The sequence below is a fragment of the Artemia franciscana genome, chromosome 9 (genome assembly GCF_032884065.1).
Source record: "Artemia franciscana chromosome 9, ASM3288406v1, whole genome shotgun sequence".
Lineage (NCBI taxonomy): Eukaryota > Metazoa > Arthropoda > Branchiopoda > Anostraca > Artemiidae > Artemia > Artemia franciscana.
This window is the reverse complement of record NC_088871.1, coordinates 34,675,974-34,820,152: the sequence shown is the minus strand read 5'-3', so window position 1 is coordinate 34,820,152 and position 144,179 is coordinate 34,675,974. Positions and strand designations below refer to the sequence as shown.

General features: G+C 36.7%; 3 protein-coding genes and 1 non-coding gene across 8 annotated transcripts in view; 2 read left to right on the top strand and 2 right to left on the bottom strand.

The window, feature by feature from the left end:
- Positions 1–27,992, bottom strand: part of LOC136031327 (endophilin-A-like) — a gene marked incomplete in the record, with an annotated part of 91,456 nt that extends 63,464 nt beyond the window's left edge. The window contains 2 exon segments of the mRNA XM_065710809.1: positions 4,183–4,305; positions 27,883–27,992. Of these exon segments, the coding sequence (XP_065566881.1) occupies positions 4,183–4,227 (45 nt within the window).
- A 16,261-nt stretch (positions 27,993–44,253) lies between these two features.
- Positions 44,254–131,806, bottom strand: LOC136031325 (trehalase-like). 5 transcript variants are annotated; one of them, XM_065710805.1, is made up of 9 exons: positions 131,748–131,806; positions 83,201–83,466; positions 73,546–73,871; positions 68,923–69,241; positions 65,245–65,853; positions 60,203–60,416; positions 58,554–58,765; positions 48,612–48,828; positions 44,254–44,480 (listed from the first exon to the last, which is right to left on the bottom strand). In XM_065710805.1, exons 2-9 carry the CDS (start codon positions 83,311–83,313, stop codon positions 44,379–44,381), a joined length of 2,112 nt encoding a protein of 703 aa, XP_065566877.1. In that variant the 5' UTR covers positions 83,314–83,466; positions 131,748–131,806; the 3' UTR covers positions 44,254–44,378. The 5 variants fall into 5 exon arrangements, with proteins under 5 accessions (XP_065566877.1, XP_065566874.1, XP_065566878.1 ...); XM_065710802.1 differs by lacking the exon at positions 131,748–131,806 and adding an exon at positions 120,972–121,213; XM_065710806.1 differs by lacking the exon at positions 131,748–131,806 and adding an exon at positions 120,972–121,213 and having other exon boundaries at positions 48,612–48,791.
- On the top strand, positions 95,378–95,450 carry Trnam-cau (transfer RNA methionine (anticodon CAU)). The gene has a single exon. It is a non-coding gene; the product is annotated as a tRNA-Met (tRNA).
- Positions 131,807–142,507: 10,701 nt separating the features above from the next.
- The window catches only part of LOC136031324 (protein CREG1-like), a 24,990-nt gene continuing 23,318 nt past the window's right edge, over positions 142,508–144,179 (top strand). Inside the window, exon 1 of the mRNA XM_065710801.1 lies at positions 142,508–142,689. Within this exon, the coding sequence (XP_065566873.1) occupies positions 142,545–142,689 (145 nt within the window). The 5' untranslated portion in view covers positions 142,508–142,544. The remainder of the gene's footprint in view (positions 142,690–144,179) is intronic.

Here is a 144,179-nt window from a genome sequence, read left to right as displayed (position 1 = left end):
TCAAATTTAACTGCCAAAAGAGAAAGAGCGATTTCAATATCAAATAACAAAGATGGTGAATATGAGCCTATTTATTTGCGTTAATAAACAGGCTTTTCTAATAGCAAGGAATGGAAAGAGGCAGTTGCATGCCATTCTAATACAATGTAGGTTTGCGGCGAAACTTGATACTGATAGATAGATAGATCGTGTATTTTCTGAAAAATAAAGAAATCAACAACAGAACAAATTACAAAGCACACAGAAACATAATACATAGCTAAAAAATACCTAATGATAATTTAGCGAGAAAACAATTGTAATTCTATATAATAATAAATAATTAATTGTATAAACTTTTCCTTCTTTCTAAGCTTTTATCTATGTACACGCCAACACGAAATATTGTGCTTAGATTACTATTTTGTAAAATACCAGGAAGCAGCAAAACATAGTTCCATAGTTCCTCGTAGCTATCATGGGATCCAGATCATCCGACTCATCATCAAGATCATCTATTCTCCCTAAACAGTCACGCATCGTCTCTCAAACTTTTTGGTGATGCTACCCCCCTCTCCCAAACAAAAAAGTCAAAATAAAGTATTGTCACCTTATGAATTTTTTATTAAATTGATTTTATACTAAAGTAAAGCGAAGTAATGCAGTAATAACTAGTAAAGCAGAACGACCTTATTAATTGTATTGATGAAAAAAAAAAAAAAAAAAAAAAAAAAAAAAAAAAAAAAAAAAAACACTGATTGGCTTTTAGAAGTTATACTTTTGAGGCTATATGTGTGCAGTATTTGATTGAAAAAAAAATTGTTAATAAATAAATTTATTTCTGCGTATTATCTTTTATCTTGTTTTTTCTAATGATTGCAACCTTTTGTCTTCATGATTGCGATCCGCCTCCCTCCCCCGGGAGGGTTGCAGCCTGCAGATTGATAGAAGCTCTAGCTTGGCAAATGATTAGGATTCCAATAAACGGGATTATTTATCCTCGTTGTTTGACTGGCAACTGGGTCGATCTAAACCAACGTCCGAGAATGCCCGCTTCCTACGATATTGTCTTGATTCACCGAATACCTCCCCGTCAAATCTAGTTTTAGCGCAATAAAGATACAGAAAAAAAGGTTCAACCTAGAATAAGCTCAAACAAAAACAGTTGCTATACCATTCAATAGAGAAAAGTGAGCTTATTAGCATATCCAGGGTTGGTATCACTGTCCCAAGACGAAATGGATCAAAATTGCCCTTAAAGAGCAAACAAGGGTAAAAACTGTAAGTCGTAATAATCATTGGAAAAGAGGGTGGTTCTACAGGATTATCGGATTCGCAGAAAACAAAAATGATGGGTAACAATAGTATACAAAACGATAACAGGTATATTTTTGTTTTGAATTCAACAACTTTTTCTGGTAGATGTGCTAACGACGAGAACTGAGGAATCCTTCACAGATCGCGTTCAGGTGCCAAAAACGGACAAATTGGACATCATCTCTCACTTTCCACCAAATTTGTTGAAATACAATAACTAGTCATTGCATATGCTCTGATTACTAGACTTCATCACCCCTCCCTGCTCCTATCAACTAAAAAGGAAGACTCTTGACCCTAAAAAAAAGGTAGACATCATCTCTTGCTTCCAAAAGTTTTGATTAAGTCTTAACCCATTCTGAGAGTTGCCATAATAACAAAAATAGAAGGACTTACTCCTCAACAAAGGTCACATAAGCTACATAAGCTGTGGATCTCACAAAGCCAAAATAAGACAAATAGACAACTCTGATTTCCACCAAGTGTGGTCAAGACTAAAAAAAAACAAAGCTCGGATTGTATCCAGGCGCAAAAAAGGGCAAAAAGGGCACTAACTCTTACTTCCCATCAAGTTTGGCTGGGGTCCGAAATCCCTTAAGATTCTATGACCATCCTCACTTCTCTGTTGCTCACGGAGATCGGAACGGGTCTAGACAATTAGGACACTGGTTCTAACTTCCCACTTTGGTTGAGATTTGACAACCACTGGTCAACTGCCAACGGTCGCCCTTTCTCCTTCTCACGCAGAAAGTGAATCAATCCCTGAATTAAAATAGGCAAAACCACCATCTCAAATACGTTTATGTAAATTTGGTTGATAAGCGACAAACCCTTCTAATAACTCTTCATTTTAATATAAATTTGAACATCCCTTCCTTCCTTTCCCTTCACCATAGTGTTCAAATCAGGTTCTAATCGCCGAAAGGTTTAACTAGGAGGTAAACTTTTACTACCCAACCAGTTTTGACATCCGACAACCCTTGTCTGGTGGATGTCTTAGTGAGAAGAGTTTAGGGATCTCTACCCCCCTATACGGGCTTGATCGGGGATGATAACCCAACAAGTAAAGCTAGGACACTTACTCTTACTTTGCAGCTGCTATGGTTAAGACCCGACAAACAGTTCTAGTAAATGTTATGACAAGAATTAAGGAAATCTTTCCCCCTGCAGACCTCGAAATGGTTAAGGACTCCCAAGAATCTCATCTAGATTAGTTAATAATGCTTCCGACAAAGTTTAAGTGAGATCTAGAAATCCCTTCTGATAAATGTTGAATTAAAGGTCAAGTCCCTCTTTCTTTCTCCTAAAAGCGTCCGAGCAGGTCCCAATCTCTAAACAACATAACTAGGAGGTTAGCTAGTGCTTTCCATTACGTTCATTCATGTGGCCCAACAACCGCTTCTAGTATATACCCTGATAACAAAATTTAAAGATTTTCTCCCACCATTCAGGCCGGATTGGGTACAAACTAACAAAAAGTAGTCTGTTAATTCTATTAAGAAGCTTATTCTCATTTCCCATTAAGCTTGGTTGAGATTCGACAAGCCATTCTGGCAGATGTGGTGACAGGAAAACTTAGGATTCTACTAAGATCCAACATTACTTTATGTCTAAGTACTTTGATTTCGGAGATGAGACAATTTCGTTTTACAACTTGTTTATATTATAAAATAGACCAAAACAAAAACGTCTGCAGTGGGGAGAGAGAGTAGGGGAATAAACGAAACTTCAGGGGAGCTTTTCTTCTCCGTTTCACGATCACCGTGCCCAGACAAAGTTCTGAATTTCCATCTCTTCCCGTTACCATATAAAATATATATAAATGTATATACAGTGTATATATACAAAAAATAATATATAGAACAACAATAGCAGTGTTTTACTGCAACAGATTTCAAGACAGCGAAACAGATGCATCTTTACGCTGGGGATTTAAAATAAAACATGATAGGCAGTTTGGAGCTTAATTTCAAGTTTATTAATGATGGGGTTTATTTCTGTTGGCAAGTTTGCTCTGAAGTGTAAGTCATGGAAATTAGGGATGACAAAATTATCTTGGTAAAGTCTAATGCTGGAAAATCCTAATACTCGGTTAACCAAATGATTCTTTGATAAACGATATGGGTAACGAATCAAAGTTCTCTTCCAGGCGTATATTGACTTATTAAACATAAGCTGAAAATAAAATATTCAAAACTATAGAATAAGAACGAAAAAATGCAAGACAACACTTTGAACAGACTGGTCACCATCACCGACAAAACTACAACTTTTATTGGGGTATCCACCATAACTTTATTCTCAAGAACATTTTTCAGGACAGGGAAACACAGAAGGGTGTTTCTAACATTTGAATCATTTTGACTCAATTTTACACTTACATTAGCAGGACAGGATTTAAAAGTTGCAGACAATACAAAGCAAACTCCGAAAATCAAAAATTCTAAACGGTCAAATTTCCACATTACCCTAAACTGAAATAATCTTGCAACTCCTATATTCACATGACAAGTCTGGTTATACAGGTATTCTAGTGCAATTTTTAGAGTACATTTTAAGTCTGAATACTCAAATATTTTAAGGGTAGATCTATAGACAATTACGTATCAGACAAGTTGTACACCAAAAACTAAGCTTTTGTGAGAGTTGACAGCAATAGAGAAGCTAAAAAAATTTACTGAATGAACGGAATGTATCCGATAAAAAACGTTTTCCAAACCAATGACGAAGTAACTCACAATAGCTCAACTTTAGCTTATTATGGAGAGGATAAAGATATACAGAAGTCCCTGAGAGCGAGGATTTGGTCCCTTTCGTCAAACACTTTTTGCCATAGAGTTGATAAGTAACTGCGTCAGCCTTTCATTAAAATGTAGTTAAACTTACCTGATTAGCCTTATTAATCTGCTTCTTCAGTCCAGCAAATGCCATATCCTTTCATACAATAAACAAGTAAACACCTCTGTCGCTGTACAACGGAGAATGAAAGTTATCCCACTGTTCCTAGTCCTAGAAAACGAAAACGACGTCACAAAAGCCCCCCAGACCAGACATGCTTGAAAACTAGAACATCACTAATTATTGATCCTTTCAGCATCTTAAACCCAGGGATATTTAATCCAATGAGAAACTCGAGTAGGTGATATCCTATCCAATGGGGAGTTATCTTCCGGGGAACAGCCACCGTTTCTCAAGTTTTATTAGAGAATTTTGACAACAAGAGACTGAGAAATAATTATCCATTCTTTATAGCTAAAAGTAGACCAACACTACGTTGAAGGCGACGTGAAACGTTGCACTAATCTTTGGTTTTTTTTTTCCTTTACCTTTGATTAAATATGTAAAAATAAACAATTTTTCCAATTGAAAGTTAGGAGCAACATTAAAACTCAAAACGAAAATAAATTATTCCGTATATGAGGGGTATGGTCGTGCCCAGGGGGGTAGGCTGGTTTGAACCCCCCTCCCCACCTTCCAAAACTGTTTGTCCGGCTCGTAAAAATATAACAAAAAATGCATATAAAAAAAATGTGATGCGTTTTTTAAAGTTATTTTGAAACCACCCGGAAAAATACCCTTCCTCCCCCACAAAAAAAATCCTAGATACAGCCCTCATGAAGAGGGGAGTTTTCGCTTACCTCGCTCTTGACGCTAAAGTTTTTCAGTACTTTAAAAGAGCTTCTTCTTCCAATTAAACTGCCCTTGTGTTTCAGGAGTCGTTCTTAAGAATTGGGACACAAATTCAAATTTCGGCGTAAAGAGGGAGGGATTGAGGATTAGGTGAACAATTCCACATTTTTTTTTAGATAGGAGCTTGAAATGTCTACAGTAGGGTTCTCTGATACACTGAATCTGATGGTGTGATTTTCATAGAACTCTCTTGAGTTTTGGGGGTGTTTCCTAATTTTTTCGAAAATCAGGCAAATTTTCTCAGACTCGTAGCTTTATTTATTTGAAATCAACATAAAAAGACTATTCCTTTCATGTAATAACTGTCACTAAAATTCTCTTTATAAAGTTTTGGTTACTGTTGGGCCGAGTCGCTTCTAACCTACAGTTCGTTCCCACGAACTATTTGACTGCAGTAGTCAGCCCCCAAAGATCTTTAAAATGTTGTGTCACAAGTAGAAGCTTTTTCTTTAATTTTTTTTTTTATTATAGAAGTTAAGAGTGAAGTTGAAAATTAATTAAATAAAAATACCAGTTTTTTAACTGTAAGTAAGGAGCGACATTAAAACTTAAAACGAACAGAAATTAATCTGTATGTGAAAGGGGCTGTTCCCTCCTCAACTCCCCGCTCTTTACGCTAAAGATATTATTTTCTGTTTTAAAAAGTAGTGTTGAGAGAAAGAGTCAAACTTTAGCGTAAAGAGCGGGGCGTTGAGGAGGAAACAGCCCCTTTCATATACAGTTAATTTCTGCTTGTTTTAAGTTTTAATGCCGCTCCTTACTTTCAGTTAAAAAAACTGTTTTTTATTTAATTTCTGAACGTTTTTGAATTAATGCATATTTCAATTTTGGCGCTCTCCGCAGATGAATAATTAAAACGAAATTTGCATATTTTTTTCATAGTTTTTATCGAATGATTTTAAGAAAAAGGGAGCGCGGGAGGAGGTCTAGTTGCCCTCCAGTTTTTTTGGTTACTTAAAAAGGCAACTAGAACTTTTAATTTTTTACGAACATTTGTATTAGTAAAAGATATACGTAGCTTACGAATTAGCTGATGTGACGAACTTCTATATTCGTATGTTTTTATTGCGTATATGAGGGGGTCCCCAATTTCTGTTCGTTTCAAGTTATAATGTTGCTCCTTACTTTCAGTTGAGAAAACTTTTTCATGTTTATTTTTTCATTGTTTTTTTTTAAATAATGCTAAAAAATCCTGCGCCCCCTTCGTGGAAATTTTTTCCCCCATACCACATAACTTAACCCCCACGTGTGTGGGTTACCCCCACGTAACTCCCTCTTCTCAACCCCTCCCCCAACCGAAAAATCCCCCTAAAAACGGCAGTACACTTCCCAATAACCATTACTATGTGTAAACACTGGTCAAAGTTTGTAACTTGCAGCCCCTCCCACAGGGACTGTGGGGGTGTAAGTCATCCCCAAAGACATAGTTATAAGGTTTTTCGACTATGCTGAATAAAATGGTTTTCTAAGAATTTTGATCCGGTGACTTTGGGAAAAAATGAGCGTGGGAGGGGGCCTAGGTGCCCTCCATTTTTTTGGTCACTTAAAAAGGGTACCAGAACTTTTCATTTCCGTTAGAATCTACCCTCTCGCGACATTCTAGGGCTACTAGATCGATTTGCTTCACATATTACGCAAGATATAGCCTACCTCAATAAAAACTCAAAACAAGGGACCCTTGATATTCTCAGCATCTGTAGGATACTAATAACTTGCGCTTTCAACACCAAATGTGGAATATTGCATTTTTTACCAGAAGAAAGATCACTGATATGTGTTTATTTGTTTGTTTTCCCCAAGTGTGATTGTATCGAAAAAGTGACCCTCCACACCTCTTTTTCCCCCAAAGACATACGATCCCAATTTTGAGATAGTCTTTTGATTCAGCATAGTTAAAAGGTCAAATAACTATGCATTTGGGAATGGCATCACCCCTTAGGTTCCTGGAGAAAGGGCTGTAAATTACGCAATTTTCGTATATTACGCAATGTTTGTTTTTGGGAAACATACAGGATTTTTTTTCAGGGGGGGGTCTGTGGTTTTGATTTTCAACTGGGTGGGGGGGATATTTCAGTGGGGAGAAATCTTCCATGGGGAATTTACACGGGGGAGGAGCGGATTTCCTGGTATGATTGAAAAAAAATGTCTGAAATTAAACAAAAAATAACAAGTTTTTCAACCGCAAGTAAGGAGCAACATTAAAACTTAAAAAGAACAGAAAGTGTCCCGTATATGAGGGGAGCTGCCCCTTCCTTGACCCTCGCTCTTCACGCAAAGGTCTGACTTTGTGTCACAATTCTTTGCTCAAACACAGCAGCCGTTGAATTTTAATAATATGTATTTTTAAAGAACTTTGAGACATTAGCGCAAAGAGCGAGAGTTGATAAAGAGGTTGGTTATTGACTTAGTAAAAAGCAATGGGTCTTCCAAGTGTTATTTTTTTGTGGGGTCGTCCAAAGGATACGTCATCATAAGAAGGAACGAAAATACAGAAATTTTCACCTGTTTGTTTTCCCCAGGGATGATCATATTTAACAAGCGGTCCTAGAAGATTTGGAAAGGGCCCATTTGATCGGGAAGCAAAAGTTTTAGTGCCCTTTTTATGTGACCAAAAAAATTGGAGGGCAACTAGAAAAATAGGCCTGTAAATAATTACAGGCCTATTACTATTTTATCATCTGTTTCTAAAGTTTTTGAAAAAATAATAAAGAGTAGATTTATGTCATGAAACTCTAAAAAGCAGAATTTCGATGCTAAAAGATATATCAAAAGAATCGGATTTTTATGCTGATTTCAAATATATAAGTTTTATCAAATTTAGTCCTTGTCATCAAAAGTTACGAGCCTGAGAAAATTTGCCTTATTTTGGAAAATAGGGGAAAACACCCCCTAAAAGTCATAGGATCGTAATGAAACTCACACAATCGCATTCAGCGTATCATAGAACCCTATAGAAAAAATTTCAAGGTCCAATCTACAAAAATGTGGGATTTCGTATTTTTTGCCAGAAGACTAATCACGGGTGCGTGTTTATTTGTTTTTTTTGTTTTTTTTTCCAGGGGTCATCGTATCGACCAAGTGGTCCTAGAGTGTTGCAAGAGGGCTCATTCTAACGGAAATGAAAAGTTCTAGTGCCCTTTTTAAGTGACCGAAAAAATTGGAGGGCACCTAGGCCCCCTCCCACGCTCATTTTTTTCCCAAAGTCAACGGATCAAAATTTTGAGATAGCCATTTTGTTCCGCGTAGTTGAAAACCACAATAACTATGTCTTTGGGGATGACTTTCCCCCCAAAGTCCCTGGAGGAGGGGCTGCAAGTTACTAACTTTGACCAATGTTTACATACAGTAATGGTTATTGGGAAGTGTACCGACGTTTTCAGGGGGATTTTTTATTTGGATGTGGGAGGGGAGGATACTATATGGGAGGATCTTTCCTTGGAGGAATATTTCATGGGGGAAGAGAAATTCAATGAAAAGGGCGCAGGATTTTCTAGCATTACTATTAAAAAAAAAAAAATGAAAATATAAACATGAAAAAGTTTTTTCAATTGAAAGTAAGGAGAAGCATTAAAACTTAAAACGAACAGAGATTATTACGCATATGAGGGGTTATAAAAATACTTTAGCATAAAGAGCGACGTATTTAGAAGGAGATAAATACTTCGCTCTTTATGCTAAATTATTTTTAGTAATTTCAACCATTTATTCTACGGCCTTTCTGATTCAGGGGTCATTCTTAAAGAATTGGGACAAAACTTAAGATTTAGTGCGAGGGGACAAACTCCCTCATATATATAATCAAAAATATAAGAATATAAAAGTTTGTTACGTAAGTTAATTCTTAAGTTACGTATATTTTTTACTAATAAAAACGTTCGTTAAAAATTAAAAGTTCTAGTTGTCTTTATAAGTAACCGAAAAAATTGGAGGGCAACTAGGCCCCCTTCCCCATCCCTTATTTCTCAAAATCGTCTGATCAAAACTAAGAGAAAGCCATTTAGCCAAAAAAAGAATTAATAGCAAATTTCATTTTAATAATTTATGTACGGAGAGCCAAAATCAGACATGCATTAATTCAAAAACTTTCAGAAATTAAATAAAAAAAACAAGTTTTTTGAAATGAAAGTAAGGAGCGACATTAAAACTTAAAACGAACAGAAATTACTCCTTATATGAAAGGGGCTTTTCCTCCTCGACACCCCGCTCCTTGCGCTAAAGTTTGACTCTTTCTCGCAACTCTACTTTTTAAAACAATAAAAAATTTTAGCGTAAAGAGCGGGGTGTCGAGGAGGAAAAGCCCCTTTCATATAAGGAGTAATTTCTGTTCGTTTTAAGTTTTAATGTCGCTCCTTACTTTCATTTCAAAAAACTTGTTTTTTTTTATTTAATTTCTGGTAAAGAACATTTTTTTTTTCTCCCAATCAGTTTGGTTTCCAAATTGTCCAAAACAAGGCAATAAGAAATCCTGGACCTTTTTTAACACACCCTAGAAAGACAAAAGAATTATCTGAAACTAAAACGTCTTTTTTTATTTCTTGATATTCTTCATTTACAACAAATTTTCCCCTTAATATAGGCATATAGTTTTTAGAAATCCTACGTAGGGATAATTTTTTCAATAACATGAAACTATTGGTTGAAAATAAACATAGCCATTTATCAAGAGCAAGGAATAAGTTTCTTTTTCCTTTTATTAAAAATGAGATATCAAGACTAAGTTTAAGATATCAACTTCCTGAGATTGCTAATAAATATACACTATTTGATTTAATAAGCGAATCACGATCACTCTATACATATAAAAAGAAATTGAAAGAGATAGTTCTTTCTGCCTATAGTAGCGGGGACTGAACGTAAAGTGATTTATTTATAAATTAGTTTGTATGTCCCATCCGTGTCTCCACGAGTCGATTTTTTTTCCGCTTCTTCTCTCTCTCTCTCTCTCTCTTTCTCTATGTACTCCGTGTGAGTTATTGAGGTGTAATTCCTTCTTCTGTTTTCTCTGTCTATTGTTAAAGGAGACAAAATGAGTTGCCTCCCTGTCTCCTTTGTATAAGATTAATGTATATCGTTTCTTGTTTAATAAAGTCATGTCTAAGTCCCATGTCCCTTTTTACCCCAACGACATCTGATCAGAATTTGGAATAGTCATTTCCTTCAGCATAGTTAAAAGGTAATATAACTATACCTTCCGGGATGACATGGTCCCCATAGTCCCTAGGGAAAGGGCTGCAAGTTACGCAAATGTCCCATTGTTCACATATGATGCTTGTTATTGGAAAATAAGTGGAATTTTTTTTATTTGGATTTTCCACAGGGGAGGGGGTATTTTCCGTGAGAAATTTTAGATGGAGGGGGGATTAAAAACGGTCAAAATTAAATAAAAAACAAGTTTTTTCAACAGAAAGTAAAGAGTAGCAACATCGAACATGAATTGTTTCGTATGTGGGGGTGGCTGCCTCTTTATCAACCCTTGCTCTTTACGCTAGAGTTCGACTTTTTGTCAAAATTTTTCAGAAATACTGCTCAAGCACAAGAAATGCTGAATTTTAATGAGATATATTTTTAAAGAATTTTAAGACTTTAGAGCGTAAAGAGCGAGAGCTGAGGAAGGGGTAGCCTCCCTCATTTACGGTACAATTTATGTTGTTGTTTTTTCCAACAGTAAGTCGCTGCCATTCAGGATTACACAGATAGTGACTCAGTTCACTTGAACTGAACTGTTTATACATCTTTATACTGTTTACTGTTTATACTGTTTTGTAGATACATCTTGCGTAATATACGAAGCAGTAAGTTCTGTTCATTTCAACTATACTCTTTACATCCGTCAGAAAAACTTTATTCATTCGCACTTTTTCATTGGGCACTTTTTCATTGGGCACTTTTTTCAAACGTGTTTTTAGTATTCACTTACGAAGGGGTTTTCGAGGAAAAGTATACAAGACGAGTAATAGTAAACCCCTGATTAAGGGTTTTGACCATGGAGAACAGAATGGCACCCTAATTACTCGTCCAAGTCCTTCCACTCAGGATATGACCCCCAAAAGAGTCATATTTGAGTTACACAGCACTTTGTGATAATACTTTTTGATAATAATCATAAACAGACACAGTACCTTTTAAATGAGCCGTTAAAACATCTATCTACGATCTTGCTGAAGCCTACTAACCCTGGTAGAAAAAAAAATTGAAAGAAATATGCAGGGAGAACCTGCAAGAAAGCGGTTTTCATAGTTTTGTAAGATGCGTTCTTATAACCCCTAGTGAACGGCTTCAAGTGGCAATTCTTTCTCTTTACAGTAGACAGTAATTTTTTAACGTGTTTCAATTTTCGGTTATTACGGGCCGTGGTTCGCCCGGCCGTCGTAATAAAAGATAAGCCCCCGGAAGATAAAACTTTAGAGCTAGCTAGCGCCTTGGTTTGCACCTGCTTATTAAATTTCTAGTGAATGCTTAACTTAATGCGTAAAATATAGCAGAGGGGGGATCAGAAGTGGCAGTTGCTCCTGGAAATCCTTCTACTCTACCCTCTCGACCTAAAATTACTTACCCCACAAGTTTCAAGTGGAAATCTATCACTTTCGTGCAAAAGTCAGAAAAGGAAAGTAAGCCCCTAAAAATCATCATCTTTGTGACCCATTGACCCAAGGTACTTGCTCCATAAGGAACTTATTCTTTGCTTTTTTATTATTTTTTCTTTGAAAAAAGTTAAAAAAGTTCTTCTGGTGACACAATTTTTAAATTTTTGAGAGGTTGACAGCTACCGCATTTAGTCAAAGGCAAACAAAAAAATAAGGTGTTAATAGTTTCCTAGACAATACTACAGATACTAGACAATTAAATTTTCGATTTAATTTTCAATTAAATTTTCGACAGTTCCCTAGACACATTAGCAAAATAATTTCTCAGAATAATAAAAACAAAACTTAGAGATCCAAAAAGAGTATTTTTTCCATGGGTCTGAAAAGATACCATCTACTTTTACAAATTATTTCTGTACGCAAGTCTTTTAATATTCTTTTTTATCTGTCATGTTTAGGGTTGAGGTAGAGAAACAGTATCACCAAAGTCATCTAAACTTTGTCAGTTCTCTTCAATGGAATGAACAAATGGCAACATTTACGTCCAGAAAAAGAGAATTTTGTTTCAAAAATACAATGTAAGTTGACACCTTTATTAAGGAACTTATTATTTATTAGGTTTTTTATCATTTTTTCTTTGAAAAAATTCTTCTGGTGACGCGATTTTTGAATTTTGGGAAGTTGAAAATAAAGAACAAAAATAAAGGTATTAATAGTTTTCTAGACAATTCTACAGAGGAGGCGCCTGAGGCTCTAATTACTACCATACGAACATCATTAGCATAACCGGCTAATATCCATGTAACAGGGCCGACGACTAAACAATTCCCATACTACCATGGGAACTTCATTTGCATATAGCCATGAGGCCCTAGCAACCAGCGGCAGCAACCAGATCCAATATAAGACTTAATTTTCAATGTATTTGATACTAGTAAAAAAGTAGTATCCAGAGAGAGAAGCATTTGAATATATCTTTTTCATCAAGTTTTTATTTGACAAGACATAAAGCAACAAAATGAGTGGTTTGTTTTACACTATTAGAAGTTGATAGTGGAGCTAGCAGCAACAACGATACAAAGACAAGAGTAACAAACGTAGCGGTAGAAATTACAAGAGAATATCCACTAAGCCTTGAATAGAATGAAATGTATGCAAGATATATAATATCACTGAGCAAATTCAAATTGGAGGAGCAGTAATGTTTTGCAGCAAAACTTAGTATATTGCCTATACATAGGCTTCAAGCTCCTTATGCTATAGTGAAAATATTGAGTACAATAACTTGAACCAACATGTGAAAATGTGTGACAAATTATTACATTTATGAAATAAACTGTTCATAAACCGAAAATTTTTTTATAGATATTTTTTGGTATGTCACCGTTCACCTCTCTAAATGGATATTACCGAAGTAGAACTCGATCACTCCTCTCTCTCTAGAACTAAAAAAGAACACTCTCTTTATCGACCGTAAGTCAGTTTCATTTTGGCGGTGAGCGAGTCAACACTGAAAAAATAATCTATACACGTCCACTATGCACGTATACACTGGGCAGTTGATCATCCTGTAAAAATTGTACAGTTGTTGACGAGTATGATGAAAAATGTGGATTATACAATCCGGGTGAGTTGCATAGAGGGTATGCAGTATGAGTTAAAGATTGTAATTCCTCTCTTGAAGAAATTTGCGAATCTTACACTACAGGATTCCTATGCTACAATTGTCACTATGATAAATGTGATCAGTGGGAGATTACATATCCTGATATGATTGGAAAGAACCCTAAACCAGATTTTAGTTCATTTTTAAAAGACTGGTATCGTCGTGGTTTTAAATTGTATTGGGATGAAGAGCCAGTTCTATGCTTCAACTGTTGGAATAACGAGAGAATTTGATTTCTACGTCTTTGCTGTGAAGACAATGGCTACTATGAGTATAAGCCTAATGATTTTATTTGGCTGTTACAGAAAGTTATTGTAAAACACTGTATGTGATATTGCTTCAAATAAACAAACTGAAACACGTGAATTTTACAATATGAATGAAAAATGTATCATTGACTTCACAAAGAGATACAATAAGAGTGAAGTTAAATTGTACTGTAGAAAATGTGACCCTGACTTTGTACGTCAAGATCAATATGCGGTGAATTCAGATGATCAGCTACCATTAGTTGTTCTCGGCGGATATTTATGCGTAGAGGAGAAAAAAGAGGAGAAAAAAGCCATATTGACGTATATATACACTTTTTATTTATAAAAAAATTACAAATATTTTGGAAAAGTTCAATCATAGGGTACTGAAATTAATATTATACAGGTATGAAAGTGTATTTTCCACTAGGATGTCAATGATTGTATACGTAAATGTTGAAAATTTCATTATAAATATAGCCACAACATCGGAAACTGAAAAATAATAGTGGACGAAAACCATAGCCTTTAGTTGGTAAATCGTGCACTTTCTTCTGGTTTTGAATGATAGTTTTCTCACTGCTTTTAATAAAGTAGTTGATGTACGGAGTGTAGAGTGCATTTAGTAGCCCAAAGGGGTCAAAAAATTCTATATTCTTCCCTGTTTGAAAGATGCATAACCAATGGCCTGTCTTTACGTTCCATGGACCTCCATTAGAAAATCAAAGGCTATGCAATAGGATTTGTATTTGGACATGAATATTTCCATATTAAATAGGCTGATTATTTGATTTGTGTTCATGTTGCTAGTTCTAGTAGAAAACTGCCTTTGGGAGTGAGTTCCCAGTAAGTTTCAAATTACCTTAATGAGATTAATGCAATACTCTCAGCTAATGGCTCGGCAAAGGTATACTCTAAACGCAAACTCCCCGTTCGTAAAATATTCATATCTTGAGTGATGGACAAGTCCAATGCAATGATATCATGAGTTTTTACAAATATTTTACTGGTTATACCATTTTCAAATAGTTTTTAATCTCGATGTAGGGACTGCATTGTCAACTCATATAGTCTCTGATAGGATTTATCAAATAATAAATTGTACAGTGGGATTCCATTTACTTAACACAGAAGAGCGAAAAGTCCAAAAATACCAAATTTGTGTGGGGACTTTGTCCACAATCCTATAGCAATAGCACATTTTACAAATGCAAATTCCAGTTTTGAAGGAATTCCACCATAGATAAATAAAGAGTCGGTGAAGGTGTATGAACCCGTGTCAATATGACGCTGATTGGTGATTGTATTAGGAACAAGTAGTTCTATATTACTTCCACAAGCTCTCAGTTTTCCCACTGCCAAAGCAACAAAACTCAATAATCTGTTGCTTTCGTACATGAAGTTTTTCCGAGGCAAGAGACACTATTACAACGGGGCTGTAGCAAGTACCTTTCGCAAAATGAAATTGGGTGGTGGAAGCGTTAATTTTATGGTCCACCTTAATATTCGGTGGTAGCCATTGAGGTATATTAAAAATCTGATGATTTATTTTCCCCCACTAAATCTAAGTCACTAGTTATCACCTCTCTAAGTACAGTTGTTGTGTCAGTTTCTGTCTTGTATTCATATCCATTGGCTGAACCCCTCAATTACTGATATGACATTGTCATCAACATGAACTGTATGTGGCTCGTATATTTTGAGATTATTGCTAGTGCTCATCAACATTCCATTTATGTAACCACGGATTGGTCGAAATATATTATGTAATAAACAATTTTTATTGGATATTCCATCAGTAAGACTTGGCATTTCATTGTCAGATTTCTTGACTACCACATGTAAACCTACAAATGTGGAAGAAATATCCACAAATTAATCAGCATTGGAATAGATTTGAAAGTGGATGTTTTCAGAGAGCGGTTGTTGGGGGTAGAATTGTTCATAATAGCCATGTTTTACACTCACATCAGCATTTTCTGCATTGAATAGCTTTAAAGATGAAGTGATTGATGGATGGGATTCTATAAGCGGTAGATATGCGATTTCATTCTAAGAAAAGAAATCCTTTTTTGATCTAAAAATTTTCTTCCTTGGTTTTCTTGGTTTCTTTTTCTTTGTCAAGAGTGATGTCTTTTGTTTCTGACCTGAGTAGAGACTGATGAGGGATGCAGTGCTTGTCTACCCTTTCAAACCTTTTCCACTTCGTCGATATTTCAAACACTCACCAAGGATCATGCACCGGACCTGAGATTTTCCAAAACACTTTCTTTAAATTCCTTGCCAGAGCGCCAATCGTGTAGTGTAGAGGATGCAAAATCCACGGCAGCCATTACAATATATTATTTAGCCAAACGTAGTGCAGAGCAAAACAGCTTAGCAAACCAACTGCCAAGACCATAGCCCGACACAGACGAACAACCTTTGTCGTTCATCATTTTTATGCAATCCTAAAAGGGGTTTATGCCAGATTTTCCTCTCACTGACTCAGACTATCTGTCTTGGCTTGTTCTACAATTAGCCTTGGCTTGATGCCCACAACTAATTGATTTTAATTCAAAATCAACGGACTTGGTCGAGGCCTTGGGCCTTGACCGAGTCCATGACCCATTTGTCATGGACGAAGAGCAGCAACATAGCAATTAATATAAGGAAAATCAAATCCAATTTTTCTATAAGACATCATGCTATTGAATGGGTCGAAAATGACATGTAATCATGGCCAAAACTTTTGGTATTTCTAAAGGATAACCTAGTCGAGTTGTTAATATTAACTGGCAGAGTCCCAAATTGGAAGTGTTTACAGGGATATAATGAAGATATTTTATATTGTAATGATGAATGTGATCTTGACTGGTTTTACGTTCAAGAACGCGTAGAAGGGGAACCCTGCTATTGTGAACTCTTGATGTTTCAACGAACGAAAAATAAAGAAATATACAACGCTCCTAGGAAAAACTATTTAGATAGTCAGCTGCAGTTAGAGAGGGAACAACTACTGACTTACAATTAGTGGAGAAAAAAAATCATGAGGTACTTAATATACCCCAATGGCTAACACTGTATATTAAGGTGGACAAATATTTAACGCTTGCCCCAACCAATTTCATTTTGCGAAAGGTATTTGCTACGGCAGCCGATATGGGAGTCTCTCTCGCCTCGGCAATACTTCCTGTACAAAAGCAACAGGTTATTAGTTCTGTTGCCTTGGCAGTGAAAGCTACTGGAAATAATGTCAAACTACTTGTTCCTCATACAATCACCATTCAGTGTTATACTCCCACGGGTTCACACACCATAACCGACTCTTCATTTATCAATAGTGAAATTCCTTCAAAACCGGCATTGACATTTGTAAAAAGTTCTAGTGCAATAGGATCGTGGACAATTTCCCCACACAAATTGGAAATGTCTGGACTTTCCTCTCTTGTGCGTAACGTAAACGGACACCCGCTCTACAATTCATCCTTTGATAAATCCTATGGGACACTGTATAAGTTACCAATGCAGTCCCTATATCGAGATTCACAACTATTTGAAAATGTAGAATCGATAGAGTGTGTGTGAAAACTCATTATATCATTGTATTGGACTTTGTCCTGCACTCAATGTTTGAGTATTTTACGATCAGGAAGCGTACGTTTAGAGTATACCTTTGTCGGGCCATTACCTGAGAGTATTGCATCAATCTCATTAAATTAATTTGAAACTTACTGGGAAATCACTCCCGAGGGCAGTGTTCTACTAGACTTAGCACCATGAACACAAATCAAATAATCAGCCTATTTAATATGGATCCATACGTGTCCAAATACAAATCCTATTGTATACCCTTGAATATCCTTGAAAAAATTCAAAGTGTTAATAATACCCCTTATCATTGTTAATACCAGCCATAAAACGTAAAGACGGGTCAATGGCTATGCATCTTTCAAACAGCGTAGAATATAGAAATTTTTAATCACCTTGACCAACCATACGCATTCTACACTCCGCACATCAACAGCTTTATTGAAAGTGGAGAGAAAACTATAATTCGAAACCAGAAGAGAGCACAAGATTTAACGTCTAAAAGCTATGGTTTTCAACCACTATTACTTTTTGTTTTCCGATGATGTGGCTATACTTATAATGAATTTCTCGACATTTACGTAGACAACCCTTGCCTGAATGACTTCCTAGTGGAAAATACACTTTCGTATCTGTATAATATTGATTTCAGTGCCCTACTATTAAGATGTTCTAAAAATGTTTGCAAATTTGTTTATTGATAAAAAAATGTATATATACATAAAAATGACTTTTATCTCCTCTTTAGATTTCTTCTTCTACGTATAGGTAGCTGTCGAGTACAATTAATGTAGGCAGATCATCTGAATTCACTGTATATTGATGTTGACGTACAAAGTCAGGGCCAAATTTTCTACACTAAAATGTAACTTCACTCTTTTTGTATCTCTTTGTGAAGTCAAAAATACACTTTGTGAAATACATTTCAAAAGTGAAAATACACTTCACTTGTAATCACCTTGCGACTTACCATGGTAAAATTAGTTTGTTAACTGGCTTGTTGTGTCTAAAATGGTTCGACAAAAACTAACCCATCTCAAATGTAGTTTAGTATGAAAGTGTTTTCTAGCTTAGTTAAAAGTGAAGGGTACAATCCTTCTGTTCATGCAGGGCTTGAAAATTGTGTTTAGATTTTTGCTACTGTACAGAATATAAAATTTGGTTGTGTTCAACTATTCCTTTCAGGATACTTCTAGCATGCAGGTAAACTCTCTTAAAGTCACTTGTTTTGTCTTCATTCTTGCACATTCCTTCTTATCACAAGTTGATCCATTATGTAAAATAATATATAGTTTTTGTCTTTTAGAAAATATAATATAATACTTATATAATAGTTTTTATGTTAAATATGAAGGGTACAAATATAATAGTTTTTGTCTAACCATTTTAGACACAACAAGCCAGTTAACAAACTAATTTTACCATGGTAAGTCTCAAGGTGATTACAAGTGAAATGCTAGATGAAGGGGTAAGGTTTATATTAACAGACTATTCAAATAGCTAAGCAATAAACTTACCTCTTTAGTCAGAATTGCATCCTGAATCAAAATTTGACATGCATTTGCACTGGAAATGAACTTAACCCCGGCCCCTATAGCCTATACCAATTCAGGATATATATTTGCACATTAGGGGGATGGGGTAAAGTTCAAACTTACCTCTATAGTCAGAGTCAAATCCTGAATCCAAATTTAACATTCATTTATGAGAGAAATGAGCTTTAACCCCCCCCCCCTCCTCATGTGCAACTATATACCCTGAACTTTTGGATTTAATAAATAAATTAGGGGGTGGGGTATATAATCTGTTAATATAGTTTCTATGAAATTGATAAATTTCTTACATAACAAGGAAAGAAGTGAAGATAAAGGTTCTCCCCCTGCAAGATATGATAAGTAGGATTATTCTGCATATTATGAAGTAAGAATTGTTTTCTTGACATGGTTCCTTATAGGCTATAGAGGACTAACAGTACACTTATACCCTAATCTGGCCTAGCCTAGATTTTAGCCTAGCGTAAAGTTGGGGGTCAGGTATAGTAGAAGCACCTTTAAAATGTGACAACTACATTTTTTCTACACGTTGTGAAGTAACAGTTGTTTTCTTAACATGTTTCCTTCCCAATAATTCCAATTCTAGGCTAATACCATTATAAATAAGTAATAAGTATAACATGTAAATAACCAGCAACAATCTCATAAAGGTGTCATTCTATTCAAAGTAACTGCCACTCACATGTAGGATTGTGATCAGAGCACAGCTGAGGAGAATAATAAAAACTGAACTGATTTTCAAAACACACCTTGTATCTTCAAAATTAGCAAAAATTAAGAATTTGGTTTTTGATGGAAAACTTGCAAGCTGGTTTTGCTTTTCATTGATGTTTGCAGGAAGACCTATTATCTTCCATCTATTAAATGACATGAAAAATCTTTTTTTTTTTGTACGACTGAGAGACGTAGAAATATCAGGGTTGAAAGGTTAAGGCCCGAAACACAATTGGCATTTTTACAGAGCTTTTGTTTCACCGAACGTTTTTTTACTGCACGTTTCTTAGAGATGTATAGGACGTGCACATTGGGAGGTAAAATAAAAACGGTAAAACCGGTGGCGATGGCAGCAATGCAGCCGCCCAAACAGCAACACAAAGGGGACAACACAGCAAGCGTCAGTTTAATGTAAATCCTAGGAATTAGATTTTTTTTTTAGTTTTTTTAATGTATTTTCACAACTACCCATCCCCTCACCGTTTAAGTATTCTTTCAAAGGTCCTCGAAAATATGAAGAATAAAGAGTAATTGCAGACATGAATAAAAACATAGCATTAACAGTGATGTAGCCATGATACTATTTTAGGAGGAATCCAAGGGATTCAACGTGAAGGAGCGGAGGGAACATATTTACAATCTTCATTTCATGACTAATATTTTACAGTCTCTGTTTGAATATGCTACTTAATAGTGTATATGAACCAGAGCTGAGAGCTCATATGGCACTTGTGACGAGGTCAAGACGAGCCAAGAGCCATGAGCTCATATGGTAAGAGCTCTAGCAAAATTCTAAGAATCAATAGATTGCTTTAAAAGGAAAATCAGACGGTTAATGCCGGTAGGGATTTACAATAAGAGCTCTGAGTCACGAGGTCCTTCTAAACATTAAAATTCATTAAGATCCGATCACCCACTCAAAAGTTAAAAAATACCTCAATTTTTCAAATTTTTCCTCTCCCTTCAACCCCCAGATGGTCGAATCGGGGAAAACAACTTTATCAAGTCAATTTGTGCAGCTCCCTGACACGCCTACCAATTTTCTTCGTCCTAGCGCGTCCAGAAGCACTAAACTCGTCAAAGCACTGAACCCCACCACCTAACTCCCCCAAAGAGAGCAGATCCAGTCCGGTTACATCAATTACGTATCTACGACATTTACAAGCGTTTTCCAAGATTTTCGGTTTCATCCTCCAACTCCCCCCAATAACAACAGATCTGGTCGGGATTCTAAAGAAGAGCTCTGAGACATGAGTTCCTTTTAATTGTCAAATTTCATTAACCCTTTAAGTCCAGATATCCTTTTAAAAGGATAAGCACATTTGATTGATAGCAATGACTCGTGTATGGTTTCAATCAGCGTATACTATCTTTTACATGATTCAGCAGTTCAAGACACGTCAAACAAGATGTCGCACAAGGCGGTGTGACACTCAGTTCAGTTGCTAGGCCAAGATTGGTGAGAGGTCCAGAAAGGGGTGAAAGGTGGGTACTTGTTTAAATATTATTAAAATTATTAAATGACTTTCAAAAATTTTAAAAAAATGAAAGTGTAGTTAGATTGTGTTAAATTAGAATCTGATAAGAGGCTAGGATCCAACGGTAACAATGCTGGTCTATGAACTAGTTTCTGACAAGCTGTCCTTTTGAAAAGACATCCGTCCGTAAGGGTCAACAACTTGACGGCTATTGCATGAAAGAACATTGAAGGTAAATAATAAGTGTATTTCATATATTTGAATATGTTTTAACTAATTTATATCCGAAGTATATTTCAAGATGGGTTACAAGTTTGAGAAGGCATTGAAGAAGTCACGAAACTTGCGCGCTCGGTGAAATTTTGAACCAGAACAAGCCCTAGAAATGTTTATGGAACTACAAGATGGAGATGTTTCCGAGATGTCGGATCTTTCAGATTCCGGTGATGACGAGAGTGATAGCCAGTATTTGCTGCTGAACTCCGAACTAACCGACTTCTACGATTTAACGCAGCTGGAACCAATGTGAGACAGGCTCTCTCCCGATAACTTTCTTGAGTTCCATGATCTTGAAGAGCCTGGGACCTCTACTAGCTCTGACAGGGCAACTGAAGATCAGCAACCATCAGCAAAAAGGGAAACCGACGAAATAGGGGCGAATACAAGTGGTGTTACAAGGACTTCGAACCTTATGTTGAATATCAGCACGTTATATGTGCATATACTCCCCCACCCACAGAGTCCATGTCCCCAGCCGAATATTTTTCCATGTTTTTCTCTGATGAAATTACTGATAAGATATTGTTAGAGACGAATCGCTATGCAATGACGAAGGACAACAAATTTATCGATGTCATAAAACAAGAGATTTACTCTTACCTTCCAGTAGCTTTCTACATGGGAATAATAAGATTGCCTAGCTACAAGCTCTACTGGGAGGAGCTGAACTATACTCTCCTCTCTGGAAAGATATCCTGAGACTGTTTCACATTGATTTGAAGGTACTTACACTTCAATGACAACAGTAAGTTCAAGCCAAAAAACGATCCTGGACATGATTTGTTCAAGGTGAGGCCCACAGTTGACCTGCTGTCAGAAAATTTGATAAGAACTGAGTCTGAAGAAAGACAGAGTATTAATGAACAGATTATCCCATTCAAGGAATGGATATGTCACGTGGCTGTATCTCCCAAACAAGCCAAACAAGTGGGGGTTCAAAGTATATATTCAGCTCAAAGTAAAAACTCGGCCCAAGGCTGAGGAACTGTGGAAGCTGGACCCTTTGGTCTTGGTGGAGATGTTGTTATGAGCTCTTGAGATCTCTGGATCCCAAAGCGGGGCCAAGATATTTTTCGACAATTGGTTTTCGAGCATAGACCTTGTTGTTCATCTGAAGGAAATTGGATATGACTGCGTTGGGACTATTTGCCAGAACCGTCTTTCAGGATGCGAACTGATGGAAGAAAAGGAAATGAAACGATTTCGTATGGGGCACGTCGACTGGAGAGTTTAGAAATTGACAGAAGTTTGCTCGGTGTGCTGGTATGATAACAAAGTGGTCACAGTTGTGTCGAACTATGTTGCAGTTGAGACCAAGAATACCTGTAGACATTGGAACTCCTCCGAGAAGAAATATAGGGAAATCGAAAGGTCCGCAGTGATCAAAGAGTACAACAAGTACATGGGTGGTGTGGACTAGGCTGATATGCTTATTGAGCTCTATCGCTCAAACCTGAAGGCAAGAAAGTAGTATATGCACATATTCTACTACGTTCTTGACAGTGCAGTAGTCAATGCCTGGCTTATTTATCGTCGTCACTGGTGGCAGTCCAATGACAAACCAATGCCTCTACTGAAGTTCAAAGCCTTCATTGCATGCTCTCACGGATACTCTGGCACACCCCAAAGACACCCTGGTAGATTATTATCTCTGGAATTATCCATTATCTCTGGAAGCCAAAGGTACTCCTCCATGAAATATACCTACACAGCCTACCCCCCCCCCCTAGAGACGGGCATCATGACGGATACAAGCATTTTCCTGAATTCGGAAAAGATCAAAAACGCTGCCGAATTTGTCAGAGGAATACAAAAATCCTATGCAGCAAGTGCCTTGGAATTGTACTGTGCCTTGTTCCCAAGAGGAACTGTTTTCTCTCCTACCACAGGAGGTGAACTCTTTTATACTTTTGTAGTAGTTACTAGTTTTGTCTGATACAAAAATACATGGCATTATTTGAAAAGAATACTCCACTAAGAATGGATGTCCTTTTAAAAGGATATGATCTAACATGATCTCGAACCCTGAACCAGATATCGAAAATGTGACTCCATATTCGAGTTCAGTGATTTTTTTTCATCTAGAAATATCCTTCAAATATTTTTTTTCCTATTGATTTCATAATTCAGTACTTAAAGGGTTAAGATCCGGTCACCCATTCTTAAGGTAAAAATACCTCATTTTTTCCAATTTATCCAACTTAACAACCCCCAGCTCCCCCAAAGAGAACGGATCCGCACCAATTATGTCAATCTCGTATCTATAACTTGTGCTTATTCGTCCCATCAAGTTTCATCCCAATTTCTCCACTCTAAGTGTTTTCCAATATTTCTGTTTCCCCACTCCAACCCTCTATGTCCTTGGATCCGATTCGAATTGAAAATGGAGCATCTGAGACATAAGATCCTTCTATATATCAAGTTTCATTAAGATCCGATCACCCATTCGTAAGATACTCGATTTTCACGTTTTCCAAGAATTCTGGTTTCCCCCTCCAACTCCCTTCAATGTCGCCGGATCAGATCGGGATTTAAAATGAGAGTTCTAAAGCACAAGATCCTTCTAGATATCAAATAATTCATAAGAAGGGTAGCAAAACTTCAGCAGCAAACTATAGACCTATCAGCCTTACCAGTGTGGCATGCATGTTCATGGAGAGAATTGTGAACAAACACATCATTAACCATCTTGAGGCTAACTCACTCATCAGCAGTAGCCAGCATGGTTTTCGTTCTAAGAGATCAGTGGATACAAACCTTCTTGAGTCTTACAGTCTTGTAACTGACCTCTTAGAAAAAGGAGTACCAGTGGATTTAATCCTACTGGATCTAGTCAAAGCTTACGACAAGGTTTGTCACCACTACCTCATTCACAGGCTATGCACCCTGTCTCTTAGTCCAGATGTGATCAGTTGGATCGAGGATTTTCTGAGGGACAGAATGCAGCAAGTGAAAGTGACCAATGGACCAAACAGTCACACACTCTCTGATGAAGTCAAAGTCACCAGGAGGGTCCCACAGGGCAGTGTCCTGGGCCCTACCCTGTTCAATATATACGTAAATGAGCTAGCCCTTATCACCAGTAACAAAACCACTCTCTATGCAGATGATTCAAAACTCACAGGTCCTGCAAATACCCCTTCTGCCCACCAATCCCTCAAACTGATCTCAACCACATGTGCTCCTGGGTCAAAAGATGGTTGCTGGATTTCAATGCTAAAAAATGCAAGGTCATACACTTTGGACACAGCAACTCCCAGCAACAATACCTAATGACCCAAATCCCTAGAAGTGACCACATACTGGAGCATGTTCAGGAGGAGAGAGACCTTGGAGTTATTGTAGACTCCCAGTTGAAATTCAGCTCCCACTCACAGATGATCTCAGCCAATGCTAGCAGAGCCCTAGGTATCATTAAACACAGCATTACTAGCAGAAGTAGACATGTAATCACCAAGCTCTACAAAGGACTGGTAAGACCATGTTTGGAGGTGGGGACCATCCTGGCCACCCCTCAATTCAAAAAGGATAAGGTAGTGCTTGAGCAAATCCAACAAAGGGCCACTAAGCTGATTGCCGGTATGGCAGACAAGCCCTACAGTGAATGGCTGAAGGAACTCAACCTCCCCTCTTTAGTCTACAGGCAGAAACTTGGGGATATGATCCAGGCACATAAACTCCTATCTACCAACCAAGAAAATGAGCTCCTGGGTGATTGATCCCTCCCACATCACACAGGGACACCCAAAACAAATCTGCAAACTTCATGCAAGGACTGGACCAAGATGCAGCTTCTTCTCAAACCAGATTGTGAACCTCTGGAACAACCTCAAGGAGAACACTGTTTCTGCTGAATCAACAGATGTATTCAAATGCCGTCTGGATTCTGAGTGGAGTGACAAACCATGGAGATTTGACTGGGATGCACCAGAATCTTCCACCAAAATCTAATCAGCCACGTATGCAACTGTCATCAAAAGGAGTGATTCAACAGGATCAAAAGTCCTTATTTCACTCCAAGCTGTGATTTAAGGTAATATCAATGATGCTCCTGAAATACTCTAAAATCTTCTCACACATTATGCAGATGATTCTAAGCTCATTGGGGTGGCATCATCTTGGGTGGAGGCTGCCTCAATCCAAGCTGATCTTGACAAGCTGGATGACTGGGCTAGACAATGGCTACTTGAATTTAACTCAAGTAAATGTAAAGTTTTACATTTTGGCAAAAAAAATCAAAAACATATTTACACTATGCAAAACCAAATAACTGGTGAAAGAGAACCTCTAGTTGCAGTTACAGAGGAAAGAGACTTGGGTGTCATAGTTGACTGCCAGTTAAAGTTTCAAAGTCATACTGAAAAGATTGTAGCTAACGTAACTGTGCTTTAGGGACAATTAAACAAACATTCACAACTAGATCTCCACAAACAATCACCAAGCTATACAAGAGTCTTGTCAGACCAAGGCTAGAAACTGGCATGTCAATTGCATCTCCCTTCTACAAAGTGGACAAGGACATGATAGAGAAAATACAGAGGAGAGCAAAAAAGATAGTAGACAGATGCCAACATCTTCCTTACCCAATGAGACTGCAAACTCTGAATTTATGCAGTATGACTTACCAAAGAAAAAGGGGTGATATGATTAACACTTACAAATTGAGTCAACACAATCCAATTCATGGTCTCTTCTTCATCAATTCATCACAGCAAACAAGGGGTCATTCTAAGAAGCTCATAAAGGTCAATGCTCATAGGAGGGAATGCCATCACTTCCTAACCAACCAGGTAGTAGACCAGTGGAACTCCCTGAGCAATTGTACTGTATCCAGTAAGACCATCAAAGAATTCAAAGTCTCACTTGACAAGGAGTGGAACAATAAGGAATGGAGGCTGGAATGGGACACCTTGGAGTCCCAGACCAGAGCATAAACCCTAGTCAATAAAACCAACTTAATATTCAAAACAATTCCAAATCAATCCACATGGTGATTTTTGAAGAAATGCTGAGCAATGCTACAGGACAGAAAATCCTTCAATTGCTCCAAGTTGCAATTCAAGGTAATAAAGAATACTATCAGCAGCAACTCTCCAGGACTCATGACAACCCTATATAAAGTTCTTATTTGACCTAAACTTGAAGTTGGCATGACACTTGCATCCCCTTTTTACAAAAAAAGACAATTTCATCCTAGAAGCAGTCCAAAGGCAAGCAACAAAATTGATTAGCAAATTCCAAACAGTCTTCTATTGGGAACATCTTCAGTACCTTAAACTACCAAGCCAAACATATAGGCACAAACACAGAGATGTTGTAACTGCCTTCAAACTTATTTCAACAAACATTGTCCCTGATTTATTCTTGTTTGCTGCCACCTCATCTACCAGATGTCACTCAAAGAAACTGTCTAAGATGTCATGCAGACTCCACCAGAGAAATCAGCTCTCTTCAAACAGAGCCACTAGCCTTTGAAATAGACTGTCATAATATATTTTTCTGCAACTTGTCTTGACAATTTCAAATCAAGAGTGGATGCTGAATGGAGTGTGTTGAGTGGAAATATGATTGGCCAGCCCATGAGTCTTCAACTTGCCTTTAGGCTAATTCTTCATGGAGTCTACAAGGAGGGAATCCTTAGATTGCTCTAAGCAACAATTTAAAGTAAGTTGTGGACATAGCCAAGTTTTATCTTCTAGTAACTTTTTTCTAAATCTGACCTAGATTCACAAATATGTTATGCCACTGTGTATAATGCCATCTAGCCTACCTGTGATTAATCTGATTTTGGAATCATCATCCTCATAATATCCAGCCTAATCACTACACGCTGGGCAGGGCAGTCAATGGCTGAAATTATCACCAATAGACTTTTATTTGTGGATTGATATTAACAAGGCCCAGTAATTGCTGGGACACCAAATGAAGGTTGTTGCCACAAACACCTGTTATAGTGCTTAGTACAGAATAGGAATCTTGGCATAACCCCAATTTTGCAATTAGCCTACCTACTCTTTTCAATTCAAGTTTTATATAATTTTGCTAACTACAAGATGAGCATGGCATTTGTTGCACCTTTCAATGTCCTTTCCAAATATAAAATTGCTACCATTACAAAAACTTGGCATACCACCCCTAATGGGATAGGACATAAAAGCCTTAGATTATATGCATAAGTTGGCAGATTTTGTTGCTTTTTAAATTTACTTTGTTTGGTAGCCTCAATGAACCAACTGTCAGTGAAAAATAAGTACAAAAGGTAATGTAATTTAGTAAAAATCAGCAAACTTCGATTCATATATTAGGGCCAACTTCTTCATATCTCCATTGATATCTTAGGTCAACTTCTGTGTATTATCAAAGGATATATATGGCCTCATTTTAATGATCCACAATCCTGGTAAAAAGGTAGCATATCAGATATGTTGTTTGGTTAAGGTTACAAGGCTACTTATAGGCAAGGGTGTAGCTACAGTATTTTTTGTTGGGGGGGGCTAGAGGGGACGCTATTGAAGTAGCCTTGGTCCTATTCAAGCAGTAGGCTAGTGTTATAAAAGAACAAAAAGCATAGAGTAGCATGTTCATAATGTTCACCTTATATGTATATAATAGCAACAGAAAAATTATATGTTTACCAAACTACCCCCTCCCCACAAAAAAAATTAAATTGCAAATTGACAGTGATGTGTTGTAGCCATTGCCCTTAAACAGAACAGGTCTACTGAAAGCTAATCATGAAAAGACGTGTGGATAACTGTAACGATTAGGCCATAAATCAACAAAATGATTGGAATTAAATACCTTCAAGAGAAAAAAGAGTTCCCTTTACTGATTTTTATAGCCTTTCTCTATTTATAAAGTAGACCTCTTGTGATGTTTATTGTTTTCATTTAAATGTTAAATTCTATCGAAATAGAAAGAAAATCTCAAAACCACTTTTTCTAGAGGCCGCTGAAAGCATCTTGAACTTGAAACCAAAGAGTATGGGCAGCTCAGCAGGTTCACCAAGTGTAAAGTGTGGTGGTACAGTACCGTCAGTTTTCTCCAAATGATCCTTTCGAGGACTAGGGATGGAGTTACATTTGGGTAGATATTGCGACAGAGCAGGGTTTGGCTTATTAATAAGTCCGTCAAGTGCATAGTATCCCTGGAGTATATTACTGGCCATTTTCCAAGGGATTGAAATCAGTAATGATTGTTGCGGTTTTTTCTTTAAGTAATAGACTAGGTGGTCCCACCACTTTAAATTATATCGGAGCAGAGGGATTCGTCTATTTAAAAGTAATTACAATCTCAGCATTATAGATCTTATTATACAATTTGAAGCTTTCTCCTTGACGCAGGTCTCCGATTTAACCCCATCGCCCCTTCTTAGCTGTTTTCATGATTTTGGCCATGTTGCAAAAGATAATTCTGACAGAATAACAAGTAATCTTAAAATAATTTGAGTTTTATTGTGGCAATTAATTGTGGCTTGAAGAGCAATAGTCAAGATGTGATACAATCAAAGCGAAACTAATCGAAATCGAAGTTAAAGACCGAAAAGTCAACTTAATCAGTTATCAATGAGCATTCATGCACTGTGGTTCTCCGTTGTGCAAAGTGAATTTGCTATAACCATGCCCCTAGGACACAGTGTTTTCTCACTTGATTAAATAGGATTTCAGATTTGTGTTTGATAAAAGCGGGCCCTAGTAATAACTGGTTGTATTACAAAACGGGGCCCTTGCGAGTAATTTTCACTCAATGATGTACTAGTATATTAAATAGGCAAAGCGGCATTATTGTCAGAAATCAGTAATGGCAGTGACAAAAGAGCATTTTGACCGGCGGATGGACGAAATGCTACATTTAATTTCACAGTTACAGACTGAAAATAAACTACTCAGAGCAGAAAATAAATTGCTCAAGACTGAGTTTGTCCAAGTGAAGAACAGAACTATATACAAGAAAAAATAGCATCATTATACATGGAATTGAAGCGTCACAAGGCTCAGAAAATCTTCGGCAGACTGTAGCCTCATTTTTGAGGCTAACCTTTGAATATCAAACGCTAACCAAATACGTATGAGTGCCATTTATCGTATTTCAAAGAAGTCTAGTCGACCAAAACCAGAGAGTGTTCTGAGCCTCCGAAGTGGGACACAGCGAAAAAAAAAGTTGTAGAGCCTATTTTTGTAAGCCTAGATGGCTTTGACCGGTCGATGATCATGAAGGAGTGTGGAAAACTTAAGAAGACGGGGTTCAGTATATCGACGGACCTACCGGCGGAGCTTGGTAAGAGAAGAAAGGAGCTTTTGTCATTAGGGTACAAGCTCAAAACATCTAAAGTGACAGCTGGGAAGATTGCAGGAACTCGTCTTGTCCAACGAGGCGTCACAATGTGGTTGGATGTTAAAAAGTCTAAAAATTCACAATGGGTGAAATATCTAAATGAATGCTTTGATCCAATTAAACAGCCAACTATCCAACCTGAGGAATTAGACTCAGAGTCATAATTGTGTGCGTTCCATTCATTCATAAATTTTGTCAGTATAAGTTGATTGCCGATTGATTAGTTTTCTATATTGATTTTCCTCCATCCTTGCCAGCGGTCGGATGTTGATTAAGTTGATATATTTAAAAAAATTTCTCCTTCATAAGTATTTGTCACAAGTTGATTGCCGCTTGCTTACATTTTTCTGTCTAAAATGTGTATTTCAGTGCTTTATTTTTTTTTATCCATGTTATTCCATTTTCTTTGTTTTGTTTCTCTTTAAGAGGTCAAAAAAGTTCCTACGGGTGTGTATTTCTCATGTCTTTTGCTTCACTCCAAGATATGATCTTGTCCCCTGGAAATTATTAGGTAAGTAATGAGTTCCTATTCTTCATCCCACGGGCTAATCACTTCTTCACTACCAAAAAATTATAACCGGTTTAAACAATTAGAGAAAATTTTTGATTAAAAAATAAGCAATGAAGATGATTTGCCGTTATTTAGTGAAAGTAATTTTCCTAGAAGTAAATATGTTGATTTAATAGATTTGACTAAGGGACGCTCTGAATCTCAGTTCTCTGTGCTTCAACTTAACTGTCAAGGATTATATTCGTCGTTTATAGAGCTAACTTCAATGTGCCACCAACTGCAACCCAACATAATTGGATTATGTGAGACATTCCTTACGGGACAAACGCATAGCCTCCTACATATCCCAGGCTATACATCAAAGTTTCTACATAGAAAAGAAGCTCGCAGAGGAGGATTTGCTATTTATGCGAGGAATGAATATGCTGTGCATATTAAGAACCAACTGAGCCGGAAGGTTGAAGGTATTTTTGAATCACTTTTCCTTGAGCTGTATGGACCTTCTAAGAAAAAGATATTGATTGGAGAAATACATCGCTCGCCCTCTGGTTCTGTTTCTGCTTTTATGGATATACTAACTCAGATTTTACAGCTGATAGGAAACCAGAAGCAAGATTTGGTCATCATGGGTATTTTAACATTAATCTAGCCTTTCCTCTAAAAAACAACTGAGTGGATCTTTTCACTATTATGTCAGGGTCTAATTTTTACCCCTCATTTACGATTCCAACCAGAGTAACAGAAAATACACACTCACTGATCGACAACATTTTTTCTACATTATGTCCGGCGAACGTATCAGCCATCACCAGCGACACATCTGATCATTTTCCTATACACACTATCTTCAACACAGCGAGGATGTCAACTCCGCTCATGAGAACTAACCAGGATCTACAAGTAATTAATCTTGAAGAGGAGAATCTTAAACTGTTAAATGATGAGTTAAAAAAAAGTTTCTTGGGACAGTGTTCTAGCAAATGAAGATGTGAACGAAGGTTTTGAAATTTTCCACAATGCTTTCCAGATGTTTGTAGCTGCATATAAAACATGCTGTTTTAAAGAGAAACCAAGAAACCGTGGTAGAAAAAATACACCAATATGTCCATGGGTTACCGAAAGCTTACTCAAGTGCATAAATAAGAAAAACAAGTTATGGGCAAATTACAGAAACCACCCAAACCGAAAAAACCTAGAGAGATACGAGACGTATAAGAAATGCCTTCATTTACTTCTGAAGAAAGCAAAAAGAGATTATGTTAACAACAAAACATCGGAAAGTGGGAAAGATGGACGAAAAGTCTGGAAGGTCATTAATTTGATTTTGCGACCAAATGATAAGAGAGCAGAATTGCCTTCCAGACTTTTTGTCAACGGGGAGACTGTTACGGAACCCACTCAGGTTGCAAAAGAACTCAGTACATTTTTCGCAGGGATAGGAGGAATTACATCTAATTCTGCGAGAAGTCCCCAGAAATCCTACAAGCGTTATCTTGGCTAAGCATGCACCAAATCAATGGCAATAATTTCTGTGGAATCAACTGAAGTAGAGCTAATTGAGAAGACCTTGAAAGGCACATCAGCATCTGGATTTGACCGGATACACGCGAAAGCCCTGCAAGCAGTCCTCCCTTCTATCCTAGAGCCATTAACCTATTTGATAAACCTGTCTCTAAGAAGTGGTTTTTCCTTCGATACTAAAAAAAGCAAGACTAATCCCTCTGCATAAAGGTGGCCCTCAGGACGATCCAACGAACTTATGACCCATATCAATACTATCTGTTTTTTCAAAAGTTTTTGAAAAACCATTACAAAGACTACTTTACCAGTTTCTCGAAAAAACAGGATTTTTTAATAGTCGTCAGTTCGGCTTCAGACCTGGTCATTCAACAGAAGACGCTCTGGCATCCTTAAACTTATTCATGAACAGAGCACTTGACTCAGGTCTTCTACCAGCTGCTATATTGATTGACATCAAGAAAGCATTTGACAGTATGGATCATACAATCTTACTGGGAAAGCTGCAACATATTGGAGTGAGAGGGATAGCCCTACAATGGTTTGAATCTTACCTACAAAATAGGTGCATCTACATTGGTGACGACCCAAAGAACGACACTAATGTGAAATTTGGTGTGCCCCAAGGATCTATCCTCGGTCCTCTTTTGTTTTAGGTCCATGTAATGACCTAACTCGTATCCTTAGCCCGAATCATGACGATCCAAAGTGCTGTAACCTATGCTTTGATCAAACATCTGAGGACATTACTAAAGAGTAAGATGAACTTATAGCATTCGCTGACGACATTGCAATGACCTGCTGCGGACTCGATATGCCTGCACTCTAGCGGAAGCTTGAAAACATCATAGAAGAAACCTATCTGTGGATGGATGCCAACAAACTTGTCATCAATGTCGAAAAATCTTGCATCCTATTATTTTCTAGGGTAGGAACCCTTCACCCGGAAATAACAGGAATTGTGACGTCTCGTGGAAAGGTTCAACGACCAGCAAATGGATGAGCAAAATATTTAGGAGTAATAGTAGATTAAAACCTTTCTTTCCTTCCTCACATCCATGCTGTAGAATTAAAGCTTTCAAGGAATCTTGGTATCATGAAGAAACTGAAGCACACATTCCCACGTAAAATCCTTACCCTTCTCTACAATGCACTCATTAAACGCCACTTACAGTATTGCGCAATGGTATGGCAGTCGACGTTCGAATCACATCTGAAAAAACTGGATTCCATCGACAAAAATGCCTTGAAGATCATCAAACACACAGAAGATTATTTCTCGCTGAAATCGCTGTTTAAGCTTTCCTGCTTGGGTTTTGCTATCAGATTCCTCTCCGGCTTGCTTCCACCGCCTTTTAGGAATCTATTCCGTCTGGTATCTGAACAGCATCTTCCAATTACAAAACTTTCTGCACAGATCCATGTTCGACATACGCCAACAGTGAGGTCAGATTTTTCGCCTGACATCGTCTGTGCTAAGGCTTACAATACCCTACCGCTTGAACTGAGAGGTAGGAGCTCCCTTGGTTCTTTCAGAAAGAGAATAAAAAATTATCTAGTTTTGAATTAGTTTAATTTGAATAAAGATTCTAAATAGAAAAGCGAGGAGTGGAGGGGGAGCCATAGTGTGTATTTATTTTTGAGGTGTTAAGGGACTCAGCATGCATTTTTTTGCATAGAGACGAGAGATTATGTATGTTATGACTGTCATAATTCTTTTTAATAAGCCCGAATGAACTGAACTGAACTGAATCATTCACGGATTGTCAAAAGAAAAACAGCAACGGATAGTTCTCACAAAAGTTTCAACGTTATTTTTATCGACACTGGAAATCACGGATAACGTTCAAATATTGCAGTGCTACCGGATGCCTCAGAAGTCGAACGTGTCTACCCGTAAACCGACTGCCCCTCCATTTTTTCTCTCAGTATTCTCAGAAAAAGATATTCAATGCATTTTCAGTTCAATATCGAAGTTGAAAGGAACAGGGGTCCGAATTTGCACGGACTTGCCGACCAAATTAAATGCTGTGAGAAACGAATTACTGGCTAAGGGTAAGGAACTAGGAGATAATGGATCCGTATAGTTTACACGACTGAAGCAAAAAGGTGCCAAATTGTGGCTTGAGTACAAATCAGAATCAGAGTCGCAGTGGAAAAAAGCTTAAGATCATTAAAGGCGACTGTTATGAAAAAATTAGGTCTAACCCACTCTTGATTAGTATTTTTTGCATTTTTGTGTTTGTGTGATGTTGATTGTTTTGATTATTTACTTCCGTATGTTACTTAGGCTAGCTTGGTTTAAGATTCTCTTCATTATTTTGCCCCAGTTATTTCTGTTCAGTCATACCTACTCAACATAAGTTTGCTTGAAGGATGGCAAGTTTTCATGATTCATCAGTGGCACGGGCTTCTTGTCACGTGGACTTGCTGGCACGAGGTAGGATATTTCCGACTCTTTTTATTTGAATACTAAGTGCGCGGTTGCGGGCGGGGGGGGGGGGGGGGGTGATAGGCTGGTAGCTTTGAAGGCAGAACCTCTGAACCTTTCGTTAGTTTCTGAAACTTTTAATGTTTTTCGCCAAAGAGAAAATAACACTTTTTCAGAAATGAAACCGTCATCGTGTGTTTCTCCTGATGAAATAAATAGACTTGAAAATAGTTCAAAGAGAATTGGACCAACAAGAATGAGACCAAACCAGTTCTATTGACGAACTAAAAAGATTATTGGCAAGAAATCAAATTGATATTTTGGGAGTTTGTGAAACATTCATCAGTGATGCGACAAAACATAATGTTAAAATTTTGGGATATAAATTCTTTGAAAAAAGTCGACAAATCTATGGAAAATATGGCCTTGGGCTATTTTTGAAAGAAGGTGTGCATTTTAAACGTCTGCCAGAGCTGGAAAAATATGACTTTGAAAAACTGTGTGAAATTTTGACTGTTGAATGTCGGCCCGGAACCATAAAACTATAAATTTGCGTCGTTTATAAGCTTCCGTCGACACCAATACTGCTTTTTCTGCAATCTCTGGAATCTTTATTAGCATCTTTAGATGAGAAAGATGTTGTGGTCATGGGGGATTTTAATGTAAACTTACAGAAACTTGAAGGAAACACTCAAACAACAGAATTTATTACTCTTATTGCGTCAAAATCACTGATTGCCTCATGTATAATCCCAACGCGTGTTTTACTCACTAGTGGCAACTCTCATCAACAATATTTTTAACGCCAACAGCTAGGCTCGGCAGGGCTCTTCGAATTTTGCAAAGATTTTTACCGTCGCCTTCTTCCTATCCAAATAAAACTATAACTGAAACTCTATTATTTATTAACTAATATTTTGCCTGTTTCAGAATTATTCACTTTTCATTCTTTTTTATTTAAGGTAAAATATGACCACTTGGAACTGCCTTCGTACTTTCGTTCGAGTAATTTTTTCCCTGAGCAGCCTGACCATGCTTGTGAAACCCGTCATAAATGGAAAATGCAGCATCTTAAATTAACCACCGAGAGATCGCGGTTCTCGCCCTATTTTCTTATCACGGGTTCATGGCATCTTTATCTACCATATATTGATTTTAGTAAATCTCTCCCAAATATAAAAAAGCAACTTCATTCTATCTTTATAAGTAAATTCAAGAGTCAATGATAAATTAAATCTTAACGTATATAGTTATTTGTTTGATATTGTTATGGTAGGTATAATTTTCTCTTTTTTCCACATAAGTTGCCGGCCATCAGTTACCCTCGCTTGTACGCTGTTTTTATGGCACTTGGTATTAACGAAGTGACATATAGCAGTCTCCAATTCTGTCGGTCTGTCGGTCCCGGTTTTGCTACTTTAGGCACTTCCAGGTAAGCTAGGACGATGAAATTTGGCAAGCGTATCAGGGACCGGACCAGATTAAATTAGAAATAGTCTTTTTCCCGATTTGACCATCTGGGGGGGAGTGGGGGTCCGGTTAATTCGCAAAAAATAGAAAATATGAAGTATTTTTAACTTATCAGCGGGCGATTGGATCTTAATGAAATTTGATGTTTGGAATGATATTGTGTCTCAGAGCTCTTATTTTAAATCCCGACCGGATCTGATGACATTGGAGGGAGTTGGAGGGGGAAAACCTGAAGTCCCGGTTTTTCTACTTTAGGCACTTCCAGGTAAGCTAGGACGATGAAATTTGGTGAGCGTATCAGGGACCGGACCAGATTAAATTAGAAATAGTCATTTTCCCGATTTGACCATCTGAAAGGGGGAGTGGGGGCCGGTTAATTCGGAAAAAATTGAAAAAATGAAGTATTTTTAACTTATGAGCGGGTGATTGGATCTTAATGAAATTTGATGTTTTGAATGATATTGTGTCTCAGAGCTCTTATTTTAAATCCCGACTGGGTCTGATGACATTGGGGGAGTTGGAGGGGGGAAAACCTAAAATCTTGGAAACCACTTAGAGTGGAGGGATCGGGATGAAACTTGATGGGAAAAATAAGCGCAAGTCCCAGATACATGATTGACATAATCGGAACTGATTTGCTCTCTTTGGGGTAGTTGGAGGGGGGAGTAATTCTTAAAAATTAGAAAAATGAGGTGGTATTTTCAACTTACGAACGGGTTATCGGATCTCAATGAAATTTGATGTTTAGAAGGATATCGTGTCTTAGAGCTCTTATTTTAAATCCCGACCGGATCTGGTGATGGGGGCGGGGAGTTGGGAGGGGGAAACCTAAAACTTGGAAAACACTTAGAGTGGAGGGATCGGGATGAAACATGGTGGGAAAAATAAACACAAGTCCTAGATAGATGATTGACATAAACGGAACGGATCCGCTCTCTTTTGGGTAGTTGGGGGTGGGGGGGGGGGTATTTCTGAAAAATAAAAAAAAAAGGTATTTTTAACTTACGAACGGGTGATCGGATCTCAATGAAATTGGATATTTAGAAGGATATCGTGGCTCAGAGCTCTTATTTAAAACCCGACCGGATCTGGTGACATTGGGGGGGGGGGGAGTTGGGAGGGAGAAACCTAAAAATTGGAAAACACTTAGAGTGGAGGGATCGGGATAAAACTTGGTGAAAAAAAACACGAGTCCTAGATACATGATTGACATAACCAGAACGGATCCGCTCTCTTTGGGGTAGTTGGGGGGGGGGGGTTAATTCTGAAAAATTAGAAAAAATAGGGTATTTTTAACTTACGAACGGTTGATAGGATCTCCATGAAATTTGATTTTTAGATGGATATCGTGTCTCAAAGCTCTTATTTTAAATCCTGACCGGATCTGGTGACATTGGGGGAAGTTTGGGGTGGGGAAACCTAAAATGATGGGAAACGCTTAGATTGGAGGGATTGGGATGAAACTTGGTTGGAAAAATAAGCAGAAGTCTTGCATACGTGATTTACATAATTGGAACGGATCCGCTCAATTGCGGGGGAGGGGGGGTAATTCTGAATAATAAGAAAAATGACGTATTTTTAACTTACGAAAGTGATCAGATCTTCATGAAACTTCATATTTAGAAGGACCTTGTAACTCCGATATCTTATTTTAAATCTCAACCGGATCAAGCGTAATTGGGGGGGGCAGTTGGGGGAACCGGAAATCTTAGAAAATACTTAAAGCGGTGAGATCAGGATGAAACTGGATGGGAAGAGTAGAAACCTGTCTAAGATACGTGACTGACATAACTGGACCGGATCTGCTCTCTTTGGTGGAATTGGGGGGGGGGGGTAATATTGAAAATTGAGGTATTTGTAACTTACGAAAGGGTGACCAGATCTTAATGAAATTTGATATTTAGAAGGATCTTGTGCTTTAAAGTTCTAATTTCAAATTCCGACCAGATCCTTTGACATTCGGGGGAGTTGGAGGGGGAGCCGGAATTCTTGGAAAACATGAAAATTGGAGTATTTATATCTTACGAATAGATGATCGGATCGTAATGAAATTTGATTTTTAGAAGGAATTCATGTCTCAGAGCTCTTATTTCAAATCCCGACCAGATCTTTTGACATTGTGGTGATTTGAAGAGGGAAATCTTGGAAAAACACTTGTAGTGTAGGAATCGGGATGAAGCTTGGTGGATAGAATAAACAAATGTCCTTGATACGTGATTGACATAATCGTACTGGATTCGCTCTCTTTGGGGGAGTTGGGGGGAGGGGTTCAGTGATTTGGCGAGTTCGATGCTTCTGGACGTGCTAGGGCGATGAAAATTAGTTGGCGTGTCAGGGAGCTGCACAATTTGACTTGATAAAGTCGTTTTCCCAGATTCGACCATCTGGGGGGCAAAAGGGAGAGGAAAAATTAGAAAAAATTAGGTATTTATAACTTACGAGTGGGTGATCGGATCTTAATGAATTTTTATATTTAGAAGGACTTTGTGACTCAGAGCTCTTATTTTGAATCTTGACCGGCATTAAGCCTCTTATTTTCCTTTTTAAATCAATCTATTGATTCATAGAATTTTGTTAGAGCTCATACCATATGATCTCTTGGCTCTTAGCTCTTCTCGCCTCGTCACAAGTGCCATATGAGCTCTTAGCTCTTGTTTTTTTGTGGGTTTTCGGTTTGATCTTTGCCGTGTGTCGGTTGGTTTGTGGGCGGGTTCTCATCTAGTGGTGAATGATGGAATTGTTAATATTTATTTTATGTAATTAGTTTTTTTTTGTCAAATAGGTGTGTTACATTATTATACTACATTATTTTTTTACTACATTACATTATTTTTGTCAATCGACCTTAAGGTTTTAAGCTCAACATTTGAGGACGTTCTGTTGGAAAAAAAACAACACTAGGTGCATATTGCCATTACAACTACAGCAGCTGCTACTTCTATTGCTGCTCCTTCGACAACTTGCGACTGCGACTTTGACTACTTTCCACTGAGACTACGACTACTCGTGACAGCAAAAATAACTACTTGCGACTGCGACTTAACTACTTTCCACTGTGACTAATACTACTCGTGACAGTAAAAATAGCTACTTGTGACTGTGACTACTCGCGACTGTGAATACAATGACGTGTCACTGCAAATATAATAACTTGCAAGTGCATCAGTGATTACTCACGACTGCGATTGCGACTGTATTCAACTGGGACTATAACTACCTGTGGCTTTAACTGCAACTACTTTTGACCGTGACTGCTTGTCACCGCAACTACTTGTGATTGAGACTGTGATTAAAACTGCAATGTTTGAGATTGCTGTCAACTGTGATATAGCAATTACTTGTAATCGTGACTGAGAATCATGGAAACAGTGACTACTTCTGATCACAACTGCAATTACTTGCCATTGCGTCTACTTGTGTTTGCAACTACTTTCCACTGCGACTATTTGCGACCGCAACTGTTCGTTATTATTATGGAGATACTGTTGCATAATTACATTACAGGAATCAAATTCCAAGCCCGGTGGTTGGTTGCAGTGGCTAAGATCGATCTTTGAGTACTGTATTACCAATCAGATATCAATTTTATTGCGGCACCACATGACTTGAATATTCTTATTTTTACTTGTTTCGAATTCCATTTGTACTAGTATCCCCTTCTATATTTTATATAGGTTTCATTTTTTCACGGGGGAAAAGCCGTGCAGCCACCAAGCACATCACTTATGGGATGAGGGCAATAGACTAAAATGAGATACCATTTTAAGGGGAAAAGTAATAATGGCCTCTCTTCTTCCAGAGGACAGAATAATAGCTGTTATATTTTGGATTGGCGTCAATTTAGAATTTTTTCACTGCACAGTTTCCATCAAAACATATTTTCATTTTTTTCGGTTATCATGGGATGCGGACTAAATTAGGCTAAATTTTATAGGCATCATTTTAACTTACGTTTTTTGCTATCTTAGCAATTTAATCGACTGATGTTTTTAATTTTTGTTGATTCCTACCGGCAAAAATTCCTTTTATTCAAGTTCAACCCTACTAACAGATTACTTTAGATAATATCCCCCATCACATTACCATCTACAGGAAATACAAAAAAAAATTGTTCCTTTAAGAAGTATGCTACATTTTAAAGCAAAAACTAACCATTAAAATAATTGAACATTTTCCCCATGACAATTTCAATTTTGGGCTTGTTTTTTCCTACACCAATAACTGCTACCAAACGCTTCTTCAGTCCAGCTCGATAAATAGCTTATGAACCAATTTGTAGTAACGAACTGTAAGTATGGAGCGACTCAAGCTGATAGCAAATGAAACGATAAAAAAGTGTGTTGGAACACACTATATTTAACAAGCATTTGTTTTTTTATGGTAATTCAAAATATATTAAGCTCATTAATTTTGAAAATTACCTTCAAAAACTACCAACAGGAGAAATATTACAGGAAAATGTAATTAAAAAAAAGGGGGGAAATACCCCTAAAAGACAAGTAATCCTGATGAAAATTACGCTATGAAATTTAGTATTTCAGAAGGGAAGTTTTAGCAGTTGCCTAGTCTAGTAGTATCCACATAATGCGCTCTGCCTCGTATCTACATAGTACCCTTTGCAACACCCTCTTTAATACACCTTAAGCCGTTGCTAAGACAAAGGAGTTGCACCACATGTAATTTACATTCACTGCCGTGCTCATATACTCAACCTTGCATTGCGTGATTGCATTCTGAGCTTGAGATGAATGGTATATTTTTTCTCCATTCGTCAAGAGCTGTGCTATTTTATCGCGAATAGCGATACAATCCTACCTTTTTTTTTGTTAATGTTCAGAAAGCCGCTGGCATAACTGTCCTTTAGCTGGAAAAATCATATACTACAAAATGGGCATACTGATATAGATCAGTGAAAGGTAAAAGTAGGGTAAGGTAAAGGATACGGCCCTAGACCCTTAAAGTCCAAACCAGCGGTTATAATTTCCGTTGCAAGGCGCTTCAGCCAGGAAACGCAATGGAGGATTGGGGGCCAGCCATCTTGTAATCATTTATTGCACCCCTTTCTGCTTACTTTCCCTAGATTTCTCCAGGTATTCATTTAGAGCTGGGTCGACTCTGGCTCAGCTTATAGTGTCACGCCACTGACCCCCGTCCCTAACCTTAATGACCGACCACACCAAGGATCGATCCCTCACCCTTCGGACACAGGATTTCAAATTTAGCACATCAACCACTCGGCTAGGACGACCAGTGAACAAAGTACTGAATAGATACAAATGTATTTTGGCCGTTTCATCAATTACCAAAATACCTAGTGACGGAGAATCAGCAGCTCAGGCCCACGGACTCGCAACCAGTTTTCAGACGTTTGAATTTACGTTTACACTCCATCTAGCAGAATTTTTTTTCCACGAACTCTCTGAGCAGCTGCAGGGGGTAGACCTAGTTTTCTCTAGAGCTACAGGTCTTACCTGCAGCTACTCGAGATAAATTTCTAGACATGCAAACTGACAAAGCTTTCGATGAAATCTTTCATAAAGCAAAAGAATTTTCTCGCAAGTGCGTCCTCATTGAAGACCTTTTGCTAAATTTTCATAATTTTGATTCCTAATGTAAAAGATCAAAGCGTCCACAGGAAGTAGCTTCCCGCTTGTCTGATTTTGTAACCATGTCGACTTTGGGAGAAAGCAATTTCGCTGAAGTGAAAGAATCCACTAAAGACGCTATCGGAAGGGATTATTTTCTTGTAATAGATAGATGTTACTGTGAGTTTGAAAGTCGTTTGATGAAAGCTCTTCCCCAGTTAGAGTGAATATCTGCGTTGGATGTTGATTCGCCGCACTTTCTCAATACTAGTCGACTAGCTAGTGTAGCAGCGCATTACAAAGAAAATTGCATTTACACAGCCCTGTTTGTCCCACAAATGGATCTTGTAAGAAGATATATCGACTCTTTTGCCAATAAGTTAAAAGATCTCTTTGAACTTCACGATTGTGTGAAGGCAATGTCGATAGCGTATTCCGAAATTTTGAAAATTACACAAATCTTCATCACTCTGCCTATTACAACGCCTAGTAATGGGAGATTCTTTTCTACAGTAAGCCTCATAAAACCTATTTAAAATCAATAATGGGCGACAAAAGGCTCAATGATCTATTGTTGACGTTTAGTGAAAGATTCTTGCGAAGTCGTTGGATTTCAAGGCTATGGTTGGTATTTTTAGAAAAATGAGACCTTTGAGGCGGCCACATCAGGAGCCCAGAGAGGTTGCTTAGCCCCCTTTTAGTTCTGAATGAAATGACGCCACTGATTGAGGTCTACCTGGCCTTGTCACTTCCAAGCTGACTCAATATCCAGCAAACTGTAGGCTCATTCCCAAGCGCCATGAATCCACCCAGCAGAAGTTACTTTAAGCCTGTTCTTCTTTGGTGCCGGAATTAACATAGGCCATGCAATTATACATGTAATTTTAAAGCCGATCGGGAACACAAGATCAAAGGGCGTTAGTAATCTTATATCTTTCACCTGGGACGATCAAACCTCTTCTTACCGTAACAGCTTGACCACGACCCGAGTCCCGATCAATCAGGCAAATTTTTTGCATATTTTCAGGAGTGCCAAGCTTGTTTTTATTTTCTATTTTATAATTTATTTTTAGAATTATGGCTCCTTTTTTTTCAAGTAAAAAAATTTAGGATAGAAGTTACAAGTTGCTGAAAAAATAGTTATTTTTGCCATTTTTAGGAATAAGTTTGCGGGTGCGGAAAGGGTTTGCGCCCCAAAATTCAAAAATTTACTTGCACACTAGGTTACCTTGGTCATGAGGCTTACAGATATAGATTTGTAGCCATTTAAAAATATGACTTTGGGAGAAAAAGTATGTTTTCAACTCTTTTTTTTCGTTAAAGTCAACTTGAGACAGAAAATTATTGACTTAGTTTTCAGCGCATCCGTAAATATTAAGACCTTTGCATAGTTTAGGGATTTTATCCCTGGGGATGCATGGATTACGTCGATTCCAGAGGTACACCCTTCTCTTACTGTATCTTAAACAAAATGACTAAGGCTTTGATCCAATGCCATGGGAGGTTGAACTGGTATTCAAAGGCAAAAAGGGTATGGTAGGGATTTTGGTCTTAAATTACTTTTGGTCCATAAAAGTGTCAAACTTTCATTTCAAATTAAACAATCCCCCTCCCGAGTTTCTGCAACGATCCCTTCCATACCAACAGGTCGAGAAAAAAAGAAATCTAAAAAATAGTGCATTAAAGACAATATGCTCTTCACTAAGTCGACGTTATTATATTGATTTTCTTCATTTTTTTTTACTGCTGAAGAATTAACGAAAAGGTAATTTTCCCCTCAACCCGACCATTCTAGTAGCCCTAGGTCAATTTGACGTTAAAAATTTCTTTGAAACGTAAAAATTACGCAACACATATAGCTCTATGTATAGGAACGCGTAAATAATGATAATGAAACACAAAGGACTGAATTATGACGGAAAACAAGTGTCTCATTCTGCGTCTTACCTCACACCACGAAGTTATACAGTCCTACCCAATATAAACACTGCTAGATTTACGTTGTATGGACAACGTGAAGCGTTACAGCAACTTATGGTCAGGTTGCTTGAGTAACATTTTGGTCTTGTTTCTACGCCATCGAATGACCTGCACGGTTGTCACCACACAGAAGTTTTTGTTTTGACACCTTAAGAAGATAAGAAAAAAAAGAAGAAAAGAATGTTGACACGTTTTTTAAAGACGGTCTCAAAATATTTCTGCTTAACTGCCTTTTTGACTTTCATATTTGGTTTGGCAATTCTGTCAAATACATAGACAAGTTGCTGCATTTTAGTCCAAAACGTATGGTTAATTTCAAGAGTAGGAACTGATATGGACGAATCTCCAGCATTTTTATTGGGTGATGGGGGGGGGGGCAAGCAGGGTCCATATCCTGATAGTCAAGATAGATGGGCTATATAATAATTTTTCTCCTGAAATTATTGGAGGGGGGCAAAGGCAGCCCCCCCCCCAACGACGTCCCTAGGAATTGACGCTAATGTGGACAAAAAAAAATATCAACTCCATTAGCGTTTGGAGACACTTGACATTTTTTGCAGCGTAAAAATAAGATTTTTGAGTTTAATCAGTGTAATTGGTTGGATTAAGGTAGTAATAAGGGTCTCATCTCGTTTCCTAATTAAAAAAACGATTACAAAGCTTGTCACCAAACAAGCAAGCGTCACCAGACGCTAGATGTGTATGATGTTTTTTTTTCTGTCGATGCTAGCGCCGACAGTTTTTGAACCCCGCCCATCACTAGGTTTTAGAAAATAGTTCTCTCTCACTGTTTTGATTAAAACACTGAAAAACAACAAAATCACCCCTCCCCCTCTCTTATTTCTATGAGTCGACGCCTTTGATTTTCCACATTCTTGCCAATGAAATTCCGGACACTTATTTCAGAAATTTGTACAGTTTCGAGACAAGACTAAATTAAGAACATATTTAATTCGATTAAATTAAACTATTTAAGCAAGAAACTGAAAACACAGCTAAGAGCTGGAAAGATTTTGAGCAAACTTCTCAACTAGGAGGGAGAATGCCCGTCAGTAATGCTTCTGATGCATGGGATCTTTATACTCCTCTGGATCTTTGGTTAGACAACCTTGGGAGATACCCTAAATGCTATCATTAAGTACTTTCGATATAATAGTTGCCATGTGCCAAATGTATTAACTTCATGAAACAATGAACAACATTGACGAAATATTCCCAATTTGCGATTACTTTTGTGACTCCAAAATCTCAAAATTCCAAAATATAGCTAATACAAAATATAACCAGACTATAATCTGGCATTGGTTTCATACTCAATTGATAAAGAATAAATAAAACAAAAATTTTAATGAAGAAACCGCTTTACTAAGAAAATATCACACTCGAAAATTTACAATGAATATTAATTTGAACTTCTGGCATTTCCTAGCAATATGAAGAAAATTGTATCCACCTAAAGTCTCCTTCATCATTCTTCTATAGAAGAATACGAACATTCTTCACTAATTGCGCGGTTCCTTAAGAGATGCTCTTCGTCGCCTTTACTTCCTCGTTGGAACAATAAGAAGCCCTAGAAACGGACAAAGGAAAATACCTGCTATATTATTGTGTACTCGAAGAACAAATTTGTCCTATTTACAACTGAAATCACAAGTCGTTGCTATTTATATTTTTCATCTACTAGCTGATTTTGCAAACAAATATTTTTCAGTCTAAAGATATCAATGATATCTTCCCACCCAAGGCAAACGGTAGAGCTTCTGCTAATTTTTAACAAGAGCTAAGAGCTCATATTGCACTTGTGACGAGGCCGGACGAGCCAAGAGCCACGAGCTCACATGGTATGAGCTCTAGTAAAATTCCAAGAATCAATAGATTGATTTAAAAGAAAATCAGAGGCTTAATGCCGGTCGGAATTAAAAATAAGAACTCTGACTCACGAGGTCCTTCTAAATATCAAATTTCACAAGTATCCGGTCACACATTCTTCAGTTAAAAATACCTCGATTATTTAATTTTTCCAAATTAACACCCCAGCTCCCCCAAAGAGAACAGATCCGTTCCAATTATTTTGATCACGTATCTATAACTATTGCTTATTCTTCCCATCAAGTTTCATCCCGATCCCTCCACTCTAAGCGTTTTCCAAGAATTCTGTCTCCCCCCTCCAACACGCATGTCCCCGGATCCGATTCGAATTGAAAATGGAGCATCTGAGACATAAGATCCTTCTATACATCAAGTTTAATTAAGATCAGATCCCCCATTCATAAGATAAAGATACCTCAATTTTCACGTTTTCCAAGAATTCTGGTTTCCCCTTCCAACTCCCCCCAATGTTACCGGATCTCGTCGGGATTTAAAATAAGAGCTCTAAAGCACAAGATCCTTCTATATATCAAATTTCATTAAGATCTGATCACCTGTTCGTAAGTTACAAAAAACCTAATTTTTCCGAATTACTTCCCGCCTCCAACTCCACCAAAGAGAGCAGATCCGGTCCGGTTATGTCAATTACGTATCTTGGACATGTTTTTATTCTTCCCACCAATTTTCATCCTAATCTCTCCGCTTTAAGTGTTTTCCAAGATTTCCCCCCCCCCCCCCAACTCCCCCAAATGACACTGGATCCGGTCGGGATTTAAAATAAGAGATCTGAGTTACGAGGTCCTTTTAAATTTGAAATTTCATTAAGATCCGATCACTCCTTCGTAAGTTAAAAATAGCTAATTTTTTCTAATTTTTCAGAATCAATCCCCCCAACTCCCCCAAATAGAGCAGATCCGCTCCAGCTATGTCAATCACTTATCAAGGACTTCTGCTTATTCCCCCCCCCCCCAAAGTTTCATCCCGATCCCTCGACTCTAAGCATTTTCCAAGATTATAGGTTCCACCCTCCAACTCCCCCCAATGCCACCGGATCCGGAGCGGACCCAGTCCGGTTATGTCAATCACGTATCTTGGACTTGTTTTTATTCTTCTCATCAAGTTTAATCCTGACCTCTCCGCTTTAAGCGTTTTCCAAGATTTTAGCTTCCAAACCCCCCCCCCCCCAACTCCCCCAAATGTCACCAGATCTGGTCGGGATTTAAAATAAGAGCTCTGAGACACGATATCTTTCTAAATATCAAATTTAATTAAGATCCGATTGCCCATTCGTAAGTTAAAAATACCTCATTTCTTCCATTTTTTTCAATTTAACCGTCCCCCCACTCCCCCCCCCCCACACATGGTCGAATCGGGTAACGATTCCAAAACAAAAAATCGGGGAAACGAAAAAAGGAACCAATTTCTAATTTAATCTGGTCTGGTTCCTGATACGCCTGCCAAATTTCATTGTCCTAGCTTACCTGGAAGTGTCTAAACTAGCAAAACCGGGACGGATAGACCGACAGAATTTGCGATCGCTATGTCACTTTGTATATACCAAGTGCCATAAAAATGAGTTGAAGGGAGCGTAGATATCCAAAGATATACTTGTATCAGATACATGTTTACTTCTTATCAAACAGCTGATTATGACGAATTGTAAGTAAAAAGCGACACGATCCAATAGCAAACAAAACTATAAAATTAGAATTTTGATAACAACAGATATATCAAAAGATTTGGCATTTATGCTCATCCCAAATACATAAGATTCCTCAAGTTTAATGTTGCCTGTCAAAAGCTACAATCTTGAGAAAATTTGACAGGTTTTGACAAAGGGGGTAAAATACCCCCAAAAAGTCAAGCAATCTTAATGAAAATTACAAAATCACTTAAAAAAAACCTTCTTATTGTTGTAATTAAACAAATATAGTGATTCAGCAGCCGTTCTTAAAAAACTGGGACAGAATTCAAACTTTGGCTTAAAGAGCGAGATGCTGAGGAATACGTAATAATTCCTGTTCGTTTTAAGTTTTAATGTTGCTCCTTACTTTCAGCTGAAAACAATCACTTTTTTTAATTTAATTTTTAAAAGTTTCTGAAATAATGCCAGGAAATCTGGCTTTAAATCCACGGAGAAATCCCTCCTTCCCACAGTTTTATTCTCTAGACAATTCGATCCTGGTGAAAATTTACCCTGGACAATTACCCTGAACATACCCGCGCGTAAAATTGAGCGGCAAAGAGAACGTTTTTTAGAGTTTTGGTTACTATTGAGCCGGGTCGCTCCTTACAGCTCGTTACCACGAACTGTTTGAGACGTTTTGGGCGACCTGCTTCCCATAATTCTTTGATCTAGTTTTCGTAATTTTCTTACTTAAGTATTATATTTTCATCATATTTAAGTATATTTCATTAGGATTAACCTAGATTCACTTCTTGAGTGGGGTCGCTATAATACATAAGAAGCTTTTGATTTTATACACGAATATTTTTTTCCCACCGCTCTTCTGGTAGACAGTTTTTTAATCTTTTGAGAACGACTATCACGATGTCACCTCTCTATAATTCAGTCGCTTTTCATTTAAAAAAGATCCATCTTATACCTAACCATAGGCCGATTTCATACCACAGGTTTATTGTAAAATCTAACGCGTCTTATACTGTAAAATTTAAAGATGTTACCTGCGTCTCAATTCACAAATAGCAGGGATTAGATAGTAGACTATCACTTGAGAGCCAACATGATACTATCATACTTAAATTTTCTTTAAAATAGGTTTGAATAAGATTTTTTTTTAGAGTTTCCTTCACTTTAAACCCACGGCTAATGATTTATCCAAAGCTGAAGAGATACCGATGTTTGGTGTTGTCTGTTATAAAACTACCCAGACCAAAAGCTGTCTAAATTTGGTTTGAAAAAACCATACACTTTCACAAGCTTTTATGTTATGAATAAATCATTTAAACTTGAAAAAAATTAAATAAATGAGCTCTGACGTAAAAAGAAAATGATTAGTGATCCCTAATGCCAAGTGATTGTTATGATTCCCAGTATAAAGCGGGGAGTTATTTTTGACAGTAGGACCCACACAGAGCAATGATTAAGCCAGATACAATCAGATTAAGCCACATTAACTTGGAGCAACTCCCAAGAAGGTTGAATTTGATCGAGATAAGCACCCTTAAGGGAGATCAGCCAAGAAAAAAAGTCCCAAATGACAGCGCTGATAGGCTCTTCATGGCATCATTTTTTAAATATTTTTTGAAACGAAATACTTAAATAAATTAGCGCTGACGTGAAAAAATGATATAAAAGCGGCTAATATTTTTGGCTCTTTATTTTAGATATATTACCTAAGAGGTTAGCAGCATACTGTGTATTTTTTACCGTTGTTACTATATTTTACCGTTGTTAAATGTTACTATAGAAAGCTGATGTTGAGTAATTACAGTCAATATAATCTTACGCAATAGAAAAATAAATAAATAGAACAAATAATAGGGACAAAATTTAAGATTCAATTTTCACTTCAGTAAAAAACATAGTTGAAAATAATTTCTACACCCAAATCAGCCTAAGACAGAGAAGAAGACTTGGAAATATGAGGGGGGAAAATAAAAAACTAAATACATAAATATATAATAAAAATAGAGGGTTATATATAAAGATTCAATCTTATTTCAGTTAAAAATTGCATGAAAAAAAATTATACTCAGATCAGCACATGACAGAGATGAGGAGAGGACGAAAGAAGAGAGAGACAGTGAGAAAGAAGGAGAGGAGAGAAGAAGATTTGATAATATGAGGGAACAGAAAATCCAAACTTACGGGTAAAGATTTTGTTCTCCTTATTGGGCTGGACTGAGGGGTCTGTCCAGAGGTAGGTCGTTTCGTCGTATCCTTTTCACTAAAAAGTGCTGCAGTAGCCACGAGCAGAGAACCAACACAGGCAATAAGTCCTTGAATTGCCTCAGCCACACCATGGATGCCTCCCATTTTGTGGTCGGACTTGAAAAGTTGGCGATAGAATCGAGTACTTGCAAGACTAAAATACACATGAGAGAAATAACGACTAAATCGAGTCACTAAGTCCACTGTTTTCGAAGCCAAATTTTAGAGCCTATTAAGAGGATTTGAGCCTATTTGGATTATTTTTTGTAATCATTTGGGATCCTCAAAAGCAAAAATATTTTATTGCTTCAACCAAGTTGTTTAGTTCAAATTATTTTTTTTTTAACTGATTCAAATATATAATACTCTTTGTCTAAGTCTCTTAGTAATAGTCCTTATTACTACGAATAATAGCTAGGAAGTGACTGTTAGCGCCATCTTTTCTTCTATTTACAATTCCTTAACTATTATTTGAAGAAATATTCATCAACTTCAAAAAATTCATGACAGTTACACTGATTAAATATTTACTAAGGGTCGTAAGATAAATCGTTTTGTCATATTTACTGTTTTTATGGGAATTTCTTATTTAAATACCAACACACCGAGTCTTGGATGAAAAGTTCGGGCATTAAAACTTTTTTGTGCATTAGCCCACAGTTGCATAGAAGTTACTGACGAGCACGCTAACCCATATTTCGCTTCAGAAATATAACCACGGTGGCAAGAGCTTAGAAAATTAAAAATTTTACAATGAGTTTGGGTTGCATACGTATATGATATTAGTTTGTATATGAGTTTTTGACAGCACGTCTCCTTGCCCGCTTTGCATAGCCGGTGAAGGCTATATGGAGCATTGTCTGTGTCACATTCATTTCCTAAATAGAAGCATACTAGAGGAAACTTTTTTATGTAAGGACGAATTTTACATTTCAAAGTGAGTATACTATTTTTCTTGTGATATATTACCACTTTTTTTTATAGTCTGTACACATTTTATAAGGCAAGTCTTATTTTGTATGGAAACATTTTATATGATGACTATCATTTATCCTTCGTTCTTTGTTATTTTTTAGAACCTGGCTCTATTCTGGCTTCAAATATAACATATCTTATCCATCTATTTTTAGTTATTCCACTAAACTCAGTATTAAATTAAAAAAATAAAAAATAAAAAAAAGTTATAAATATAAATTAAAAAATTTATGAATTTAAATTTATTTTTATTTATTTAATTTTTTTTGAATTTATAAATTTAAAAATTATAAATAAAAATTAAAATGAAAAATTTAGATCCAACCTGTTTGGCTCTTTGATGAATTTTTTAATCAACGAAGGCACGAAAATTTATTTCAACGTCTTTTTCATAGAATCCATCGACTTATCTTAGCTTAAGATGGGGGGGGGGGGTCATACTCATGCCTAGGTAGATTTGACTTAGGTTACAACAGAACTCAAGGGCAGAAACTGATCTGATAACAATGGGTTTGTCATTTTTCCATCGAGAAGTAATAGACCATATCCAAATGGCCTACCTGTTTCCGGAGCTATAGTTTAATTTTATCTGAAATGATAAATTGTTGACCCACTATTGTGATATTACTTGCCAAAAAAAGTAATTTATAACAATAAAAACAATTTCTTATTGCTCCATCATGTACGACTGTATTGAGTGGGTAAATAAATAAATAATTTAATTAAGTGTGTAAACAAACTTAAGTAAACGTGCATTACAACGTATAGATGGGTAAAGTGAAATACCGCTGTACGAAGTTCTGCCTATTACTTGTTACTGTTACATTTCGTCAAGTTTTTTTTTTCGCATCTTTACTACTATTCAAATAAATCGCATTCTATTGATGTGAAAATAAAGAACAGACTTTTCTTAGGTTTTAAATTTTTCCTTCCTGATAAAATAGGAAACTACTTAAAGAGTATTCAGGAATTCATTAGTTCGTTCGTTTCTCAGACCCAAGACGCACGGATCTTACTAGATAAAGAGCAAAACATTTCATACCTGAGCTCTCTTACTGACGAAAGGATAGACATACCTTCTTTTTTAAGCGATGGACTCTCGGCATTAAAGCTAAATTCTTTATAAATTATTCTTTATTCTATTCTTATCCTAGCACTAAGGCCTGATTGTAGTGATCACAACTTTAACATAGCAACGAGATCTTGTGGTCTATCCATACGCAAAACGATCTTACAAATACTGAGATTCAGCCAAATCAATTTTCAGAATCTGCTGAATCTAAACCCTCTAAATAATAGTTCTACATGTTAAACCTGGGCCGGATCTAAGTGGATTCAAAGTTGAATCGATGTGAATTTAGTTAAGGCCGAACCAACAATAATATTCTTCTTAAAATTTAGGTGGGCTAGAAGCTAAGACTGGTCTAGTGCCGTCTTACTTACTTACTTTAGAAGCTAAGAGATTTCGATTTACCACGTACAGTATTAGCTGGTTTTAATATTTATGATTTTAAATCCAAGCCTCAGCAAAGTCAAGATTCCAGACAAGGTCGTATCCAGAGAAAAAAAAAGGAGGGGGGGTACCAAGTTTGAATCCCCCTCCTTCCCGAATTGTTTGTCAAATTCGTAAAAACGCAACAAAATACATATGAAGAATTTTTGATGTATTTTTCAAAGTTTTTTGTAGCCCCCCCACACCTATCCTCGAAAAAATAGCCCCCCCCATAAAAAAATCCTGGATATGCCCTTGATTCCAGAACAAGCTATAATTTAGAGCTAATTTAAACCCATTATCAATGCACCCTTATTGTCTGGAAGAGGAAAGTAATAAAATAAACAAAACGAGGGTCTACGAAAGTCAAAGCTTTGATCCGGAAATTTCCTATTAAAAGTATTTATACTAACTTGAAATAAAAGTTATTGATCACGACAATAGAAAAGAACAAAGAAAAATAGGAAAATGATCAACAAAAAGATGGAAACTTTGGCAAAAAAAAAAAAAAAAAAAAAAATGAATGAATACAACAACTAACCTTCATCATCGAAATGTTAATTGTTCTACTGTTCCGCCGGTCTTTGCATACTTACAAAAAATAGTGGCATTTTTAAAGCAATTTCACACCTAGATTTCACTCAGGGCTTGTCCGATTTCTTCCGCATCTCTTTCCATAAGTGATCCTCTACTGACAGTTGGTATTTCAAGAAATCTATATAATTGCCACTAAACGAGGAATAAAAGCAAAGACCAACCGGAATTTATGCCATTTTATTACAATTTCGACATTACAAAAGCAGATACTAACTACCAAAAATTTTAAGTGAAATTTTAAGACAGGAATTTTCTGTGGCATTGAGGCCAAATGGTCTCAAGTCAATTTAAAACAAAAACAGAAGTTTTTCTGTCCGTTCGTTTTTCCAAAATTTATTGACAATAAACACAAGTTTATGGTAAAACCCCTACATAAAAAGGGGAGGGGATCTAGTAACCCTTGCTTCACCCTAAAAATCGCATTTTTCTAGATTGTCCTTAAAACATGCGTATTTTCAAGTTTTTTTCTCTCCCCCCCCCCACACACACAAAAAAAAGCGCATGCCCGGATAGTATATAATTATATTAAAAAAACCTTTTCCTTTAAAAGCTAGAAGGTTCCTGGTATAATATTTACCGATGAGCTTTAGGCTGTATGGACAACACGACTTTAACCGCAGTGGGATATGATTTCCCCAAAAACCTGCTTGGACAGTTTTAGAAAAAAAAAAAAAAAAACTCAAAACCATAGGACGCAATGCCACAGACATACTACAAAATGCAACAATGTGGCTATTAAAATCTTGTAATATTTTTACTAGTCTATAGTTTATCAAATCTGCTAGCTAAAAAAAAAAAAAAAAAACAATTCAAAGTTTAGTCTGGATTTTCGTAAGTAAACGGTTTTTCGACCGTACAAAAGAGAAAAAAAACGTTACAATTCTATTTACAATAAATACATAATATAAAAAACATGTTTAAATAAAAAAGTTTAACCGGGTGAAATAATCGTGTTTATATATCACAACCGGGTTTTCTGAGAGGCGGTTGACGTTTCAACATTAACTTTTTGATAATAAAGTGCTAAAATATTCAAAACAATAAATTACAGAATAAAACGTGTTCGAACAAAAATTACTTCACGTAGCCAATTTTCAAATTCAAAGATTACCCTGAATATTGGTTCTCACAGTCAATCGGTGTTGCAAATTGTTTACAAAAGCCAAAAGTGTAGAAGCAGTGCTTCTAACATGCACAATAAATAACTTCAGAAATAGTGAATACGCAATGAAAATAATGCCCTTCAACATACTTCAATACAGGAAGCCTTGATACAAATATTCTCTTTCAATAATAGTACATAAAGAAGATATCGCATAAAAACGAATAAAACAGAAAAAAATTGTCGAATTTGTAAAAAGGCTTAAGCAGCATTCAGACGATGGATCAATTGAATCGAATCCGAGAGTTTAATAACGTCGAATATCCGACACAGCAGATTTGTGATTCTATATATTCTGATTCAAAATTCAAAGGATTTGAGACTTGTACAAAATTGAGTCTTGCATCTGAATGCCACCTTGTGTGGAGCTCACATGGTCTAGCAACCTAATAATTGCGAAAAGATTTAAACTTCATCAAAATAACCAAGAAAAAAAGAATACCATTCACTACGAGTGCACTACAGTTTAGCATCTTAGCTTGGGGGAAATTGTATCGTGTCTTACATAACATTAACGTTGTATCGGTCTAAGAATCTAAACGCATCAAGCACCATATTTTGTATTGCAATTAAAGTTTGATTCAACTATGTTAAATGGAAATCAAAGTAGAATTTAAAGTTTAAAACGAGGAAAAATTCAATTTATGCCTCGGTGGGTATATAGATTGATATAGGAGGGCAAAAACTGAGGAATCTAAAAAAGCGAAACGCAAGGAGAGACCGAGTGGGGGGGGGGGTCTGGACATTGTCCTTCCCAGAGGACTACCGTGAAAGAAAAATTTAAATTTCTAATAAATTGCTCTCTTAATAATTTCAATAGTCTTCGTCTGTTTCTTCTTCAAATGCTAAATATAATCTAGGGAGTTTTGTATTTATTATGACTATAATGGGGGTTTCCTTGACCTAAAAAATTGTAAGAAAAAATATTTTAGTAAAATATAGACACCCCCCCCCCCCGCGGCAACCAATGTTTTAGAATGTAGCCCCCCTCAACGAGATTTGAGAACGTACCCATAAAACCCCAACATATATTGCATTTTGATTTTGACGACACATTTCGTCCAAGCATTACAGACTAACCATTCCTTGATACTCTCTTTATTAATTTAATTGCTTAGAAATATATTCCTTGGAGCAAACAATCCAAGGAATTTTAATTCTTATGCTGACCATGTGAACTCTGCTTTATAGTCCAAGCTACTAGGATTCAAACTACGTCAAAGTTAACTAAAAACAACAAAATACCACTGGTGTTATATTTAATGCTCGTTTGGTGGAGCAGGCAGTGCTAAATCGCAAATTTAGCCCCAAGTCGACCAAAATGACTAGTTGTAAATACTTATCAATGAATAGCACGAAAGTCCACATTTATATTAAAGGAATTTCACCGGAAATGATACTAGAAAAGAAAAAAGTGTTAACATAAAATGCAAAGACATTGTAGCTTAAACGTAAGTTCTGAGAGAAACAACAGATTTTAACAACTGGAGAGCGAAGCAACTTCGCTATGTGGGTACCTGCAAACAGGCACTTGCAAAATGGGGGGAGGGTATAATTTGCCTATTTTTGTTTTTCTTGGAGCCCCCACCCGAAAAGAATTCTGGTGTGATTTCTTGTCAGCTGGCATGTCTGATTAAAAAATTGAAAGCAGAAGCGGATCAGATGAGCCAAATTACAAACTACTTTTGTATGACAAAATAAAAATAAAATTTTAGAGGAAGAAGATGAAATTAAAATTGTTTTGTTGGGGATTAGGGAACATAAAATATTTCTTCTGAAAACGTACACATTGATCTTTATAATATCTAACTTAGCTAACACAAGAAGACATTTTATCTTTTCATCAGGAAACGTGAAATCAGGCTACTGAAACAAAATTCAACTTCTGTCACACCCTAGATTAAGTCTTTAACAGAGTACATGCGTTTTTTGTAAGTATTAAGTCAACAGACAGCTTATATAGGACAGCGAAGAGCAGTTGATGAGGGAAATTATTTTGCCCTTTGCACTAACAATACCTGTATTATATTTACTATCTCTATATACCGTTTTGTTTAAACCACGTTAAATCAAGAGCTGCGGTTTTTTCCATCATTGAAACTAGAGACTTAATATTTATTACCTTGCTATAGAACTGATGTTAAAATTTCAGATGCCAATCTACTTTAATTTTTTTTACAATTTTAAAGCTTTAGTACCAAGACAGTTGACTGACTTTAAACTTAATGGAATTTAGAAGAAATATTCACTAAAAGTAGGGCGAAGGTAAATAAGGTAGGGAGTCCAGCATTTGATTTGGCAACCCACCGTGGTTAAGAATATTTTACACCTTTAGAAACAATTGATTTTCGACAGATCTGGAGATGTAACTTTTCTCATAAGAAAAAGTGCTCATATTATTGAATTCATTAGTATTACTTTACTACACCTATCCAGCATTATAAATTAAATAAAATTTCTCAAACAGTTTGTGGGTTCGAACTGTAAGTAAGGAGCGACGCGGCTCAATAGCATTCGAAACTCTCAGAAACAGGGTCTTGATAACAATAAATGCATCAAAAGAATCGAATTCTCATGCTTATTCAAAATATATAAGATTCATTAAATTTAAAGTTACCCATCAAACGTTACAAGTCTGAGAAAATTTGCGCAATTTTTAAAAAAGGGGGGAAACACTCTAGAACAAAAAGTAGTCTTAACATTTTTTGCCGGAAGTAAGATCATGGATGCGTGTTTATTAATTTTTTTTCCAGGGGTAACCGCATCGAGCCAGTGATCGTAAAAGATTGGGAGAGGGCTCATTTGATCGGAAATCAGAAATTCTAGTGCCCTTTTTAAGTAACATAAATATTGAAGGTCAGCTAGCCCATCTCCCAGGCTCATTCTTTCCCCAAAGTCACCCGGTCAAAATTTTGATATAGCCATTTTTTCGGCATAATCAAAAATGTAATAGCTATGTTTTTGAGGATGAATTGACCCCACCCCACTGCCTCCCACAGTTGACAAGGAAAGGATTGCAAACTATTGACTATGCCCATTTTTTACATATAGTATTGGTTATTGGTAAGTATACAGACGTTTATCAAGGGGGATTTTTCTGGTGGAGGGGAGGCGTTACGTGTGAAGATCTTTCCATGGAGGAATTTTTCATGGAGGAAGGGAATTTTCAATGAAGGGGGAGCTGGATTTCCAACCAATATTCAAAAAACTACAATAAATTAAATAAAAAAACAAGTTGTTTCAACTGACATTAAGGAGCAACAGTACAACTTAAAATGAACAGAAATTACTACGTATATGAGGGGGTTGCCCTCCCCTTAATACCTTGCTCTTGACCCTAGTTTTTTTAAGAACTTTTAAAGGAGCTTACTGTTCAAATTAAAACACTTTTCTGATTCAGGAGTCATTCTTAAATAACTCGAACAAAATATCAAACTTTAGCGTGAAAACCGAAGTATTGAGAAAAGGGCGACTCCCCCCCGTCATATACGCAATAATTTCTGTTCGTTTAAAGTTTTAACGTTGCTCCTTACTGTCATTTGAAAAAAAAATAGTTTTTTTAATTTAGTCTAAGAGAAGGATCTAAACTTGAAAGCTTCTCTTTTTTCAACGTTTTTCAACAATTATATTGCTTTAAAATTTTAAAAACCCTGTAAACCAATCTTCAAAATTTAATTCGGTAAATTGATAGAACTGAACCTCAGGTGTCAAACGATAGAAAAATTTTTACTTTTCGTAGATCATTAAAACCATGCGAGAGAGAGCAGAAAAATAACTCATGAAACTTGCATATGTAGCATGTACCTTAAACACGTACGAAATCAGAAGTAATCCTGGGTTCTCCCACTAGATAATTGCAGCATTTAAATGGAAACCAAAAGGTAAAAATAATTATCTATTTTCTTCTACTGTTGTTTTATAGACTCAGTTAGATCGGCCCCTGAGTCATATAAGAAGAGCCTGCAGACGTATAGACAGCCGCAGAGCTCGCTGGATAAGAGACATGAAAACGAAACAAAATCGTAGCGTATACTCTTGTGACGATCGGAAGCCTATTAACTGCACAAGGGGATATACTCGCTTAGTAGGTTGGCCTCAGGCACCCGTTGTAATGACCAAACGGTCATTTTCAGATATAGCATATGCCAATTATGCAGGTAGATACTGAAAAATATTTCCAGATAGACTTTGATAGCTCACTCATCCCTCCCTCTCCCTCTTTAAAGGTGTATTTCAAAACAATTTTGCTTGTGAGAAATTTATTTTCCCAAACACTTTCAAGTCAGAGTGGGCTTTCCTAATAGGAGTAATTCTTATTGCCGCACAGTCTTAAGATAATAAAAGCTTAAGAGAGGCAAAATTGGAATACGTCTTTTGGCCGAGAAGGGTCTCACAACTGACACAGATTTGAAGCTATACCCAGGAATATTATTTGCAAGCAGAGGGGGGAGGGGCAGTACATTTACAAAATAACCAAAAGCAGCTAAAATCGAGAAAAAGAGATCCCCTTTCAAGTAAACCGGGTAAATAAATAGCCAGGCCAAAATCACTATGTTTTGGCGAAATTTGCTACGTTTTGAAAGTGATTGCAGATCGGCAGTGGAATAATTCGGCAACCATCATCTTCGCTACGGAATCGCTTTCTATTAATAGCTTGCACTCAATATTTTCTTACCCATAAGTTTGGGCAGGAGCATCTGAATTACCCCCAGAGATAATATAAAATACTACAAAGAAAATAGGGAAAGTTCGACAGAAAAAGGAACTAGATACTTGCTCATGAGAAAACAAGAATATAGGTAGGAGAATAGAAAGAAAAAGGTGCAGTGGTGGGTGCAGCAGAGGGTAGGGGATCTTCCACACCCTCTCTCTTAGCTTGGGTATAGTTTCCAATCATATTATTACGAATCTACCTGAGAAAAAAAAATCATAAAAACCTTGAACCTGACATTGAGAGCACTATCCTCCTATCTCACGACGCTTTAACAGAGGGGAGGGGGTATCAATAGCCGTTGGGGTATGGTAACCAAATACTGGTGATATAGAACCAGATTTCTACATACACTGATTTATTTTCAGTTACTTTCAAAAGTCAAATGAAGCGTGTATTTTTCCATATTTAACAAATTATCAGAGAGTTGAAGTCATCGAAGGATTAAGAGCCCCTGTACATCAAACTTTTCTTTTGAAATAATTCATACAAAAAAAGATTTTGTTTCCATTTTGTTAAGAGAAAAATAACGAGCTATAATTCGAACTGCTGCCGACTCTTATCTCTCGTCAGAAGCCTTCTCTCTTCCAAAGGCGAATTCAAAGTTCCCATTTAAGTCCCTTTTTTATTGTTTCTGTCTAAATTAGCAATTGGCCGATTTCTACAGACACGTCTTAATTTTTTGACAAGTTCTACTTGCCGAGAAAAAAGAAACGGACAAAACAACTATCAAACCAAATGCCAAAAATGACAGGTTGAAAACAAAGATTTTACTACACAGGCTTTTAGAACACAGCCAAAATTTTTGTGAATTTCTAAAATACTGAAAATACGGTTTTTTTTTTCAATGAATATAACTTCATCAGATTAGTGACTCAATAAGATATTTCGATCATCAATGGGACTGTTGATCATCAATGGGACTGTTGATACATACCTTACCCAATCCAAGCACCGAGGAACGTTGCACCAGCACCAACTCCAACTGAAACTGATGATGGACTCCAAATTAGTTGTTTTGCGTCACGGACTGAAGTCAATCTCTCACCGTATTTAACTAAAAAGTCCATTACTACACCATTTGTCCAGCCAAAACCTAGTTGAACGTCGTACTCTCCCCCACCACCGGGGAGGCCAACGACCGTTACGTCATACTAAAATAAATGACCATCATTTAAAGATTATGTGCAAAAGAAGGCGAAGAAGATACAGGAAAGTAAAAATTAAATTTTAAAGACTTCTCTGAAATCGTATCTTCTATATCTTACGACTTCGAAGAAATTGTTGTATTACTTATAGGTGGCTCTAACAGTGTTCCCAAAAGTTAGTACAGTTTCAATAAGAAGTACGTCTTTAAGTGTGTGACCATTACAATAAAATTTCAGCTAATGATATTATTAAAACTTTCTTGAGCGAACAAATCAAACTTCTTCACGAGATAGTACAAGAAATTATCAAAGATAAAACTGCCACCTATTCAGGTGATTATGTTATTTTAACTTACTTATTTCCGAAAAAAATAATTATCCAGCTTAAAACTTCACACCTTTTTTTTATTGGAAAATACAGCCTCAAAACTCTTCTTCTATTGGTTAACTTCGTGGGCTTCAAAGGAAAAAACTTGAACAACGTCAACTTCTACCAAAGACCACAAAGGACTTGACGATGATTTTGAGGATGTTGACAAAATAGAGTTGACCATTCTAAAGCAAAGCCAGCTTAATTTAGCAAAAGGATTTGACATAAATGCGTGTAAACAAAACACGATGTGTTTTCTTAACTCGTATTTTTTCTTTTTTTTTACTGAATTTTATGTCGTGCATGGCAGACCACAAAACACAAATTTGGGACAAAAGAACTCGATATTGGCAGAAAGAATTAATTTTTTAAATAAAAAAAAATTAGAAAGATTAAAAATCAAGACGATTCCTTAAAGATGGACATGGTAGGAAAAAGAAGTTTTAGTTTTATTCTTTGTTCTTAGAGCAGCTCATATACATGAAAAAAAGTGTCATCAAAGATTTTTTCTCAATCCCCGAAATCTAGATTTTTCCCTTGTTATAAGGGGAACTAATCTAGAAAAAGAAATAGCCTTGTTATTAAAGCAATATCCTTTTGCATTTCACAGACACTTACAATGCCACTAATTAAGAAGGCCTACAACAGACTGCTACCCGAATGGCTACAATAAGTTCTCTCACAGTTAAAAAAAAAAAATCGTTGTGCAAAACCCTCAGGATAAAAAGCCTAATCTGATAAACTATACAGAATGAAGCAGATGTACACAAAACGACTTGTGTTTAACTGAGCCTACCCAGTTAAAGTGTTTTACCAGCAGAAAATTTAGGGTTGACTGACTATAGATATAGACTGGTAGATTAAAATTTTTTCGATGAGTAAACCAATATGAACAAATATTCTAGGGTCTTAAAAACCAAATATAAAGAATTCCAAAAATTTGGAAAAAAATTGGTTCGATATTTATGTTCAAACGGTACCAAAACAACACCAACAGAATTCTACCAAACCCAACTTTCGAGTATTTACAAATAACTAATTAGACACAATCATCTGATAATAAAAAAAAATACCTTTTCAAACATGGCATTAGGTAAGCTTTGCGTGAACGCTTCATAATTATTGAAAACCCATCTCTGCGCAACGTCAAAAGCCAGTTCTTTGGCCCTTGGATCACCGGTCTTGTCAAGTCCCATAACCAGCATGTGCTGGAGAGGAGGCCAGCCATTAGGAAAGTCCCATTGTTGGCTTGTCTGCATCAATGATGTTGGTACACCACCAGGAAACCTTAAAAAAAAATTAATTATTATAGGAGGAAACTGCATGAAAAAGTAAAATTTAACGACACCAAAAGCTAGAAGTTAGTATAGGCTCTTAGTAATTCCAAGATGAAGACGGCTCAAATTTTCCTTTAGTCTCCAGTTTATCACATTAGAGTTACTTCGACCCAGCGAATTCCAATCATTGGAATTCCCAAGTGAATTCCAACCATTTACATTACTCTTAATAACAAAAGCGTTTTGAAAGCTCAGAAGAATGTAACCATGGATCACATATTTAGATGCCTGGACCTTTTTCTCTCCTTAAATTATGCTGATGATACTTTTAACCTTAGCTGGACGCTGTCATCAATTGTGGAAAGTTTTTCCGTGCTTAAGGCTGCGACAGAAGGAGTGCATATCTATGCGACACTTATCTTGGGAATTGCCTTATAGTTAAAAAGCAAGCAGCTGATCACTACTTACTATTCGGCTGAACCCCCAGCTGCAGCTGAAAGTAGCCGAGAATGATTTTTTAAAAGGCAATATCTGTCTCGTATATTTTCCCAGGGAATGATTGAGTGCTAATTTATCTTTTATTTGTAGTCTTTTGTATATACTGTATTATTCTATTTTTCATATTTACTCCAGTATAACACCATCATGTGCTCCACAGGCAATGCAAGTTTTCATTGATTAAACCTATTTCTAAGAGAAGATCAAACACATCTAGGAGTTACGTTCTTTAATGGCAAGTTATTTCGATTATTTCAGTTCGACTTTTTCTTTTGTTTAATAGCAAGATTTGCAACAACAGCAACGATATTGACAAACGACTGGTCTTAGCAATTAGACAAAGCATCATGTTTTACAGTTAAAGGCAAGAGTTGCTCTTTAGGAGTCCAATAGCCCGCCTTACAATTCATACTCTGGATCCCTGATTGGTGCCAAGTAAGCTTTGTAAGTTCCAGCATAAAGCGGGTAACAGGGTTAAAATAACTAGATTTTAATGATTTTTTGGTTGATTTAGGGATTTTCTTCAATAATCTAGTGATTTATATGCTGATATAATGTATTTTTTTTGTTCGGGCAATACAGAAAATCACTGGAAATAGTGATAAATCACAAGGTGTGGCAACTCGTGGCAGGTAGTCATTTCCGAAACTGGAGACATATATAGCAATATTCGAGCCAGATAGAAGAAATCCAGGAACAAAAAATTATTACCACGAGGATTGAAAACATACAAAAAGTAATAATATAAATGATTAAATAAATCATAAAACGAGTAATGCTGAGATTGAATATGCAAATCAAGCTTAAAACAAAAAAAAATATTTTGCTTCTGAAGTATAAATGAAATCCAAAACGAACAGAAATTAAATAAACGATCAATGCAAACAAACATACAATAGATACCAATATAAATGAATAAATAAATCTTAAAACGAGTAATGCTGAAATTGAATATGCAAATCAAGCTTAAAACAAAAAAATATTTTGCTTCTGAAGTATAAATGAAATCCAAAACGAACAGAAATTAAATAAACGATCAATGCAAACAAACATACAATAGATACCAATATAAATGAATAAATAAATCTTAAAACGAGTAAAACTTAAATTGAAGATGCAAACCATGCTTATAATGAACAAAAATCACTACAAATAAGAGTTTGGGTATCGCCTCCTTCTCTCACTGTAGAAGTCTAAAACCTACTGCGTCATTGGCGCTTTACCGAAAACTATATGTGTCTTGAATAGTCTTGGAAATTATAAACAAAATCAAATCGAACATTTGAAATATAATGATATTAGTTGTTGAAAGATCTATCAGTTCAAGATATTAAGATCATTGTAATTTTATTTTCAATGCTGTAAAAACTGGAAAAGAAAATATTTGTAATATAATCCGTTTTCAGTGAAGCGCCAATAACGCAGTAGACTTTAGGTTTTTACAATTAAGGAAGGGGCAGTATTCTAGCTTTTGTTTGTAGTGGAACTATATTCGCCTCAAAGAATTTTAGAAAGAACTAATTAGTTAAACTGAATATTTGATTAAGCATAACTCACGGCCATTTCCCCGGGGTCGAGAGCGGGGGCTTCAACCCTGGTAGCATAGTTATTTGGCCTTTGGACTTTTTTTTTAAACAAAATGGCAATCTCAAAATGTTGACCGGATGCCCTTTGAAAAAGTCAGGTGTGGGCTAGTTGTCCATTGATCATTTTTGACTCTTAAAAAAGAACCAGAAGTTTCAATTTTAGATCAAATGAACCCCCTCTAAAGTTAATAAAACCTTATTGCCTCTATGAGCTTTAGTTTTCTATTGTCTTCTATTTTCTAGTAACTTAGTAACAGAAAAAAATCAATTACAAAAAAACTAAAATAACTTTCCATAAGAGATAACTACTTATAAGCAGTAGGCTATATAGAGCTATCCTCCCATTTGCACTACCAATGTGAGGATATTAGGGGTCAGATTAAATGCTAGGGGACGTGTCATTTCAGTCCCCTCCAAAGTTTATACGACCACCTCTTCCATAAAAACCTTATATGCCCCACAGCAAAAGTTATAGCCCTTCCCCGGGCTCAAGAGGTATGTTGACCCCGAACTTTTTGCTACCTGATCGTTGGACTACTTCAAACAAACTAGCAACCTCAAAATTTTGACCGGATGCACCTGGGAAAAAAGGCGCGTGTGTGTGCGAGGGGGGGGGGGTTAGATGCCCTCCGATACCTTCTTACTCATAAAAAGGTAACTATGACTTTCAATTTCCAATCAAATGAGCCACTTCTGAAGTTTATACGACCTCTCCCTACATAAAAACCTTATATGCCCCTGGGCACAAGTTAAAACACTATTTTTAATTTTTTTTTTTTTTTTACAAATTTTCAACTAGTTTAAACAAAACGGATATCTCAAATTTTTATCGGATGGGTTTGGTGAAAAAAGCGTGTAGGGAGGGCTAATAGCCCTTTGAACTTTTTTTACTTTAAAAATGAACTTCAATCAAATGAGCCTTCTCTGAAGTTTATACGAGCATCCCTTCTATAAGAACCATGTATGCCCCCAGGGTATAACTTACAACGCGTGGTGTCGACCTCGGAGTTTTATTATCTGATGTTTGAACTATTTTTAACAAATTGTCGCCTCAAAATTTTTATCAGATGGGTTTGAGGGAAAAGTTGTGGAGGAGTAGGGACTAGTTGCCCTATGATCTCTTTTGACTCTGAAAAAGTGAACTAGAACTTTCAATTACCAATCAAATGAGCCCTCTATGAAGTTTATACAAGCATCCCTTCCATAAGAAACATATATGCCCCCAGAGCATTACTTACAACGACTGCCCCCAGGACCTGGGGGGTTGTGTCAACACCAGAGTTTTTTTTATCTGACCTTTTAACTATTTTTAACAGAATGACTATCTCAAAATTTTTATCTGATGCATTTGGGGGGAAAAAGGCGTGGGGGGAGGCTAGCTGCCCTCCGATCACTTTTGACTCTTAAGAAGTGAACAAGGACTTTCACTTTCCCAACAAATTAACCCTCTCTGAAGTATATACGAGCATCCCTTCCATGAGAACCATATATGCCCCAAGGTAGAACTTACATCGCCTGCCCTTGGGCCCTGGGGGGATCTCGACGCCAAGGCTTTGTTATCTAACCTTTTGACTATTTTAAAAAAAATTGCTTTCTCAAAAGTTTTAGCTGATGTATTTGGGGAGAAAAAAGCGTGAAAGGGGGTGGGGGGAGGTTGCCCCTATCTCTTTTGACTCTTAAAAAGTGAACTAGAACTGTCACTTTCCAAACAAATGAGCCCTCTCTGAAGTTTATACTAGCATCCCTTCCACAAGATTCATATATACCCCCAAGGCATAACCTACAGTGCCTGTCCCCATTTTGTTATCTGAGCCTTGAGTTATTTTTAAGAGAATGGCTATCTCAAAACTTTTATCTGATGTATTTGGGGGAGGGGAAAGGGCGTGGGGGAGGGGGCTAGCTACCCTCCAATCACTTTTGACTCTTAAAAAGTGAACAAGGAACTTTTACTTTAACGACAAATTAACCCTCTCTGAAGTATTTATGAGCACCCCTTCCATAAGAACCATATATGTCCCATGGCAGCCCCCAGGCCCTGGGGGGTAGTGTCGACACCAGGATTTTCGTTATCTAACCTTTTGACTATTTTTAACAAAATTGGTATCTCAAAATTTTTATCTGATGCATTTGAGGAAGAAGGGTGTGGGGGGGGGGGCTAGTTGCTCACCAATCACTTTTGACTCTTTAAAAGGTTACGAACTCTTCAACTTCCAATCGAATGAGCCCCCTTCGAAGTTTATGCGACGACCCCTTTAATATGAAGTGTCTATGGAAAAGAATAATAAATAATAAAACATTGGACCTGTATGGCCCTTACTATAGGCAACGCTATAGCGTTACCTCTAAGCCGAGAAGATCGGGCTGGACCTCAGAAGTCTCCTTTAATGATGATTAGCCCGGCTAATGATAAAGGCAGTATTTGCTCTTTAAGGGTCCAACAGTCTGCCTTACGAGTAATACTCTAGATTCTTAAGTGGTGTCAAGTAAGCTTTGTAAGTACCAGTATAAAGCTGGAAGCAGGGTTGCCACCCAGTAAGAAAAAATCACTGCATTTTAGCGATGTTTTGGTTGATTTAGTGATTTTCTTCAATAAACCAAATAAGAAAAAAAACTGTGCGAGGTTAAGAACTGAGGAGACAAAATCTGATTAATCAATTTTACGTGAAAACACTGATTCCGAACAAAATAAGCTGAAAATTAATTTGCTTCTAAAAAGGCCAATGAAAAATATTAAACATAGAATCATATACTTACTTCAAGGCGTTACTTTTTTCAAGGTAATCGAGTACTCTGGTGGCAACGTCTTCATGATGAACTGTTTTCGGATCGTAACATCCTACGAATAAGGGAGTCAAATTAGAAACATAAAAGTTCGTGTTCCATCTCCGATGCGCAGAATCGTAATCAAACCAGCTACCAGCTTCATCATCCCACAAAATGGCATTAATCGACGTTTTCCATTCACTGTATAAATCAGAATAGACAACTGATGCGTTGTCTCGACCTAACTGCTTTTCAAAGCGGGACATAATATCAAAGTCCCAAGCAATAAAAGAATTCAGGTCTACAGGTAGTATGTCACGGGTTCGAACATGTGACAAATTAGTTTGTATATCCCCGTTCCAATACCATCGGCTTGAGAAATCCCATCCTGTTTCAGCACCAGCTGCTATGTTCATATAGAAATCCAATTGTGCTTCTAAATCAGGGTTATGATGAATTGCTTCTATATCTTCCTTGTAAGATTCAGGTCGGGGACCGCCAACTTTAACATCGTAACGGATAAGCCGGTGCCCATCAACGTTGACCGTTCGCTCCTGAAGCCAAAAATCCATCTCTTTTTCCAACAGGTGAATGTTTTGCCTAAGAAAACAAAACATAATTTAAACACTGGTTATTAACGTACAAAACTCATGACTCGTAAAGAGCCCACATCAACCAACATACCGTCAGCAATCTGCAAATAAGCAGTTGGAGTCATATAAGCAGTTGCAGTCAAATAAGCAGTTGGAGTCATATAAGCAGTTGCAGTCATATAAGCAGTTGCAGTCATATAAGCAGTTGCAGTCAAATAAGCAGTTGCAGTCAAATAAGCAGTTGCAGTCAAATAAGCAGTTGGAGTCATATAAGCAGTTGCAGTCAAATAAACAGTTTGAGTCATATAAGCAGTTGCAGTCAAATAAGCAGTTGGAGTCATATAAGCAGTTGCAGTAAAATAAGCAGTTGGAGCCAAATAAGCAGTTGGAGTCAAATAAGCAGTTGGAGTCAAATAAGCAGTTGCAGTCAAATAAGCAGTTGCAGGAATATGCAGTCCACTAAGTTTTTCAAAACTTAAACAGCCAGAAAATTTACTAACTCAGGTGCACACATATTTGCATAACTAAATACAAAAGACCCATTCACAATGGGATTTGACTAGTACCTAGAACCAACTAATGCTAGATCTAGTCAAAGTGCATGTTTAGTTCGAGCTGACTAACTAGAACATTTTTAGCAAACTCGGATTGGCTATCTTCCAACCACAATTTTTTAAAATTAAAAAAAAGTCAGCTTTTGGCTTAACATCTTTAGCACTGGAACGGGTCGAATCACGGCACTAATAAATTTTCATTACGAATCCTTACAGATTTTCGATTGAAATTTTTATAATTCTTATTAAATCCCTATTAAAATACCTATTGCCTACCACTTTCAAAGTACGATTTTTTAACTTACGAAAATTAAGCTCTTGGCTTAGCGTCTTTAGCATCAGTTATTACTTGACTTCAGAGTGGACTGAGCCTTGACACTAGTAAATTTTCAGTATGAATCCTAATAAAATTCTCATTGAAGTTTTGATAATCCTTAACAAACCCTTAATAAAATTCCAAATGTCTACCACATTCAAAATTACGTCTTTTAAGAATTAAGCTGTTTGCTTGTCGCCTTTAGCATCAGTTAATACTTGGCTTTTGAGTGGGTCGAATCTCGGCAAGAGCAATCCGGGTTACAGCGTTAGCTAGCAACCTAGGAAGAGACGATCACGTCCAATATTAATAAATACAATAGCCCATAACTCCAAAGAGCCAGATCGAAACACAAACTGTACTATTAGATTCGCCGGGTCCGATACACCTATGAAGGAAACTTACAGCGGCTTGGCTTGAATAACAGGGAAAATCTATTGGCTTGAAAAACAAGATAAGTTACTTGAACTACGATATTCTGCATCGACGTTAACTTTATTTTTTCGATACTTCTCCCAAGCTAGCGTGGCACTGGAATACCATATAGAGCTGTTTAAATGGCTCATTTGAAAGAAAAATGCTACATGTAGTGTCTTTTGTAATTAAAAAAATATATTAAAATTCTCATTAGGAATGGCTCTTAAGGTTATGTAGTGCTTTTCTGACAGGTAAATATTAGTTTATGACTATGACGTAATAATAGTGAATGTATAAAGTGCCGAAGATAAACATAACAAAACATAAATAAGTAACTTGCCATCCCGTCTACCATCCAAAAATACTATAGTTGTTTTTTCTCTACACAAATGTCACTGACTTCTGCGCATGGCAAACAGAGATGCCTCCAAAATGAAACAAGTCGTTTAAGAAAATGAGTTACATTAAAAGAAAAAAAAGCCATGCCCAGTGTGAACGAGGCCAAAATGAGGTATTTTACATAATATAATGGATACAGTAAGAATATTCTGAAAGTAGAAAAAAAAACACATTGGGCGGTTTATAGAAAATAGCACACTGGCAATTTTTTTCCCTTTCAAAAATTCTTCGGCTTTGTCCCCTAAAAAGAGACTTATACCCCCCCCCCCCTGAAGTCCATTTCCTGTGTGTGTCAGAAGTGAAGATACTTGGTGCCAGAGACTGTTCTTTCGTCGCACATGTTGATACTGTAATTAGGAACGGTAATACTTTCCGTCAAACACTGTCCAAAATGCGTCGCTTTGATTGCGATGTCAAAAGTCTCTTCCGTGCATATCTCTGTTATGTGCGACCAGTCTTGGAGTATGCCTGCACTGTGTGGGGTCCTTCAGTACAACACACTGCTCACCTGATGTACGACCTAGAGTAAGTGCAAAAAAGGGCAGTTGGGATTATCCTGGGTTCTAGAGATGTTCCTTACCAAGAAGTACTCATTACACTAAAAATTCAGTGCCTAGAACAAAGATAGTGTGATCTCATCATGAGGTTTAGAAAAGCATTGCTTTTAGACACAGCCCATCGAGACATCTTACCCGCAGACGGCCCGCCTGGCAGCAGAACCAGACAGAAGTCCAAACTGATTCCTATATGCGCATGGACAAAACCGATATTATAATTCATTTGTGCCTCTTTTTTACGTCTATGTTAACAGTGCATAATTTTTGTTTTTGATGTTTTTGCAACTGCAAATTAGTCAAGAGCTATAACAGTTGTTTAATAAGCCATTTTCTCTCTCTCCCCCCCTCTCTCTCTCTCTCTCTCTTTCTCTCTCTCTCTCTCTCTCTCTCTCCTCCATACCTTCATAACAATAAAAAAAAAGAAGCGAAAAACATACAGAAGAGCCCTAGAGATAGAAAAAAATAGGGTCCAAATTCTTGCTGGTTTCAGGTATTTAATCTATTCTTCCATTCTCAAAATGTAGCGCGACCCCGGGTTAGCAATGCAAACTGACCTACAGAATTTCACAGAATCTGGGCTCTATTCTTTTTGCAATGCTTTTGTTCGGAGCCCTTCAACTAACAGCGTTAAAAAAAATGCTCTCAGCCCCCACCTGCCTGTGTATGTCCTGGCGTAGAATTGTTTGTTTTTTTTGCCTTTTGTAGTCGTTTCTCGAAGAATCCGCTCATTTTTCATAATAGAATCAGAAAAGGAATAAATACAAAAAAAAGGAGAAAAAAAGATATACCATATTGCTCTGGTACCCATCCCGGGTAAGCCAGAGCATACTTACTTTAAAAATTCAATGTCTCCCGTAGCATTAACGTAAAGTTCCACCATTGGAGTAAGAAGTGGAGGCTGAGATCGTTTCTCATAATATATCCTTCCACCATTGGGTACAAGGCCAATGGTATCCACCATCAGCAAAAAGTTCAACAACATACCCTTCACCGTCTCATGCATTCCCGAGATAAGAAGCCCTTTGATAATCCAATAGGAATCCCAGTAGTAAGTTTCACGGAAACGACCACCAGGAATGATGAAAGGGTTGGGGAGATACATCATCGAATATAATTGGGGATTTATTCTCACGTCGTCACGGATTTTTCGACCTGAAAAGATGAATAATTAACAGTTAAATCTTTATGCCCAGCTAAGATTAAAAAAGACGGAAATGGCGAGGGAGATGGAGATAAAAAGTTCAAACACTTACCTAAATAGGTTAGTATTATCTTTAGTGCAGTGGAGGGGGTGATATGAATGCCAAACTGTGTAGAACATTTCAATGCATGAAATTTTCTCCTACAGAATAAAACCTGCAACCTTTGCCAACTGGAGATCCTCTTGAGCCCCTCTTTTCTGTTGCATTATTTTAACAATACCCAGGCACCTTTGTTTTAATTCCCTATTTTATTCCATATCAAAAATTTTTGTTCTGCTTTAAATAAAATAGTTTTCTGAAAATTGATTAAAGAAACGTTTATATTTAAATTAATTTTCTTTCTAATTCACTTCCTTCCATTTACTATCAATGTACTTCGGAAAGTTGGATGATGATGATAATGTTTCAATCTCCCTGCTCAAATATTTAAAGACTATTAAAGCTAAATAAAATCAATAAATATCGTTATATATGTATTACCCATCAACAACGGATAATTTAAATGCTGAAATAAAATAATATGGTATTCGTCTCAATATAGTCACATAGTACTTGTTTTTCTGTCACACAGATATCTTGAGCTCAAACGCGTTCCAGTAGCTCTTCCCATATTTTAATTCTTTTATTCCACTTTTCTATCTATTACTTATCTTTTTCTTCTTCGCCATGTCTGGATTAGCATGGAGACACTGTCGCATAATGTGATCACTACAGTTGAATTCCGAGTCCTGCAGTGGGTTGCTTTTCTTTTTTCTTTTTATGGCACTTGGTATTAACCAAGTGACATATAGCAGTCGCCAATTCTGTCGGTCTGTCTGTCTGTCGGTCTGTCTGTCCCGGTTTTGCTACTTTAGGCACTTCCAGGTAAGCTAGGACGATGAAACTTGGCAAGCGTATCAGGGACCGCACCAGATTAAATTAGAAATAGTCGTTTTCCCGATTTGACCATCTGGGGGGGAGTGGGGGCCCGGTTAATTCGCAAAAAATAGAAAAAATGAAGTATTTTTAACTTATCAGCGGGTATTTGGATCTTAATGAAATTTCATGTTTGGAATGATATTGTGTCTTAGAGCTCTTATTTTAAATCCCGACCGGATCTGATGACATTGGGGGGAGTCGGAGGGGGAAAACCTAAAGTCCCGGTTTTGCTACTTTAGGCACTTCCAGGTAAGCTAGGACGATGAAATTTGGCAAGCGTATCAGGGACCGGACCAGATTAAATTAGAAATAGTCTTTTTCCCGATTTGACCATCTGGGGGGGGGGGAGTAGGGGCCGGTTAATTCGGAAAAATAGAAAAAATGAAGTATTTTTAACTTATGAGCGGGTGATTGGATCTTAATGAAATTTGATGTTTGGAATGATATTGTGTCTCAGAGCTCTTATTTTAAATCCCGACTGGGTCTGATGACATTGGGGGGAGTTGGAGGGGGGAAACCTAAAATCTTGGAAAACACTTAGAGTAGAGGGATCGGGATGAAACTTGATGGGAAAAATAAGCGCAAGTCCTAGATACATGATTGACATAATCGGAACTTATTTGTTCTCTTTGGGGTAGTTGGGGGGGGGGGGGGGAGTAAGTCTTAAAAATTAGGAAAATGAGGTATTTTCAACTTGCGAACGGGTGATCGGATCTCAATGAAATTTGATGTTTAGAAGGATATCGTGTCTTAGAGCTCTTATTTTAAATCCCGACCAGATCTTGTGATGGGGGCGGGGAGTTGGGAGGGGGAACCTAAAACTTGGAAAACACTTAGAGTGGAGGGATCGGGATGAAACATGGTGGGAAAAATAAACACAAGTCCTAGATAGATGATTGACATAAACGGAACGGATCCGCTCTCTTTTGGGTAGTTGGGGGGGGGGGGTTAATTCTGAAAAATTAGAAAAAATGAGGTATTTTTAACTTACGAACGGGTGATTGGATCTCCATGAAATTTGATTTTTAGAAGGATATCGTGGCTCAAAGCTCTTATTTTAAATCCTGACCGGATCTGGTGACATTGGGGGAAGTTTGGGGTGGGGAGACCTAAAATGATGGGAAACGCTTAGATTGGAGGGATTGGGATGAAACTTGGTTGGAAAAATAAGCAAAAGTCTTGCATACGTAATTTACATAATTGGAACGGATCCGCTCAATTGCGGGGGGGGGGGGGGGTAATTCTGAAAAATAAGAAAAATAACGTATTTTTAACTTACGAAGGAGTGATCGGATCTTCATGAAACTTCATATTTAGAAGGACCTCGTAACTCTGATATCTTATTTTAAATCTCAACCGGATCAAACGTAATTGGGGGGGGGCAGTTGGGGGGACCGGAAATCTTAGAAAATACTTAAAGCGGTGAGATCAGGATGAAACTGGATGGGAAGAATAGAAACCTGTCTAAGATACGTGACTGACATAACTGGACCGGATCTGCTCTCTTTGGTGGAATTGGGAGGGGGGAGGTAATTTTGAAAATTGAGGTATTTGTAACTTACGAAAAGGTGACCAGATCTTAATGAAATTTGATATTTAGAAGGATCTTGTGCTATAAAGTTTAACTTTAGGTTCTGACCTTCTCACAAGTGCCAAATGAGCTCTTGGCTCTTGGCTCTTCTGACCTCGTACCATATGAGCTCTCGGCTCTTCCGACCTCGTCCAAATGAGCTCTTGGCTCTTCCGACCTCGTACCATATGAGCTCTCGGCTCTTCCGACCTCGTCACAAGTGCCATATGAGCTCTTAGCTCTTGTTTTTCTTTCTTTTTACATTTATTTATTCCGTTTCTTCTTAAACGTTTGTAAGCAGGCAAAAACAATATTTCTTACGAAAACCAAAAAAGAAAAGAAAATAAAGACAAAAAAGGAAAAAAAAAACAGAGCCAGAAAAACTGGAAGCTGAGCAGATTTCATAAAGCCTTAAAATGAAGTAGACCGAGCATACTAATTTGAACTAAAAATAAAATTCAAAATATCTTTTTAATAGTATAATTTTTGGGTTAAAAAGAATTATGGATTTGAATTCAAATGTTCAGTACCATACCGTATTTATTTTGAATTGTCCAAGTTAATAACAAATATTTTGCATGGTTTATTTTTGGCTTTAAATGAAACAGCGGCATGATTTATGAGATTACTTCAGATCATTTGGAAATATATGAATACAAATGGACAATCAGAAAAGCACAATCAAAAAAGGACAATCAGAATACCAAATTGGTTAGCCTAAACCAAGGGTGGCACTGACTTCCGCCGCCTGGTGTACATCTCGGATCGCCACGTGAGCCACGCATTTTCCACCACGCTTGACATACTCCCCGAAACACTTATAACGGTTTCGCCACGCTTGTGACGTGCCACGTGGTGTATATGATTTGGAGGGAGACCAACCGCACGGTCTAAACTGAGTGACTAATTTTTGGACCCGACAGGATTCTGTAGTTGAGCTCATTAGCGTCAAGTAAGTCTAATGCGGGGCTTACACCAGGGTTGCCATCCCTAGTTGTTTGTCACTATTTCTAGTGATTTTTTATATTGCCTAAAAAAACATTAAATCGGCACATAAATCACTAGAATATTGAAGGTAATCATTAAATCAAACAAAAAATCACTAAAATCTAGAGCTTTTTTTTCACCGGTTGGCCACCTGGCTTCTAAAATTCAATTAAGCTAAAAGTACTTCACGAAGTTCGCACAAAAAGGTTTGTCTCACCCGCACAAACAATCCACCATTTCAACTTTACCCGAAATAATACAGCAACTTGGCTGATTTTCTTGAAAGAGTTCAATGAAATTAAATTCTTTCTGACTACGAGTAAATTAGACAAACACATAGGAAAAACGATTTTTTTTAATTTTGTGAACAAATTTGCGAACTTTATTGACGCCGTGAGAGGCCTGCATAATGCTCCAATTTTAAAATTCAAAATCCATACATTTTGGCTATTGAATAGCTCTTAAATTTTGTTCGTTTTTGTCATGTAATTAAGAAGCTTCAGATTTCACTCACTAAGATCTATAGCTCGAATTAGATTTTGAGAAGTCAACATGTCACCGCAATTATACTCAAAAAATTCGTAGATAGGGATGTAACGGAAGCAAAGTCGTTAATACAGAAAAAGGAAAATAGAGAAGGCAACACATAAAAACTAGAGGAGGCAACACATAAAAACTATACGCCATTCAAATAAAGCTCGCATAAATTATAAGATTCTTCTGAGACCTGGATCCAAAGCCCTGTCATCCGTTACCCAACAAACACAAAAAGGACCAACCTAACCATGTCCAGGCTTCGTGGAGAGAATTTCCCCATATTTTCAAGTTTGTGTCTCTAATACCATCCAAAAAACTTGGGTTAGAATGCCAATCTATTGGATCCCATTCTTCAAATTCTGACCCTTCTGGCTCGAAGTGTAGATTTATAAAAGCAGCCAATTGGTCCCGGCTGGGATTTTGATCGGTTGAGTTCATCAAAACTTCAAAGCTAGCTAAAACTTCTTCTGGATTTATCTTTAGCTTTTTATCTACAAAGGTTTTCGAGTCTCGAAACAGCCCTGCCATCTGTATTGTATGCAGGAATGTTCCATGGCAGTAAATTTCGCTGAAAAAAGAAAAGAATATACGAATCAGTGTCCATAAATCATTTGGCATGGAATGATTGGTTACAATGGTGCCATATATGGTGGAATAACAAAATGACAAGGAACCATAGCGATAGCAATGCCATTACAGCATAGAAGCAGCACCAGGGGGATGCTTTTACCCATGTGAAGGGCTTGAATTTTTTTTTCTTCCAAAACTGAAACGAAGGTGTGAAAAATGGCTGAAAAATAATGTCAAATTTTTGCAACATTGTCGTATTTAAAGCAAAGGAGCCCGTCTCATATTCTTGGCGATTTTACAGACACACAAACAGATCTTTTTTCGTACAAAAATCTTTAAAATTATCTACTTTTGATTAATGAGCTTGATTTATAAGCAAGATTTATAATAATTAATGAGCAAGATTTATAAGATCCTTTCTTTGTGTAGTTTGTAAAAGCAATACATTTCTTTGTTAATGCAACAAGTCTAGCATCAAAAAACAGAAATTTCACAGAAAGAAGTATTTGCAACAAATCTTTGTTATTCTTTGTTTATTACTCGAACTTTCTGTTTACAACAATCCTATGTTTAAGAGCCTTGAGTTTGCATCTATTTATCAACTTGTTCTAGATTTCTCATTATAATCTTCTTACTTGACCTAATCCAAAGGTCAAACCCCAAAACACTTATATGCTTCTGTACTTTGAAGAAACTAAATTCAGTTGGGTCAGTTAGACAAAGCTTTTAAGAAAACTTGACGTAACCTAGATGAGTTATTGAAATCTAAAATACATAAAAAAAATTCGAACATACGTCAATAGCACTATGAACCTTTGCTATCAATTATCACAGAAACAATATTTACAAAAAAAACATTTCCATTTCTGCCAATGTTTATTGATTGAAGTTATTTTTTGACATTAGGTAAATATTGCACATGGTCAAAATTTAATCAGGCTTGTCACTAAACGTCTGTCAAACTTAACTTGATTTTATATGTTTTGTTTATTTAATTATAATGTTTTGAACATCAAATTCTTCTTATCAATGTTCTCTTATCCAGCATCAAAAATGACGTTTCTTTAAGTAAATTTCTATTTCTAGACATCAAACATTTTCCCAGCCTTACTTGTCCGGTATGGTAGATTATAAATCGACGTCGCAAAGATCAACGCAACGTCGATATATAATCTTAGGAAAACCAGATCGACGTTGTCAAGTGGACTGGCCCAAGATCTTATAAACGATTGGCGTTTTGAATCGTGCGATTGTTAACACATCGTGTTTAGAGTTAGCATTGCTTTTCATACACAATCCAGTAAATTCAGCGTGTCAGTAAATTCATTGTGATAAAAGCGACTACAGCATCTTCCGAAATGGGGCAGCCTTATACTGAACCAGAATTTAAGAAAATTGTAGAACAAAAGCACAAGTGAAAGTCTAAGATTCTACGCCGGAAATACAACAAATTTCGCTTTAACTCAGTTCCGAACCAAACTTACCTAACCAAGAACCACAGGAGAGGACAAAGGGAGGGACTCAGCCCCCCCCCCCTAGAAGACAAAAATATTCAGGAAGTGCAAAATTTAACAAAATTTGCAACAAATCCGCTTTACTGATAAAAAATAATCCGTTTTCCCTCCTTCTGAAAAATTTGCAGACTCCCTTTGTGCCCCCTCCATGAAGTTCCGATTTTTTTTAAATCCTATGTTATAATATACCCCCCTCCCCCATTCAGAAACAACCTGGTTTTGTCCCCAAGGGGTGGCCAAGAAGTAAAATGTTTGTCAATCTATCATCCTTCATTTGTAAAAACATGGCCCAGCCATCTTAACATTTCTTTCATTGTAGCCCTAGAAGGTGGGATTGAAGTGGGAGCTTTCGTATAGTTCATTACATGATTTGTGGTCAGTTAAACGAATAGGCTTATCTAAAACTATCCTTAGACATTTCTCGGGGGGAAAAATAACGTTTCTTCCTTAATCTTTCCAAGCACCCACGTTTCAGAGCCATAGTCAACCAGCGTTGTTACCGTGGCTTCTATTATTCTAAAGTTTTCGAAGACTTGTCTTCCTATTTTTTCAACTGACAAAAAAAAAAAAAAAAATCCATATCGTGATTTTCGTAATACTTAAACCCTGGAAATTGTTACGATCTCATAAAAAGCGATTGGTCCCACCAGGGAAGGTTATTGACTCATCCTCAATCCTAACAAAGTGCTTAAGCCGGTTTACAACTTGACAGCAAGAAATCCTCAGGGCCTCCAGTTGAGCGGAGGTTTTCTGCAACCCTGGGTCCATCTTGGTCACTACGTAGTTTTCAGCTTTTGGCAATGCACTTATCAACAAAAGTCAAAGTCTGCCATAAGCAATCAAGCTTATTACCTCTGATTCATTATATTATTCAATACTGCAAACATTATACAATGTTGAGGAGGCAAAACACAACAAATAATGTAGATAGGAAAGTCATTCACCCACTCCCTAAAAAAAACAAAACAACAAAAACACACAAAACAGAGAAAAAGCATCCATAGATCCAATGCCATGTTGTGTTATTTACTAGGCTATTATTTCCTCAAGGTCAGCGCTACTTGCAGTGACGATTCTGGTTGACAAACTCGTGAAAGATCCAGCCCGAAATCAATATGAGGCCACACACGCACGGTTTTCCTTCAGGGGATAGGGATGAAGGGACTTGTGACAGGGTGGATACCCTAGGAAACGAAAAAATGCAAAGGGAATATATAATTTGGGCGATGCATTTGCACATTAGAAGGGGAGAGGGTAAAAATAGTAGGCATGAGTTTAGTACGCATAGAGGATTTGTTGACTCCACTTGTTTTAGTCATATTATGAAGTAAGAATTGTTAGGTGTTGTTGTTCCGTTTCCTTATGTGGAGTGAACCTAAACCAAAAATATGGTTTTTTCTTCCATGAACTTAATTTACTTTTCTCACAGACAAAAAAGTAACACTTTAATACGACACCTGAATATGTATAGCAGAATTGTAGTGTTTCCAAAAGAGCGTAGCCTTCCAGCAAACACTATTAACATGACTTTGCAAAAAAAAGGAAGATTTTTGAAACTGACAGAACTCTCATTTTTAAACTTGGTCCAAAAAAATGCAACAAATAACGTTTTGTTACCATAAAGCTTTTGCTCAATTTCTAAACCTTGATGACAAGGCAAAGGAGTTCCCGCTTGTAGCATAGATACCATCATTGACTGAGCATAACAAAAACCAAAACCCTCTGTACTTGTTCGAGCATTGAAGCGAACAAATCACTTGGCTCCAATAACGTCTCAACATTATCTTAAAACACTGCTACACTCAGCCAGTTTGGTAATTATCATCCTTGCTCTAACTATGCCTTTACTCTAAATTATTGCCTCAAACAATAAGAGCTGCCTATATTGTCCCTGTCCCAAACAAAACAGCGATTCATTGAACATACGCTGATTAAGGCTTATATGTAGTATATTATGTTGGGAAAGCATAAAAAAGCGTTTCCACCTCAAAATTATCAGCACCTACGCCCAAATAATCTTCTAAATAACGGACAGCATGCATTTCCACGGGAACAGCCCATAATAGACAGATAATGACTCAGCAGTCTCCTGACTCAGGAATATCCCATAAATGCATTCCGACATCACAAAGGTTGTCGGTCATTTGGGCATAAAGGCCCGATAAAAAGTGTTCTTGACTATCCTCTTTTTCTTCATTATCAAAGAAACGGAGCAAAACCTTGCCAAACCTACACCACCTTACTGACGGCAGAGCAGTGAATTGAGACTTTTCAAGAAACGAACCCGCTTTGAATGCCAACCTATTTCTAAATGTTATTCGGGAGATCAAGAAGTGAACTAATATTTGGATTATTAACTTTGATGCAGTAAAAAACAAAACAGGTGTTTGTCTCACGATCAAAGATCCCACTCTGTCAACCTGTAGTATCCTGATAAATAAGCCACAAAGTTTACCCCTCCACAGAGTTAAATCTATGATGTTTTCCTGGACCACCGAGCTTGTTTGGATCTGATCGTTTCTGCAGTAGAATGCTGGAAGCAATTCTTGTTCCGAAAGCCTTCCATCGAGCTCATTATCTCTTTATAAAGGTCCGTAATATGATTACTTGATAAATATGGATGGTTTGTTATTATTATAAGTAGACTCATAAAAGTGAGCCAAGGCACACACAAGAAAGGTCCGTTGCCTCCGGCTAAAGAAAAAAAAACACAATATAGTACCAATAGCTACTGGGTTATTGCTGTCCCCTCGGGAGGGACATTTTGAGATAGGGATTCCCTATCTTTTTCATTTTTAGAAGAGCCTTACTTGGTAATGTAAATTTGTCCACGCACATTTTATCCCATCGCAAAAATCCCAGCCGCTATCTTCAGACTGGCTTGAGCAGAAAACACTCATTCCTCAAAATGTGAAATTTGACCTTCAGATCCAGTACTGACCAGGACCTCTTTCTTTGACATCAGACTGCTCCTAAAGGATATTTTCTTGCACCAAGGCTGGTGCTTCACACGTCCAGGGGGATATACCCCCAGGCACAATTTTGGCACCCATCATTGGCTTACCATTACTGGTCAGAGACTGAGGACGACGGCCAGTGGCTGAACAATGACTAAAATTAGGATCCTCCGCTGATAAACCACTACTCTCCCTGATAAATACGATTGCATATTGCCCACTCTATTATAGGGTTCCCGAGTATTCACACCACTCCAGACAATCCAACTAGGACTAATAAGATAGGCTACAGTGCTGCCAAGGACAATTTCTGTTTGCGCAAGATAATCGTCTTTTCTCGTCTCCTTTTAAGAGATGCCACTCTTTGTCAAGGTGACAGAATAAATACATAGGCTTACTTTCGTCACCTGAAGGAGGCAGTACCCAGGACAAACGACTTGAAAATTAGCTCTGGCATAACACCTGGAACCATCTTACTGAAGGGGGGGGGGGTATTTTGTCAAAACAAGCATTAAGGAGATGCGTAGAAACCAACTAATTAAACTGGGTAGATGGGTGGCAACATGGTTAGCAGTAGCGTATCAAGCAGCAGGAAACATAACAAAGAATTCAAGAAAAAATACTTCATATTTCTTTTCATAATAAACTATGGTCTCGATGCAATATTTAATAAATAAAAATTTTATTTTTCGAGTCCTGAAACATAATAGTCAATATATATTATCTGTATTAACGTTGTCATTTGATTTTAATCAAAAATTAAATGAAATAAGGTAAACATTGTTCAGATACTTAAATTATGTCTTAGGCAGTCCCTCCTAAAATGAAAGTTGTCAAAAATACTCAGCAGGATTTAACGCCTATTTTAGTAGCGCGCTAGAATAAAAGTAAAAGTAGGTAGGGTTAAACTTGAAAAAGGCCTAGTTCAACGGCTCCAATGTAACTGTGAATAGCGTGAATATTTAACTTCCAGATCAAAAGCTATGTTGTCGAAACAATGGTACTTAAGTATTATATGGTACACACTCGAGAAGTGAAGTTGGGTCAATCCCAACGAAATATACCAAAATGTGATGAAAAGGTAGAGGGGCTGCACAGAACACATTATGGTACTTGTGTATTTCACACTACTCACTCAAGTTTGCGCTGTTTAAAACCCAAGAGCAAACCGGTTTCTTTGTTTCTTAAGAATAAAAATTTGGGCTAAATATTTGCACATTAAGGGGGAGGGGAGGGACATCACAGTATAGCGGGTCAGCTATCTGTTCTCGATACAATCATCTCAGCCATCTGTGTTCGATACGATTATTATGCATATTATGATGTAGGAACTGTTTTCTAAATTCAAACTGTCCAAATACTTTACCTCTATCCCTAATGAGCAAATATACAGCCCAAGTTATATATTTCCCATCTATTCTTTCACTTGTCTCAAGCTAAGCTGAAAGAAACTAAGGAAAACACCGGTTTGTTCTCGAGTTTTACGCAGCGTAAACTTGAGTGAGTGGTGTATAATACACAAGGACCCGCATAATATTAAACAACTAACTTAACCCAACAAAAATACCATCTCTATATATCAAATACTTAATAAAATACCTACAACGTAGATTTTAACTGAATCTAAGCTAATTTTCTTCAAAAAAGCCGGGGAGGCTTTTTCTCTTCACTTTCTTTCAAAAGTGAACTCTATGACTAAAGGATATCATCACAGTGATAAAGGAGTTTGAATCCTTCCTAAAATGGAATCTCACCTATACCTTCCGAAAATGAGAAGCCCTAAACCTACAGTCCTTTCCCCAGGGACTTTGAGAGAGTAATGTCATCCCCCAAGGGATAGTTATTGGATCTTTCAATTATGCTGAATCAAACAGCTGTTTTTAAATAGATTGAAAAAAAATGTTGGTGGAAGGAGGGCTACTTGCCCTCCAGTCTTCTTGGTCACTTAAAAAAGGCACTAGAAATATTCATTTCCGCTCAAACGAGCCCTCTCCCGATCTTTTCGGACTGTTGATTCGATACGATCACCCCCCCCCCAAAAAAAGCACACATCTGTGATCTTTCTTCTGGCGAAAAAATAAAAAATTCCACATTTTTTATAAATGGGAGGGAGCTTGACTTCCAATGTATGGTTCTCTGATATGCTGAATCTGATGGTGCGATTTTCATTAAGATCACATGACGTTTTGGTGTCGTTTCTCCCCTTTTTCGAAAATCAAGCAACTTTTCATAGGCTCGTAGCTTTTAACGGGTTAAATTAACAATGAGGTTTAGATATTCCAAAATCAAAACCTCTTGTCATGTATCTACTGTTTCTGTTACAATAAATTTTCCAATCCTATATGCCCAAATATATACTCTGAATTGCATATAGGTAACGAACTTTACATTATTTTGACAAATTGTTAAATCAAACTGAAATGGGACTTGCAGAGAATTCAGTGCATATATGCAACTCGGGGTATATTTTTGGACACTAAGGAGGGGGGGGGGGTAAAGATTACTCCCGACGGAATTAAATCTTATATTTGGATTGAAAATGAAATCCTGATTCTAAAGGCATGTCTATTTCTATGCTATCTCATGAGTGAGTTGTGTCTCCTTAGTGAATGAAGCAATGCACTTTTAGGGATGAGATATATAAGCATCTATGATTGTTTAAAGCAGTTTTTAGGATTTCCTTCAAATCTTTTCCTGTGTTTAAGCTTTACAAAAATACCTCCCTGCACAAAACTTAGACTACGGCTTCATTTTTAGAAATTTTAGCCACCTACCTTGACAATAATCAAAGTTATCGTTAATCCAAAAGCTGCTTAACCATAGTTCAACTAACAAAAGATTTATGTATGAACAGAAAAAAGAAATTATATGCCCCATAATGAGAGACCTGACGAAGTTAGAAGTTTGGAACAGCTTCTCGGACCATGGAACCCACTAATGAGATAGCTAAGAAATAAGACATTAAACCAGAATTTCATCCTGAAATCTTTCGGATGTGAACTTTACCTACATGTGCAAATACATTAGGGGTGTGTGTGCGCATATAACTTTTAAATATACTAGGGGGGATATAATGTGCAAATATATTACGAAATTTTCCTTCAAACTGATGTAGACTAAGTGTTTGCACAAACAATGGAAAATTCAATCCAAACATACAATTCAGGGTATATATGTATACATTAGTGGGGGGGGGAGGTTAAAGTTCATTTCTGACAAAAAAATGAACGTTAAAATTCTGATTATGAAGGTCTTAGCTATCTCATTAGTGAGTTAATAAAAAAAAATACCAAACACTGAAGCAAAAAGCCTTGCACAAAGAAAAATTTGGATAAATACTGAACATAAAATTAAAAGAGATCAAGATTAACGAGCCGTAATCAACGTCTTACAATATCAATAAGGGTACTCGTATGATATAGCCCCTACGGCAAAAGTTGTTCATTCATTGACGTAATATTGAACCTTTTTTTTTCGCTAGTTCCTTTCAGCTTAGCACGAGACAAGTCAAATTTCAATTTCAATGCAATTTATGGTAAAATTCTAGTTAATTGACTTCTTGCTATCTCAGAAAGGGTTTAGGTTAGGAAAATGAAACTCAGGGATGAATCTAAAGACTAAGGTATGTCCCGGGAAGGTATTTTGAAGCAACTACCTCTACTCCTTCTCCCTCTAGAGGGCCCTGATCTTTGATGACCCCTAAAAATGTGTGTTATAAAAGTAAAACCTTGCAAAATAGATCTTCTGCTTAATTGAAGTACAAAAAAATTGTTTTCAGCTTCATAACTTAGCTCTATTCCATTTTATAAGATTTTAAAGTTATACAAATACACTTCCTAAATTTTGAAAGAAAACATCAATATGGCTCAAAATTCTACTCAAATAACAGGAATTGCATTTTCAGAACTAAAGGCAGAGAAAAAGTAACTAGTAACTGAAAATTAAGGTAAAATGTTGTTTTGTTTCAATAGGTATAGACCTGTCATGTACGCAAATTTCAAGGCCCTCTAGAGGGAGAAGGAGTGGAGGTGGGTACTTTAAAATACCTTCCCAGGACATACTTTAGCCTGTAGATCCATCCCTGAAAATTTCATTTTCCAAGCCTAAACCCTTTCTGAGATAGCAACAAGTCAATTAACTAGAATTTTACCCAATTTATTTTCAAAACGGGAAGCAGACAAGCCGATTATTCATTTAGTCGTCAAACCATGAATATATACATACAATCTCTATTGAAATTTTGACGAAACAACATTTTACTTTTATTTTTAGTTACCAGTTGCTTTTTCTCTGTCTTTAGTGCTCAATATGCAATTCCTGTTATTTGAGTAGAATTCTGAGCCATATCAATGCTGTTGTTTTTTTAATTTAGGGAATGTATTTGCATTTCTTTAAAACCTTATAAATTGGGATTGAGCAAAATTGTGAAGCTGAAAACAATTTTGTTGTACTTCATTCAAGCAGAAGATCTATTTTGCAAGGTTTCACTTCTATAACACACATATTCTTAAAGGTCATCAAAGGTCAGGACCCTTTAGAGGGAGAGGCAGTCGAGGTAGGTACTTCAAAATACCTTACCGAGACATACTTTAACCTGTAGACCCATCCTTCAAAGTTTCATTTTCCTAGCCTAACCCCTTTCTGAGATAGCCAAAAGTCACCAAACTAGAATTTTACCATATATAGCCCCGCTCGTGATGAAACTAAAGCTTTTCGGAATTTGTTTCTAAAGTATTAAATTTTTATCATAGGTATATTTTATTAGGATTGAGAGTCAGAAACATTTCAGAAGAATATTAGGTAGGGTTTATATCATACAAGTACCTACACAAGTCCTAAATATGGTTTAGACTTACCTAGCACAAACAGGCGGTAGTTGTTTTGCTCTTTCACTGAGAACCAGATCGCCTCTACAACTAACTGTTGTAGCAAATCCAAAAACGACGAAAAAACTCAAAAATGCGCACATGTTTAGTGATAAAATATCTTTTATTCTTTTCAAGAGTCACTAACAAAAGTTCACTTTTTACTTGCACGTTTGCCTTCTCCTTTCTTTGGTGGACCTTTTCCTCTGAGTCTGCGCAATCTTTTCATTTCCTCCTTGAAATCCTGATGTTCATCTCTGGAAAGAGAATCGAATATCACTTCTATATAGAAATATCACAAAGATGTTGAGCGGGCGAACAATCTGATACAAGAGAAGTATTGTATACAGTGTTCTCACCAACCCGAGAGCGAGGATAACTCTGAAGCAAGATCAGGTTATCAAAGGCGAAGGCATCTTTCTTAAAAAATAATAACCAATAGAAAACTAGTTTACATAGGTTTAGCCAATTGGTATCGAGTAAGTATTTAGATCAACAAACAACAAATACCCCCAGTTTAATAATACAATTGATTTTAACCTTGAAGAAAAATGCTAATATCTCAAGTTAACTTTCGCAACATGTTTACCTATAACATACAAGTTTGTATGAAGTTAAAACAGTGCACATAATTCTAAATTTAACACTATTTTTTTAAGTTATCTTAGAAGATATACTTCGTACGGACTATAGGCAAGGGTTAGCTAAAATTTAGCAGTAGAAACTCCTGAAAGTTCGCCTCTTTTCGTCATAAACTCCATCCATAGACACAAGCCCAGAACACATGTCGCTTAAAAAAAGACTTTGTAAGGCAATATTAAAATTACTTTCGGTATAAGCCTAGAATTGGGGCAATTGAGAGAAAAACATATAAGAAAATAATTCTTACTTCGTAATGTGCGAAAAATTACAACTAATAATTTTTGAAAGCGAAACCACTATACTTCACCCCCCCCCTCTATCATGCAAATATATAGCCCAAATTATGTATTTCCCATGTACTTTGCCATGCGTCACTTTTGTTATAACCCATATGCCCGTAAATTGAATCAACGCTGATGACATCAAGGAACGAAAAAACCTTAATAAATATTCAGTTTGGGATGTATATGTGCACATTAGCGGGGGGAGGGGAGGAGAGGAGGCAAATTATAGCGGAACAACTTTCAAAATTTGTTGAATACAATTTTTCTACACATTACAATGCAAGAATTTTTTTCTTAACATGTTTCCTACTCTTTAACATGTTTCTTAACATGTTTTTTTCTTTAACATGTTTCCCCAAATATAAGTCTATATTTTACTTTCCTTTAGTAATCAAATGATACACGATAATGACTATGAGAACTTTGACTTCCCCGATAAAGGTGCTTTAATAATTTCGTACTTAAAGAGCAAAAATATATTCTGCACGAAAACTATATTTTATCTTCCATACAAAATATACACAAATACCCATGTTTCATGGTACATTTGCTGCAAAACTTAGACTTATAACCCACCCCTTAAACTAAGGAAGCTCTAACGATAGGTTAAATATGTTTTATTTAAGCATTTGATCCTAAATAACAAGTAAAAAAACGAGTCAATTTTTTTATTTTTCGACATAATACCTTAAACTAGGTATCCTTTTCCCAGACCACATTTCCTTTCTATGGCGAACAAATAAACTTTCAAATGGGGATAAGTCCACAACAACAATTACATCAAAAAATGGCACTTTTACGTAGCCATTCATTCCGTGTACAACTGGCACACACAACATCTTAAAACACACAAAACACAACCAGGACAAATATTGACAAGTAAAACTATACTTAGCCGACACACAGTGAGAGCTGAATTCTGCCGGAATAAACTCCTGCAATCAAATCTAAAACTACCAAATTTATGGTAATAAAAATAATTCAAGCTAGAAATAAGACTAAAATCTAGAGTTGCTTAATATGTGCGACCGTCTTCTGGCTCCATCGCCAAAATATATAATAATAAATAACCAAGAAATTTACCGACTCAAAAAGGACAGTTTCGTAGGTCTACCATCTACTGTTAAAAGTCGTCATTTCGGTTGAGTGTCATTTTACTTCCAAAGCCTGGGACTAAGGCAGAGGAGTGGCATGGAAAATGTCAGTAATCTAAGTTCTGTCATCATTAGAGGTTGGAGTTAACCCTTTGCTCCTTTATTAGCAATGCTATAGCATAAGATAATAATCTGTTCATATGAAAGGATGTAAAAGAATTAGAGCTTCATGTGTAGGGGGAAAGGTCAAGACAGACTGGGGTAGAGGAAGAGCTAATTTGACCTTGGGCGGCTTGGAGCTACAGTGATCAGTTAGCAGTAATAGTTATCACAAAGTTGGTCCATGATTTTTAGATGTCCATGTTGTTCCAAGGTTTTCACAATGTTGGACCATGGTCCATATGTCAATAATCCTTGACAAGCTGAGCACAGTACATGATCAGTTTTTACGTAATGAAATTTCTTCATGAGGTACACCATTACTAGGAGTGGAGGTGTGAAGTGGACAACTTCATTGTCGAGGTGCACATTTGGAAAGAAAAGAAATAAGAAAATGACTCTGCATAAAAAGGAGCGAAGCATTAGTTCGATGTCAAAATAAGGCAAGTACTTACTCAGCGTAAAAACAAGGCAGGTAGCTTGCTTGGAGCGGAATAAAGCAAGTATTTTCAATTTGGCTTATTCGAGATATAATCCAATAAACCTTTTAGTGTCCATCTAGACCGTCATTGAACCGTAGATTATGTTGTCAGAGCTGTTTCGGCTGGGAAGGGAGAGGGGCAATAGATTTGGTTACCTAAAGGAGTAACATCTTCTCTTGCATTTCATAGCAGATCTTCTCCTACTCGTCAGTTATTGGAAACACACCCAAAAAGTGAAGTTAGGTTAATTCTAATGAAAAACAACAAAACATGATAATAAAATAATACTTTAGAAACAAAATTATGGAAACCTAACCCAACCTAATGTAATCAAACCTGGCCTCACCCCACCCCTAGGGTACAAATATATTGCCCAAATTATACAAGTCCAATGCATTGTACATCCATCAGTTGTTTTTGTAGCTATGAAACCGGTTTTCCGAGATGTAACCTAAGCGCAATTTTTAGACGAGTTTCCAATAACCGACAAGTACCGATCTTCTTATTAAAATATTAGAGACAGGGGAATAATTTTCTATGGGGAAGGGGCAATTGTCTCCTCCATGCCCCAGTTTACCCCCATACCTCAGTTTTCCCTCCCCCTATCTGAAATTTAGTTTTTATTCAAGGATCTTGTCATAATTCAAGCATCCAGAGAAACGGGTCAGTTTTCTTTAGTATATCTTTGCGTTTATGGTACTATATGACTCATTTTTCATTTTTCACCGTCATTTTACTTCATTTGAGAAAATTAGCTCCAACTCCCCCCTCCCAGGATTATGACAAAATGGATTTGCCGATTCAGTCTGCTTCGAATAAGCCAATGACGAATTTCAGTAAAATCGTATGATGGAAATCGCTGTGTAACGCTATACAAGCTGCCAAAAAGTCTCAATCTTATTTACAGCACAATAAAAAATGAAATAAATGCTACACATATGTTGTCAAACTTTGAGTGCAAGTAAATAATAAAAAAAAACTTTAATATATTTAATATTGGACTGCTATATATTGCAACGTTAGCACAAAATTTGAAATAAAACAATACCACGCATCCTCAAATATCAACTCCAATTAGAATCTAACACTATTTGCTCAGCTCGTACTTAGCGTGTTGTGGCTTCGGACTTCTATATATCGCAATTCAGAATATCCCACTAAGCTTTGTAATCAGAAAGCTCAGGGTTTGCTTTTATTTACGGCAGTCACTCTACAATCTTAATACCTTCTAATAAATAACTTTTAATCATATAAGGACAATACTCTAAATTTAAATAATCCCTGGGGATCAACTAAATAATAAACTAAATAATAAACTAAATAATATATTCAATATTGGACTGCTTTATATTGCAACGTTAGTACAGGATTTGAAATAAACAACATCCAACACTATTCGTGCAACTCGTACTTGGCGTTTTTTGGCTTCGGACTTCTATATATCATAATTCAGAATATCCCACTAAGATTTGTAATCAGAAAGCTCAGAATTTGCTTTTATTTACGGCAGTCACGCTACAATCTTAATACTTTCTAATAAATAACTTTTATTCATTTAAGGACAATACTCTAAAATTAAATAATCCCTGGGATCAACTAAATAATAAACTATATAATATGTTTAATATTGGACTGCTTTATATTGCAACGTTAGTACAAGATTTGAAATAAATAACTTCTAACACTATTCGTGCAACTCGTACTTGGCGTGTTTTGGCTTCGGACTTCTATATATGATAATTCGAGATATCACACTAAGATTTGTAATCAGCAAGCTCAGAATTTGCTTTTATTTACGGCAGTCACGCTACAATCTTAATACTTTCTAATAAATAACTTTTATTCATTTAAGGACAATACTCTAAAATTAAATAATCCCTGGGATCAACTAAATAATATAAACTAAATAATATATTTAATATTGGACTGCTTTAAATTGCAACGTTAGTACAAGATTTGAAATAAATAACATCTAACCCCATTCGTGCAACTCGTACTTAGCGTGTTTTGGCTTCGGACTTCTATATATCACAATTCGAAATATCACACTAAGATTTATAATCAGCAAGCTCAGAATTTGCTTTTATTTACGGCAGTCATGCTACAATCTTAATACCTTCTAATAAATAACATTTAACCATTAAAGGACAATATAATCCCTGGGCAGTAATAAGTCGAAAGAGGAGGAAGTTGTCTATTAGCGAAGTTGGGAATGGGAAGGGGTAATCCTTGCACAGAGGGGGCTACAAGGGCACAGGGGATATTGAAGGCAAGGTAAGTTGACCTGCGATTGCTGTTGGCCCCTTAAAGGGAGTAGAACTTTAAATCTGTGGTCGAAAGACCCCTCCTCCAACTTTTCTACAACTATCCGGTCTATACGGTGAGGCCTAGATACATGACACTTTGCTCTTTACTAAGCTAAGACTACTGCGATTACTTATACAAACAAATCTGTAATCTGAAAGAAAAAATATGAAGAGCATATTTAATAAATTCTGAATAGGGAAAGGGAAGACAAAAATATATATATAAAACTAACAAAAAAAAGGAAACACTTGAATTCCATCAGCGCAGAAGGAATACCAACGCCATCACACGATAAAATGTTTCTGTACAGACATTCTGGTCAACCCAGACCTGCCAAGAGAATTCGCCAATTTCCTAAGCCCACAAGAAAGAAAAAAGAAACTGTTTTAAATAATTCGACAAAGTTAGCCAATTGAAACCAGCTATCTTATCCCATGCAAAACTTGTCTACTGGTACGGACTATTCTAGCCAACGACAAAGATAAACTACGAATATAATTTTTCTTGAGCTTATATCTGCAGTTCGCTCTTCGCTGCCACCAACCCCTCGATGGCTCGAGAACGGATTTATAATACTACTTTTCAGTCAGACTCAAGAATAAAACTCACTTGGTCGAAAATCAGCGTTGAATGTGATCTGACGATCGTTTAAGTGGTTGTTTTGCCATTAGGCACAGGGCTTTCCATAATCAAAACAAGTTATATTCAGACTCAAGTTTGAAACCATTATATAGAAGTTTATTTGGTTGAACACAAAACAATACTACATACCAAGTTTTCAATCAGGAACAACCGATATGAAGCTTTTCTTGGCTTCACCAATCAGTTTACAATGCAATATATACAAAAGGGTGTTCATAGAATGACCAGATAATTACACTTAGAAGATAGAGTAATTTAACACGTATAAACGTCAATAAAGTACTACAACCATTTTTATAGTCAGCAGAGATGTTTCACAATGTTTCACAATTACATAATCTTATTGACCAACCAATAGGTAAGATGTTTCGTAAGGAAAATATCTCAGGATCAGTGGGGTAATTTAGATGATTAATTAAATAATAACAAGAGCTAAGAGCTCATATGGCACTTGTGACGAGGCAAGAAGAACTAAGAGCCAAGAGATCATATGGTATGAGCTCTAACAAAATTCTAAGAATCAATAGATTGATTTAAAAGAAAAATCAGAGGCTTAATGCCGGTCAGGATTTAAAATAAGAGCTCTGAGTCACGATATCCTTCTAAATATTAAAATTCATTGAGATCCGATCACCCACTCGTAAGTTATAAATGCCTAATTTTTCCTCTCTCTTTAGCCCCCCCCCCCCCCAGATGGTTGAATCTGGGAAAACGACTTTATCAAGTCAATTTGTGCAGCTCCCTGACACGCCTACCAATTTTCATCGTCCTAGCACGTCCAGAAGCACCAAACTCACCAAATCACTGAACCCATCCCCTCAACTCCCCCAAAGAGAGCGAATCCGGTACGATTACATCAATCACGTATATCAAGGACATTTGCTTCTTCTATCCACCAAGCTTCGTCCCGATTCCTTCACTCCAAGCGTTTTCCAAGATATTCCCCTCCAACTACCCTCAAAGTCAAAAGATGTGGTCGGGATTTGAAAAAAAGAGCTCTGAGACATGAATTCCTTTTAAATATCAAATTTCATTAAGATCCGATCACCTATTCGTAAGATAAAAATACCCCAATTTTTACGTTTTCCAAGAATTACGGTTTCCCCCTCCAACTCCCCCCAATGTCACAGGATCTGGTCGGAATTTAAAATTAGAGCTTTAAAGCACAAGATCCTTCTAAATATCAAATTTCAATAAGATCTGGTCACCCTTTTGTAAGTTACAAATACCTCATTTTTCCAAATTACCCTCCCCCCACCTCCACCAAAGAGAGCAGATCCAGTCCGGTTATGTCAGTCACGTATCTTAGTCAGGTTTTTATTCTTCCCAACCAGTTTCATCCTGATCTCTCCGCTTTAGGTATTTTCCAAGATTTCCGGTCCCCCCTCCCCCCAACTGCCCCCCCAAATGACGCTGGATCCGGTCGAGATGTAAAATAAGAGATCTGAGTTACGAGGTCCTTCTAAATATGATGTTTCATGAAGATCCAAACACTCCTTCGTAAGTTAAAAATACGTCATTTTTTCTAATTTTTCAGAATTACCCCCCCCATAGAGCGGATCCGTTCTAATTATGTAAATCACATATCTAAGACTTCTGCTTATTTTTCCCACCAAGTTTTATCCCGATCCCTCCAATCTAAGCGTTTTCCATGATTTTAGGTTCCCCCATCCCAAACTCCACAATGTCATCAGATCCGGTCGGGATTTAAAATAAGAGCTTTGAGACACGATATTCTTCTAAATATCAAATTTTATTGAGATCCGATCACCCGTTCGTAAGTTAAAAATACCCCATTTTTTCTAATTTTTCAGAATTAACCCCCCCCCAACTACCCCAAAGAGAGCGGATCCGTTCCAGTTATGTCAATCATGTATCTAGGACTTGCGCTTATTTTTCCCACCAAGTTTCATCCCGATCCCTCCACTCTAAGTGTTTTCCAAGATTTTAGGTTTCCCCTCCCAACCCCCCCCCCCTCATTGTCACCAGATCCGGTCGGGATTTAAAATAACAGCTCTGAGACACGGTATCCTTCCAAATATCAAATTTCATTAAGATCTGATCAGCCGCTCATAAGTTAAAAATACTTCATTTTTTCTATTTTTCCGAATTAACGGGGCCCCCACCCCCCACCAGATGGTCAAATCGGGAAAACAAATTCTAATTCTAGAAAAACTATTTCTAATTTAATCTGGTCTAGTCCCTAATACGCCTGCCAAACTTCATCGTCCTAGCTTACCTGGAAGTGCCTAAAGTAGAAAAACCGGGACCGACAGACAGATCGACAGAATTTGCGATTGCTATATGTCACTTGATTAATACCAAGTGCCGTAAAAATAGAATTAAATAACAATTCAACAGGAAAAAAATTAATGATGTCTTGGCCATACCGACTCATAGTCTGTGACATGTAAGGGCTTCCAATCTAAATGCCTTGAGAGGTGTAAATAGGGTCCTTTGGCCTGTGTCCTGTTCAACGTTCCCCATCCTCAATTTTGCATATATAGGGTATGCTGTATATTTTGGACTTTTGCACTTTCAGGGATAAACATGGAATGACCTTTGATGATTAAATATCTTTAATATTTGCTAAATGACGGTAGTAAATCAAATAAACTAAGCACGTTTTCCAAGGGTGGTGTTCGGTTTCTATCAAAATTAAATCCCCTCCCCAATCCGCACCTTAATCTTTCTGATTCATGATCGAACAAGAATTATTTACGGAACGTTCCTGGTCAGCAACGATAATTGCTAAAGATCCCACCTGTCGAAAGTCAAAACAGACTAAGTTCAGGATTCCACAATGATGTTGGTTTTCCACTATAATTGGTTTCCAAGAGTTCCCGAACTTGTTAACTACAAATTTCAGACTAATAGGCTGTTGCAACATAGAAGTTGACAATCAAAACATCTTAAGCATGCATTTCAAAGTGATTTTAAATTTCCACCAAATGTGGCAGTTAATGATTTCTAGCCCTGCTGAGTACAAATCCGTGGCTAATATTAAATTTGAAGTCCAAACTAAAAACAGATTGCCGCAGCAGCTCGTGCCTTGCCCATTACGCAGACGTGGCTAGTTAAATAAATGGTCAAAACTCTATACCTTTTTGAATTCAAAATCAGGGTTGTGTAAGGGCTCAAGGACTTTCAATCTACTAACTGCTATTATTAATAAAACTTGACAGCTAACATTGCTGCAATAACCGTACATAAAAATCGTGTTGACTAAAAAACGAACAGAGACAAGGTTTCCAACAAAATGTTGTCTGCAATAAATATTTTATGCAAGGCCTTTTCTGAGCTAGACACTAATATCCAAAGAGTAGTCCCATTCAATTCCCCATTCAACACTGTTTAGAAATGTAGTAGTAACCACCGTTACAACTGCTTACCACCCCAGCCCCCCTGATCTGGCCAGATATAGCCGACTGTATACATAAAACTTTGATGTTTTTATATCTTTCAAATGGCATTACTTCAAATTAAAATTAACCAATACAGTGAAAGGACTGCATCTAGCCCCATATATAGAAGGTGGAGTGGAGACGCAATTGCCACGTTCGGCAGAATTATGCAAGGCCACAGAATTAGAAAAGTTTTATACAGTGAAAGGACCACATCTAGCCACATATATAGGGGGTGAATTGGAGACGCCATTGTCACGTTTGTCCCGTTGTGAACATTATTCCGGCATCCGCCGCACCCTAGCAAAAAACCAACTCTAGCCCACTGAAACCGAAATCTTGAAAACGCATTAAAAAAAAAAAAAAAATGCTTTTTCTGCAATTGGCATTGTTTCACATTGTGAACCAACTGTTGTTGAGAAATAAGCACGCAAAACAATTCAAGCCAACAGAATTAGAAAAGTATAATATACTGAAAGGACTGCATCTAGCCCCATATGTATGAGGTGAGGTGGAGACACAAATGTCACGTTCGACCGTGATCGTGACATCTTTGTCACGTTGGGACCATTATCGGGGCATCCACTGCGACCTAGTAAAGAACCAACTCAAGCCCATAGCAACCGAAATCTCAAAAACTGAGTTTTAGAAAAAACCTGTAAGTGAGTGAGGATCGCCATTTGAAGCTGTTCAGGAATGATAAATGTTATTAAGATTAATCTTAATGGTAAATTTGTTGCAAAAATAAATTTCTGAGAAACTAAAAAAAATCGCCCTGAAATCCTCGAAAATGGTGTTGGATCGGAATGAAGATTGCATCATTGGAATCATCATAAACGAAAAGCCCATTTAGAAGAATTAATTACAGTGCCCAATCTTGAGCAACAAGGAAAATCTCACTTTTTTTGCATAGGAAGCAGTGAAAGCAACTTGCTTTTTATTACTTTTTTTCCGTCACCACTAGTGGAAGAAAATTGCTATTGCCTTTTGTAAATAACAAATCAAATGCACCTTTTTGAAAAAGTACATCCTCATATAAAAGATGATGTAATATACATATAGTTTGACAAGATAGTAGCCTATAGCCTAACACACATATCAAATAACTTTTGAAAACTTGCTTCTTCGGGGAATAATGTCATATTTGAGTGACTTCGGTGCCTGACTCCCCGTGGTTCGTTTCTTTACTAGGTTCTAGCTAAGAAAGCCTCCTCACTAGACTCCAGCTCCAGCTATGGGTGATATATACCCTAAATACCATTTAATCGCGGGTGCGGCATACACCACAACCTAGTAAAGATCAAACTCTAGCTTATATTAGAACAAGAATTTAAAAACCCGTTCAGGAAGAAAGAGAGGCTGTTAAAATCTGCCGTTCCTGACACATTTGGAAGCAGAATATCTAAAAGGGACCAGACCCCCTATATCACGTAATTTTACACACTTTCCTGTAAATTTTAAACATTTGTTTTTTTTAGGTAACATTGTAGTGAAATTTCCCGTTTGAAACTTCCCTATATGAGCAAAATTTGGCTTCATTTGTTATCAGCAAAGCACAGTTTCAATATAGTGGCATCATTTTACTTTAAAAAAAAGAAGAAAGCAATACGCCTTTCGGAATGAGATAAGTATGTTTTCATGCTTGTTTTAAAGTAGTTTTCAGAATTTTTTAGAATTCCCTTCGAATGTTCCCTTGGCATTTTTAGGCTACATTGGCGGTTGGATAACTTTGATTGTCTAAAAGCAAAACTCTGGGATATCACCCACTTCCTCAAAAGAGACATTTTAAATGCGTCCCTGATTTAGAACTTATCAGAAGTACAAAAAATGCTAACTTACTAACACCTTGTAGACCAATCTTGTAACTTTAGGTGACTATAGTCCAAACTAAAGGAAAAGATAACGGTTCACTAGTAACTCGCTGGAAGGCTTAAGACGAACTGATAATAAAATCAGATGGACACTTGTCATAGATTCCCTTTTAGTATAATAGACAGAATCATGTTATTCCAATAAACCATGTCACGTCTTACGGTATAATACTTTTTATTATTTTGAGATACCACATAATAACAAGATTCACTTTTAAGCTGTTCTTATTTAAACGTGTTATTTATATCAAGGTCTCAGTATCAGCCCTCTGTGTTTTACTAATCTGGTTTGGGTTTCGATAAAATAATATATATATATATATATATATATATATATATATATATATATATATATATATATATATATATATATATATATATATATATATATAAATCATCATTCAGTCGTATCCTGTCCAAGAAACAGAAAAACTGTTAATTTTTGTCAGAAATGCCATTCTGAGACAGGTCACTTCATCCCCTCCGGAGATAGACAATTTTATAAATATGAACTACAGAGAGAAAAAAACAGGTGTAAGCAGTCTTTACCTTTGCCCTTCCCTGGAGGACTCTTGACTTTTGGTAAAATTTTTGATTAACTCACTAATGAGATAGCTAAGAAATAGATATACCTATAGAATAAGAATTTTATCCTGATTCCAGATATAGCATTCATTTGCGTCGCAAATCAACTTACCCCCCACCACTTATGTGCAAATATACACCCTGAATTTTATACATGCAATGAATTTTTCCATTATATATTATATTTATATAAATATTTGGATTCAGGATGAAATATTAATTCTACAAGCATGTTTTTTTCTTGCTATCTCATTAGTGAATTAATCGTAAAATCTACCCTTTAAAATCTTTTTTATCCCCAGCATAATAAAAGTAAAATCGCGTCTTTATTCAGTAAAGTTCCGATTAACTGACAATTGAGATAGTTAAGGAAAAGGAATTCAAATATAAGACTCATTTGAGTTGCGAAATTTACTTAGCCCCCCCCCCTAGGCTAAAATATATACTCTGAATTTTCCATACTCTGTCTTTTCTTCAAATTGACGTAACGGTTTATTAAATAATGTACCCCATGCATACAATTCACGGTATATATTTGACCATTAGGGGATGGAGCACAGTAAATTTGAGACGATAACGAATGTTATATTTTATTCCATTATGAAAATCTGATTCTAAATAAATTACTATTTCTTAGCCATCTCATGTCAGCTAATCCTTTATTATTGAACACATCTATAACTTATAACAATTAGTAAGCCTCGGTGGCTCAGTCGGTAGAGCGTAGGTCTCATAATCCTAAGGTCGTGAGTTCGAGCCTCACCCGGGGCACTTTTTTCCAACCAATTTTTTTTTTTTTTTTTTACAAAATGGATGTCCAAAATCAGACACTGTCCAATTGATGAGATATTACCCTAGGTACAAGATTACCAATGGATAAACTAGACAGTTAATTTTCCTTTTTTTAAGCGAATCATTAGAAAAATTCATCAAAAGTTGTAAGAGATGCTTAAAAAGAAATGCTCAAGCGGTCTTGTAGCTACAGGGCAACTCTAAAACACCAATTTTACCCTTATTTTGTAAAAAGTACCTTATTTTACCTTATATTACCAATTTTGCTTACTGGGTTTTTATCTTATGGCAATTTTACAACACTAGGGGGTGGTGGGGCTGAAAACATCTGGATGTGGGTTATGGCCATGGTAATTCCGATGTTCCACTTTCCATTTCAATTCTGATGCATCTTCAAGGGTTTAAAGCTATTTTTTTTTAATCCCATAAATCTGTTTTCGCAATAAGCTTCTACACATCTGTAATTAAGATGAACCAAAATGATAGTTACTATTCCCCACTCAGCATTAAACGACCATTTTTTCTCTTTTTTACTAGGTTTTCCATGTGAGGGCAACCGTGACATAATTTTATTCGTGGTTAATATTAGAAGCACTTACGAAGTTTTTCAGTGTTCTGCCTAAGAGCTGAAATACTGTATTGTAGTTTAAATTTGGTACACATTTCGAGTGTCACAGATAATTTTTGTACAATAATTTTTCAACATTTCCTCTGTAGAATTCGGGCGAATGGATGGGTGATTATTCTTCATTTGGATTAAATTGGCGTATTTCCTGGTCGTCCATACAGCTGAAATCATCCTAAATCCCACCCTGTAGACCTTCTTGAACAATCACACATTTTATATCGCCATTTCATAAAAATCATTATACTTTATTAGGTTATACTTTATTGGAACTGCTTGTTTATTTCAATAAATTCTTGCGATATTATTTATCAAAAAGAGTTCCATTGTCTTAAGAAAAAAGACGCTTTTCTTCACAAATCAAGATTACAAAGACTCAAAGTTTACCTGGTTTGAACCCACCCTCCCCCTCCCAACTTTTTTTTGACCCGTACAAAAGTAACAAAAATACATGTCAACAAATTTTCGCACACATAAACCTTGATAATCACTAATCTAGAAGATCTTTTGTAAAGCACCCCCCCACCCAGAACAAAAATCCTGGATACAGCCCTATAGTAAGGCAATGAGCTCGGGACTCGAATAGAATGGAGGACAGGGGATGAAGGCTCTTTTCGGCTCCAAGCAACTCGCCCAAAAATCTCAAAATTTCTCCAGTAATTTCCTAGGCTATAATTTTCCTAAGGATCCTCTTTTTTTCTACATTGTTTTCAAATTAGCCCTTCCCAAATCACAATAAGTTCCATCTTAAATTTCCAACGTTAACCTAGAAGCAATGCATTCGAGGGGAAAAGGTCGGTAAGTCTATTATTTCCTTGGCACTGCTTTGAACTATTGAACGATAAATTAACGAAACAAAGACTTCATTTTATCAACGTTTCATTTTGATTTACGAGAATATATTTCAACATGTAGAAGGCTTTCTGGCAGTTGCAGATCCGGTTTTTATGGCACTTGGTATTAACCAAGTGACATATAGCAGTCGCCAATTCTGTCGGTCTGTCTGTCGGTCTGTCTGTCTGTCGGTCTGTCCCGGTTTTGCTACTTTAGGCACTTCCAGGTAAGCTAGGACGATGAAATTTGGCAAGCGTATCAGGGACCGGACCAGATTAAATTAGAAATAGTCGTTTTCCCGATTTGACCATCTGGGGGGGAGTGGGGGCCCGGTTAATTCGCAAAAAATAGAAAAAATGAAGTATTTTTAACTTATCAGCGGGTATTTGGATCTTAATGAAATTTAATGTTTGAAATGATATTGTGTCTTAGAGCTTTTATTTTAAATCGCGACCGGATCTGATGACATTGGGGGGAGTTGGAGGGAGAAAACCTAAAGTCCCGGTTCTGCTACTTTAGGCACTTCCAGGTAAGCTAGGACGATGAAATTTGGCAAGCGTATCAGGGACCGGACCAGATTAAATTAGAAATAGTCATTTTCCCGATTTGACCATCTGGGGGGGGGGGGGAGTAGGGGCCGGTTTAATTCGGAAAAAATAGAAAAAATGAAGTATTTTTAACTTATGAGCGGGTGATTGGATCTTAATGAAATTTGATGTTGGGAATGATATTGTGTCTCAGAGCTCTTATTTTAAATCCCGACTGGGTCTGATGACATTGGGGGGAGTTGGAGGGGGAAACCTAAAATCTTGGAAAACACTTCCAGTAGAGTAGAGGGATCGGGATGAAACTTGATGGGAAAAATAAGCGCAAGTCCCAGATACATGATTGACATAATCGGAACTTATTTGCTCTCTTTGGGGTAGTTGGGAGGGGGGAGTAAGTCTTAAAAATTAGAAAAATGAGGTATTTTCAACTTACGAACGGGTGATCGGATCTCAATGAAATTTGATGTTTGGAATGATATTGTGTCTCAGAGCTCTTATTTTAAATCCCGACTGGGTCTGATGACATTGGGGGGAGTTGGAGGGGGGAAACCTAAAATCTTGGAAAACACTTAGAGTAGAGGGATCGGGATGAAACTTGATGGGAAAAATAAGCGCAAGTCCCAGATACATGATTGACATAATCGGAACTTATTTGCTCTCTTTGGGGTAGTTGGGAGGGGGGGGAGTAAGTCTTAAAAATTAGAAAAATGAGGTATTTTCAACTTACGAACGGGTGATCGGATCTCAATGAAATTTGATGTTTAGAAGGATATCGTGTCTTAGAGCTCTTATTTTAAATCCCGACCGGATCTGGTGATGGGGGCGGGGAGTTGGGAGGGGGAAACCTAAAACTTGGAAAACACTTAGAGTGGAGGGATCGGGATGAAACATGGTGGGAAAAATAAACACAAGTCCTAGATAGATGATTGACATAAACGGAACGGATCCGCTCTCTTTTGGGTAGTTGGGGGGGGGGGGTTAATCCTGAAAAATTTGAAAAAATGAGGTATTTTTAACTTACGAACAGGTGATTGGATCTCCATGAAATTTGATTTTTAGAAGGATATCGTGGCTCAAAGCTCTTATTTTAAATCCTGACCGGATCTGGTGACATTGGGGGAAGTTTGGGGTGGGGAGACCTAAAATGATGGGAAACGCTTAGATTTAAAATTGAGGTATTTGTAACTTACGAAAGGGTAACCAGATCTTAATTAAATTTGATATTTAGAAGGATCTTGTGCTATAAAGTTCTAATTTCAAATTCCGACCAGATCCTGTGACATTCGGGGGAGTTGGAAGGGCGGATCCGGTCTCTTTGGGGGAGTGGGGGCGAGGGTTAATTCTGAAAGATTATAAAAATGAGGTATTTCATTAGGTTCTTTAGGATTCTTTAGGTTCTGACCTTCTCACAAGTACCAAATGAGCTCTTGGCTCTTGGCTCTTCCGACCTCGTACCATATGAGCTCTCGGCTCTTCCGACCTCGTCACAAGTGCCATATGAGCTCTTAGCTCTTGTTATATTCTTTCTTAAACCCTAATTATGCAATCCTATAGACGAACATAGGCAATAGAAGTTGTGAAAACAAAATTAGAAAAGCACATGGCAAAACAACATCAAAAGTAACAAAGGCACCAAGTAACTATTGAGCAAAAGATATTTAGAAAACACAAAAATAGACAATAAAATGATAATGGCCTAATTGTTAGCATATAGAAATCCAAAATGTTTAGTAAATTTATACTGGGCAAGAAGGCTCGTTAATGCCTCCCAAGAGGCACAAGCGGCCCAGTTAATGGATTTTGATTTCCAGTATATCAAATATATGGAAAAGAACGCGTTAGGCCAGAGTTTAAGCAATAAATCGAATACATTTCACCAGGCACGTAGGCAGGAATTTTTTCGGGGGGGGGGGGCAAAACCTTCGAAACAGCAGATATATTGTAATACTTTTTTATTTAGTAATGCAAAAAGCACGTATATCGGAAAATACAGATTAACTTTAATCTGTAGTATTGTAGCGGATGAGGGGAAGAAGACTGAAGCCTCAAAAGTACGTTTTAGGCTCATGTTATGTTCAGCCGTCCTGGCCGAGTTGGTTGGTGCGCTGGATTCGGGATCCTTTGTCTGAGAGGACGCGGGTTCGAATCCCAGTGTACCCAATTCTTCAGTTGGGACAGGGGTCAGTGGCGTGACTCTGTAAGCTTAGCCAGAGTCGACCCAGCTCTAAATGGGTACCTGGAGAAATCTGGGGAAGGTAAACAGGAAGGGTGTGTGAAAGCACAGGATGGCTGGCCCCCAACCCCCCATTGCACTTCCTGGCTGAAGGGCCAAGAAACGGAGATCAGCACCGCCGGTAGGGACTGTAAAGTCTAATGCCGTATCCTTTACCTTATCCTTTACCTTTATGTTCATAGCGATTAGAACCAGTGATTAATCTATTATGTCCCACTGAAAGGAAAATTTTAGGGTTAACAGTGCAATATGGGTGCTGCGGGGGGTAGTTTTTCTATTGCAAAAACGTAGATTTTAATGAAAAATGATAGTTTCCAAAATTGATCCATTAAAAGCTGTACTTTATCTTGAAAATGGGGGATAAACGCTCTAATATCAAGGATAATTCTATTTTGCTGTGGAAAGCAAACTCTTTACAAAAAAGAACAAAAAAAAAAAAAAGTACAATTGCTAATTACTTCAAAGAGGGTAGAAAGTTAGACAGAAAATGGATTAGTAATTGGGCAGTGACTTGACCGGATAATTGTATGCTGTAAAATCCTCCCAAAAAGGCTTCACATATGTATCTAGATTCTTAATAAATGTCCTATTTATGCCAGAAATCCCAAGAAACCATGGGGAAATTAAGCATTTCACAAAATTTCGGGGGCGGGGGCCTTCGTGCCAGCAATTCACACTTTTTCGACTTTTCCCCAGTGGAAAAATTTAGTAGGGACCTTAGAGATCCCCCAAAACTTTTCTTTAGCAGAGGCTAACCAACCTCTGTCTCCCTTCAAAATCATCCAATCATCCTCGCAGATCCTATGTGGATAGAGACTTATCTTCAAAATTTGGTACTTGTGTCTTTTAGCCACCACACTCAAGTTCTGTCGAGAAGTGAAGTTTGATTTTGACTCTTGCTTACTAGATTCATAGCTGAAAAATTTTTATTCTTTTTCTAATGACTTTAAAAGTCATTTTTTCTTATTCATTTAAATTGTCAAAGGTGTTTTCTATAGGGTGTTGGCTTGTGAGATGTTTCAAACAGGCTAAATTGGATACTTAGGTCTACTTTTGCAGTATTAGCAGAGTTTTTAACTAGTTTTCTTATTCATTTAAATTGTCAAAGGTGTTTTCTATAGGGTGTTGGCTTGTGAGATGTTTCAAACAGGCTAAATTGGATACTTAGGTCTACTTTTGCAGTATTAGCAGAGTTTTTAACTAGTTTTCTTATTCATTTAAATTGTCAAAGGTGTTTTCTATAGGGTGTTGGCTTGTGAGATGTTTCAAACAGGCTAAATTGGATACTTAGGTCTACTTTTGCAGTATTAGCGGAGTTTTTAACTAGTTTTCTTATTCATTTAAATTGTCAAAGGTGTTTTCTATAGGGTGTTGGCTTGTGAGATGTTTCAAACAGGCTAAATTGGCTACTTAGGTCTACTTTTGCAGTATTAGCAGAGTTTTTAACTAGTTTTCTTATTCATTTAAATTGTCAAAGGTGTTTTCTATAGGGTGTTGGCTTGTGAGATGTTTCAAACAGGCTAAATTGGATACTTAGGTCTACTTTTGCAGTATTAGCAGAGTTTTTTTTTTTTTTTAACTAGTTTTCTTATTCATTTAAATTGTCAAAGGTGTTTTCTATAGGGTGTTGGCTTGTGAGATGTTTCAAACAGACTAAATTAGCTACTTAGGTCTACTTTTGCAGTATTAGCAGAGTTTTTAACTAGTTTTCTTATTCATTTAAATTGTCAAAGGTGTTTTCTATAGGGTGTTGGCTTGTGAGATGTTTCCAACAGGCTAAATTGGATACTTAGGTCTACTTTTGCAGTATTAGCAGAGTTTTTAACTAGTTTTCTTATTCATTTAAATTGTCAAAGGTGTTTTTCTATAGGGTGTCGGCTTGTGAGATGCTTCAAACAGGCTAAATTGGCTACTTAGGTCTACTTTTGCAGTATTAGCAGAGTTTTTAACTAGTTTTCTTATTCATTTAAATTGTCAAAAGTGTTTTCTATAGGGTGTTGGCTTGTGAGATGTTTCAAACAGGCTAAATTGGATACTTAGGTCTACTTTTGCAGTATTAGCAGAGTTTTTAACTAGTTTTCTTATTCATTTAAATTGTCAAAGGTGTTTTTCTATAGGGTGTCGGCTTGTGAGATGCTTCAAACAGACTAAATTGGCTACTTAGGTCTACTTTTGCAGTATTAGCAGAGTTTTTAACTAGTTTTCTTATTCATTTAAATTGTCAAAGGTGTTTTCTATAGGGTGTTGGCTTGTGAGATGTTTCAAACAGGCTAAATTGGATACTTAGGTCTACTTTTGCAGTATTAGCAGAGTCTCTAATAAGTTTTCTTCTTCATTTAAATTCTCAAAGGTGTTTTCTATTGGGTGTTGGCTTGTGAGATGTTTCAAACAGGCTAAATTGGCTACTTAGGTCTACTTTTGCAGTATCAGCAGAATTTCTAATAAGTTTTCTTATTCATTTAAATTATCAAAGGTGTTTTTTTATAAGGTGTTGGCTTGTGAGATGTTTCAGACAGGCTAAATTGGCTACTTAGGTCTACTTTTGTAGTACCAGCAGAATTTCTAATTCTGCACATACACTACAAGTAAGAAAAATACTTATCTCTATAGTCAGAATTGCATCCTGAATCCAAAGTTATTGTGCATTTGCATCAGAAAGGAAATTAATATTCACCATATACAGACCTAGCCAATACCAATTCAGGGTATATATTTGGACGTTAGTGAGTATGTGTGTATGTATGTGTATATGTATGTATATGTATATGTATGTGTGTATGTATATGTATGTATATGTATATGTATATATATATATGTATATATGTAAGCCCTATAGATAGGTAGAGTTGCTCCATAGGAGGCTTAGGCCAAGTAGGACCTTGTCCCAGTGGGGCTCATAATAGAAACTGGGAAACCCTCCCCTGGGGGTCATAATTTCAGGTGGAGGAGGAAGAAGGCCCCTCAAATGTACACTCAGTAGGGCCAACTGCCGTGTTCACGCGTCAGATGAGTTACAAACCTTCTCCCAGTAATGGGTTAAATTGCATGGTGAAGCAGAACACCATCGTGGGAGGATCCTCTATAGGAGGACAACTGCGGCAGGGCGTAAGATCCAGATTTATGGACAACGGCCTCTGTAAAGGGCTGCCTCGACCCTTTTGGGGTACCTGCAAGACTGGGAAACTTGCGGTCAATTTTTCCCACTTGAGGAGTGGCGCCCCTCGAGGAAATTATAGCCTAGTAAACAACACAGCACTCGTACGGGATTCTGATTATTGGATAATTTTCTGGGCTTGGTTTGTTTTGATGGGCGTTTTCGGGCTGAAAAACCTCTTCCTAGCTAATTTATCTACTATGGGCTGCCTCCCCGTAGTAGCATAATATTTGTAGGCATGAATATATAATGAGTCGGAGGTAATAGGCTTGGGACTGTCTGTGCAGGATTTCGACTCTTGTTGATAGAAGAGCATCGCCAAGTGCTGAAAACCATGTTGTGACCAAGATGGGCCCAGGATTGCACAAAGCCTCCAACTTACTGGAGGTCCCAGGGACTTCTTGCTGTCCGGTTCTAAGCCGGCTTAAGCGCTTCGGTGTAGACTTGAGAAGATATGTTGGTCCCCATCCTACACTGGTATCCGGGATCACTGCTTTTCTTGAGGCCAAAATAATTTCAAAGATTTAAAGAACATGAAAATTGGAACTTGGAATGTTACGACGTTAAAAAATGACTATCGCATCGACATTTTGACTGACGAATTCAGACGGTTTGAACTGGATTTATTAGGAGTTTCAGAAACTCATATCCCAGGGGTAGGAAGCATGAAATTAGGTGACATAGAATTTGTTTACTCAGGAAGGAAGGATGGGGTACATAGACAGGGAGTAGGGCTCATGATGAATAAGGAAGCTGCGAAGTCTTGTTTAGGCTGGGAAGGTATTAATAATAGAATACTAATTGCTCATTTTATGACTAAAAAGTTTAGGGTATCAGTTATAGCAGTATATGCCCCCATTGAACCAACTGATGGAGATACTAGTGACTCAGATGAATTTTACTTACAGTTACAGGAGCAAATAGACAGGGTACCAGGTAGAAATATGGTGTTTTTGCTAGGAGATTTTAATGCCCAGGTTGGTAGAAATAGGGATAGATGGTATCCTAGCCTAGGTAATTTTGGTGTAGGAAAAGAAAACAGTAATGGCTATAGGCTTTTGCAATTTTGTAGGTATAACAATCTAGTTATAACCAATACAGTGTTTGGTCACAAAATGGCCCATAAGTTGACATGGTATTCACGTGATGGTAAGACAGCAAACCTTATTGATTATGTTATTGTAAACAGAAGACTAGCAGGATCAATACAAGATACTAGGGTGTATAGGAGTGCCGTTATTGATGTTAAAAGTAAAGATCACCATCTAGTAGTGTCTAAGGTTAATTTAAAGCTGAAATTTCGGAAGAGTAACTCCCTCTCGGAAAGTTATGATGTTGGTAGACTTCAGGATGAAAATTTGAGAAAAAAATTCCAGGAACAGTTGAGTACTAAACTTGAGGGTTTAAAATTTGACAATGTGGAAGATGGATGGAATAATTTCAGAAAAACAATTTGTGAAGTTGCTGATGGTTTCCTAGGGAAGAGTGCTAAGACAGCAACTAGGAATATTAGTGAAAAAGCTTTAGGTTTAATAGAGAGTAGAAGGGGTTTGTATAAGAATTATCTGAGCGATAGGTCGTATGAAAACAAAAGGAATGCAAAGAAAGTGGAGAAAGCATTAAAATATGAACTAAGGAGATGTGAAATGGAGGCGATGGATAAAATTGCTGAGGATCTGGAAGATGCGGCTAGACGGCATAATAGTAAAATATTATATTCAATATATTGAATATATATATATTCAATATATTCAATATAATGAATTCAATCAATATTATATATTGAAAGGGAGTAGCCGATCCGGACTAGTCCCAGTTAAAGATAGAAATGGGGTCACAATTAGTGATAAGGAAAAAGTTAAAGAAAGATGGGTGGAACATTTTGAGAATGTGCTAAACCGAGATACAGTTGCAGGAAAAGATATAGATGAAACTGAAAAAGTTTGTGATACCTTGGATGTGAAGGAAGATTTGTTTAGTGAGGAAGAATTAGCGACAGTACTAGAAGGATTAAAAAATAATAAGGCCCCAGGTGCTGATAGTATGATTAATGAGTTCCTTAAATATGGTGGCTCTGAGGTTAGGAATAAGCTACTGAAGATTATGAACATGATTTTTGAAAAAGGGGAAGTACCCAATGATTTTAGGAAAACCTTAATTAAACCACTGTATAAGAAAGGTGACAAGAGTGAATGTCGGAATTATCGAGGCATTAGTCTGGTCTCTGTAGGTAGCAAATTACTGAGTAATATGATACTTTTTAGACTGAGACATGCTGTAGACAAAGTTTTAAGGGAAGAACAATGCGGTTTTAGAAAAGGTAGAGGATGTGTCGACCATGTTTTCACTCTTAGGTTAATAATTGAGAAGTCCCTTCGTTGTCAAACACCTTTGGTCCTTAGTTTTATCGATTATGAGCAAGCTTTCGATTCTGTTGATAGAACAGCGTTAACAAAGGTCTTATCGTTATATGGTATACCAGAAAAATACATTAAAGTGATTTGCGCTATGTACGAGAATAATACTGCTGCGGTTAAGGTAGGAAATGAGGTTAGCAACTGGTTTTGTATTAAATCAGGAGTTAAGCAGGGTTGTGTTCTATCCCCCTTTATATGGATCATTTTGATGGACTTCGTCTTAAGGAGCACAGGAAAGGCAATTGGAGACCATGGAATCAAATGGGGAGGAAGAACGCTCCTGGACTTAGATTATGCTGATGATTTAAGCATATTAGATGAAAGTGTGAGCAAAATGAATGAATTTTTAGAGGTTTTACGAGTTCAGGGTGCTAAAATAGGCTTGAAAATTAATGTTAAGAAGACTAAGTCACTAAGGTTAGGAATAAGTGAAGATGAACAGGTGACCTTAGGTAACGAAAAGATTGATCAGGTTGGGAGCTTCAGTTACCTTGGTAGTATTATTAGTAAAGATGGTGGGAGCAGTGAGGATGTTAAAAGTAGAATAGCTAAAGCTCAGGGTGTTTTTTCACAGTTAAAAAAAGTTTGGAAGAATAGAAAGATAAGCCTACAAACCAAGATTAGAATATTGGAAGCTACAGTGATGACAGTGGTCAAATATGGCTCTGAAGCATGGACACTCCGAAAAGCAGATGAAAATTTACTAGATGTTTTCCAGAGAAATTGCCTACGGATTGTTCTGGGTACCCGGCTGACTGACCGTATTTCAAACAGTAGGTTGTACGAAAAGTGTGGTTCAATCCCGCTTTCTGGGGCTATAATGAAAGAAAGGTTGAGATGGCTAGGCCACGTTCTACGGATGAAGGATGACAGATTACCGAAGATTGTCCTTTTTGGCCAACCTTCTGGGACTACACGGAAAGCAGGTCGTCCTTGTCTGGGTTGGGAGGATGTCATAAATAAGGATTTAAAGGAAATGGGAACTTCCTGGGAGGGTGTAAAGAGGGAGGCTTTAAATAGATTAGGTTGGAGGAGGAGCGTGCGTAGCTGTGTTGGCCTCAGGCGGCTTGGTGCTGCAGTGAGTTATTAGTAGTAGTAGTAGTAATGAAATAAAACAAAATACAGGTTTTTTCAGACAACGGAGTGAAATACATTCAGTTTATGATCTGTATTGGTAGGAAATAGTGTCTGACCATGGATGTTAAAATGGCAATTTGGGATTTGCTAAGAAGAAGAGGCAATTAGACTTTTCCAGGATAAGCGGGTGTTCCCCAAAACAAAACAGTGCGTCAATAGACACAGCCTGACTTTATACTCTTTGGATAAGGAACCTTTTTGGAAGAATAAAACTAGGCCATGTGTGTACAACCTAACCCAACCTACTTTAACTTCTCGACAGAACTTGAGTGTGGTGGCTATAAAATACAGGTACCCAAAATTTTTGTTGAATTGGATCTCTTCTTCTTCTTTTCCAAAAACACCACATACCATTTTCTTTTAATTTTTTTTTTCAATCAGGGCGCATCTAAGTACACACTAGAGCAGGGACGTGCATAAGAGGGCGGTCTTGAGGCACATCCTCCCAAATGCTGAATATTCCCAACTTTTAAGTGCTTCTTATTCAAATGTCACTGCAACCATGATACAAAATAACCCTCCTAGCCATCCCCTCACTATGTTCTATGTAACTGATAAACAATTTACCTTTAACCTAGTCCTCGTTCCTAAGTATTTCTATTTTTCCAGAAATTATGTCTCTATCTCTATAAATTCACCTCACAACGATTTTTAAAATCAATCTTTACATATATTGTTGTTCTTTGAAAGACGCATCATTTTCAACAATTGTGAACTTGCGTTCTTTGAATGGTCCTCTAGGCATATTTCAAATTTTAACTCTTGATTTAACAGCTTCCTATATATACGCATATGTTATATATACGCACAATTGATAGGCATATATGTGCATATATATATATATATATATATATATATATATATATATATATATATATATATATATATATATATATATATATATATATATATATAGATATGCACAATTAATGTTGGTTCAGATTCCGCAGTGACTATTCAAAACTGATTACAAAGGTGATAATTTTTCTTTCTTTTACTTTTTGATAAAAAGCACTGGACATAGCAAATTACTTTCGAATGAGCCCTTAATCAACTCTATGATGTGCTAGTGCCCCCTAGAGGCGAAGAAAAACAATGAAAGAGTAGGACATATCAGAGATACCCATGCAAAAAGTGATTTTCCTCGTTGTTCAAGCCAGGAAGTTGCGTGTTTGAAGAGAGATGTATTCTGAAACTCAAAACAGTGATTCTATGCGCCGGCATCGGCGTCATTCAGGGGGGGGGTGTTATCCCCCAATAATTTGAAAAAAATTATAATTTATTAACTCAACCCAAATTAATAACTGTTGACAAACTGGACTGTGTTGCCAGGTTCAATTTAAACTAACTTCTTATTTTTCAATTAACGTTGATACAGGAAAAATTAAGATAACGCTGGTCATTTTTAAGTTCCACACGGGTATAATTCTACTGCTCCACATCACGCATAGAAATTTGTGCGCTACGCATGGCATACTTCTATCTTGCGTAGCGTACACCGCGAGGTGTAGACGATTTGAAAGTGGTCCGCCCCTCGAAAAGACGTTTTACTCAAAGATTAAGCTTCTTAACACGCATTAAAATGATATAAGCGTGAGAGGGGTTGGCAGCAACCCCTAATAGACAAAACTTTATTCTCTGATCTTGGAATTAAATGGAAGCTACGAATACTAAAAAAATATCATAATTTGCGTCCGAATAAGTGTCTTAGTGTTTCTTTTCCTATTTCAAGTATACATCTCATGAATGTTTGTTCCATTTTAATCGAATATATTACAATCTAGATCACTCTACTTGTTCCATTTAAAACTTTCTCAGCAGCCTTCAGAGAAAAATCACCATGAAAGATAGCAAAGAAATTTTAATGAAGTGAAAACTGAGTCAGTTTTGAGTCAATGAAAACTGAGTCAGGTTTCAGGGTGTTTTCATTTCAGAATGACATGGGTTAATTTACCAGCTTAATTCAATAAATATTAAATAATGAGCATTAAAAACATACAATGTTTGAATCCTTTCACTTTCTTTTAAACATTACAAGACCTAAATGCGTCAACTTTATGAAGTAAACAAGATTCAGAATACAACCTAGGACAAAGGTAACCAACCTACATATGCCCAAATCCTTGCCTAAAATACATACTAATTTGAAGAATCAACAGGATCAAGTCTTCACATCACGGACGCAATTTAGGGGAAAGGAACCATACCATGATCCGTTTTTATTTTCTAGAAACAGCAGAAATACTTGAGGCTATTAAAGACACTTTGCCTCCGTCTCCACCCTTATTATATGTGTGGATTTACCAAAGTTAGTCAAGGCTCAGGCCACAAAGAGCAACAATTCTCTACCCTTGGATACCCGCACGATATCATGGTTTCCCGATAAGGGTGGGAGAGGGTGTGTGACCAAGCATTCGACTCCTGGAATCCCATAAACAAATGGAAAACGGGTAAAACACTTTCTAGTAAAGTAGTCTATTCATAAATATTTCGCCCATTCCGGATATATTTACAGGCCTGTCCCGATCCCACTCCCAGGAGAAATATATTCCAAGCAAGATGGTTTCCCTGTTTTATTAGTTGCAGTTGGGCATAAATAATTCTTATCCACACTATAAAGGTGTCATGAATAAAACAACCATGAATAAGAGTAGAGGAGGGTTGTTGGTAAAAAAAAGCAAGGTCGACAGGAAAGAGCTAGGAAGCAAAAATGAGTTGATGTACTCAAACAGATACGTCAAATAATCAATGCAAGACAACTCGCACATGTCTCCAAGGGAGGTTTAAAACCCACAAAACTGTGTATGAACGAACAGTTTCCTGACCCCTATACTGCCCCTCCCGTTTTATTCAGTTAATATACGAAGCACAAAGAAGGACATTATGCCAGCAACTTCCGAAAGCGACGAGCACCTCTTTACCCCTCCATGTACAGAATTTAACAGATTTTATTATTATTTCCACAACCTGCTATAATTTTTTTTTACTTGCCTGCCTATTGGGGTTTCGAAGAATTTACCCTCTTGCCTCGAATAAATAGAAGCCTCCCGACCGTGTTGGATGTCTCGGGGTCACAACTGCGTGATCCTTCACATAAGTTAAACAGCACGATTCAATTAGCATTATAATAGTATTTGACATTTTTGACACCACAATAACGACAAAAAAGTAAAGAAAAACAAAAGTAGCAGACGGAACTGCTCAAGTGTTTTTTTTTTATTATTATTTAATAGATACCATTTAAGGTTTTTATGAATTTCAGACGCCGATTTCCAGCTGCTTTATCAAATAGCTGGTGGTAACGAACAGTGAGTGAGGAGCGATTTGGCTCAGTAGTAACCAAAATTCTAAGAAACAGAGTTAGGATAACAATTGACACATCAAAAGAATCGACTTTCGATGCTTACTCAAAATCTATAAAATTTATTAAGTTCAATGTTGTCCATAAAAATCACGAGTCTTGGAATATTTGCCAAATTTTGGAAAAAGGGCACAAACATCCCCAAAACGTCGACTGATCTTAATGAAAATCACACAATCAGATTCAGCATATCAGAGAACCCTACTGTAGAGGATTCAAGCACGTACAAATATGGAATTTTTCATTTTTGCCAGAAGAAAGGTCACGGATCCGTGTGTAATTGTTTTTTTCTCTCTTTTTGTTTTCTCCAGTTGTGACCATATCGAACCAGTAATTCTAGAAGCTCGAGAGAGGGCGCATTTAATCGGAAATCCGAAGTTCTAGTGCCCTTTTTAAGTGACCAAAAATATTGAAGGACCACTAGTCCCCCTCCCACGCCCATCTTCCCCCTTAAAGTGTTCCGATAAGAATTTTGGGATAGCCATTGTGTTCAGCATAGTCAAAAGATTTAATAACTATGTCGTTGAGGGTAACTTGATCCCCACAGACCCGGGGGGAAGGCCTGCAAGCTATGAATTTTGCCCATTGTTTACGTATAGTATTGGTTATTGGGAAGCATACGTTTTTCGGGAGGAGGGGGTTTCTGGAGGGGGAGGTACATGAGAGGATCATTTCATTGAGGAATTTTTCATGGGATAAGGGAATTTTCCATGGACAGGGAGCCGGGTTTCCGGCCATTATTTAAAAAACGATGAAAAATTAAATTAAAAAAGAACAAGTTTTTTCAACTGAAAATAAGGGGTCACATAAAACCGCAGTAAAATTATTACGTATATGAGGGAGATTGCCCCTCCTCAATACCTCACTCTTCACGCTAAAGCTTTTTTCAGAACTTTTAAAACAGCTTATAATTCTAATTTAACAGCCCTTGTGTTTCAGGAGCCATTCTTAAATGATTGGAACAAAAAGTCAAACTTTAGCGTAAAGAGCGAAGTATTGAGGAGGGGAAAACCCCCCTCATCTACACAATAATTTCTGTTCATTTTACGTGTTCGTTAATAATTTTTGTTCGCTAATAAATAGTGAACATCGGGCCATGGTAGCCGAAAAAGAACAAATTTGGTTTTCAAAGAAACTGTTTACCGTGAGAAACATCACAGCTAGTAGCCCACTGGTTCAAAAAAGGTAATCACTATTGAGGCTAATTTAACACCAGTCTATAATAACGATTTTTCTTGAGAATTCGAAAAAAGCCTGAGGTACTTTGAAAATGGCGAGAAATCAAAATCGAAAACATATCATTGGAATCATCATTGCCCAAAACTTTTAACCGAACGTTGATGATACCTCATCTTGAAATCCAAAGAAAATCGTAATTTAGAATTGATATAATTTTAATGGTAATTTAGTACATAATTAATATGGAATGTTGCATAGAAGAATAAAGATAATTTAGAAGCTAATTTTATACTTAAACGAAATCACAGAAATCATACCATAGTGAAGTGTCATTTTGGCTGTTTTGTGCCAGTAACAACACTTTTGAACAGATGAAAGCCAGGATGTCGTCGGGTGAAAATGCTGAGATAGCCAAATGATTCGAAATTGTTTAAAATCTACTTATTTAAATTCACAGCTTTGAAGATACAATGGCGAGTGGGTGCAAACTCGTCTTCAAACCTTCCCCCACTTTCCCCTTTTGTATTTAGCGTTTACGGAATCTAATACACATAACACTGCCATAATTTGGGGGTATTTGTGACGCATTAGGAAGATGGCGATAACCCCTGGCTTTGGTACAGTTTATTAGTATGTAGCCTGCACCATAATTTATGAAAATTTGTAGAACACAAAAAAAATATAAGCAGCTGCCCTCCTTAAACCCTGAATCCGTCATAGGATAAGCAACAAAAGGCGCAATATTAATAATTTTTTTTTTTTTTTCATCATTTGGATTGCCATTGTCGAACCGTCAAAAGGAAAAAATTCAGTCTGGTTCATAGGTTCAATAAAGACAGATCGGTTGCGCGCTAGCTTGCCAAGACCTCGATTTTACAAGAATGCCGTTTTTTTCTGCATTTTAGTTTAGGACATATGAGAATAGGAATCTTACGATAATTCCTATTTCTATGAATCCCCCACCCCCTCTTAATAAAAAAGGGAAATCCTATGTAAGTGTTGACACCTTATGGTAGGCTAAGTAGATTACATTATCAGGCCAGGATATCAGAGCTCAGTGCGGGCTTTTTTCCATTTATCCTCGGGGTTTCGCTTGGACTAATTTAGAAAAGGGATTACCCCATTTCCGCTGTGTACAAATGCATTGGATACACGAATTTAGTGAACAAACCCTTCGCTTGGATGACAGACCTTAAAAAAATTCAACTCCCCAAGTCTTAGCAAGTAATTAACTTTAAGTAAGAACAGATATCCTGGAGCGGCTTGTGTAGCATTCAGACACATATGGGAGAATTACATTTGTTTGTCCTTTTGAAGGGTAATCTATCAAGAGGTCAATCGCCCATATTTGTAAACAAAAGTCAGATGCCAAAGAATGCAACTTGTTTCAACCCTATTTATCAGGAAATCCAGTTAGAAACAATATCATATCCAAGATATGGCATAATCCTTCAATTTCGGTCTCCTGGCACAATATTTTCATATGAAATATAGGTGTAACAAGGCACACCTTTTTTTTGTATGGTTTCAAAAAAGCAAGAACAGAACTTTATATATTTTTTTCCGTTGAAGATACGGGAAGGACTGGTTAAACGATTGTTTGGGACTAAGAAAGGGTGCAGTTCCAGACGGGACGAGGGAGGGTGGAGGGCCTAGATGCCTAGCCCAGATGTTTAAACTCCAACAGCGCATATGCGCACAAGATTCTTTTGATTTTGGCATCATGATTGGTTTTACGATTTCACAACGCACAAATCATAGTAGGGAGTGGAGTCAATCGGAATGGGGCCTGCCCGCCGTACAATTTTTTACTATCCCTAAATTTTGAAAAACGACTTTATAGGGGATATTTTCATTAAAACTGGATTTTTCTTTATTTCACCGAAAATTGAAAAACGACAACCACCCCCCTCCCCCCAAGATATTAAAAATACATTGCCTCCCCCCTAAATTTTCCATTATCGTGAATTCACTATAGCCGGCCTACACATGGAATTTGTAAAAAAAAAAAAAAAAAAAAAAAAAAAAATCCCAGAATCAACAATCTCGAGTAAAAGGAGGGGGACTTCTAATTAGAAAGCCCTATTTAGGAGTCAATGATTGATATATTAAACCTCACAGAATCATCACACAATATACCTAACAGGGAAAGCCCTCAATCAGGCCTAAGGAAGACAAAATCGTCCCTTAGGAAAATGGCTCTATCCCATTGATTCAAGATATCTATGAAGCTAGAGTTGAGTTTTCGAAATGTCGAAAATGCATTTGTCATTGCAGTATTAAAGAAACTAATCCTAACCACATGGATGTGTTTTCACGCGAACGCACGCATTTTTGGTACAAACAGTAAAATTTACAAGGAACACACAATTCTGCGTCGTTAATACAAGTAGATATTAGATGCACAGAGGTATTTCTTTACAGATGATAATAACGCGTAAAATATAGTAGAAAAAGAACAAAAGGAATAAAAAGAGAAATATTGTGCCAATAATATGTATCTCTTAGTCACACTGTAATTTATGAAAAAAAAAAAAAAAAAAATGCCAGTCTTTCTTTTCAGTTTAATACATAAATTTTCGAAATCTGCGGTGCATAATCGTGCGAGGCATTGGGGTTGTAAAGGACAACCAACGGTACTTGTGTATTATTCAGAACACACTCAAGAAGTGAAGTTAGGCCAATCATAACGAAATATACCAAAATATTATGAAAATACGATAGTTTAGAAACAAAATTATGGAAACTACAACAAAGAATTATGGAAAGCAGGCCGCCCAAAAGGCATTATGTTAAATACCTAACTTACCCTATCTTCCTCTATATATTAACACAAAGCTAATTTATAACTGATTGCAGACAGTCAAACCGATTTTTCTGAGATAAACAGAAGAAACTTCTAGAGTGTGTTCTGGATAATACACAAGTACCCAACTAATTCTGTACATTTATTACTTCCCAGTTATGTAAATTTGTTTTTATGGTAAAAAACATGATGGGTAAAAAAGGTCAACAGCTTTTTCTTACATTTATTTTGAGATACACCCATCCCGAAAGAGTAGGAAAATACACAAAATTTAAAACTTTTTAATATTAACGAAAAATCTAACGCTTTTCCAGCAAAAGAAATGCTATCAAACCACACTTTAGAGAACATTTCAACAGCACCCCTTAAAAAATTAAATAAATAAAAAATCTACAGGCACCCTTAATTGCACATAACCCTTTCAATAATTTCTGAGACCACACTACCTTCCCATTTACAGGATTTAAAAAGAAAATAAAGTGAAAACGGACATAGTTTTTTAAACAAAACAGTAGACAAAAAAGCCACTAACATTGAATAATAAAGAAATCCAAATATTTCGACTTTACGTCCAGAAACTTTTATCGACGAAAAAAAAAATGAATCAAGCTATATTAAACAATACATATTCCTTTTCTTTATATGTTTTACTTAATCCGTTTTTTTTGTTGTGTATGTTTTTTCGTTGATAAAAGCTTCCGTGTTTTCATTTATAATTGCATCAGAGATAAGTCCCCTTCTTTTGGCCACACAAGCTAATGAGGTTCATTCCGATAGCACAAGGTTAATGAACAAAATTTAAGTTAATAGTTTGGTTACGTTTAAGCAGTGACGTCGTTAAAGGGGGGTCAGTTGCCACCCCCAATAATTTGAAAAAACCACAATTTGTTAAGCAGCTTTAAAACTGTTGCTCGTTTTAAGAGTAAAATATGCTCTTTACTTTGAACAGATATTTTTTTTTTAATTGATCCATGCTCGTTTTTAACATGAGGAAAACGAGAAAAATAGGGGCCCATAACACTTCATAATATGTTTCACATTAATATTTTTCGAATAAGTTAATGGCAAAATTGAAAGATATTCTACACTTCCTTTTTCGCCACATTTATTCAGGTCATTTTCCCCCTGGTATCTAAGGCACTTCTACTTGCTAAAATCTATCAGTTCAAGATTAGATTATCTTGTTTTAAAACTTTCAAAAGTGGAAATAAAACAACCTCTAAATCTGCAAATAGGACAGAAATACAATCATTGAAAAATAAGAAGGTAGATATACAGCGAATATAATTTCCTGAATGAAAAAGAAATCATTGAAAAAATTAAATAAGGGTTAGTGCTTTTTATAGTGATATTCGTACTATAACCAGATAGACCAAATCGCTTGTAGTTTGGTGATGGAATTTGGAAGAAGGGGATCGCTCCAGGAACCATTTAATTGTTTTAATTTTTATTACCAGTACTTAATTGAAAATCCAATATAGCTCCAAATTGTCTTATTTAATGTCTAAGAAGTACCGATGATTCCGATTCACATAGTAATCCATAAATGCAGAACTGCCTCTGTGCATAATACCATGCTAAATTCTTGCTATTTCACTTTATATTTTTTTTAACCAGCACAACAAAGACATAAATAAGCTAAGAATTGTGACAGAAATTAGCCGCGTTTCACACAACACCAGCGCTATTTGTGGGATATTTACATCTGCGTCAGCATACTGTACGAAATGTCTGCTGAGAGCCTAATAAAGTGAATTTAAAGAAAGAATGTGTATTTTTCTCACAATTAAAAATTTCTGTGTGCACGTATAAGCGGTACGAACCCATACTCTTTTTCTATTGTTATAGTTTTATTATGCAACACTAGGAGACCGTGCTTTGCTTGTGAAGGTAATTATAGACATAACAATGATATTCAGTGTAGCCCCTCTGCAAATGTATACCCTCCTTACCCTGATTTACACCAGAAAAACTTTTGTGTATTTTTTACAGAATTCGTTTTTTTCTACACAAAGATACAAAGGGAAAGGTAATTTTCAACCAATAGGAGTCAATTTTCCCTTCCAATTGGCTTCCCTGGCAATTTTTAATTAATTTAACGTTTCTCCCGCATAGATGTCAAGAATTGTTCAGATTTTCTGGATATTCTGTGTCAACCAATATACAACGGATAATTTAATAATTCTAATTCGAATACTTTCAAATTTGAAATACAGTCGCTATTTAAATGTGAAGAATATGTCACACTACAATGTTACACAATCTGTGGCAATACTTTGACTTATCATGTATCTTTACTTAGACAGCGCTATTGCACTACTTATGATTTTTTTTTTGGCTTTATGTGGCACACTGTTATTAATGCTATTTATTAATACAAATTGGCGAAACCACAAACAAATCAAATTAATAAAAAATAATAAATAATATTTTAATAAATCCCGTATATTAAAAGTTTAGTCCAACAAATTAAATCTTACAAAATCAAAATCCATTCAAGATTATGAGCAAATGAACAGCGCGGTACCCGGGGCTGTCAAAATACCGGTAGAGTTTGGTTCAATTATGAGATTGAGCATCCTATGCCGGGCGTTGGGGTTGGGGGAAGCGGAGGAGGGATATGTACACAACATTAGTGGTGAATCTGGCTGAAAAAAGCCAAGTATGTACGACATTCACCTTCGCCAACCCTAAAGCTTGTTCATGCTATACTACTGTCGTCTGCAGCAGCTCATTGCTAACAATTCCAGTATCGCCAAGACCCAGCACTTATATTTATGATTGTTTAACATGCGTTTATTGTTAATAATGCATCGCGTAATGTTTTTAAATTCACCAAGTAGCGAGTTCGTTAAATAGTTACTTTTCTTCGCTACTACTTGAATAGCACCCACAAATTCCATTATTAGCTCATATTTTCGATCGAATAAAATGGGCAAATTCAAGAGCTCAAGAGCACTTTCATAGTTGCTGAAACTGGGTCCCAGTATTATCTTAGTAGCGCGTGTTTGAACATCTTCTAGTTTAGCTGCCATGTAAGCTGTGGTCTCGAAACGGAACTGCAATACTCAAGGATAGGCCTGATGTAGGTTGTATACCCCAGCAGGAGCTGGCGATCAGAGAAGCCTAAACTGCGCATACTTGTTAAACTCTAGGTTGAGTAGTGACCTTTGTGCACAATATTGTCTACATGCAGCTTAACTAGCAGTCACTAGTAAATGTTACGCCTAGGATTGTTACAGAGGAAACAATTGGAAATGGAACATCTGGGACTGTGATATCTCGCTTCAGTGGATTAAATCGTAAAACTTTTGATATTTGTTCATTCACTTGTAAACTATCAGACTTACACTGGTTGATGAAGTCTGTGAAGAAAGTCAGGTTAGACTGCTGCTTTGCTACTGCATTTTCGACTGTATATTTGAGAAGTGCAGACATGTCATCAACAAACTTTAAACGCTTTCAAATTCTGCAATGATGGGGTTGATCACGGCAAGAAATAAACGAGCAGCTAATTCCACTCGTTGAGGGCAGCCACAGGTTACTTCTGACCATTCAGAGCATGTATCTTCTGCAAATAAAGGGTAAACTGATTGCCGTCTCCCCTGTAAAATTTCTCTCACTGATAGTATTTGTTTTTTAGCTCCCATTTCTTTCAGATTTGTTAATGCGGTCACGTATTTGATAAGGTCAAATGTTTTTCGGTAGTCAGCCAAAAATAAGACGACCGAACTATTAGAAGTGTCCAACCACTTGACGATTAAGTGATACATTCGCACTAGATATATTGCCTTGCTACTGCCTCGTATGCAACCATATTTGTATGGATAAATCGTAGGAGCAATTTGCTGTAACAAAGAGCGCTAGACAAAAGCCTCAGCTACTTTTGCTAAGATAGGAGTTATCGATATTGGTCTCGGTTGGTCACAGGACTGGAGTATCAGGACTTTTGTTATGACACGGACATATGCAGCTTTCCACATCTTCAGAAAGGATTGTTCTAAGAAACTTTCGTTTATAACTGATGCGATAGGCTTGGCTAAGAAAGTTGAGCACTCTTTCAGTAATTTCACGGGGGGTTCACCTGGGTATGAGGCAGAGTTGTTCCATTGACGTCGGTTGCATAGTGAACTGCCATTTCTGACGCCTCAACGATTTCATCTGTATTACTGTTGTTAATGATGTCACGCATTTGTTCGTCACTTACGGTTGGGTGGGTAATAAAAATCTGAGCAAAGAATTCGTTGGCTTCCGAGGCTTTTATCAGACTACCATCTGGGTTATTGATTCTTACTTCGTTTCCTTTATTTTTCCTACTAAGCCGTTTTACTGCGTCATGCCACTTGTGAGAATCTGACTTGAGGAGCGGTGCTTTTTTTCCTGTACATATTTTTTTCGGGAAGCTCAGAGGGCTAAAACGATTTTATTTCTCATCTTGTTTGCATTCGTGTGTCTCCTGCAGAATGGAGTTTACATCGTTCTTTGATAATTTTTTTTTTGTATATATTAGTATCCAACCACGGCTTATCCGTCTCAATTACAGTTAACTGGAAAAAATTCATGGTACATTTGCTGCAGAATCGAGTATAATGTCTCAACTTTTTCATCAATATTTGTTATAACACAGATTGGATCGAAGTCAAAGTTAGCGATCCACCGGCCAAATGCTTGGATGAAGCTTTCAATGAGGGGTTTGTAAACTACTTTAACCTTTTTTGGGTTTCGGTATATGATTTCTGCTCTTTGGTTTACACCAGAGAACGTTGTGGTCTGACTTAGCGAGTGGCCCTAGGGAAACTGGTGGTTCATAAAACACCTCAAAATCCGTTATGAGCGGTTGCCCCCTCCTCAGTACCTCGCTCTTTACGCCAAAGTTTTTTTTTCAATTTGTAAAATCTTATAATTTTATTCAAACGGTTCTTGTGTATCAGGAGTCATTCTTAAACAATTAGAACAAAAAGTCAAACTTTAGCATAAAGAGCGAGGTATTGAGGAAGGGACAACCCATATCATATACGTCATAGTTTCTGTTCTTTTTAAGTTTAATGTTGCTACTTATTTTCAGATGAGAAAAATTGTCTTTTTTATTTAATTTTCGCAATAAGACTAGGAGAGATTCCAACAAGCTACTACGTTGGCCTTTTTGTTTGATTACGCTGTCACCTTATTAATAAGTGAGATTCTTAAAATAGATGGTGCTAATGTATACTTTTAAAAAGGGATTAGTTTTCAACAGTTACACATCTATCTTGCCAATAGTAATCCATACTCTAAAAATTGGAAGTTGTAAAGCAACATACGCATAAAAAGACTGTAGGTAGAGGGCAAACACAAACGAAAAATTAAAACCAAATGTTAAATAGTTAAACCAAACCTAATATTTTGGAGAAATTGAGAGACAACACCATGTCTATTTGTGGCAATTTCTTTTGGTTTAAGTTTGGTCACCTTCCTGTCTACTACTTCTTTTTGTGACCAGCGGTTTGGATACAAAGTGGGCCAAGCTGAGAGGAGTAACTTCAGAGATGAAGGTTTCGAATCTGGATTTATCCAGAAAACACTGCCATATCAGAATAATAGGAAGGCTGTGGTAAAAAACAACAGTTTTAGCATTTTGGACTCATCCCTCTTTTAAGAAAATAATCTGGTAACCCACCCCAAAAATGTAACTGTGCACCTAAGCATCCTAATTTTGTAAAATTAGCAAACAGTTGCAACAGGAGCATTTAATGAAAATGATGAAAATAAATCGTTTAAAAGTTTGTTGTTGGCGTAATTGAATGGAGCTTCCAGAATTTCTTCTCTATAATCCAGCAAAATGCTCCGTTTAAATGTATTAAACAATAAACCAAAACACTGCTAACAAAATTTGGTTCATTGCTGCTGTAAATTGAAGTGAGATTTTTATATAATACAGCAACAGCTAATATATTTAAGCAATCGACAAATGAGAGCTTGGCTCATAAATTTGCTAAAAATGTTGAAATAGTAATGGCAGGGTATCAGTACAGACCTTAGATATTTGAACCTTGAAATAGACTACTGGAACTTGAGGCTTTTTGTTCCTTGTATGTCACAGCAGTCTTAAAATATACAGGCTTCAGAGAAGTAATATAGCAGCCATTGCCAGTTTTGCTTGATCAATGAATTGGATGAAAGATTCCAGCAGTGTCTGCATTATAATAGAATAAAAACATTGGGAGGAGGAGGTTATACAGATTAAATTTGATTGAAACGTCTAAGTATGTATATCATCAATTCTTAATCGCAGTCCCATATCTTATGTGCCCATGGATGTTTAATGCCTCTTATCTCTAATAAAGAGTCTGAAGTAAAAAGGCCAAAACTGAGGTCAGTTTTTCACTGAATTTTTCCACGTTGGCGTTTCTTTGCTTGAAATAGGAATTCTATTTCAAGCTAAGCCACTTATTTGACAATGCAAGTGTTAAAATATTTTACTCATTTTGGGGGAAAAATAGCTGTATAGAATCAACTACGAAGAATAGGCCTCGTGAAAGGCATGGGTATGATATAATAGCCACCCTAAATGAGTGGAAGGCAGCCTAAATTTGTAACTCTTTGACCTTTGGAATGTGGGTTCGAGCCCTGGTATTGCCAAGACCCAAGTCCTGGCTTAGGGTGGGTGATGGGTCTTTGAGGTCTGAGCCGTTGATATACTTGGGTCTGCCTTGTCACAGATGAAACAAATTGGAATTGGTGCAACACCCCCTGGTGCTGCCAAGGGGCCTCAGACCACTATTTTAAAAATATCCTATTGGGTAAACATTTTGGTAGAATGGAGAATTTTGGACCTTTTCAAATGTTTGAATTTTGTCAAGATCAAGTTTTCTAGACGAAAGATTAATAATGGCGGGTACAGGAGTGAGTCTTGGAATATAGGTACAATTACTCATCAAAGTTCAATCTTTCAGGTTTTCTGATTTTTTTTTGATTTTTTTTATTTTTCTTTTTTTTAGCAAGTCGGTCCTTTGATAAGCAGAAGTCTTATTTATCTCATTCCTAAGGGCTTTTTTTTCTTTCTTACATTTCCAAAATTAGCAGAGCCGATGATGGTTACAAGAAGCAACTTTTAGATGATATGGTGATGTTTTGATATTTTTTGCCCAAGAGCGCCCATACTGGGAATGCTTTAATTAGTGACGTATTAGAACAACCTTGCACACAATAGGAAATAGCCAAACGAACCTGTATAAACCATAAAGTCTTAAATGCTTCATAAGCTCGTAAGTCTCAACATGTCTGGGATAGTAGTTGTAGAATTCTTCTTTTTTATTCAAAGGCTGTTCACTGAAAATTCTCACAACTTTCAGAGACTTGACTGGTGTAGGTTTGACAACTTCACCAAAGATTCTATTGCTTAATCGTGTCATACGCTTTCCATAGTTGGTGGCACTATTGATGATCGTTAAGTAATTGTAAAATCCGCCAGACATTAGTGATTCCTAGGAACACAGACAAATCAGAAAAGTTCAAGACTTTTGCACAACCTCGGTTAGAAAAAAGTGATAATTAAAAAGAAACTCATCATGGTTGCAGCAATAGCTGCACCTAGCAAAGAACACACCACAGCCCAAAGTAACCAAAAATTTGAAACGTGGTTTAGACCAAACTGGCTAGCAATAAGAAAATCCATTTTTTAGCTTTGATTCAGGGATGGCACTTATTATCTCGATTAGTCTTAATATTATAAATTTTTCGTGAAAACAAAATCATGGGAGTTTCAAAAACAATAGCCAAAAATCCCTCAAAAATGGCGTTGAATCAAAAAAAGATAAAACATTGGTATGGCCATTGCCAAAAAATCCTATACAGAAAACTTAGTCCCCTGACTTGAACAACAAGGAGAATCGTTTTTTTTTGCATGGATATTGTACCACTGATTTCTTCTTCTTTTCTTTTTCTTCACTGCTAGCAGGGCACTGAAACATCACATGGAGCTGTTTAAGGGCCCAATTGACAGGAAGTTGCTGTATCTAAGTGCTTTTGTAAGCATTAAAATATGGTACTTGTCTGTTAAACAGAACACACACAAGAAGTAAAGTTAGGGTAATCCTGATGAAATATACCAAAACATGATGATAATACAATGCTTAAGAAACAAAATTATGGAAACTACGACAAAGAATTATGGTAGGCAGGCCGTATAAAACGCAGTATATTAAATTTCTAACCTAACTTAACGTAACCCATAACAACTCTAAATATTTAATTAAAATATACCTACATCGCAGTTTTCTCACTCAAAATAAGCAAATCATAACCGATTCCAGAGAGGCAAACCGGTTTTTGTCAGATCATAGACAGCATAATCTCGAGTGTGTTCTATTTCACAGACAAGTAACCAAAACATCATTTGAAAATAAAATATTTTTTTGTACAAAAACTGCATCTCCATATACAAGCTGATCCCATTTTGAGTAACTCTGCTACCTAATTCTCTAGGGTTTATTCTTTACAGCATCTTTGGAGAAGTTAAACTTGGAACAAATCCATTTTTGAACACTTTCCTTCAAAGGAGTACCCCTTCCATATGTGCAGCTGCAATGCATAAATTGTGTTTGTCCTGCTAGCAGTGAAGAAGGAGAAAAGGGACACATCAGTTCTACCAAACTGCCTTTTCCTTGTTGTTCAAACCAGGAGACTGTAAGTTTTCTGAATAGGGTTTTTGGCCATGGAAGTTCCAACTCTGTGTTTTTGCTTCGATTTGACGCCATTTTTTAGGAGTTTTGGGCCATTTTTTTTTTATTCTGATAAATTTGTTTTTGAAATAACATTTTACTGTTAAGATTAATCGAGACAATAGTTACCATTCCTGTATTGTTTATGAATGGCAGTTTTTCTACAGCACCCTTTTTTTAATTCTTGGTTAATATGAGCCATGGTTTGTCTTTTACTAGGTTGCCACTAACAAAATTGACTACTAAACTCAAACATTTTATAATCCAATAAATCCAATACATCTTGGGTTATAAACATACTAAAAAAACAACAACAAAAAAACAGAAGACTTGGTCCCCTTGTAGATTAATGCAGAGGCTACATGCATTAGCCCCTTGGAGCGCTGCTATACATGTTACGAACATTAAAAGATGCTTGCAGATTTTATGGTGCTTGGTATTTACCAAGTGACACATATCGATCGCAATTTCTGTCCGTTGGTCCTGGTTTTGCTAATTCGGGCAATTCCAGATAAGCTAGGATGATGAAAGTTGGCAGACATATCAGGGACCAGACCAGATTAAATTGGAAATATCCTGTTCCCCAATTTGACCATCTGGGAGAGAGGGGGAAGCGAGCAAACGAGATAGTTGAGAAGAATTTATTTGGCACGTTCTTTTAAGTATGGCTTGCTGGTCTAGGGATATGATTCTTGCTTAGGGTGCAAGAGGTCTCAGGTCCAAATCCTGGACATTCCCAATTTCTACATCAAGAAGATCCAAAACAAGATACGTGATCAATATAGCGATCGCTGAAAGTTGGCAGGCGTATCAGCGACCAGACCAGATTAAATTAGAAATAGTCGCTTCCCGGATTTGACCATCTGCCGGGAATGGAAGGACGTTAATTTGGAAAAATTAGAAAAAATGAGGTATTTTGAACTTGCAAACGGGTTATCGGATCTTAATAAAATTTGATATTTAAAGGACCTCGTGTCTTAGATCTCTTATTTTGAATCCCTACCGGATCCAGTGACATTGGGTGGAGTTGGAAGGGAAACCAGAAATCTTGGAAAACGCTTAGAGTGGAGAGATCGGGATGAAACTTAGTAGGAAGAGTAAGCACAAGTCCTAGATACTTGATTGACATAACCATACCAGATCCACTCTCTTTGGGGGAGTTGGGGGGGGATTTCCAGAGCTTTAGCAAGTATTTGCGAGTTTATCTTGGTAATAATTGCCAATAAACAAAGAACAGCAAAATCGATAACTCTAGCACCGAGTCTAATTTTAGGTTCTGACCTTGTCAACAGTGCCATATGAGCTCTTGGCTCTTCCAACCTTGTCACAAGTGCCATATGAGCTCTTGTCTGTTCCTTTTTATCCATCACCATCTCTAAAAGTGAGTACTTTTCATGTACTGATTTCTTTTTTACACTCTTTTTTATATTATTATTGATTTAATTTTTACTATTTTATATTGCAGTTGTATCTTTGGAGTGAATAAATAGCATAGTATTTCCATCTTAAATTCATAACCTATAGCTGAATGAATGCATTTAATAGATAATGGTTGTGCGTTGTACCTTTGACTGCAGTGAATATTGTACCTTTGACCAGTCAATGGTGCAAAATATTATTATAAGATTAAAACAAAGCATTAGTAATTAAAAAAAAGCAATTAGTCAGCATCATTTAGATGGTTAATATTAAGAACGCATCCCCATTCTCTTTTTTTTTGTCAAGATTGAATTGTCAAGAATATTTAGCTCAGACACAAAGGAGTTAATGCACAACAAACATTACTGGCATCAACATTCCACTTATGCTAATATTCCCTATGGTAAATTTTAAAGATTTTATGCTGAAAGATGCACCGTCAGACCCTACTGGAGCAGCAAATCAGCCAGGGTGGTCCAATGAAAATTTATTTCTACACTTTCTGGAACACTTCATTCATCACGTTAAGCCAACACCAGTAATCCTTCTGAGGGACAACCTCAAGAGGAATGTGACCATACTAGCGATCACCCAAGCAAAATCTTGAAATACATTAATTAACATTTCATCCCCACACCAGTCACAAAATGCAGCAAACGTCTAAAGTTCATCTACTTTTTAAGATAGCAAATATCCCTTCTACTAGACTGTTGCTCTGATTTTTTCTACAGCCTTTTTCCAATCCAATGCTTATATCTAGGAATTAGGGGAGAAGCACTGGGATGTAGTTAAACTTGAAGTGAGTCAGAAAATTGATAAACACGGTTTTTTCAAATGCAATGAAGTAAGAATCAGTAGCTGTAGCCTACAACAACATTTGACAACAGTCTCACACAGTGTCTTTTCTGAAGGAAACATAATAAAAAAATAGTAGTGGAATTTAATTTATCAATACACCGTAATTCTATATATAATGTTCGGTACTCTGAAATGTACCCTACTGCCCTCCTACTCCCTGATGGTCCTAGATACAGCCCTAAATTAATATATTTCCCTGTTGTTTTTATTACTTGTACGTCTTTGTTACTGGGCATTTGCATTCTTAGCTCACCAGCATCATTATTGCATTGTAAAAGAATTATAATCAAGTGGATAAACAGATCTTTTAAAAATCTGGTAAAATCCTAGATGAGGGGCTTTTGTTTATCTTGAAAATTGGTTGAGCAAGGCAAACAAAACTCTCAAAAATGAATCCAGAGCCTCAATGATCCCATGGGAAAATGTTTTAAGATACTGTACCTTGATACTGATCTTTAATGACCTTTTATCATCTTTTTATTACAATTGTAAAACCTAGAGAACTATGTGAACAGCTCAAACAAGGCACAAAAAAAGCTCAATGCCTTTAGTCCTAATTTAAAAGGTTTAAAATCTGTTTCTTAAATTTTGGAAAAAAATCTTGATATGGTTTAGAAGCCTGCTAAAATACATAGAATTGCATGCTTAAAAACTAGAACCAATGATAAAGAGACTAAAAACCCAAATTACAATAAAATAATTTTCACCAGAATTTAAACAGGTATGACCTATCAGCTATGCAATTTCCAAAGCCCTAAAAATAAGAGAGAGAGCAGATATTAACAGCTTGATTATAGCTTTAAAAGTATGTTTTAGGTCCTGGATTCATTCCTATAACTAATATTTGCCAAACACTTATCTAGCCAGACACTTATTATTAAACAGCTACTTTCCTAGATATTGAGAAGCAATTCAGCAAAATATGAATAACAATGAAATTAAACACAACATCTGATGATAGAAAATCCCTGCAAATAACAGTCTAGCAGAGGGGCACCAATTCATTCAAATGCTTAGGAGAGCAGTATATTTTTAAAATCTAGAAGGGAAGGAAGGAGGGTACAATTTGGTTCTAGTTTAGAGGTTGGCCCCACAGAAAGAATCACTATAAAATTATGAAACTACTAAAAAGAAAAAAATTAAAATACTTACTTATACATACTTATAAAATACATACCTACTCAAAACCACAGTCCTTTACTTTGCATCCCAGCCCTCCTCCCCAGATTGTGAAAACATAAACCCCGAATTATATATACTCCATGAATTTCCTGCTGCTTGTTAGCAGTCAAAATAATTTGAAAAAAAGAGAACAATTAGGATTAAATACTTGCACATTATGGAGGTTGGGGCAAGGTAAAGTGATGCACTTTTCGGACTGATAAAGTATTGGAAGTATTTTAGGATTTGTTAAAGTAGTTTTCAGAATTTAATATGGTTCCCTTCAAAGGGGGTCAACCAAAAAATTAGCACTGACAATTTTGTTTATTTGTTTTTAATTTTCTCTAGTGAAAATGCTGAAAAATGTATTCTGGATATCCCTCAATTGACACCACTAAGTGGTTCTTCTTAAGGAACACTATAATAAAAATAAGGTAGGCTACCATTCAGTTTCTCAATTCATGGTCTTCTTAACTATCATATTCAAATGTCATTCTTATGCCAGGTGGTAAAATCCAGTAAAGAGTATTTCTGCTATCTTGTAAAGGAGTTTATTAGGTGAATAAAGCTCTCATAAATGTATCAAAAACACAAATGATCACCTGGGGAGGTAGTTTAACTCAATTACTTTTACTACTTCTTTCTCCATAGGACAATGAACTTTGTTGACCTTTAAAAATGGTATGTTAAAAAGTGAAACCTCACAAAACAGACGTATTGCCCAAATGAGGCATAAAAAAAGAAGATTTGAATCTCATGCCTTCACTCAATCTGAATTTTCAAGGTTTCAAAGATGTCTGAATCAATTTCATAAATTTAGGAAAAACCCTTGACATGGCTTTTAAAGTTTTATTGTTATAACAGGAATTACATTTTCAAAAGCTAATCAAAAGAGACTGCAGACTGAAAATTAAGGTCAAACACTAACTGTCAAAATCAGATAGGTAATTGACCTGTCATGTATTTAATCTTCTATGCCTTAGAAATCAGAAAAGTGAAGACATAGTGGCTTGGCAATGTCTTTCCAGAATGTAATTTTGGCCCTTGATTCATCTCTGAAACTAGAATTTTGCCCCAAGATTCCTGATGGGGTGTAGTTAAATTGAAAAAGATTGTAATTTGTGTAAAATTCTAGTTTAGCTACTTTTTGCTACCCCCTCAGAGAGTTGGGAAAACAAACTGTCTTTGAGTGGGCCTATCATCATGCAACAGCAATGAATAGAATCAAAACTTTGATCTATAGTAACCTTGCAACTTTCAATATTAAGGCAAAATCTGTATTAAGGCACATACAGTGCATAAGCCACTGGAGGCTATATTGTCAAAACCACTAAGCCAAGCCCCTCCTAGGCTCCAAAAATGGTGATTCAGCTGCAGCCATATGATATGATGGTTCAATATGTTACAGGAAAGGACTTATCAGTTGCAGATAAACTGTCAAGACTGCAACCATCCCGTTTTGATGAAGAATGCTCCCTGGAGATCGAATTCCATGTTCTCTCTGTTATGAAAAGTATCCCAGTCAGTGATAAAAAAATGGGGCTCATCTTGGAAGAAAATAAGAGAGACCCAGTTATGATAGAACTCACCTTAGTCATACAAAAAAGGACAGACAAACCGCCAACACCAGTGTTCTGCTAGCATGCAACCTTACTGGAATGTTAGGAATGAGTTGTCCAGTATTGATTGCATCATTTTAAAAGGAAATAGAGTTATCATTCTGAGAGCATTACAAAGGGAGATTCTGCTGCAATTGCACATAGCACACCTAGGGGTGGAGAAAAGCAAGCAAAGAGCCAGAAGCCCATTTACTGGCCAAATACAAATTCAGCTATAGAAGATTTGATCTGGAACTGCAAAACTTGTGGGAAATTTTCCAGAAATAATCAGAAAGAGCCACTTATATCAACACCAATCCCATAGTATCCTTGGGCAACTGGGTATTGACTTTTGCAAGATCAAAGGAAGAGACTAAATAGTAACTAGTGACTACTATAGTTGTTTTATAGAGATTGACTGAATTGAACTAGCAACCTCTTCAGAAGTAATAAAGAAGCTCAAGGCCCATTTTGTTATATACAGCATTCCAGAAAAAATATAGTCTGACAATGAACCACAATTTACACGAGAAGAATTCCAGTCCTTTTTGCAGGAATGGGATATCCAGCATCTGACTTCAAGTCCAAATTTCCTGCAGTCTAATGGCCATGCTGAGAAGGCCATGGATATAGCAAGTAGGATCATTCTAAAAGCTATAGAGTCCAATAGAGACCTCTACCTTGGTATTTTAGAATATTGAAATACTCCAATAGATGGTGAGGCATCATCTCCCACAAAAAAGGCAGAACTATGACAAGGCTTGTAAAGATCCAATAGAGTTGAAAGACAACCAACCCAATTGGCTCAAGCTGTCAAGGGAAGCTACACATTGGATGAAAGGTGAAGTGACATCATGTGTGTCTCCAAGATCTTACCTTATACAAGCCAAAAATGGTAGATTTTATCACAGAAAATTGGACCCATTTGAAACCACAGTCCAGTGCTGAAGGTGACAGAGCTCAACAATATTCAGAATTCACAGGAGTTGCAGACCTTCCAGCAGAGATTCACCCTGCTATGACTCAATCCTCTTCTCTAAAAAATGCTACTCCAAGGACTATAGATAATCATAGTACTGGAAAATCTTCCAAGATGAGCCCTATCTTCTTATCACTAACTGGGATACTTTTCATAACAGAGTGAACATGAAATTCAATCTCCAGGGAGCACTCTTCATCAAAGTCATACAGAAAGGATAGCTGAACCACCAACACCTGTGTTCTGCTAGCATACAACCTTACTGGAATGTTAGGGATGAGTTGTCCAGCATTGATGGCATCATTTTAAAAGGAAATAGAGTCATCATTACTAGAGCATTATGAAGGGACATTCTGCAGCAATTGCATTTAGCACACCTAGGGATGGAGAAAAGCAAGCAAAGAACCAGAAACTCTGTTTACTGGCCAAATATGACTTTAGCTATAGAAGATCCAATCCAGAACTACAAAACTTGCAGGAAATTTTCCAAGAATAATCAGAAAGAACTATTTATATCAACACCAATCCTGCTTTTGACACCATGTATTGTTTCCAAGTAGATTAACCTATTAAGCCAACTGACCTGCATCAAAACTACATAAGCAAACAGCAAGCAGAAAATAATAAGTAGCAAGCATAAGCATAAAAGCATTAAACACAACAGAAGGGGGTTAGGTTAGGAAAATGAATTTTTCTGGGATGGGTCTACAGACTAGAGTATACCCCATGAAGGTATTCTGAGGTACCTACCCCTATTCCTTTTCTCTCCAGAGGGGAGTGACCCTTGATGACCTTTAAAAAATCTATGTTATGAAAATGGAACCTTGTAAAATAGGTCTTCTGTTCAAATAAAGTACTAAAAAACTGTTTTTGACCTCACAATTTTGTTCAATCCCAATTTGCGAGGTTTCAAAGACCTCCAAATACATTTAATTAAAAACCATAAAAAAATACCATTGGTGTGGCTTAAAATTATAGTTAAATAACAGGAATTACATCTTCAGAACTAAAACCTAAGGAAAAGAAACTAATAACTGAAAACTAATGTAAAAATGTTGTTTTGTCTGAATTTCTATAGGTGAATTTTAAAGACTCAGAAATCAGAAGAGGGTTATCATGGAAGCTTGACAACACCTTCCTAGAGTATCTTGTTAGCATCTGGATTTATTATTGAAAGTTTCCTTTTCCTAACCTAAACCCTTTCCAAGATAGCCAAAAGTAGCTAAACTAGAATTTCACCAAAATTTGTTTGACCAAAATTTTATCAAATGAAGCATTTCTATTTACTATGCTGATTAGTTCAAAAAAGACCAAGCTTATCAGTTGCCAACTTTTGATAAAATTTAGCTAAGGTTGTGTAGGCTATACAGTTATAGGCCTATAGGAAGCAATTATGAAATCTTATATGCCTAGGCATAGCTAGACATTTACTGCAATTAAGCGAGAATTTTGGTATAAGCAATGAGTTGGGGCTAATGAGAAGAAAACATGTTAAGGTAAAATTCTAGTTAATTGACTTCTTGCTATCTCAGAAAGGGTTTAGGTTAGGAAAATGAAACTTTCAGGGATGAATCTACACACTAAAGTATGTCCCGGGAATGTATTTTGAAGCAACTACCTCCACTCCTTCTCCCTCTAGAGGGCCCTGACCTTTGATGACCTTTAAAAATATGTGTGTTATAAAAGTGAAACCTTGCAAAATGGATTGTCTGCTTAATTGAAGTACAACAAAATTGTTTTCAGCTTCATAACTTTGCTCAATTCCATTTTATAAGGTTTTAAAGATGTGCAAATACATTTCCTGAATTTTGAAAGAAAAGCATTGATATGGCTCAAATTCTACTCAAATAACAGGAATTGTATTCTCAGAACTAAAGGCAGAGCAAAAGCAACTAATAACTGAAATTTAAGTTAAAATGTTGTTTTGTCAAAATTTCAACAGGTATAGACCTGTCAGATAGGCAAATTTCATGGCCCTCTAGAGGGAGAAGGAGTGGAGGTGGTTACTTTAAAATACCTTCCCAGGACATACTTTAGCCTGTAGACCCATCCCTGAAACTTTCATTTTTCTAACCTAAACCCTTTCCAAGATAGCAAGAAGTCAATTAACTAGAATTTTACTGACAGGTCTATACCTGTTGAAATTTTGACAAAACAACATTTTAACTTAAATTTCAGTTATTAGTTGCTTTTGCTCTGCCTTTAGTTCTGAGAATACAATTCCTGTTATTTGAGTAGAATTTGAGCCATATCAATGCTTTTCTTTCAAAATTCAGGAAATGTATTTGCATATCTTTAAAACCTTATAAAATGGAATTGAGCAAAGTTATGAAGCTGAAAACAATTTTGTTGTACTTCAATTAAGCAGACAATCCATTTTGCAAGGTTTCACTTTTATAACACACATATTTTAAAGGTCATCAAAGGTCAGGGCCCTCTAGAGGGAGAAGGAGTGGAGGTAGTTGCTTCAAAATACATTCCCGGGACATACTTTAGTATGTAGATTCATCCCTGAAAGTTTCATTTTCCTAACCTAAACCCTTTCTGAGATAGCAAGAAGTCAATTAACTAGAATTTTACCAACCTGTCAGATAGGCAAATTTCATGGCCCTCTAGAGGGAGAAGGAGTGGAGGTGGTTACTTTAAAATACCTTCCCGGGACATACTTTAGCCTGTAGACCCATCCCTGAAACTTTCATTTTTCTAACCTAAACCCTTTCCAAGATAGCAAGAAGTCAATTAACTAGAATTTTACCATATTTTACCCAGGGCATCATTTCAGGGGGGACAGTTTTCCCCTAAAAATTCAGAGAAAGAAAACTATTACATAGGCTTAGCTAATACCCCATAACTATACAGATATAGACCCCTCTTTCCCCTTAAAAAACCGGAGCTACTCCCCTGAATTTACCCCCAACCATCCCCTAATGTACAAATATATAGACGTAGCCCAAACTATAATGGCCTATTGAGTTCATCAGCATTGACTCAATTTACAGGAAACAGAATGGAACAAGAGTAGTGCATGGCAAATTTCACGGAATTTATATAATTTGGGCAAAATTTTGACAATTTAGGGGGGAAGTAAACTGCAGTGGATAGTTTTCAAAATCTATTAAAAGATCCTAGGCTACAATATTTCTGCTTATTATGAAAGTATGAATTATTCTTTTAACATGTTTCCTTCTCAGTAGCCCTATGTATAGGTTTATATAGATTTTGTTATTACGGTTTTAGTTCTAAAATATAAATGTTGTACTAAAATTACCAAATAATGCTGATCTTAGAAATTTTTCTTTTTATATTCTAATATGGTATTTCTTCTTTACGAAATAAATCTAAGAAGCAGCGCTACCTAATTGATCAAAGTTTAATTTGTGAGTTGACAGACAACAAAGTTCTGAACTGTGGCAACTAGTAGTTTGCATTGCTTTTACTAATGATACTTATGAAGTCGTGCGCAGCTCTTTCCCCCCTAGAAAAGGCCCCTGAAGACTGTTGTTTATGACTTTTGGCTAGCTTTGTTGTAGCTTGTAACGTTTTTTGGTTTCTTTTTTCTTTCTCACTTCTTATTTTGTTTCCATCTTTTTTCTTTTTTTTTTGCTATCTTTATTATTAAGTAAGCATTGGTCGCTCATAAAAGTGGGTGTTGATATAGACATATCTAGTTGATTATATGTAAAGGCACACAAAAAAAATTACAAGGAAAAGATGCTTGAAACTTTGGTATTAATTTGGGGCTAATGAGCAGTTTTGTGTCTCTAGCTAGATTTGTTAACGCGGTGATTACCACCAGTGAAGATTAAATTAAAGCAGCTTTCCCTAAGCAACATCTGTTACATTTAAGAAAAGATCGAAGATAGTCACTACATCATACTTCTGTTCCTTTCATCTGAAATCTTTCTGGTTGACAAAATCAGACCATTCTGAGTCGATTAAATCATCTTTTTTCTTAATTCTGGTCTTTGTTTTACATAGCACATTCTCAAATCTGACAAGCTGTGGAACTGAACTCTTGATAATTTTGTAAGAGCCACTTCTAGTGATGTGGCGTCGAATCTTTTTCCGATTTGCTTGTAAGTTTCAATCATATATGAAAGACTATAGCTCTTGAATTGAAAATGGTACCGATCTAAAAAAGGAGAAAAAGAGAACAATACATTTCTAAAACCAAGAAAGGATTTGCTTTTTTTTCAATATTAACACCAAGAAAGGCATCTTCAATGGAAATACAAGAAAACTATTTTTCTTAGTCTAGGAAAGTGGGTAAATGAATATTTCTCCATTTAACATTACTATTAATGCTTCATCTTTTGTTATACTCATCGATATTTTCTCAGCAAGCTGAATTTAAGCAGGCATTATGGACTAGATCAAGTGCTTGTCAGTGTCTGCGCAAAAATTTGGATTATAATTTGAAATATTGTTATGGGGCACAAAGCACACGCTAGAAAAATCAGCTGCCATATTTTGGTATTATAAAGCACTTCATGATGCTTCGATGGCCTTCCAGACGTTTAATTCAATTCAATTCAATTCAACTTATTCCAAATAAAAATAAAATATAACACCAATAATAATAAGGATCCCGGAAGAGAGCTTGTTGAGGAACGTAACCACAAAAAATTGAAAATGAAGAAGAGAGAAAAAAAAGAGAAAATATGGGTAACTAAAGCAAATTGAATAAAAATTTAGAGAGTTATAATATCAAAATTTTAGTATATTGTTATACAGCCTGTGAAAACTTGTGGATAGCTCGTCACTGGAGGGTATTATATTTCACTGAAATATAGATTTATAAATGGGGGATCGCTGGGCGGAACTAGAGACACACTGTTTGATGAACGGAGACAGAGGCCTTCAGAATTATTGATATTAAAATAAGATAATAATTGAGGAGGAAGATTTTTATGTTAAGCGGAGTATGCAAGGTATAGATTTAATTTTTTTATGATTTGTTTAAAAGGGATAATACCCGAACCGGAGTGCAAGTCCTGGGTGAGATATAGTCGGGGCAGCCGAAAAACTGCTTTGATGGCACGGTTTTGGGTAAATTTTAATTTATTGGTAACTGAAAGAAAAGTGTTGCCCCAAACAGATCCACAGTACGAGATATATGGGTAAATAAAAGAATAATAAAGGGTGACAAGGATATCGGGGGGGGGGAAGAAAATAATTCGCCCGAATAATCATACTTACCTGTCACAAAATTATGGCTCTGATGTAGGACACGTGTGTTGCAAATGATAGGGAGGAGTCTATGTTGACACCAAGAAACTTGGGAACTTCGACCTGTGGGAGGAGATTGGTAGAATATTTTAGCCAAGTGCTTGCTGAGCTTCATTTCTTTAGTAAGGGGTTCGAAACAATATAACCCGACTTTTCTTGATGTTAATGGTCATGCAGTTAACTAGACACCACTCCTGTACTCTATTCAGAAGGGTTTAAGTAGAGGCGACGACGGATGGTAAATTAGGACCGGTAATGAAAAAGTTGCTATCGTCAACAAAAAGTACTGGGTGCACTGATGGACCCAGGTCCGTAACCAAATCATTAATGTAAAGGAGAAAAAGTATTGGACCAAGAACAGAGCCCTGTGAGACGCCCCTTCGGAAAGGTAGGGGATGTGAAGTTAACCCACCCAGACTCACACTCTGTACTCTAACAGAGAGGTAAGAGCCAAACCACGAGAAAGGAACTCCACGAATCCCTAAGCTGTTGAGTTTACTTAATAAAACACTGTGATCAACCATATCAAAGGCCTTAGAAAAGTCCAGAAATAAGCCCAATACAGCATTTTTAAGGTCAAGTTGGGAACGTATAAACTGTGTGGCGTCTATTAGTGCATGAGCAGTTGAAAATTTGGAAAGGAAGCCATATCGATGAGGATAAATCAACGAATCTGAAGAATGAATCCCAAATAAAAAGGGAGAAGGACGTCGGAATATAATTCTCTCGAGCACTTTAGATATAACTGGGAAAAGTGAGATAGGACGATAATTACTTATCTCAGACGGATCGCCTTTTTATGAATCGGGATAACAATTGCTGATTTAAATATTTCTGGGAAGACTCCATTGGTCATAGACAGGTTTGCTATGTGCACAATGGGTTCACATAGGAAGATACGGTCCTAAGAAGCTTGTTACTTATGCCAAAGAAGTCAGGTGTACTACTATTAGAGAGACATTTGATAACTTGAAGCACCTCTTTACGATCAGTTGGAGAGAAAAACATGGATCCAGGATTCTTCCTAGGTTTTACTGACTGGGAGAAGGGACAGGAGTTAGCACTTGGAATATTAGTGAAATAATTATTAAAAGCATTCGGTACTGAACTTGGGTCAATCAATCTGCCACTGATGTCCTTAAGGTTAAGAGGTACAAATCTTGAATTCCTTTTTTTTTTTAAGAATTTCATTTATCGTGGACCAAATTTTTTGCAAGTTCCCTTTGCAATGATTGATTTTTGAATAATAATAATTTTTTTTTGCTTCCCGGACAAGTTTGGTATATAAATTTTTGTATTTTTTATAATTAGTCAGGTCAATAATGTTACTGGTTTTGCAAGCTAACTTACATAGGTCATTTTTTCGGTATCAAGAGATTATCAGGCTATTAGACATCCAGGGGCGTATATGGGTAGTTTTTTGTTTGATTTATGAACTGGAAAGGTTGAACTGATAAGATCACTCAGTCTCTGTGTAAAACCATTTGTGGCTGAATTAACATCCTGACAATCCAAAACCTTGGACCATTCGAAGGATTTCAAACGATCCGTAAACCTGTTCATATTCACAGTATTATATTCTATTATACGTAGGGGTATTGGTTCTAGAGGGTTGAGTAGCTGGTAGGGAGGGTAGCGAGAGATAGATTGGAAAGTGATCTGACAGGTCAGAAAATATTATTTTGGAGGACAGGTGGTTTCCCAGGGATGTGGATACAAAAATGTTGTCAATTACAGTAGCTGTAGACTTCACAGGATCAACTCTACTAGGAAAAAGGATTGTGGGAAGAAGACCACTTGAGGTGAATGTTTCAAAAAGGGCATCACAATTATTATTATTGCTAACATTTAGTCAATTACAATTGAAGTCCCCAAAAACTATTGCCTTCTTTTGTGGTAAATTAATAAAACTAGAAAAATCATCAAACAGATTACAAAAGAAAGGGGTCGGAAATGGCTTATAAAATAATGCAAAAATAAAAGAATTCTCGTCAACACTTATGTCTACGATTATTGAATAAATGCATCTATTTTTTATAGGTTGCGAGAATAAGGATTCACAGTCTAATAGCCTGGTGAATTTTAGACTTGACCAGAAGTAAAGAGAAATAACGCCAGAGGATTTGGTTAATTTTCTTTCAATATGAATAGCTTGAAAACCAGGGAGGGAAAATTCATTCTTATCATCAATTTCTGAAAGCCACGTTTCCGTTATTCCAATTACGTCGAAAGGGCAAAAGCCATTAATTAAAATTAAGTCTTTAAAATTAGCCCACTTATTCCGTATACTTCTGATGTTAAAGCAAATTACATTGAGTTTGGTCTCTTCCATTAGCTTAGGTTTCACATTTTTCACAAAATCAAAAGTGTCGAGATATTCACAGTTAATTTGGTTTAAAGGGCTATCGGGGCTAGCTAAGGGGCTGGTGGGCAAATTATTTTGGTCATCGTAATAGTTAAAAACAACATTATTACACAGTGATAAATTTGTGAGAAATGTAAAATCTTGTACAGTGCACATTTAAACATCCATTGTGGTCTGAGTTTCATCATCTCCTTGATTAGCGTATTGGAAATCTTCTTCAGCCGACAAAATATCATTGGTGGTAATTTTGGACTGGGATGGAAAGTTCACCGTTTTTTTTCTTAGATTTCTTGCCTTTGACTAGGGCAGTGGCATCGACTACCGTCTTGGTGGTTGTGGCAATTTCAGAGCCTGCATTAATTTGATTTGCAATTGAGTCTACAGGCTTAACTAGCTTTGATGTGGAATCTATTTCCTTTTTCATGGAGGATAATTGAGCCATAGCTGTTTCTAATATGTCATCACCTAGGAGTTTAGTGATAGCTTTCTTCTTGAGAATATTTTTGGTTTCCTCAGGTTCATTACTAACCTCAATTAAATGACTGACTGTGAGATAAGTTGCAAGCCTTTGCCATTCTTGGTTATTTTTAGGTGAATCTTTTGGAGGGCAGGATGTTGAAGTAAACTTAGGTAAGGAATGTGGGAAATGACTAGAACCTTGAGTATGAACATTATTTGCCTCTTTTGAAAATGATACTGTCTTTGCATCTGCTACAGCAACTGTGGCTTGGCCAATACTGGGCCGATAGGGTGTGGGTTTCCAAGGGATTCTTGCAGCTACAACTGAGTAGGGTAGGTTCGCTTATCAGATGTTCTAATGATTACAACTCGTTTTTGGTTAACTGGGCAAGATTGTTTTTGGAGGGCTGTGTGTCCCTTACGGTTACAATTTCTGCAGAAAGGGTCTGACTCAGGGCATTCACTAATTGCGTGGCCTGTTTTCCAACACTTAAGGCAAGACGGATGGGACTGTTTGCAGTGTTTTTTGCTGTGGCCGTGGGCCAGACAAGTAGAGCATTGTAGGGGCCTAGACATATAAATCTTGTAAAAAAGGGACAAAAAGTTTTTAGCCGTACAAGAATATTTCTCCACTTAGCTCAACTTTGCAGGAAATGAAGATTGAACGGCTAGGGTGAAGTAAACCTTCCTTGTTTAAAGTTAGCCTTATAGCAGTTGAAGTATTGATGAGAAGACCTGAAGAATACATTAGTTCAGTTTGTATTTCCTCCACTTTTACACTGGTATCAACACCATACAGCACATACTTGTGTAACTTTTCCACATCTTTTCTTGTGGCTAAAATTTTGAGCCATCAAGAATTATTTCTTTGGATTTTGACAGGACATGGTCTGTCGCCTGAGAAAACGTAAAGTAAATATCAATAGACTCGTCCTGCTTCAAAACAAGTTCAAAATTTACCTTGGTGATCAGAAAGACAGCTCTCCTAATTTGCATTATTCTATCTTTTGAAAAGGGTTGGCCATTGATTTTCTTGATTGAGACAGTGTAATAATTGGGGTGATCATTGGCACTAGTTTCTGGGACACCTGAAGAGAGGGGTTGCACTATCGTTGGTGAACGAGTTTCATCCTTTTTCCTCTTTTTGCCAGGCGTCTCACCTCTTCGTTAGAGTTAGTTTTGGCTAAGGTCTGAATTCCTGACAAGTGGCTAACAGTTTTGGATCGCGTAGTTGGGGGGGGGGTTCTAGGAAGAGTTTTATAGGTAGGTTGGAATGGCGACTGGCTACGGGTTTAAGTGGGAGTATCCTTCTCGGGTGGTACCCTTAGGGGCTTTTTTCCCGTCGTTTATTCCGACGAGATACTGCAGATTCACAAACTGTTAATCAGTCTTAATCACAGTTTTTAATCAGCGATAACACCAATATATTCAATTATACACTAATAATAACTCACTTTGTATGAAGTGAGCGACCCCTCACAATTAAGTCCGCAAGTTAATTGCGCAATCTAACACAATACAGTACGAAAAGTAATCCGATTAGGTTCATAAGCTAGTTCCTTTTAGTTCAGATACTAAACTCATACTGAACAGTTTCCCAGAACAGTTTTTTCTACACTGCCCCACTCTGATCATTCACATTCAATGGATTTTCGTCAAAATCAGTGCTAGAAAACACAGATACGGTCCTGTAAATGGAATTTCTAAGGTGAATGTGAAGCTTATCAACCTTAGCTCTCTTTCAGCTATCTAGTGGCTAAAACTGAGATAATTCTCTGCTGGGTAGCCCGAGTGAAATCTGGAATTTGCATAGTTCTAAGAATTGCTGAAAACCGAAGCATATGTATTCAGTTGTTTTTGTTCGTCTCAAACAGCTTCAAATGTTTGTTTTGGCTTTGTCATTAGCATTTTTGGCTTTGTCAACCGTTTAAAAGTGAAGCTGATTTGGAGCAGCTACCAACTTTTTTTAAAAAAAGAGTTCATCAAGAATGAAGTTGTTCACCATGGCCAAAAAACTATCTTTCGCCGCCTTCATTATGGCTGATTATAACTTGTTGTAATGGCTTAATAGATAAGCTCAGGATCCACATGATGACTTGAAATAGTTTCTGAACTCCTGTTAACGGTAGAGTTATTTACACCCTTAAACGTTGCCTAAATAGGTGATGTGTTGTAAAGTTTGGTGTGAGTAAATCATAAAATTTTAGTTGTCGGAGGAAGGGATAAACAAACTTGTCCTTTGATTAACCAAATCCCAGAAAATAAAGTCTAAATATCTGAACCGACTAAACTTCTAGGTAATCCATGATGGTCTTACATGCTTCCTAAAGCCATTAATATAAATAATTGTGTAGTATTTAAAATACGAACCAATTAAAGAATCTTAGATTATATTTTAAATGAAAAATAGAAACAGATTTTTCAAATGATACATTGACCCAGTATTTTTAAAAAGCTTTACACCTAAATGATCAATATCTTTTTGAAATGAAAAACAGGGGATCAAGGAAAGTCCTAAGTAACGGTGTGGTTGAAATTATGCATATTAAACTCGCCAGCCTGAGTCTCCTGACGAGAAATTTCTTTAGTAGCTCATTTTGACTGACCGAAAACCATAAGCTCCATTTTTGTGAAATCTGGCACTAAATTATTGGAAACAAACCCTCGATTAATTGAGGTAACAGTTATAATCAAATTTTCAATTAACGTAGATAAATCTCTTGCTGTAACAGACATAGCTGTGTCGTCTGCAAATAGACTTACTAGGTTAATATTTTTCTACGAACTTTGTGGAAGATCGTTAACACAAATAAAAATTAAATGGGCCTAATACTGAGACTTGAGGGACGCCAATATCTTTCAGCCAATTTAAGTTAGAAAAGTTTTCATCAGCATCAACCACAATTTTACTTCCACATAAGTATGACTTTATCATTTCCAGTCCTTTCACTCTTATGCCTGAATTTTTCAGTTTCTCAAAAAGAATTTCAAGGTTAAAAGTGTCTGAAACTTTTTCATCATATTAAACAGCGAAATATTAAACAAACGACAATATAGTGAAAAGCCTGCCATACTTATGCAGTGATCAGCTGAATCATAAAGAAAGCCAGATGTACTAAGTGCGCTGTAAGGTGAAAAAACGTTATCAATTAGCGACAATGAAGTATCAGTTCTCTTCGACGGCGCAAAACGTACAGGGTGTAATCCACGGGGGGACATTCTAAAAACTGTAGTGTTTTCAGCTATACTAATCTGATTTGCAGAAGGATATTTGTTAAGCCAATATTAAAATCCCCCATAACCATATAAGGAGTATTAAGACTCTCGGATCTATTCAATAGATTTCCAAAATAATATTAAATTCTATATGATTGGCTAACAGAGTACGGTAAATAACTGCGATTAGAAGCTCCTAATTATTTGGAAGAGAGCATTCAACAACAAGAGTATAAGCTTAGCCAGAGTAGACCCAGCTCTAAATAGGTACTTGGAGAAATCTGGGGAGAAAACATTGGAAGTTTTGGATGATTTTCCCCCAGCCAAACATTATACTCCCAGCTGAAGAAATTGAGTCAGAACCTACGTAACGCAGATCATTGTTCAGTATTCAAAAACGTAGTAGTAGTGGTATTCAACAACACAAAATCCAAATAGTATTTCAAAATTCATTGGCAAAAATCTAGCATTGCTCGAGCTGGCTTAGAATTTTTAATTAAAACACCAAGAACTTTCCTTTTGTCTACTCCAACCAACATATAAAATAGTTAATCTTCAACATGAATCTTCTCAATTCAAAACTACAAATGTCTCACTAAGGCCTGAAATATGCGTTTCAGAAGCCGGTAAAAAATTTCAATTGCATCCTATGCAGTCTTCCAGCTTAATGCCATAATGATATCCTCCTCAGATTTAATCTTTTTTGACAGTTGTTTTAAACCAAGCACCAATCATGATTCAGTAAAGAGTAACCTCCTCCAGCCCTGAGTCATATCCACCGAAGAGCCAAAGTTATAATATTTCAGATTAAGCTCACCGTGCTCATTATTTCTTTTTAGTCATAATTTTCCTCAGCTAATTCTCTCCCCTGAAAAATCAAAAACATGGAAAGGGTAAAAAAAATGTAATATTGAAAAAACTAGCATTTCAAGAATAAATTTGATTCTTGCAAATTCAAGTCTTCCTCCCCCAAGGGTACAGTTAAGGGGAGGGGGTTCCTCTACAGTTCCAAGGCATCGGCACTCATTACCGATGCCTTGGAGCTTTGGGCATCTTTGGTATTTTGATTAGGTTCCAGATTTTTTGGCACAATGGACGATTATGTAGGCTCATTCTTTACATCTCCCCTCCAAACTCAAAGCCCTAGCTTCTCCCGAGCTCCCCTTTGTTAGAACTTCGACAGGTTGTCCCTTCTACTCCTCTGAAAATCATGGGTTCCCTTAGACTGGCTGTAAAACTTTCATTGTTTATCCATAATACCGGATTGGTTTTATGTAGCTATATCAAAATCATTTTTATTTAAATTTGATTATATTTAACTTATTCAAGTTTGATTATAAATTCAGATAATTGCTCTTTACGATCTAGACAGAAAAACCTTTTGATTTTCAATTGAAAATATCTTGTCCAAGCAGCACTCAAAATAGAATTTGATTTTGATTTTTTGTAATTAATTAAAAAAATTCCAAACAATCTTCAAAAAAAGTACAAAACCACATTAAACCTAAGACGAGCAGAATTAAACTCATACAATAGTTTCAATATCTATTAAATGTGTTTCCAAAATCCATGGAAACTTTTAAAATATGGACCCAGAAAACTATTTTAGGGATCATTCCTTGTCATTTCTCGGAATGAAAATCCATTGTCCTCGATCCTAAGAGATTATTTGCAACTATGTGACACTCTGTGGCCTTTAGTTTTTATTTAATAAAGGGCCTATAAGAATTGTTCATTTATATGGATTTCATTTACATCAGGAGTAACTTTGATAATGCACACCAGTATGATAAAAAAGTCTAGAAGGCTGTATAAAACACACTTTTAATAGTTGGTCAATAAATTTAGCCCTGTTTGGGCCAAAATTACTGTTTTGCGGGCCAAAATATTGGAACATGGTAATTTTCCTTAATATGATCTGTATTGTCAGAGATAACGCTCTAGTGGTCATTGTAGCAAGGGAACATAAGCATTCAATGTTTTATTTGTTTTTTTTTTTCTCCAGATCCACTTGACATAGGAGGGTTTCGTCAAAGCTCGGGAGGGTGTCAAATGCTTGAAGAGGCGTTTTCGATTGCAAACTACGAATTCTAAAGTTCTTCATAAGAGTGAAGACAGTTAATTTTCAATTTTTTTGACAAAAATAGGTAAATAAAACACTTGTAATTACCAACTAGCTGTATTATTTCTATCCTAAATGGTAAAAAAGGTAAAGAATACAGCATTGGATTTTACAGTCCCTACCGGCGGTGCCGATCTCTGCTTCTTGGCCCTTCAGCCAAGAAGTGCAATGAGGGGATAGGGGCCAACCATCCTGTGTTTTTGCTCACCCTTCCTTTTACCGTCCCCAGATTTCTCCAGATACCCATTTAGAGCTGGGTCAACTTAAAAGTGACAGGCTGAGCTTAGCTTACAGAGCTCTGACTGAGCTTACAGAGTCACGCCACTGACCCCCGTCCGGAACTAGATAATTGGGTATACTATGATTCGAACCATCGCCCTCTCAGATAAAGGATCCTTTATCCAGCCCACCAATCGCTGTGGTTGATAAATGCCTTAGTTAAACTACAGTTATATTTCAGCGCTGAAACTGGTGGGTCCAACAGTCCATCCCACCTAGAATAATGTCTTCGTTATTTATTTTCATATGAAAAAAACTGCATTTTCAAATCAATTTCTTTTTTGGATTGAAGATGAATCTGACAAATGTTTATTTGACGAATTTCTCCAAGCCAGATGTAACAATAATCAAAGGCTCGAGAAATTTAATCTCAGTATTGCGTAGATACAAGAACAATGCGCAAAATTATTTTTTTCTTAACAATATTTCTGTGTTCAACAAATGTTTCTTCAAACTTGGACTTAAGAAAGTATTTCAAAGTTGACCCTCCTCCCCATGAAGATGTCGCAAAAATGGCACGGTATATTGTCCACGTCTCTGGTAAGCTATAAAATCAGTTATTTTGCACGAGCAGTAAGCAATGCGGACTAACATAGAGGTGCATGTGCTTTTATTTTGTGAGGCTTGAATATTCTTTAAAGGGGTTGATGAGGAAGCCATCATGGTTTTTCCTGTGGGAGGTTTTCTCCTTTTTTTTCTGAGAAGCAGATATTTTATCGACTTTTTGTTTTTGGTCTTTCAGTAGAGGTGAAGAGTCTGAAGGGGTATCTGTAGAAATTTCTTTTTTCGGTGGATAAGATATGAAAGTTAAATTTGAAAGGTTAAAACCTCTCTCTTAGAAAAATATTCTATTCAATTTGACCATTCACGAACTTTTATAGTTGGGAATTAGATTTATTTTTATCAATTCATAAGATTTTAGGGGTGATGGGATATATTTTTTGAAAATCCAGTAGTAGAAAACTTGTCGTTTTTTTTGAAAAAATCATTTAATGAAAATCTACAAAATGCCATTCATTAATGAAAGCCCCTTCCAAAAAAAGAAATTTTCAAAATATAAAAGAAATGCCAAAAAACAGCCCCCCTCCCCCCAATTGGCGCCACTGACGTGGTTATTTTTTTAATATCATGTTTTAGAATTTTGTGAAGTCTCCGATCTCCGAAGTCTTCGAAGTCTCCTCAAGAGTACCTTCTTATTTTTCTTCATCTATTTGAAGATGATTATGAATAGTAGACTTAAATGTACTGTTGTATCTCCAAGAGCATATTCATCCATTGTAAGCAGTTGGCGCAGGCTCATATGCTATTGGTAACGTAAAATTGGGGGATGATCTGTTATAGTTCATACGGTATAACTTAATGTTTATTTTCACCCTGGTGAAATTTATTTTCACCAGATTATGAATCTGGAAGGTGGGGTGGGAGAGCAGTGTCCCGTTATTCCAATTAAAAATGATGTCTATGTTGCTATCTTGTTATACTAACAAGAGGTAATAGTAAATGCATAAAAGGCTTCAAAATAAACCTGTAGTTTATTTTAACCACTTCTTCGTTCATATTGTATACAACGAAACGTCTTTCACATTAACGTGCGCTGCTGTATGTCGCGTCAGCACTGCCATCGAATTGTGCTGGTGTTTCGCAGAATTTTTTCTCATCTGCACGACAAGCATTCATATTGAGCACATCCCATGTATTATTTATTCTTTTTTCAAGTGTTGAATAAATTAAATGCTGGCTAACTTCAATTCGTTCAGCAGTGCAGTTTTTTATTGAATTCAATTGAAATTCCAATGATAAATTTCCAGTTTATCAATTCACATAGTTTGAAAAAATCAAACTACTACTACTAATAAAAACACCGCAGCACCGAGCCGCCTGAGGTCATCACAGCTACTTAACATCCTCCATCTTAATCTATTCAAAGGTTCCCTCTGTATACCCTCCCAGAAAGTTCCAATTTCCTTTAAATCTTTTTTACTACATCCTCCCACACCAACTATGCACGGCCTGCTTTCCGTTTAGCCCAA

Coding starts and splice junctions, on each gene's coding strand:
- LOC136031325 (XM_065710805.1), bottom strand. CDS start 83,313: ATGTGCGCATTTTTGAGTTTTTTCGTCGTTTTTGGATTTGCTACAACA. Junction 69,242..73,545: donor CGAAGCCTGGACATGGTTAG/GTTGGTCCTTTT, acceptor TCATCTTTTCAG/GTCGAAAAATCCGTGACGAC. Junction 48,829..58,553: donor TTCCTCGGTGCTTGGATTGG/GTAAGGTATGTA, acceptor TGTGTATTTTAG/TCTTGCAAGTACTCGATTCT.